The sequence below is a fragment of the Spodoptera frugiperda genome, chromosome 30 (genome assembly GCF_023101765.2).
Source record: "Spodoptera frugiperda isolate SF20-4 chromosome 30, AGI-APGP_CSIRO_Sfru_2.0, whole genome shotgun sequence".
Classification (NCBI taxonomy): Eukaryota; Metazoa; Arthropoda; class Insecta; order Lepidoptera; family Noctuidae; genus Spodoptera; species Spodoptera frugiperda.
In genome coordinates this window covers 6649149-6793327 of record NC_064241.1, presented here as the reverse complement: position 1 = coordinate 6793327, position 144179 = coordinate 6649149, and the positions used below count along the sequence as shown (strand labels likewise).

The 144179-nt window shown below is 33.4% G+C and overlaps 1 protein-coding gene across 3 annotated transcripts; it reads right to left on the bottom strand.

The window, feature by feature from the left end:
• Positions 1-26969: 26969 nt before the first annotated feature.
• Positions 26970-128275, bottom strand: LOC118270059 (tachykinin-like peptides receptor 86C). 3 transcript variants are annotated; one of them, XM_050707096.1, is made up of 11 exons: positions 127940-128275; positions 124014-124375; positions 105145-105287; positions 98666-98879; positions 73731-73865; positions 66237-66314; positions 63798-63945; positions 53314-53510; positions 42512-42612; positions 37238-37330; positions 26970-29699 (listed from the first exon to the last, which is right to left on the bottom strand). In XM_050707096.1, the coding sequence occupies exons 2-10, from the start codon at positions 124151-124153 to the stop codon at positions 37284-37286; spliced, it is 1203 nt and encodes a 400-aa protein (XP_050563053.1). In that variant the 5' UTR covers positions 124154-124375; positions 127940-128275; the 3' UTR covers positions 26970-29699; positions 37238-37283. The 3 variants fall into 3 exon arrangements, with proteins under 3 accessions (XP_050563053.1, XP_050563052.1, XP_050563054.1); XM_050707095.1 differs by having other exon boundaries at positions 28817-29699; positions 124014-124378; positions 127940-128262; XM_050707097.1 differs by lacking the exons at positions 26970-29699; positions 37238-37330; positions 42512-42612 and having other exon boundaries at positions 53310-53510; positions 124014-124378; positions 127940-128262.
• Positions 128276-144179: the final 15904 nt, after the last annotated feature.

Here is a 144179-nt window from a genome sequence, read left to right as displayed (position 1 = left end):
CAAATAAATTAGTAACGTTATAATTACTTGCCATTATAATAATTAATACCAACCAAAGAACATCAAACTGATCGACTCCGTAACTCAATAAACACAGCAGTACAATATACAAGTAGTATCATGAAACGAACACGCTTTCAACTTGATTACCTCACACAAACAAAACAGGTTCGTTTACCTTATCATTACCGAAACCGAACACCATTTTTCCTTTACAAGTACCACGCAAATAAGGCACATAAACGGGAATGTTACCATTACTTTTAGAAACATGTCTATCGTAAAAATGGGACTATAACTGACATGTTGGAATGTACGATTAACGTACTCTGGGTACGATATAATGGAACACCATTACTCTTTTCTTGTTTTTTCTATTTATTTATTTTACTGCCGCACTCAGAGACATTTAATGATTACTTAAACTATTCCTTTGTAACGATTTTGTATCGAAAAACATTGCTAAGGACTGGGTTAAGTAACCAGTAAATGACTCTGAGTGTGGCAGTTAGTCAACGTGTAGTCCTCACTAAGGGAGAGGCTTTTGTTCAGCAATGGACGTCTTTTGGCTGATGATAACGATTATTATATTTAGGCGATTCCATACGGATACGTCAAACCCATCGTACTTTATTAACTAAGCACTACACACAACGCAATGCACCAAATAAATATATAATAAGCTATATAAATGAAAAAGAATTATCAACTAGGTCTAAATCGCAGGTTATGTCACCCTCACCAGATATTATTCGTTTCGTCGATAACTTATAACCTTGTGAAGAGGACGTGACATACTCGGATTTGTGCTCCATCATCGATATTGAGTGAATTTCAAGATGGACGTTGAAGTAACAAATATGAGATGTTATTATGATACGTTATGAAATAACATGTTTACGTTCTTTAGCTTCAGAATCAGTACCCTTAGTACGAGTTTGCTTTACGTTTAAAGTAATCGAAACGAGAGCACGTTGATTGGTTGGTTTATTCGAGCCGGCCAATCAGACCGCTCGCTGTACGCGCTCTTGTTTCGATTACTTTAAACGTAAAGCAAACCCGTTACAAGGTCGTCGCAAGGTTACAGAGATCTGTTCGATAAAAATATGAAAATGTGATTTGAATTTTCATATTAATTTGTGATTTTCCTCGAATTCACCCAAATGCAACTTGTAGACTTGTTGAAATGGCGAATATGGTGTTATTTGCTTTCAGATTTTGTGTTCCACAACCTCATTTTTTTATCGAGTTTACTCCATATAAGAGGGGGTATCAGACTCTTTCTGAGTAAAAACCAGGAGTCGGTAGGTAGTCCGCAGCTTCGGAAGTAACAGACCTGAGGGCATTATATTTGCTAAACTGCTTACAACTGCATTGAACAACATACTCAAGGGACTAACAGGAAATACAACTTCTCGGACATTTGTCCTTCACAATTACGAACAAGTTGTTCGTCTTTGAGTGCTCAGAATTTGACATAACGTAACATCATGCAACTTATGTCTTGAGAAAGTCTATAATAAGTGCCTCGAAAGTTTTTGTAGGAATTCGATTGTCATACTAAAGACTACACAACCAATTACTAAATCAGGATTCGAAGACTTATTTAAACTGCCTGATCTGGACATCATTATGTAGTATGTAAGAAGTAGTTTGTGCTGACCTGGCTAGGGGAGTTAACTTAGTGGCCACAACAGGGTTTAGATCGGTTGAGTTCCTAGACAGCACTTACTGCACTGAACTATTAGACGAGTAGCTAAAGAGCTACTGCTAATATAATGCTTGGTTTGTCATAGGACTTACCTAGTATTATGGTAAGGATAGAGAGGTACATTAGATATGGCCACTATTGTGCTATCATTTTATTAACTGAATATTATTAATTATGAATTGATTATAACCGTAAAGACACAGTTTCAAGCCTACCTCTAAATAATACAACGTCTAGACACTTCGGAGAAGTATTTATTTGTTCGTATTTCAATTTTTATATCTATATAGGTATAATATTTCACTTTTACCTTACTAACTTTCAAAATTCTTCGTTAATTTGAAAGTTGTTTAACTGACATTCGAGAAAACCTCAATACCTATTTACTGAATTCAGTATTTAAAATTGTAATAACAATTCAAAGATGAAATCAGACTTATACATACCTAAGGTGATCGATATAGTCGATGCATTAAAAAATATTTAATTATTAAGTACGGTACTCTATGAAAGCGTTGAGCCCAGAATTTTATCCTGAGTATAGAAGTAGCTTTATGGAGGTTGCATCCAACCGGCCTGTCTTGAAGTCATTGGGGGATGCCTATGTTCAGCAGTGGGCGTCTTATAGCTGATATGATAATGATTATGATGATAGAAGTAGGTTCGTTTCAACATAATTTTTCACTTATTTCTTCATCTAGATATATTGAACTTTTACCAAACATCCCTCAGACAAGCGGGGTGTTACATTTATAAATGGGCTTCTCTTAATTCTACCCGATTCCAAGAAAGAAAACGTTATGTTATGTAATATAATATTTACTTACCTTTGTACACAAGTTTCCTACGAACAAATTCTAAAGACGTCCTGTGATCCTTTTACGGCCTTATTATAATATTAGCTTTCCGCCCGCGGCTTCGCCCACGTGTAATTCGGTTATATATAGGGTTTTTTAATGATCTCGACAGGGCTTTTTCTTCCACAGTCTGATAGTCATCATCCCATGTGAATGAGCTGATGATGGAAGGTACAACTCCTCAACGGTTAGGAGTTGAAAGAAAATTCTTACGAAGTTATACGTACATGTGAGGCTATTAGGTTGACCTGATAATAAAAAGTAAATCTCATTAACGTTAAGAATTTAGGTGAAAATGGATGCGGACAAATTTCGTCTCTTCACTTGTTTCCTTTTAGCTGTTTGTATGGGTATTGTTAACACAAAATAGGGATTTAAAGGCGTGATGTTATTAATGTTATGCATGTATGTACATAATTATGTATGTTATTATGTATATTAAAGAGACGACTGAAAGTTGTCATACAAAGTCTTTTTTTTAAGGATGGGAAATCATCAAATGACCTCTCCCGCTCTGGGTGGAACGGAAGGGAGTGTCAGACTTTTACTGACTAAAACCCACCTCGTTCCTTCAGTTGCCCTTTGCGTTCCGGGGCCACGGTATCTCGTTAGAACTTTCCCGCAGCCCCGGCTCAGTTTATCCCGTTTCCCCCCTTGGGGGTTGACATTTCAAAAATCCCTTCTTAGTGCTCACTTATGTTACTAAAGGAACCTCTGTTCAAAATCTCAGACTCCTATACCGAGCGGTTTCGGCTGTGCGTTAATAAATCAGTCACCCAATCGCACCCCTAAATCACGATTGGAGGGTAGTTTGAAAAAACTTATAATGTCAAACATATTTACTTGCCTATGTACGTGTTCATGCCAAGTTTCAAGTTTATAAACCCAAGGAATAAGATTTTTCATAGAAACGTTTTTACCCCTTTTCCCCCCTTGGGGGTTGAATTTCCAAAAATCCTTTCTTAGTGCTCCCCTACATATCCCAAGGAACCTACATTCCAAATTTCAGCTGTCTACGACCAGTAGTTTCGACTGTGCGTTGTCTGTCAGTCAGTCACTCAGTAACGGAAGAGTTTTATATATATAGATATGGGCTTAGTTTCTCCTATTTAAACGCGCTTGATTTATGTTACAGCAATATTTTGAAAGTGTAACAATGTTCGGAAACTTTGAATCTTGGGGCTAAAGTTTCTAATTTTGTTACATTAACTTTGTACTTGTTGTGTGTCTATGTAACCTTAGAGCAATAACAACTTTATTTTATAAGTAGCAAGGGTGGTTTTTGGTATTTAAAGGTTAGTGGCGTTTTGGGCTGGTACGCAAATTCAACAAGTTGTATTTTTAGTTCTGAATTCTAGAACGTATTTGCTCGTTGAAAGTCAATGCCTTTAAGATTTAGCTAAGGGTTATTTTTTATGAGTTCTCCAAATCTTATAAAGGATTAATACTTAATATTTTATTAGGTACAAAAATGTATAGGCACATATGTGCATTTGTGATATACAAGACTATGTTCTAATACATAAAGAACCTTGTAATCATACGTTTTATTTGTAATCTGACACAAATATTGACCCCGGAATTGAGGCCTATAGCCAACTTACGACCAAATATATTAATAAGGTCAACTGTTACATAGTTTTGATCTCAATTTGATTGAACCAAAATAACTTGCTCCACTTTGCAATTTACTCTGAAACTAAAGTTCTATTTTAGTAACTTGGGTAAAAGTGATAGGGTAGATGACTAATGTTCATTTAAGTCCGTCTCGTAGATTATTTAAAACATTAGACACGTATTTTTTTATTTTCGTACGGAAACAAATACTTTTGAAGATATATTTATTTGGAATATCATGTAACGTCACGTCTAGATACATTTTATACGTAGAAATGTACATATATATTTACTCCCACTCCTAAACTTTGGTTCGTTTTATCTAAGTATTGTTATCTTATCTGACTAAATAAAAAAAAATCTAATTTTCATACCCCATCATCGAATGATGATCGTCAGAGAATAGGAATCTATTCTTTCGACTCTTTCAAGTTTAGAGTCCAAATTCTTTATATCCATATGTAAATAAAATGTATATAAACTCGTAATGTTCAAGAATGACGTAAATCGTAACCCCACTCAGACATATCCTGTAAGCATTAGGGTGAACAGGGTAACCGACTCCGCTGTAACAATGATCTCCCACGCTAAACCAAATATAGAAACTTAAAACCAACAACAGTCCTATTCTGAAAGTACATTTTGCAAAGATTTAAGTTTGGGAGAGCCATGCTTCGGCACGAATAGGCCGGGTCGACCAGAGTGATACGGCCTCACCAAAAACGGACGTGAAACAACGCTTGCGTTGTCTTTCGTTGTGTGAGTGAGGTTACCGGAGGCCCAATTCCCCCCTTCCCAATCTTCCCAATCCTCGATTCCCTAACAACCCTTAAATTTCTAAACCCCAAAAGGCAGGCAACGCACTTGCAACGGCTCTGGTGTTTCAAGTGTCCATGGGAGGCGGCGATTGTTTACCGTCAGGTGATACGACTGGTCGTATTCCATAAAAAAGGTAATTATTGAAATCGCAGAGAGATTCAATATCAATATACTATAAGTGCCAACTGCTAAGCAAAGGCCACTCACACGGAAAGATTCTGTAGTTCGAGACGAAATCACCCAAATAATGACAAAGCGTTCATAGGCGACTTATCATCAGGTGGACCGTGTGCTTTCTCGACGCCGTGGTGGCATAAAAAGTAAGAAGAATTTCGTCAGGTGAATAATTTTACGTTTTGAGTTTTAGCATTTTTACATATTAATTAAATTAAAACTTTTTAATTTAAATTCGACTCGCGAAGTGGTCTTGCGAGATTTTCGAGCTGATTTTACCAGTTTCAGAATAGCACGGTAGCTCACAGATTGTTTAAGATTTCACGTCATTTACTTTACAAAGAAGTGTCGAAAACCCTTAAAAGATTTTTACATAGCTTCAGCCGATGATATTTTTATACGGAGCTAATCCAAAGATCTTCTTTTGTTTTCAGTTTGAAGTGGATTGGAAAAAAAATGCGATTTTAAATTGGGTTCTATTTTTTCTATTCGTTTGATCTCATAAATTGAATTCCTTTTTATTGTAAATCGTATTCATAAGTCCTTTTTGGATATTTTGGGTTCATTATACCTTCTAATTTCTGCAGTTTGTAAAGTATATCATTGATTGATGTTTTTGTATCATAACAGGATTTGAGAAATAGATAGCTATGTTATACTTGGGACAAAGTTATTATATAACTCATGTTCTTGTAACTAAACCAGTTCTGAAACTTTACAAAGTGAAACCAAAACAGGGAGTTTACGTCCCCAGATGAGCTTCTCCGTAAATTATTCTACGCAGTACTTTAGATTGAAGTTTTGGTTACCTAACTTTATTGCATTTCCAATTCCTTGGCAGTACCTAAGCACCGCTTTGATAGTGTAGAAGTAGACTCGGTGAAAACGTTTCTGCAAACTAAGCATTCGAATTAGAACTTGGGTTTTCTTCTAGAAGTAAAGAGTCATAATAAGAATAATAGATCTATGTGACCCTTTTCAATTCTAAGACAACCGATCAGATGCAGTTTATGAATAGTTCTTCGTAATACATAATGCAATGCAACGTCACGCAGGCAGAGATACACATTATGGCACGTAATGCCGCAATACAATGTACACCCACGATTCACCATTTGTGTTTATAAGTCCCATGTGATAGGGGGTGAGCCTATTGCCATATACTGGGCACAATTCTAGACTCCGTGCGAGTAATACTTGCGACCACTCGACCAACGAGGCAGTAATACTTACAATAAGGAATAAATGTTATATTATTATAGCAAAATATTCACACACAGAATATGATCAACTAAAACATCCCCACGACACTATCAGCATGGTTTTCCTTAAAACCAGAGCAAATCATTCGGTGAAACGGTTTCAAAGCGTCTGTGATACGTCATATATCATGTATGCTTCATTAGAAGTCACGTATTGCTGACGCTGCCTGCGAAGACGTGCATGGATACATTTTTATAAGGATAGCGTGTCAAAATACTGATTCTTCCGTATTGGGTTTGATGTATTTTGTTCGTATAAAATGTCTTAAATGAAAAAAGAATACACATATTTCACAAAAAACAAAAATAACTGTGTCGTGATTGGGTTTATAAACGAAAATTATCTACATATTATATTGTCTAATATCCAAAACTATATTTTTAAATAATATATTTTGTGATTAAAATACCATACTAACTACACTATTGCATCACTTTATACTTTTTCGTGAAATTAATCTATGAAATTATGATAGAGCTCGTTACCCATCGCCAACTTGTACCCTTACTACGAGTTTGCTTTACGTTTAAAGTAATCGAAACGAGAGCGCATTCGGCGAAACAGAGAATCAAAAGAAAACAAAATCTCACAATACATTTAACTACAAAAATAACTTTTAACGAACATATTACGTTTAGCAGTCACATTTATTACAACTCTAACAATCGTCTCTGATATGTTCGCAACAAAAAAGAAAATAAAAATGTTAAGAGAAAAATCTAGTAACGAAATCCAGGTAAACCTAAATTAACGTACATACGTGTTGTATATTATTACACAGTCGCAACTTGCGGTCACTACGTACAAACACAAACCTTTCTAAACAAAAGAATCGTCGCAATTGTTGACACAACATTTTTTATTTAATTTTCGCCTTTATTTCAAACGCAGTAAGGTTGCCCTGTTTACACATTATCAACTCAAAGCCTGGCCACTAACATAAATGAAACATTTGAAAAAAGAGAAAACTGCCATCTTTGCAGACAACATTTGCCAGAAATGAGAGATTTGTAAGCTTTAATACATTTTTAAAACACAGATTTAAATATTATAACAGTGAAAACTCTGAAAAAAGGTTTGTTGCATAATTTAATTATATTATATTCTTAAAATTAAACGTTTAAGCTGTCTTTACCTAATCTAATTGCATGCGAGGAACATCAATAAAGCATATTCGTATCTAATATTTGTTTAATTAAATCGATGAAGTACAATTACATAATATTATTGTAATACAAGAAAAAGACTATAAAATCTGTAAAAAAAATATTCGAATGTATTTTGGGCCATTGTTCAAATACTTGAACTTGAAATTATCAGTCGTCTTTAAATTGTATGATAACAGTTAAAGCACGATAATAGTAAATTTTCCATCAACAAACTCTTCACCAAATATTGGAAATTAATTTAATACTGGGCACAAAACCTATCATAAGCCCAACTTGGCATCTACAACTTTGAATACGAATTTTTCTAATATTTTTCTACAGAGCCTTCGTTTTTTGCCTTTTCGTATATATTTGCATTTGTTTCAAGTGAAATTGGACAGACGACAGCTGTGATTGCTGTTTGATAAGAACTTAGTTCATATTTCATCGAGATTGACGAACAAAGTAAAGTTCAATACCTTCAGTTAATTTTTCTTTACCTATTGAATTTGATGGTGATTTTGATTAGATTCGTCCAGTTGTGGGTATTGTTCGTGGAAAACTGCCGTCTATACTTTATAACCCATTAGAAATGACATTATTCTTTGTTAGATCGATATGTCTTAAGGTAAGATGTCGATAGTTAGACCCTAGAGATTGTAAAAACATTCAAAACTTAGCTTTTTCTTCAAAGAATACGCTTAGTTCTTTAAGAAAAAGCTAAATTCAACAATTTAATTATTTATTCACATATAAATATATTTGTTAGATTTTTCCTAATAATTTCTCTACTAGAAGTCAACATTCGACCTAGTGTCTAAGCCTATGTAGGTGTAGTACATGAAAACAAAATACAATGAAAGGACCGATCCACGGTCAATTCAATTGTTCCTTGCGGCTGTAACTTAGCCACGAGCTACTGCAAACTACTTCGAGATTTATTTTGATAGGTTCTATGTGATTTATGTCTTTCGACGTTGTTACGTTACGCTTGCTTTACGAAGTTTATTGAGTAAAATAATATGATACGTTACTTGCAAGGAGTTCAGTTTACCACAGCAAGAAATTATCACTCAGTCTCTTTGGCAAAAAAAAGCTTAAGCTACACTATGTATCGCTATGCTAAATTTTGATATACTAAAACGTTATATATTATTTCTTACACCACTGGATAAGAAATCCTTTTGACCATATCCATATAATATCATCATTTAGCTTGTCTCCTTCAGACTTAACCAAAAACGACACTTATTCAATCACAATAATTTAATAACAGAAAAACTTAGAACCCTTCACAAGACCTCAGCCTAGCTTAGTTATAGTTAGAATGACTTGAAATATGAACACAATATCTCATCTCTGTCTCAGAATATTTCGGAGTCATTGACCGCAAATACATATAAACAAACTTCTAAAGTACGTGGTTATCAACGGCTGTTCATGGACGAAATATAAACCCATAGGGATTCAGCTTTATCTCGCAAACGATAAAATATTAGTGCTGACAGTGACCTTACAAACTATTATAGGTAAACGATACATCCAAACAGCTATTCTGAGAAGGGTCTTTTACAGCCCTACATCGTTTTTCACTACATTAACTTTGTGTCACTCGATATTTTTAAAAGGCTTCCCTTACAATCTATTTTCAAGTTGAATTACTAAGGATGTGCCTTACACCAAGTTTACGCGTTGCTTGCAGTCTTTAGTTGTTCCTCATTTAAAGTTTGTGAACCACAAAGGTTTTATGCCCTAGTTTTCTGCCTACGTTTGCGTATAATGCTAGAAGAATTGTTCAAGCGTTAAATGTGTTTATTATTATGCCTTGAAACTTTGACAAGATTTTATGTTAAAAGCTTTTTGCAGGTTATGAGTGAAATATTTTTGTAATAACTATCGTGAGACATACTTACTTAACTGAAATCACGGTTTACTTACGTCCTTTAATGGAGAAAACTCTACTACATAGTTAGTTTAGAAGAGCCCCTCTGTGTCTCGAAACTAGTAGAGCTTTTCTTCATTAATGTACGTGAGTAAACCATATTTTTACTTATGACTGAAATATCATCATTCTAGGCGGATAAATCATCATTAAAGTCCAATATTTTATTATGATACAGTAAATAACTAAATCCAAGTGGCTTTAATTCCAAATTCACAAGAAGTTTCAATATGTAAGTCGTAGGTAGATAATAGTAACCGAATTTTCAGTAATTGAAACTAAGATTCACCCGAAACGTATTATCTAAGATTCATAGCATAATAAACTTAACATATATAATCTTAACTTATTCGTGTAGTACGAGAAATAAGTGAAACAAACGTGTTTGTTTTTCTAATGTTATAGCCGATTTAACCTTGAACTCTAACATATTCATTTTAAGACACAAATCTGCGAAAAAAGATTTTCTTTTATGTAGGTAGTTATAGGTATGTAGGTGGTTTACAAAATATATAGGATAGAAAATGATTTGAAAGACATACGAGTGTATCGAGTAATTGCGACAAGTGATGGATTACATGAGCCCCTTGCTCAAGCTAACATACCTACTCATAAATCTCTTTGTAATAGCTTCATCAATTTATCAATATCTTTACAAACGTTCACGTGACATGACCGATTTGTGAGCTACTTATTGCCGATACTAGAACAGATGGCAATGTCATTTTAGCGAAAAACATATTTTAATATAATTTTATTGTAACTTTCGTGAGACATACTAAATTAATTATTATGTTATCGGCTTACTCACGTAACGTTTTGACGAGGAACTCGACAAGTTTCAAGCCATGCTAGAGACTTATATTCATGAGCAGCATTCCGCGACACACGACGCGGCAATTGTAGTGCTGCTAGTAGTTAGGGTGTGTCGCAAAACGTTACGTGAGTAAGTCGATAAAATAATAATTAATATTTCAATATACTTACGCATTTTTATTCCATTAGAATAATTTACATGTATTTTTCGAGTTTAAAATTTATCGCAATATAGAATAGCATCGAATAAAATTGTGTCCATTTTCACAGAAGGCCGTTCTAAGAAGAATGGGACAAACAAAAAGTAAGTGTACCACAGAAATAAGTATAAGTACGCATCTATGTCTTGTCCTTCGTAGAATACGTCGCCTAAAGCTTGTAGGTTCAGTCGAAAATTGTCGCCGTCATCCCATGTTTGTGAACGGAAACTAATTCTGGAGTTTACAAAAAATGGTCAACCTTTTTGTTTGTATAGTTTATCTTTTTGTTTGTCCGACTGTCTGGTACAGATTTTTCTAAAAAAACTAGCAGGCCCTGCAAACTTTGTTTTGCCTTCTACATTGTTTTCTCACCTTTTAAAGACAAATTCAGGACCAAAATCTGACAAATCGGTCCAGTACTTCTCGAGTTTTAGTGAGACTATCGAACAGCAAGTTTTTTCTATATATATTTTTTTTATACAAATCTAAGTAAACAATAAGTAATCCCAGTAATAAAAATAATCCAATTGGGTGCAGTCGTTGAGTAGTTATGCGCGTCAATACATTTTTATATAGATAGATAGATGAACTTTTTTTGAGAATAATATAAAGTAAGCGACACATGAAATCTGACAAGGGATTGTAGACCTAATTTGTAAGGTAAATTCTTCATGTCGTTAAAGTTCTGTCATAATAAAGAGCAAGAAAATGTTGACCCCGTTTCGCAGAAGCTAAGAACCTTACTTAGTCTAACCACAGTATTATTCATACAACGTTTAGTCTAAAAGTATAAGAATTTCTTCGTTAACCTGCCCTGTTATTTTTTATGTTTTTATTTCTTCTTTGAAGTTGTTTCATTTTTAATCTCAGTCTCAGTTACTCAAAAGGTTTTTATTGTGGGTTTTGAGAAGACCTGTTAAAAAGTAACCGTTTCATTGTCTGTAAACATTGAAGGTTTTGTTTTTTAATCCTCTTAGTCTTGGTTAACTCTTTCAAGTTATTGCGTGGTTGGTTGAATAGTATAAATATTGTTTTGTGTCGAATTTAAAAAATAATGTATAAAGTGGTCTACCATTTTAGAATACTTAGTAAACGTACTGTAAAATATACTGCGCTAGTAGTAGCTTCATTGTGTAGTATATTTTTTACATCAAGTCTGAAGTTTACTTCCTTTGGATTTATGAACATATTTGATTTTCTCTTTTCGAAATTTCCATTAATACGTCAAATTAAAATTGATGCGTTATGTAAAATATCAAATAAGACTAATAAATACCGAGAACGTAGACCTTTCCTTGTTTTCATCAACTTTTTGCTTTAGAATTCAACTTAGTTCCTCCTGGGAGCCTTAAAACCCATCTATAAATGGAAAAATACTTACAAAACCAGACTGATCTATTTTAGATTCCAATTCACCAATTTTCAGTTCATATATATAAATTATATCTATAGAATCAAACTTATTGATGTTCCAAGCGAAACTTCGAATTTTATTATCAACAGTGCGATAAAATCGGTTTGAATAAAATCTGTATTTCGCAAGATTTATTTGCTAACCAGGGTCTGAATGTAAATCGCGAAGCTTATTGTATTGTTGTGTTAAGACAAAGAAATCTGACTGTGTCTTTACAAATAAAGTGAATTGATTAGTTTCTAGAATCTTCTATTATTAATTATTTTTCATTGAAATTATCTGAGGGTCATTGATATAAGGGATAATAACAATATTTATCTTCTGGCTATGTGACAGTTATAATAACTATGTAGTAAGTTTTATTAGTTGCAGGGGGCTTAGTTATGAGTTTAATTGACGTTGAACAAGATCGAAATGAGAGCAGTGGCTATCTTGCATTTACATTTTGATAACACCGTTGATTTTACCACCCTTGATAACTACGAAAACGACACCTATGACAAAAAGGTGGAACTTTCATCATGAACAGTATTAGTTTATTATAATACAAACTATACAAACTATTGACAAGGAAATCACGACCAATCATATTTCTATGCCTATATAAACATGGTGATAGAAACAAAATCTTGTGAAGCTTCTTCAGTCGAAACGGACACTAGAAATCCAAAGGGCAAGAAACCCTGTTGATGTACGTGTTGAAAATAACAATAACTTGGGCATCTCAAAGGGTTTCACTTTTCCTTTTTGTTAATGAACACTTTCCGTGTCTGGGTTATCATATTACATCAAGAAATTCAATAAACAACCATCCTGGAGTAGGTTTTTGAATACAAATGTACGGAAAATAAAAATTTACATCTAAACATTTTTTTTTGTATTGAGTTTGATATCGTATGTTTTTGATTTTTATACTTACGGTACCTACTTACTTATTTGAGGTATAAAATATTGTTCAATCCAAATGCAGTCCGATGCAGAATGCAATCTGCACTTCTAAATAAAAAAAAAATTGGAAAAGAGTGCGTTACGATACTATAATCTACTTTACTAGAAACGCATGCTTTTTGATAAGATAAAATCTCGAATGTGAAATTGTGGAAGAACAAACAAGAGGAAATATATTTTCCATTTCATATTATGTATTTTTTCTATGTTCATATTTAACCCTAGAATAACATATAAAGCAGATTCTACTAAAAACATACAGGAAGGGTTTTAATAGGCACCTAAATGACTGCCCATTAGGAAGTATTAAATATTCTCAGCACTTAAAGGGATACGGTGGCCCCGCATTAACTCCTTAAAACACCATTATAACAAGTTTAATTGTCAAACTTGTATTATTAAGGTAACAGGAACTTTATCAACTACTAGTATTAATTGAGCTTTGCTTTCAATTTAGAAAGTCTAAATAAAGGGATTTGGATGTAGGCTAGCTTAAACTATAACACAATTTAAAAAACTTGTTAAAGAGTTGTGTCTGTGTAATTTTTGTCTCCTATTTAACATGGACAAATACATAAACGTACACACACAAACACACCATTATATTATAGGTAGATATTGTATATATTGTAGTTTATTTCGAATTTCATGTAGTTATAATACGTATTAAAAATTGTACACTAGACGACATATATCAGACTATAGCTTTATTTATTTATTAATATTAATATATAAATAAATAAAGATATAAGATCTGTGTTTTATTATACCTTTTCGATATAGAAGACTTGAAATTCAGCATGTTATAATGTTTGGCTAATTATTGAGTGTTTTCTAAGAGCTTTCACTCAAATTCAATTTGATAAAATACACCATAGTAGGGAAAGACAGCTATACAAAATAATACAAACGAACCCTTTTTAGAATAACAATAATTATATTTGTAACCATCAAAGACTCTGTTGAAACCACGCTAACAAGACTGCTTCAAATATTTACAATATTTAAACCAAAAGGAATCGAGAACTCGTAATGAAATCGAGTCCGAAATAAATCGTCTTCATATCGATTAAACGAAAAGTTGGATGACTTGGATATTAATTCGTATTTATTAAAGGAGTTTAACTAAGAAAATGAATTAGAAGTATAATTTAAAATATCTTGTAAACGGTCTGTGATAATGTTGTTAGAAAGTTTTTAAGCTTTGCTGTCAATCTTGTTGGATTAGTTAATGTATTTAGATCTTGTTCGGGATTAATTGAGCTGGAAGTTTATTTCTAAATGATATTAGAAAGACTAAATAGACTTCTATAGGCTTTCGTTTACGCCTACAAGAAGTATCTTTCATAATTAAAATAGAAGAAAAGGCCTCCCACGAAGCGATATGGTTGTCAAGGTTGATTTTTGCATACTGAGTCTTTTTTTTATGGAATAGGTGGCAAACGAGCGAACGAGTCACCTGATGGTAAGCGATCAGCGCCTCCCATGGACACCCGCAACACCAGAGGAGTTCACAGGTGCGTTGCCGACCTTTAGAGTCTAAAATAAAAGAGTTTATTTTTGCCCACTGAGTCAAAAACAAAAGAGTAGAGTAGTAGAAAGAACCTTAATTCAAACCAATCAATTGTACCCGCCCACACTTTCCCTAGAGAATCGTTAGTGATGACATTATTTATGTCACAGCAGTCATAATAATATTACGTAATAGACTTCCTTTGATATTACGTAGCAAAGTTTTTCTTTTAAAAAGTGAGTTTTTTTTATATTACATAACTAAGTCATGTCGGTAATAAAGATTTTGATTTAGATTTACATTTTAGTCATGATCGTCTCACGGCAGAGCAAAGGCCTCCCTACCCTCCTTCCACTCCTCTCTGTTTAAAGCTTTTTGTAATAAAGTTAATGTACATAATATAGTTAGATATTAATACTTAAGTTAGACTAGTACTAGTAGGTACTTAGTACCTAATTACTTACTTATTAAAAGAAAAAATAAACTAATTACTAAGTTATGATAAAACAACATTCTGTCGTTAGATTTTTTCTTCATAGTCTGAGCTAATAAAGACGTTTTAATATTTATGTTGTCTAGTTAATTTTTGTAATAAATAAGTTAGTGGAAAACTAGAATATTCTTTTATTAATTCTCCATATTTTATGGACATTATTAATGAGGAATATGACGAACAAGTCAAGTCATTTACTAAGAGACATAAGTAAACAAAAGCGCCCTCTACGTTACTTTGTAACTCAATACTTTCCTTGCAAATGTCTAGCTAAGTATTACATAATATAATAATATTTTATTAAGTCATTCACCAAGGCGTACACCAAGCAAAGTTGTTTTTTGAACTTTAACGCAAGGGGGGGTAAAAATGTCATATTGGACGACAAAAATAACAACAATGCAAGGGCCATAAAGATAAAGAAAAATATACCAAAACTGGGTCAAATAAGGAAAAAACGTAGCTTGTCGTAAATTCAGAGAAAATTTTCATTGACTCGAATCAGATCAGATTCTGATAATGCTTTTATTGACTCCGTGGGTGATTTTGTAGCGTTCGGTGGAGGTTTTGTTAAAACGAGCACGATTTTGTAATATAGTAGGGAGTTTTTGTAATATTTTATACTAATGGTAGTAATTATCGTCTTGGGAATCGGAGGGTATGACGGCTTTATACATATAGAGTTTTAATCCCGAAATATATTCCAAAGTTTGAATAAAAAAGTGGTTTGTAATTTTCGTTAGCAACAATCTATCTGTAATAATGTTCTCCTGTATTCTGACTGTGTATTGTACATAAATGAATTAAAAAAATCATTTGCATACTTTTATCGTTTAACTTGTGACTAGACATTTAGTTCTATATCTTTTTTTTTAACAATTACTACTTATTGCTGCTACTCAAGATTGGAAATAAAATCCCAACAAAACATTACTTACCTACCTGAAAATTAGTTATTAATTACAGCCATCAGACAATTCGACACCACATTATTATTCTCTAAAAAACATCCACGTGTCAATGAAAAAGCTATGATCAGAAAATCAAACAAGCAGAGAATCCAATGTAAAATCAATATAACGTCAAATAACCTCTCTCTAGAGTTGGAACGAGGAACATTGTAAAGTTGTGTGACTTCGTGTTACTTCGAGTACTTGTACCTAGCTTGTAGAACGTAGAACAAGTTCTGAACCAGGATTGCAGTCGAACATTCTCGTTGTAGGACTGTTGTAGGAGTAAGTTTTCTTATATGACTGGACTTAATTTTATTGTACTTATAAGCTAGTAAACGAGCAGATGGATTACCTGATGGTAAGCAATTGTCGCTGCCCATGGACACCCGAAACACCAGAGGCGTTACAAGTGCGTTGCTGGCCTTTTGGGAATTAGGAATTTATGGGTTGTTAAGGAATCGGTCAGACGCATCACCTGATGGTAAGCAATTGTCGCCGCCCATGGACACCCGAAACACCAGTGGTGTTACAAGTGCGTTGCTGAACTTTTAGGGGATAAGAATTTAAGTGTTGGTGGGAATCGGGTTTGAGATAATTGTTTATAATTTTGATAATTTTGGGATAATTGGGCCTTCTCACACAACGAAACGTAACGCGAGCGTTGTTTCACGTCGGTTTTCTATAAGGCTGTGGTATAACTTCGCTCAAGTTAGCCCATTCGTGCCAAAACATAGTTCTACAGTTGAACTTATTTTTATTTATTAATAAATTGTTGGTTATTTGGTTTAGATAAAGTAAATTTGGAAAGTGGAACGATATTGAAATATTGGATTAATTTGTATAATGCCAACCACTTATTAACAATTTTTAAACGTTTTTCGAGACATTGCAAATGACATTATACTTTATGTCATAAAAAACAACTACAAGCTTAAAAATAGTGGGTGTAAAGCTAAACAGACAGTTTTTCTTATTGTTCATAACATTATAAATTAAAATAGCTTTTACATAATTCTTCTACCTAAATCACGGAGCATTACCCAAAAGTCACGAGGCATACAAAAAATTCGCGAGATAACATTAAATGGAAGTTCCCATTCAGCGTGTCAAAAATGTCTGAAACTTAATTATGGAATGAAATAAGACAAGTACTACTTCCCACAAATGGCTGTTGAGCTCCAGATTATGAAACGGAAAAAGAACCCTGTAGTTATGAGGATTAAAGTAGAAATTACTTTGCATATTTTATGTTATGTTGTAATTGAATGGCAAACAGGTTTACCTGATAGGGCCACGAATAGACATCTAAAAATAAATTGTGAGATAATAAGTACGAGTGGTATAAACGTAAAATTGCCTGGTAATAATTACGTACTTAATTTCTGATAAAATTTTATCTTAAATGCGAACAAATTCGAATACAAGGCAATGTCTTCCACATAAACGTGTTTAATTGCTATATTTTTTGGCGTAGGTATAGGATGTTCGAAAATTCACCACACAATAATGTGATGTGAATTTTCTTCTTTGAGAGCTCATAGCGTAATTAAGAATAATGATATTATGAACCTATATACTATATCATTATCTTGCTACTTTACTTCTGTGTGGCTTATTTCTTTTTCGAAAAAAATGTCATGGCTGATTTCAATTGTTCGACCATTAATTGGTCGAAACAACTTTTCAAACTACTTACTTATTCATCGTTTTGACTCGGAAATTAACCCAATAACTTCTTGTTATGAAGTTACTTTAATTTGCTTCCAGATCAAGGAACCCTAAACAGACCAGTTCATTTGTAAATAAAGAGAATGAAAGCAACAAAACACAGCTGTGACATACTTTATTAACAATCTAACGTAAATGAAACATTTCAGAAATTGACAATAAGGAAGATACAAATGCGGCCCATTTCTGTTCCCTAGGCCAAATCATGATAACGTTTTGGCCTTGGGCTCTTCATTAATGTGTTCCTAATAGAATTAGGATCCCTACCCTAACGAGATATGGTGTACTATACTATTGGTGTAACTGTCAAAGATAACAGTATCAACCGAATATGATGTTGAAATGAAAATACTTTAATATTTAATTAAAAACTTACCTACATGGTGTGGGAGAGTCATGTTTCGGCATGAATAGGCTGGCTCGACCAGTGATACCACGGCCTCACAGAAAACCGACGTGAAATAATGTTTCCGTTGTGTTTTGTTGTGTGAGTGAGGTTTCCGGAGGCCCAATTACCCCCCTTCCCAATCTTCCCAATCCCCAATTCCCCAACAACCCTTAAATTCCTAACCAACAAAAGGCCGGCAATACACTTATAACGCCTCTGGTGTTTCGGGTGTCCATGGGCGGCGGCGACTGCTTACCATCAGGTGATCCGTCTGCTCGTTTACCGGCCAAAACAATAAAAAAAATCATGTTAAAGTTATAAAATTTTGTATATTTTAACATCTAAAGGCGTTTAAAAGTAATAAAACTAAAACATTTTTTCACATTATAAATTAATAAAAAGTTACAGAAATAAATAATGAAACGTTTGACAAATCTGCTACCAGCCTTTCAATATGAAATACATCTTGTTAGAGAAATAAATGTATGATAGGTACAATCAACTTACTAAGCGGTCTGATCAAAATCTAAGAGAATCGAAGCCTAACTAAGGACAATCAACTTTAACTAATTGAAAGGATTTGAAAACTAATTTAAATTCGTGTAAATACTTAGGTTATTGACATGAGAATAAACAAACACTGTAAACCAAATGAAACCTAACGATCTTAATCTTAAAGGATTATTTACAACAACTTAGTAACTATTTTGCCACAATTTCGTTTGAAGTGAATAAAACTCATGGTTTCATTAAAATTGGAGATGTTTCTAGAAAATACGATATTAAATTATAGAAGCAAGAATGTCTGGACGCTCTCAAAGTGAAAATATTTTAATAAATATTGCCGGAAAATGTTATAAATAGAAAGATCTTATATTAAACTGATTTGAAATGTTCTAATTTAGGTAATTTAATTACAAGCAGTTAAAATTAAAATGTCAGTGAACTAGAATAAATTAGCACGTTTAACACACAATATGTATTGTGATTGAAAGGGCTGGTCTTATATCTTATTGTCGCCAAACTCACAACGATACACGCGACGTTGCCAATTCATAAACAAATGACACGTCAATGACGTCACGCCCAAAATGATGAGGAAAGTAATTTAACTCATTCTCCTTCTAAATTTAATTTTATTTCTACTGCTAAGTTGTCACCAAAAAAACAATTGACATGTCAATGACGTCACGCTGAAAACGACGAGTCAATTGTTTGAACGACAAGGAAAGAAATAGACATCATTATGTAATGTCAATTTGTGCTGTATATGATTATAACCAAAAGGTAAATGATGTTGTGTGTAATCTCTGAAGCTAAACCGAATTTGAAGATATCAGTTTCTCCTGTTCCGTTTACGTTAATGTCGTATTATTGTTATTACATAGGTAAATAAAATTATGTTAATAAATAAGATAGCCGAATTTCCCTTGATGTTAAATACACTACTTACAGTTTCCAGCTTATCTATTATCATTCATAACTATGTCTAGTTTTCATTCCTGGCGCTATAACCTCAGAACGCACGAACCGATGTATACAATTTTGCATTCGTTAGAAAGGTCTCGGGCTCCGTGAAGTTTATAGTAAAGAAAATTCAGGAAAATTTTCAAGAGAAAAGCAGGAAAACAGGGAAAATTAGTGGCGAAACAGAGTTCGCCGGGTTTGCTAGTTGTTATTATAATTTAATTACCATTAAAATAACTTGTTTTAAAGCTGATAATAATATTATACCAGCAACAGGTGTTAGTGTGAAAAGCCTGAAATTAAATTTGTAAAATATTTTGACATCCACAAATAGCAATTGTTTAAAAGTTTGGAGCATTAATTTAAAATATTTTGGAGTATAAATATGACTTCAACAAAAATGTGAGACAAAACATGAAATCATCTATCTATACATATAATAAAATCGTAGAAAAGTGCTGTCTGTACATTGAAAATAAAAAAAAAAAATAGCAGGGGTTATTGTTATGTCGATGTCGAACCCAAAAATGTAATTAACTTTTTTTTTGTCTGTTTTTCTGTTTGTCTGTTTGTCTGTTTGTCTGTTTGTCTGTTCGTCTGTGCGCGCTAATCTCAGAAACGGCTGATCCGAGTTGGATGCGGTTTTCACGAATATATTGTGGGATGCTTAAATTTACATTTAGTGTTTGTTTCATGTCAATCGGTTCATAAATAAAAAAGTTATGTCAAATTAAAGAATCACGTCGAACATTCTATGCTTATACCATTAATCTCCGCAACTATTTAACGGATTTGGTTGAAATTTGGTACAGATATAGTTTAGAACCTTAGAAAGGACATAGATATATTTTTATTTCAAAAATCAAAAAATAAAAATAAGAAATAAATTATTTATAAATAATTCTATGTCGATCGTTACACGACTTCGGTTCATGTTATTGTTTTAATTTATCGAAAAAAAGTAAATAAATAGTAAAAAGGTATGAAAAAAATAATATCAATATAATAAAACATTTAGTACAAAGAAAATGCTCTAACGGAGTATAAATAATTCTAAGTCGATCGTTACACGACTTCGGTTCATGTTATTGTTTTAATTCATCGAAAAAAAGTAAATAAATAGTAAAAAGGTATGAAAAAAATAATATCAATATAATTAAACTTTTAGTACAAAGAAAATGCCCGAACGGAGTATAAATAAATAATCCAAGTTGTCTTTATCCTCGATAGATGGCGTTGGGATCGAAATAGATCGCGCTATGGTTTCGTTACATTCATTTGGTTGGGTATCGGCCGAGCGCTTCGGTACTATCGTAGAAAAAGTGTATTATCAGTCGTATGATTATTAGTCTGTAGTGGTCCTGCTGTTTCGTATATTCTAAATTGGTTTCGTTGTATTTGTCAATTAATAAGTTTATTTGTTGGGTTTTCCTGGTTTTTTGGTTAAACTATTTAACGTAGGTTTAGTTTGATATCGATTATTAGTAGTTACTGTAGTTAGTTTTTTTAATAAAATTGTAAGTCTAATTTATAAATTAATTAGATTAGATTTAAGTCGTTTCTTTTAAATTATTTAGTTTAAGCTTGGTTATTATAGCATAGAGGATAGGTTGTAATATAGTTTCTTTTTTAATTGTTATAAATTCGTAATTCGTAGCTTTCTTTAGTTTTAAGTTAGTTTAAGTCCGTTTTTAAACTATTTTTTCAATGCCCTAAGTGAGTATACATCTATTAAATTCAAACGCAGAGCTCATTATGTTGATTTTTGAAGAGTTCCCTGGAATATCTTCCACATCTCATTTTTGAAGAGATCCCGCGAGATCGGAAACTATGTGGTTAAAACCAAAAATTTGCCGGAAGTCACTATTCCACGCGAACGAAGTCGCGGGCAAAAGCTAGTTTACAAATAATTTTATGAAATAGGCGTAGGTACTAACAGAAATAAATGTGGCCAAACTTTTTCTATGTTTTAAAGTTCTTTATTAAAAATTTGTTAAGTAGTCAGTCAGTAAAAGTATGAAAACTAAATCTAGTCTGAATCAATCTATAATTTCTTTTCAGTACATATTATTTATCTGCTAAAATAATGCATATTTATTCATTTTCTTATTCTATTGAAGACTATCTATTCTATCTAAAATATTTTCTTCTTTTAGAAAGTTGCTTTAGCTAAAAATGGCCTGCCTTGAAAGCATGCATTTATGAAATTACAGTTCTTAAGAAAATCAATGGTCATGATTAATAAATTGAAGCGAGCTGCTACAAGTATCGATTTGTCCGTTTGGAATATGACCTTCGCAAAGTTGTCTAGGTAAAGCATACTGTCTATATATCGCATTCTAAATTAAAAGTATTAATTCATAAAACTACAACTTTTGTGATTCGTTCAAGAACGAGTAAGACAGTTGTTGGGTAACTTATTTACTTAATTATTTATTTTTGATAGTTCAACAAAGATTATATTTGAATTCAGTACTTACTGCCGTACTCAGAGACATTTAATGATTACTTAAACTATTCCTTAGTAAAGATTTTGTTCCAAAAACAATTGCTAAGGACTGGGTTAAGTAACCATTAAATGACTCTGAATACGGTGGTATGGCAATAAAAGTTAAAATAGGCGTAATGTACCATATAAAAAAGTTCGACTAAAGTATTGGCTCCGTGCCAGACCGATCGAAAGGTTTGTCCCCTCTTTTATTCGGGGCTTCGTACATTGAGCGACGTGCTAGCAGGCATTTGTTTTGCTTGTTGATCCGTAAAGAACATGTTGGCAATATAATCCCGCCGCACTTTGCCGCACTGATGTGTAAAGCCTTAGGGTGCTTCTCTACCAGAGATGTGCTATGCTACGTTGCTGTGGATGCGTTTGGTATCCACCATTCATATTCATTGTTACAACTTGCTTAGCACTCGTGGAAATGGACTCAGCTAAGATAGGTTTTTATATGAAAAATTGCGAGTTATAGATGCGTGCTATGGATGGATCGCATCGTCGAGCTGGTCATCTTTCTCGCACAGTTATTTTGCAGCGGCGCTTCTTTCTCCATCTTCGCATGGCTACATAGCTTAAGTAGTATCAGTGGAATTGTTACATAGTTTCACAGCTTAGCTATTATATCCTCGCATAGCTACATACCACATCTCTGGTGTAAAAACACCCTTAAACATGGAAACATCGATGTAGATTGGCCGTGATTTTGTAATAATATTTTGTGTATTTTGTTTATGTAAAATGCTGAAACTTTGATTACGTACGCTAGTGCTCGTTTATTTGTCATCATATCAACATGCAAAAAAATCTTTGAAAAATATATTGAATTTCATCAAAACTCATATTATCACTTATATCAGACTATTAAAATACGAACCTAAAACCTTATATTATGCAATCACGATTGCGACATTTAATTTTCTTGAACCAAGATTTAAAACGGCGCTACATAATATTTCAAAGACTCTTCAATATTACGTTTTGCTGCCCGAAATATCAGCCGTTTATTGAGTTACCACAATGCTCCGGATTCAAATCATATTCAATACAGTGCTATCGAAACCTGCTTATTAAATTATCCCAGAATTTCTGAGAAAACGCCGAAGTTAACATACATATTATATCTATACTTATTTATTCGAAGTGACTTGACTCTCCAGCGAATAATTTGTCTCAAACAAAACTTAATCATTCTAAAATATTTTGGGTCTGAAGAATAGGTCTTTGGGGAAATTTTAGGTCAATATTTTACTTTTGTTTTAAGCTTAATGGTAGCACAGTTAAGTACACAACAAGGGGACTACAAGGGACCAATGGACCATGAATCTGGGCCTTGCTCAATTACTGATAAATTGGGTAAGGTTTAACAGGAACTTTATGTAGGTGCTTTAGTATGTATTTTGTTACGTATGTACGCGTAGGTAAATATTTTATGGTTTGTTTTAAATAAGCGTTGTCTCACACTAGGATTTTCTCCTATGTCGTGGGTGCTTTAATAAACATGTTGGTTCACATGCACATGACACGCAGACCCGAAACAGTGCGGGAATCGAACCAGCTACACGTTGTACGGCAGTCAGTTGCCCAGCCAATCGCACCAAACATCCAGATTTACTTAAGGTATATTAAGTTTCTCTAGTTTTTAAAAGAGTAATCACGATATTAGAAGTTAAAACTGACTAAAGGAATAAAACTAAAAAAAAACAGTACTTTAGTAATAAATATTATGAAAAAACAATTCAACAATATTTTAAGAAGAAACTATCTCTATATTTTGTTCGTAGACGAAAATATAAGGATTGATATGGGATGTTGTCAAGTGATAGAAGGCCGTTCTTAAGAGTCAGCGTTTCCATCTGAACAAGACAAGCCGAGGGCCATTAGGGTACATTTTCCGCTGACAGCAATGCCGATGGATTTCAAACCAATAAATAGAGTTTCTATTTTTATGGTATTGTCAATCGTATATCTATGTCGTGTATGGTATATTTCTATGTTGATGGTTTTATGTGATAGATATAAAACTGTCATACAATATTAAAGCCCTTTGTCATACGGATATGGACACTAGTCACAAAAATATATTTTTTACTACGTTTACCAGCACTATGAAAAAGCACTTGAACATTTTAACAAAACTAAATAAAAACGCTATGTAAACAGTAATCCATTTTTTATCTAGCACACTCACAAAGTACTTTGAACATAATTCCATTAATACAATATGTGACTTACTTGTGGCTGCAGCTGTGGTCCTGCGGAGTGAGTTTGTGGCTTAGGCGAGTAGTCGATGTTGTGATGCTTCTGCCAGTCAGCATCTTGCAAATTCTCGTAGGTTGAGCCTCCACGGTGTTTTCCTAAAGATATCCTTCTGGACTACATGATAAACCAGACTAAAAGAAAATAGTCAGTTGACAGAAGCGAATACGCAATTTTATTGTTCACAACTTGTTAAGACAAATCTTAAACTTGTATCAACAACACACAATAATTGAGTTACCCCATGTCCCAGACGCCCTTGCCTAGGTTACAAATTGATTTAACCTAGTTGATTAAGAAACGAATAAATCTCCGACTTCTGTTCTACTGATCAAGAAGGTATGTACTAAGCTTTAATTTGGTTTACGGTTGTCCCCAAATTGTCCCGAGTAATTGCTTCAAACGGTACCGTAACGAAACCCGGAAAATTCCCATTGACCTCCGAGTAGGTAAGTCCGAATTTTTCCCTTTGTGTATTTGCTAGCTTTAGCCCGCGACTTTTTACGATCATAAATCTCCTGTTTTTATAAGCTTTTATTTCTGTTTCGGTGTAGGAATGTCAGGAGATCCTCACTTAATACTCTTTTGTAGGTTATCCCTAAGGAATTTACATGCCACGGCTTTCTTCAACAAGTAAGTAGTTTCAGTTGTATGTTTTCTGACACAAGACGCTCAATTACTCAGTTACCATCATAAAAGAGCTAGAGAGCTAGCTTAGCAACATAATACAATATATATTCAGTACAAAGGTAAATGTTCAAATCTTACTTTATTTATGTGTTATATTTATTTGTTTCAATGTACTATCTACTCCTTGCCCCCATTGTACCTATTAGTCGAAATCGTCGGAGTCTTTGAATTGTTTTTACCGATGAATCGTTCAGTAAATAGCGGAAAAGTTCATGTAACTAACTTTCCCTTTTATTCGTCGTAATAAAACGCTTTTATTTCTTTTACGCAGTCAAAATAATAGGTCGACTCTTATACTCTTCTTACTTAGTCTTAGCCAATAAAGTTAATTGCGAAATGATTGGCAAAACTTAACTGCTAGAACTAATACTCAATAATACTTTACTCGACGAGATATTTAAGTTGTTAGTTATACTGTGATACTTACTTTTCTCACAAATATTTACAGAGCTGGATAACCCATTTAGTTGCTCGATAAACACAGCAGTAAGTAGAAGAAAAATTTTCAAGTCACCAAATTAAATGACTTTCCTTTAACATTACTATAACGTAAATAACCTTATTAAATAAATTGTGAAATAATACAAATTAATTCAACAACAACATGTTTATTGAAAAAAGAAATAATGCACTAATCTCTATAGATGAATGGATATTAAAATTGGTACAATTATTACCAAAATAGTGTTCATAACAAAACAATACAAAATTATTATAGGTATGTAGTACACAGTATTGTCAATGATTGCGTGGATAAATTGTGTATGAAAATAAAATTTTCTCTGTGTACACACTATATTATGATGTTGACAGTACTTTATCCTAACGATATTATGGTTTTCATGAGATTGTTTAATAGTTTTTTTTTTCATATACTGTAGAACATGTTATATAAGTTATGTTATAATATTAAAACTAAACATATTGTAGAACGGCTATAGAACAGCCGAGATATTAAATTTTCTCTAATCATAATAATGCCTGTGATGATACACTTTCATTAAAAAAAGAAAACATTTTAATTCAATTAGTCAGCTGCATTCTGCATATTTATTATAAGAAAACTGCAAATTTTCTAGTCATATTTTAATGCTAATTAAATTAGGAACCCTAATGATGAAAATTGCATTTTTGTAAAAAATAACCCTATCTAGTTTCTTTTCATCAGGAATACAGTATAAAAATAAATGAGACATATATTATAAGACATTAGAAACCAACTTTTTGTTCCAAATTATAAAAAAAACAACAAACAATAAATCATTTCGGGTGAATGTGACGGAAAATACCTACACGTAATTTAACAAAAACAATGTATAAAATTCGCAATAATTATTAGTATTCAAGGTAAACCCATATTTTAAACTTTGACGAAGTCACTTATAGGAATTTTACGATACAATAAGTTAATAATAATAATGAAATTCATACGTACAGAAACGGTAAACAGAAAATTCCCTTGAATGAAAATATTTTCCAAAAGAGGTATATTTACTATCAGCTTAGCTTAGCAACTGGCTGATAATTTGAATATTAAGTACGATAAATCAAGGTTTGGAATTTAAATTCTGAGTATCTGAGCAACTTTTGGATTAGTATGCAATTTTTAAGGCCGCCACAGACCTGGCTATAATATATATTAATACATCGAGCTATATTATGTTATCGTATAGGTAGCAACCACACACTGGAGCTATTCTATAATATATATTTTCGGTTCGGCAATCGTCCTTGCGAGCGCTTGGTGAATAAATTGAACATCCCGTATTCTCAAAATATTAATTAATATACCAAAAGAGTAACAATTATTAATCTAAACTAACACATTATTTACAACTTAAAAATACCAAAAAAAAAAAAGGAATAAAAACTAACTTAAAACTAAAATAAAGGCAATAGGCGTGGTTAGGTGTGGTTAGGCGTCGAAGTACTCGTCCGCATCGCTGTCATTGGGGAACGTTCCCAGAAGACTGGCCGCATTGCCACGTTGTATGGCAATGCTTATCTTTTGACCGAAGAAATAGCCAGCCTTCTGGTCACGCGTAGAGTCGAATAGCTTATGTGCAATTTCTTTATATAGAGAATGTGCACCAGGACCCCATGGCCCAAGTGTTTCGACCCCAAACGGCTCAAAACAATAATTGCCAACTAAGTTAGAATATTTGCGCCGCTTGAGGTCCTCTGCCGCGGAAGCAGCCGCACCAGCGCATGCAGCAGTACTTAGAAGGTGAGATGGCGCAAGGGTGTCTACACACGTAGCGTCCCACACCAAAGGCCTACCCATCTTCCAAGGCAGCAACGACATACCATCTGGTCTCTTGCCATCATCACGTACCAAACCATTAGGTTCTAATACGGCTGGTACGCCGGCTGAGGCGAGAGCACGACGAATAATGTCGTTGATGCTGGCATGACGACTTATGCGGCCTGCACTTCTACGACATGAAAGACCATGGTGTCCCGAGCCATCGACTCTTTCTCCACAGTGGCAACAATGCGGAGAGACACAGGGAGCACCCAACCGTAAGCACACAGCTAGCCGGAACGTAATGTCATCCAACATAGTTCCTATGTAGGGTGACGGGAGCGCCTGAAGCCACAAACCTGATTCCCACTCTCCCACAGCCAATAAGCGAGCTCGCTCTGCAGCATTAGAAGAAGAGTTGATTAAAGACTCACGAATAATACTGCACAGCGGCACGTCCCATTGTCTCTGAGAAGAAGGGTGAACAGGTAAATCAGTAAGTGGACAGGCCATTTTCCAAGCTTCCACTGCATCAGTCAAACACGGCACCTCAAAACTAGCCAGTGATGGAGAAAGAATTTTCCTGACTAATTCAGAGGTACTGTGGACCGATGAGAGAAATGCTGGTAAGCTAATACTTGAAATTTTGCGGACGCCGAGCCCACCCATGCGAATGGGAAGGGTAGCTTGTTGCCAAGCACGGTCATCCAAAGCCACATTAAGTATGGATGATAATGTGTGTCTGATAATTTTGTCTACATTTTCCAAAATATGTGAATTTTTCCATATATGAGATGCGCGGAGAATATAAGTAAATTTTGGTCCAAAACAACAATACCGAATCAGAGTGAAAGCCGAATGTGAGTTGATTTTGTGTAGTCTATCCGAAATATTATTGAAATTTTCTATTTTGTCTTCGATGAATGAAGGAAAACATTCATCGAATATTGGAGAACCTAGGAGGTGAAGTGAATTTTTATCTTTAATTTTGATATTGGGAGCTATTAAAATATTTTGGACATATTTTGGTGACGTTACAGAAATATATATTTCTGTATATTATAGCTAGGAGTGTGACAAGTCCTTTACTGTTACACGTCCTTTGAGAAAAAACAAAAATATGTTTATGTATTTATGTTTGTACTACAAAAGTACTGCCAACATCACTAATTAGTACTTTTCTTGGAAAAACTAATATGAATTCTCTTACATATTTCATAATTAGCAACACTTTTCTAGAAAATAGTAGTCTATCGTGTTCTATATTAATAAATAGGTACTTTAAACTTATTCTAGTACAAAACGACCTTATAGGAAATGAGGTTTTATGAATGACCCTGGCTGTTTCAAATAAAGGATGTACCAAAATTCATGTTAGAGGTAATTTAGAGAGTACGATTTTTAATCAAATGAATAATCTTAATGTACTTTAGAGGGTGTGCATCGGAATAGAGTTCAGATTACAATACATTTTTCCAGCACATGAAACGTATATATTTTATTTGTCTGCATTTTAAGTTTACATTTCCCGTAAATGTGATTTTTTGTTTTTAATTATTTTTCACTGTGCGTGTAGAACTTTACTAATTAATTGACACACTTCTGAATTACTAAACCGTGATTTTTAGTTAATTTAATACGTCTCACGATAGTTATTAGAAAAATACACTTCAGAAATTAAATGTTTCAAATGGATTCAAAGTTACCTCTTTTCGTGAATTTTGGTACAACCATTATAAAATACAGATATTGCGATTAAATAATAGACATCAAGCTAAAGAGAGAATAACATCGACTTTGTCGAACAGCGTTTCTTTCGCATAAAGCACCATTACCTAACTTAGGATCTAGAAAAAGCTGTAAATATAATTTACATTTCAATCGATTCCTTTAGCTCGATGTAGATTATTTATCATTGACATTTGTACATCTTTGCATATATAAAACAATACATTTAAAATATTTGAATAAACCACATCAAAATGTAACGTAAAACATATTGCTTCATTTTATATTATCTACTGGAACAAAAGTTTAAACTTAATTAGGAACATAATTAGAGCTTTATATTCATAAATTTGAAAAAAAAGGAACAACAAAAAGGTTCTAGATTAATAAACAGTCAAGCTGCAGACCTCTTTGGAAATGCTAAACAACCTCAGACAAAAAATAATCACGAACAATGGAACCTTTTTTTACACAATAGGCAGCGAAATTATTAGCGTACCAAGAAAACATGATTAATTTTCGATGTATCAATTACAGCGTTAATTAGGAAACTCGATACAGATATTAAAATTTTGATAAAACCTTTTATAATATAATCAAATTCTTACTTATTCGATATAAAAACTAGATTCCTTGCGAAAACTCTCGTGTTAATTAATCGAGATCATTATTTATATAATTTACAATCGATTTTGTGTAGAAAACTATTATTATTTACACTTACTTTATAATCTATCGTCACACATGTGATAATGTCTATCATCGGGTTCACCTCGCGGGTTCATACGCACTGCGTTGCCATTCGTTATCAGTTCTGTTGCATTCGAATGATCTGCCAACAAAAGGAGAAATTTAATTGTCGTCATGATAATGAATTACAATAAGAAACAGGTGGTTTTTTTAAGGGGGGGGGGCATCCAAAGACATCTCTCCTTAGGTGAGGCGAGAGGGAGTGTCAGACTCTTACTGAATAAAAACAACCCCGTTCCTACTCCTGCTTCAAGCCGAAGCCCCGGTAAACCCGCTAGGTAGTCCGCAACTTAGATGGGTTGAAGGCACAGTACAGTATTTTTTTGTTATTTTTTTCTGCTAATAGGAATGTGTAGCGAATATGAGTGGCTTTTACCCAGAACGCCCAAGATAAATAAATGTTCAAGAGTTAAAACACAGTACAGTACACATAGTACAGTAATTTTTTGCTACTTTTTTCTTCTAATAGAATGTGTAGCGAATACGAGTGGCTTTTATACAAAGAGCCCAAGATAAATGTTTCTACATTTCTTCTATCATTTTCACTTTACAGGGCAATACCTTAGTTATATGAACTAAGAATTGAACTCAAGGCTTCAATATAAAGCAATCTGTTTATCACTTCCACACAGGAATACCTATACGGACAAAATCACAATATAGATCTAGTATCAATATAAAATACAATATATGGGATATACCTACACTTCACTAAGCGTAGGTAGCTCGTAGATCAGATTGCGAACAATTCCTATTACCCCAGCTCACTGCTCGCTAGCCCTTTGTTTGGAAATTGGATGATTTGGAACAAACGAGAGCTTGACTTTTAAGCCTCCCGTTGTTACGCCGTCATACTTCAATTCACTTCATCAGTTTTGTAGGGATATCTTCATCAATTTTGTAGAAACGTTTGATAAACTGACGATAGTTCTGTTCTATGAGAGAACGTTTTGTGGTTGAACTTATTAGGATTAAAAAATACAAGAAAGATTAAGTTATCCAGTAATTCGTTTGACAACAGTCAGGATTAACAAATAGGATGTTTTATACATATTATATAGACTTAAAAATCTGTACATCTAGCCAAGAAGAGCTAATTCAAAATAAATTGCTTTTTGTAGGCCTTGAAATCACAAAAAATATATAAATTCATGAGAGTTTTACGGCAGGAGATAAAAAAACATACTGTCTGCTTTTTTAAATTTGATCAAGCTAGATAACGTGAAAACTCGTTAGGGCTTTATTTTAAACTTGTTTAGTTAGGTACCCTAGTTGACTTTGATTAAAAGATTCTAGACTAAAATACTGATTTTAGCTTAGAATTCTAAAATCTCTGTGATACGAGCCGAACGCTCTGGGACCTCAAACTAAATACTCCTGTTAGAGATTGAATTAATATGACCGATTAAGAGAATTTAAAAGATCTCTCAAGCACACACACAAGATCTCTCAAGATCTAATAGAAATCTATCTGTCACCAAAATAAAGATAATCTATCGAAATAAAGATCTTTTTTGATGGGGGAATCCAATGACTTCTCCGGCCTTGGGCAAGGCGAGAGGGAGTGTCTCTGTGGCCTTTTACTGAGTAAAAACTACCCCGCTCCTGCTCCTGCTTTTCGAGCCAGAGCCCCGGTAACCCGCTGTCCGCAGCTTCGGGTCGGCATCAGCTCTACTGGGCCCTATCTGGCTCATCAGTTCTTTGACACGCACAAGATTCTGATATCTAGATACACAATTTTAGCTTATAAATTTATAATGTAGGTGTCATATTATATTTTACTCCCACTCATATAAAGTTTTGAATAAGAGATATCTAACATATCAGCACGATTTAGTTTGAATAGAAAATTGCAGACTAACGTACTACTAAGTTGAAATACCTCGATATTTCTAAAGAGAAAGTGAGTATGATTATTATGAGTTATATTTAGCATAATAGTAAAAGACGTGACGACATATAATATAAATAATATATGTATTAAGTAGAACGCGTATAATGATATATTAGTTTCTGCCAGCGGCTTTGCTCACGTTCCTGTAGGATAAAAAGTAGTACATGTGTTATTCCAGGCCATAATCTACCCCTGTTCCAAATTTCATTCCGATCTCTTCAGTCGTTTTGAAGTGATTGAGTAACAAATACACACACACAAACTTTCACATTTATAATATTAGTAAGATTAACAGTTCTGGGTACTTATATAACTGAAATTTATTTAAATCAGTATTAAGAGTTAATCGAACTTGTTACTTTATGTCTTTAAAACAAAATTTTTGCAATGGCAAACATACGAGTGTGGTGCATAGTAAAGAAACAATTATTTTTTAAATTGAATCATTGGAATCGAAGTAATATATTTAATTTTCTCAGAATATCAATTAATAAATCGATAATTAATTTATAATTTCTTTACACTCGAGCGTAGGTTGATTTGATTAAAAAGTAATCAAACTTTTATTGACCTTTCTCAACATGACTTTTAAACAAAATAGAAACATGGGATTCTATTTATAAAATTAAACAAACCAATACAGTAATAGCCTCTATTGTTTAGGTATCATAAGGGCTATTTTTGTCTGTTTTGCACCACCCAACGTAGCTTTAATATAATTTCAACTTTATACTTTTGCACTAAAGTTATAATTCTATTGAGTAGAGTTTGGAGTAGGTCTACAAATAGCATAGCATCAAAGAAATGTTTCAAAATAAAACCTTACATTTATATTAATTAAAAATAATAACAAATAATGAGTTAGTAGAAAATCCCTCGCATTTTCCTATCTAGGTATCACTCGAGCTAATGAAAATCGCTTAACTAATTGAAATCCAGGTATCAATTCGCTGGAATATTCCCTTCAAATTACGAATATTGTAAACATCAGACAGTATAGTGTTAACATTTCAGTAGAATTCGTGGAATATCTTCTTATTTGCAACACGTGTATGTTAGGTACTTACCTGGATAAGTGTTAATCAGTCATCATTTTCATATATGTATAATGAATAACAACGTAATTATTGAAAAGGGGCATTTGATTTTAAAATCTTTATAATCTTGCTATAATAACTGACCATACATTTTATTATTTATTTTTTAATAGGATGTAGTTGGCAGTGACGATATTTTTATTAAGCCTTAAGAAACGGATCACTTATAAATGTACCTATTGGTTTACACATAACATGGCATTAATTATTTATTTAGGTAATCGTTTTTGAAGTGGTTAAAAAAAGCTTTTACAATTTACATGGCAGACTGTACGAGTAGCATGCTCCATTATAGATATTCAAGCCTAGTTAGGTGCCAAATTGACTTGCAAATTAGGATTTCAAAGCACGCGTTCTCTAGAACAAGGCTTAGGATCAGTCATAGCTCTTAGCATAAAATCTAGACTAATGTTCACTACTTAATCCCATTATTGTTCAGTGAAAACACTTAAAATAATTTCAAGCAATATTTTATGAATATATATTTTTGACTGCCTCGTTGGCCGAATGGTTGCAAGTGCGACTGCCGGTCTCGGGTTCGATTCCCAGGTCGGGCGAAGTATTACTGGGCTTTTTTCGGTTTTTCGAAAATTTCTCAGTGGTAGCACGGAGTCTGGAACTGTCGGCACGGCTCACCACCACATGGGATTTACAACATAAATTGTGAAATGTGGGTGCACATTGGAATTATGTGCCGTAATGTGCACCTCTGCCTTCCCCTTTGGGGATTAAAGGCGTGACGTTATAAAAAAAAAATTAATAGAATAGGTACATTAACATACAATAGCGTTATCAATAACTTTTACTTGAATAACCGTTAAAAGCAGTACAATACGTTGTATTTGATATTCCGGGAGTAATGTAGATAGGCGTATTCTATTCTAATGGGTGATTTTTTAAGAGCTTGAGAACTTTTTTAAAAAAAAAACGCATAAAATTTGCAAAATCTCATCGGTTCTTTATTTGAAACGTTAGATTGGTCCATGACATTTACTTTTTGAAGATAATTTCATTTAAATGTTGACCGCGGCTGCGTCTTAGGTGGTCCATTCGGAAAGTCCAATTTTGGGTAACTTTTTCGAGCATTTCGGTCGGAATAGCCCGAATTTCTTCGGAAATGTTGTCTTCCAAAGCTGGAATAGTTGCTGGCTTATTTCTGTAGACTTTAGACTTGACGTAGCCCCACAAAAAATAGTCTAAAGGCGTCAAATCCATGTGGTCGAATAACACAAACCCAATTGCTGCGAACGGCGACGAATCGACATTTCACGGTCTTCAGCAACACTCTCAGAAACAGACGCAATATTCTCTTCTGTACGCACTGTACGCATTCGTGTGGTTGGTTTAATGTCCAATAAAGTAAACTGAGTGCGAAACTTGGTCACAATCGCATTAATTGTTTGCTCACTTGGTCGATTATGTAGACCATAAATCGGGCGTAAAGTAACACTGATTTTGGTAATAAAATTCAATGATTTGCAAGCGTTGCTCGTTAGTAAGTCTATTCATGATTAAATGTCAAAGCATACTGAGCATCTTTCTCTTTGACACCATGTCTGAAATCCCGCGTGATCTGTCAAATACTGATGCATGAAAATCCTAACATCAAAAAAATCACCCATTAGTTCTTTTTTTCGCACTGGCAACAAAGAGAATAATGGGTATGATGCAACATTTTATTTGAAAATGGAAATATAAAGTTCACTTACGTTCAGTTTTTTAAGTGTGGGAGAGGGGAGAGCTTTGCTTTGGCACAAATATGTCCGCTAATAAAGTTACGTTTAGTTTTTTAAGTGGGGGATAGCCATGCTTTGGCACGCATGGGCCCCGCTTGACCGGAGTTATATCACGGCTTCACAGAAAACCGACGTAAAACAACGCTTGCGTTGTGTTGTGTGAGTTACCGGAGACCCAATTAGCCCCCTACCCAATGTTCAATCCCCGATTCCCCAACAACCCTTAAATTCCTAACCCCTAAAAGACCGGCAACGCACTCGTAACACCTCTGTTTCAGGTGTCCCTGGGCGGCAGGGATTGCTTACAATCAGGTGAACCGCCTGGTCGTTTACCGGCTTGTATCATAAAAAAGTTACTTAATTGTTTCAAGGTATAAGCAACTTTATTTTTATTTTCTTTTATTCACTTAACTCGAATAAATCTCACTAATCTCATTCAATTACTTTTGTCTAATAAGTACAGGTTCATCTGGAATTACGTAGTTTATCTCCTAAGCTAATTTACGACGACCAACATCGCGAAGGAACCTGAACTTAATGGCCTGTAATAGCTAACACGCATTGTGATCAATATTCTCCCATTCTTTCTATGAATTGGTATTTGACGTTAAGGTAGAAAATAGCTTGGCTGATATTTCCGACTTTCGGTATGTAGATAGGAGGTTTTGTGTGGAAAAAATCTCATTGCCTTTGCCAGATCAATGGGTGTAGCAAATCACTCGTGGTAGTTGTCGTGGAAAACTATTTATTCGAGACAAAAGAGAAAGTATCGTTACGATACAAAAATGTATCGGTTGTGTGACAGCCGCCGATATGTTTTGGCAGTGTGGCCATAAAGATAATGTGTTCTGCTAAATAAAGTTAATTAGAAACAAGAACATTCCAAGTTATATTTGTTGGAAAATAAAAGACGTCGTATTTGTGTTTTCATATACTTGAAGAAACTTTACTTTGGCAATTTGACGCGTTAAAGCTGCTTTTTCACCAGAGACCACCACACTTGATTAACGCGGGTTGGTGGTTTCACTTTATAGTTATAAACCTAGGTTTCATCACGATGTCTTCCTTTACCGTTTGTCAATGGTGTCATAACAATATTAGAAAGTACATACAACACAAAAAAAGTTACATTGGTACTTGCTGTTAGTAGGTTTGGAACCGGCACCCTAATAAATGAGAAGCGTCGACGAAAGACGCCCGTCTTTAACCTCCGAGCCACCACAACTTAGATCCTATGCTTAGATCTTATTTATTTTAGTCCACATCACAATAAATAAGAGTATTTATTAGAATGGGTGGGATATTACGACAATGTCTCGAAATATTTCCCGCACGCTTGCTCTTTAATAACAAAGACGTCATAATCCATGTCGCGTATATTTTTTCGCTTAGTTGTCAGTTACTCCCACGCAGAACCATAAATGTTACTAAATAGCTATTTCTTTAGGACTCTATAAAATGTTCTAAAATGTAAGAACATCATAAAAATTGGGGTCAATAACACCATTAAAATTTTAAACCTTGTTTTGTGCTGGTTATGTCCTAAAATTGCGACACCAAAAGATTGGTGTCAGCATTTTCCAACCTTTGATAACCTAAATGTGATCTTTAACCTAGCTGTGTACTGTTTTGGAGCTGTAGATTGCTTTACCGGGGTTCCGGCTCAAAAGGCCGGAGTAGGAATGGGTGGTTAGTAAGCATCTGACACTACCTCTCACCTCGCCCAAGGCGGGAGAAGTTATTGGATGATTTCCCCCCTTAAAACCTGACCTGCCAAGCTTATGACAAACCTCTTTCAAACAAGAGTGTCTTTAGCAATAGATGTATTCTGACTAGTGATCATGAAGTTTAATTGAATGTGCAGTAGCAAGCAAACTACCACATATCTTTAATGGATCTCAAACTTTATCACATGTAATTAAAATGGGAAACAGATTGACAGATTGGACTAAATGAGTTTGTTGGCTTCTATACTATCATTGTTTACCAATATCTATGTAAAAAGACACGAAGTAATTAATTAAATAGTACACAGTCCAGGCATTTCAAAGAACCCTGAAACTAATGGTCTTCTTGTACTAAGGCCCTCTGGATAATGTAATTGTTATGAAAGAGAATAGAATCGTGCCCTTTACCCAACGTTAATTAAGTATTGTTAACTAATGAATATTTAGAAATTAGTATTGAATCTTAACATTAGTGCCCGAAGTCACTGAATATACCAAGTTTATTATTTCAAGGCTTTTGTTCTATGAGTCAAAGACTTCTCTCATTCTTCTTCATTGTATACTCTTTAGGCTTTGTAAAGCTTTTTGCGTTCACAATGTGAAGTATATTTTATAACTTAAGGGAAAGTGTAAGCATTTATATTACGTGATTAATGATTCATATTCAGTTAGTAAATGAAGAGAGAAATGTGGAAATATTTTGGTTTTACGCCTAAACTTGTATGTTGAAACCATTCGTTTATCAAGATTAATAACATTATGTATGTTGGTGCTTCTAAGACGTATATAGACGTGAATAGTTACATATTTAACCTATTTTTCGCTTATATAGCTCAATACTCAATACTTTATTGCTTCCCACATATAGTAGTATCAATCAAACTATCGGACAGAATTTTTTTGTCGGCTACATGATAGGAAAAATACGCTACACTATCGTCATCAGCCCTAATTGGTTCCGTGCTAGGATTGCTCGTAAAGAGCATTCGGAGCAGGACTTAGAACGCGGTGCTTTTAAATCAGTAAGTATAGCCGCACCCTGGGCGTGAGGATTCAGTCATTTTTAACGCCACATCGGACACTGGTGTCGGTGATGATTTGTCTTCAACAGTTTTCTTTCAGCAGTTAATGCTTTAAAAAGCCCTTATTGTTTGTTCTATACGTACCATGCTGTGGCGTAGACCGCGAAGTGTTACTCCGTCTCTTTGAATGTCATGCTCTGCTAAAGGACGATATGTCCCGATAGTTTCTTTGACTCACTGTAACAAACAAACAAAGTTAATACATCTAATGACTTACATACAGTTAGCACAAAGTTTTTGATTAGACTATAGTAAGTTGGTTCTTTCTACATTAGATTTATGAAGAATGTAGTTATTGTTATAGTTGTTTTTATACTGACAAGAGTGTAGATGACGAATTTTTATTTTAATGTCTGTCCGTCTTGTAGGTTATTTTAAGACAATAGACGATGTATGTATGTAGATATATCGATTTGAAATATTGCTTGACGTCACTTCTCGGTAAATTTTATATAGAGAAATGACGTATTTGCTCCCACTCCTAAACTTTGATTCCTTTTATCTGAGTATTGTTATCTTAAATTATAAAATAAAAAATATTAATTACATTTTTAATTTTCATACCCCGTCATCATCCTTATTCCAAAGAGCATCTGTTGTTCTCGAAAACACAATAGCAATGAAAGCTATTTTAAAATTTAATTTTATCCTTAGAAAATGCAACGAAAATTAATGACATCTCTATTTGAAATCAGATGCAAGGTATCGGTAACGCATAAATCAAACCATTGTGGTTCTCATAAAAGGTGACAATGCGATAGACAGTCGTTCATTAATTATATGGGTACCTCTTTATTAAGGCGTAACATTGTAACTCGTATCTAAAATTAGCGTTTTCAATTATTATAATGTGTTTTTATATTTCGACTTCTGTAATTTTGTTTTTCATTATCTATAAAACTTTGCATCCTCATTTAGCTTCCTATGATTATAAAATTGTATAATACAACGTCAAATTAGAACTAGGTGGGTACGGTACTGCGTCCCCAAAAAATTATACATGTATATAAAAACTCCGTAGGAGCACAATTCAATAACAATAAATAAAAATATGCACTTCAATTTTTTAATCTAAAATTGTATCACAAATAATTAACTTCAAAGAAAAAACTAACAACTTTCACCAATCATTCTACGTGTACTAAAATTTAACGCTCAGGCAACACCATACGATAAAAGTTGCCATTTAATACCAAGTAATTAATTAGAAGTAAAATGCTCGAATCGTAACATATGTTACGACTGAGAATGATTAACGTTTTGTTTCTGTCGTTTTCATTCCGAATTTAACTTTGGAACAAAATTAATCACAATCGCAGGGAAAATATTAAGCTTTGATAGGAACTCCTAACTTTGTTTTAGTATAATTGTATACAATGAAAACTTTACAATACGTCACGTTTTGCTTCGTACAATGCCTACAAACATACATACATTCACCAACATGGTACAAACACTATTTTTTTTTTCGAAACTTTGTGTAAACGAGCTTTTTATACATTTTCTATTTATTTAGTTGATTTTATACGACTCCGTTACTTTCTATAGTACATTTCTTGTAGTTCCTAAACCAATTACTAGTAAATGCTTTGCAACCTCAATCAAATTGACTATCTACATATAAGAAAAATGCTACCTCAATAGAAAATGAAACAAATCATTCTCTCGCTTTTATGTTTGCCTTGATAATTATTTTACAGGATACTACAGAGTGCTACTAAAAATAATAAAGTTATATTTGTACACTTATGTACAACCGTATTCATTCAACAAAAAGGTCTAATTCTGCTATAAATATTAATTATTAGATAACAAAATAGGTGTAGTAAGTTTATGATCCTACCACTTAACTCCTAACTTATGACGTAGAAGTCGAATTAATGTGGGTGTACAATTATTCATTCTATTAAGCCCTTTAGGCTATTTACATACGTAGTACATTCATATTATAATGTAAAGTAATACAAAACATGATTTTAACTAGTAAACAATTATGTTAAATATCATTTAAAAATATTAAAGAACATCAAGAATGGTCCTTACGTTTTTAAAAATTAATAAAAAGCACAGTCATGCTAAAGTGCCGCCCCACGTTGGGCGCCAGTTTAGCATCTTCTTACAAAAATCCATATTTTTCTTTCCTGACCGCTCCGTCACTGACACCAATCACATGCTTAATCTCTTATATCGCAGTCTGCCAGTACATGTAATGAAACCAATGAAACCTCAACAGTTACACTAAGTATTTCGGTTAAATAAACAAGCTAAAATTCTGACATTTAAATATTACGAGTTAAAGCAAAATAAAAACGACATTATAACAATGATAAATGTCCTTCTTTTTGTCTTTGCAAAAAGCTTGGTATATTTAGGTGTCGTTTACACAGAGACTCGAACTAAAGAGTAACTGAATGAGAAACATTTGAAGAAAATACGTTATTATTGAAACTGAAGCTGGATTGAGTGTGCCATGATTGTTTTGTGATGAATTGGCAATAGTCACAAAAAACGCTTTATATCGTGCCCATTTAATGAGCTTCGTTGGTTTTATAGCTGATATAAGTGTGACATTTGTGAAGAAAGAAAAGTCACATGTATAGATTATAACCGTAAGCAGATTAGATTTTAATTTACATATGTAAGTAAATAGTCTGAATTATTTGGTAAAGCCATGTTCATTCTGCAGCTTAGCAGATATTTTCCTTAATGAAAATTATGATGAAGTCGGTAAAAATATGAACGCTTTTCATAGTAACATAAGATGACTTCTGCTGCTTTTCTAAAAAACAAAAAATACTACGATGCTATCTTTTATTCATGCTATCCCCTATCTCCCCTTAAACTCTAGTCTATTGTAAGCCAATGTCTTATTAGCCAGACTTAGGTTAGATCCCCCATAATGACTTTGTTGTTTTACGCAGAAAACCGAAGATAAATTGTTGCAAAAATTGGCAAAGTTTTAAGACCGAGCAGAATAAAGATAGAATAGATAATTAAGTGTTTCTTCGGAAAAAATATGTAGATACCTAAAAGTCTTATCGAAAAAGGGTCTTGTCAAAAGATTAAATCATATTAAAGCTATCAAGCTATTTCTCGGTTGTTTGAACTGAATAATTATTATGCTAAAAACATTTTACTCGGCAATTTGTATTTTTCCCCACTAATAAAAAGTATAAAATCGTTGTACATTTTTGTTACTTACTTAGAAAATTACTTAGTTGTCAAAATACGTTTCGCTTTTGAGTGATTTCGTCATATTTTTACGTGACTTATTGGAAAGAATTTGGATATGAAACATGAGCTTCCTTAGTTGGTTATTTTTTAAGTCAAATATTTTATTGTTGTCTCACGCTTTTAAAGGCTAATATTTTACTTTATACCTAATTTTAATATTAATTGAAATATCTGATTCTTATTCATTCACGAACGGATTTTCGTGGCGTTCGCAGACTTACCACAAACACATAATAATATCGCTTGAAATACCACTAACACGTACAATGGAATTTAGGTCGTAAAGTAAATAAATTAAGATTACTTTCGAATGCTATCAGCATCCAGATTAACTTTTAATCGATGAAAATCGTGGGATCTGAGAATCGTAAATCCCTAGAGCGATAACATCCAGGATTTATTGGAACTGATTGAATTTTCAGCGTCCGTGTCATATTTTTTATGAATAAGACCTATATTGGTTCGGTTAAAATGATTTATAGAGTTTTCATTTATTTTTACATGATATAAATACATTGTCATAGTAGAACGAAGTTTGTATCATCCAGAATTATCATACTTTCTATAGCAATAAATTTAGCCAACTTTTCACGTTGCTCAGTCCGGAATGGTCCGGAATGAGCCGGGTAGGCTCATTCAAGGTGGCTAAAATATAGCAAAATAAAAATATAAACCTACAGCTTCAACACTTCCTCTTAATGTAATTCAATACCCCTTTCAATTATACTCTCAAGAAAACAACCCTATTGTGAATGCAGAAAGGAATTATTCCAATGCTGAACCCAAACGATGTACACTTGCTGTCATTTGCATTGCAAAAAAAACAAAGCAGTGCTGAGCGAAGTACTCTGAAGTAATGCATACAAATACCAATAGATAGGAAAAAAGACGTCTTTCTTTCTTTCCATTTATGAAACTTTAAACTAGAATTTTCTTCTATATTAAGAAATTAACATCTCATTCGCTCTGCTTCGTTTGTACACCATGATCACGCAACACATAAAATGTATGATGGGTATTTTAAGTTTGTTATGCAAACAACAACTCTAGTGGTTAGTAAAACACCATAGGGTTTGTCCAGGTACCTCTTTGTAGACATCGAGGTTAAGGGATTGATACCATCAATCGGTGTCCTAATGAAACAGAGTATTTAGACCCGAGAAAACAAATTGCAAATTAAATAAATATTTTTTCAGACGAGAATCAAGCTATCAAAACCCATCTGCGCTGACCGTGAATTAAAATGAGAAATAAATGGCTTCAGATTGTCGTGAAGTCGGAGTCTGTCTTTGAAATATTAAGCTTAAAATCCTCTCACATTTACCAGGAAACTAATTATACCGTAATCATTGTACACTTATGCCTTCGTGGTCTTGTGCCCTTGACGAAGTGGAAACGCTACCGAAATTAATTTGGCGCCGTAATTGTTTACCATGAATGTAGATGGGCAGAGTAATTTAAAACACATAATATTACGTTTGTTTTATTCATAGGATCGTTGTAGAGGGTGTTGTGCATTCAGTTTTATTATGATTGTCTTGTAATATAGGATTACTACTACTAAGTACAGACTCGGACTGTAATTGAGAATGTTATTGTACGATAGGGTATACAGAGGTGCATTTCCAGGCTTCGCCAGTTGTATTGTTATTACAATTACGATAGAGATCGAGCCTATTTCAGAATTTTGTGTTTTCACAGCAGCACCATTCGAGAGTTAAAGTAAAATGAACAGTTTAAATTACGAGGATAATAGGGATGATGGTGGGGTATGAAAATTAAAAATCTATTTAGTCTGTCAGTAGGTAATGAAAAAATATTAGACGCGTATTTTTATTTTTTTTTCAAATAACGGATAATAGGATTCAAAGTTTAGGTGTGGGAGCAAATACGTGATTTCTTCGTAAAAAATGTACCCAAAAATTACATCAAGCAATATTTTAAATCAATGTATCTTTGAAATTATTTGTTTCCGTAAGACAATAAAAAATAAGTATCTTACATTATTTTAAAATAATCTACAAGACGGACATTAAAATAGAAATTCGTCATCTACCGTATATAACCAGTACCTTAAATGACGTTAATTTCTTTAGCAACAAAGATCTTGTTTAAAGAACTCACCTGAAAATGATTTGTTCATTTCTAATTTCTTCATGTCTGTGGATGATGATGTTTTTGGTGTCCAACACCAACATAACACCATACGAAAGTAAATGCGAAATCTGTGAACAATAAATAATAATTTATATTAGAACAGTTTTATAGGTACCTACATCGGTTCTTAAATACTTTTGGAAGACAAATAAGACTTTCAAAATCACTTAGATAAATTGAATTGGTTGGTGGCCAAACGTTATTAACGTTAAAAATATTGAATGATAGATATCGTGTATTTTATTATTTATTCAAACTCGTCTTATTTATAAAAGTACATGAAATCGTAGAAATTCTAAATTATAAAGTATATTTATCTAAAAAGAACTAAAGGTTAGAGGTAACTTAGAGTAAAGAGGGAGAGGTCCCTCATGCTTGTGCAAAATGTCAATTAAGATAAGTAATTAGTGAAGTAAATGAATGCATTCATTTATTTAACTTAGAGACCGCGTAATTAGAACGTTCAAATTAAAATAAATAGTTCATTTGCAGTGTTTTGATCGTCTTGCAACAGAAAAGGCTTAATTTAAAAGTAAACTGTTTACATTTAGGACTAATTGCTCTTACATTTTCAAATGCAAAGGTTAAATTTAATTTTTGGTATAAACTTTCGGTTCGGGTAATTGAACTCCCTAAAATATCTGCGCCATCAATATTTTTGCTAATTTTTGCAATCAAGTATTGCTACTATTCAGTTTTTTAATCTGTTGAAATACGCTTTTTATTCATCAACCTTTATTTTTGTGATTTATTTTATTTGTGTCATCAAATTTTATATTGATGAGCTCATCTTTTTTTCTATTTTCTTTTGTATACCTTCGGGAGTAAGACTAACTTTCTCAATATAAAATCTCTTTGTTTTCACAAGCTGAAGTACAATAACACGGTTAATTTTAGACATTGTTACAAATACATGTTAAAGGCCTTTTAAATACCCGTTAATTAGACGTATTAAATGCCCAGTGAGTATTTCAAAATCCTTTTTTATGGAATAGGGGGCAAACGAGCCAATCTTTCACCTGATGGTAAGCGATTAGCCCCACCAATAGACACTTGCAACACCAGGGGAGTCACAGGTGCGTTGCCGGCCTTTTAAAATAGGAATACGATCTTTTTGTGAAGGTTTGAAACTCGTATTTATCGGTTCGGAAATATTGCCGATGACAGCGCGTTGCTGTGCTTCAAATAATAATATTTTTTCAAATTTGTAACAAAAACCTAATACCTCATTCTTAGCATGTATACCCTTACCACTCAACTTGATTCGAAGTCAAGGTTGAACAAGAAGCTTCAGCACCACAACAAAACCCCTGTTTGCCATACCTATTAAATAAACTTCCTGAGTACGTGTTTGTATTGTCACAAGCATTTGACGTTGTTTGTCTATTACGTTTTGGCTTCCTCAATCTACAGGGTGTCCCTGAAATCGACGTCCAACGGGCACTAGATGATCAGCAAGATTCCAATTGTTATCAGAAAAATATAAAAAAAAATTTAAGTCCTACAGTTTTTAAATACAGTGACTTATGTGTTATCCACGAAAAAGTACACCCTGTGCCAGTCTTTTGACTCTTGTTGCTACAAATCTTAATTTTTTCGTCTGCAGTCTTCCTCACATTATCCTGGATAGTGCTCCAGTAATATGGAATCATAAATTCTTAGCCAACTGCTTTAGATTGGAAAACATTGTTAGTTTTAGAGGAACCAAATACTCTGAATAAAATTTTCACCTTACTTTAAGTGACTGTACTGAATAAATTATGTATGTCGCTAGTAGCGGCAAATTTCACCAAAGTTGGCGCATTTAATGAGGATTCTAAAATGGTATAGCACTTTGCACATTATTTCTTAAATTCGACGCAAAAAAAGATTTTTCAACGAAACTCCGTTTCGATGAATTTATTTGAACTTACTAAAAATTCTTCTAGTGTACTCAAATCATACGTTATAACCTCGTATGCACTAGACAACACTTTGCACGCGATTTGTTATCATCATGTTGAAAATCAGCGAGGATCTCTTGGCAAACAACATTGTCTGTTTACCCGTGATTTCCTATAAGACAGTGTTTACTAGTCATTATAATGATGGCAACGGGTCGATTTTATTCACTAAATCAAAAACGTAATATCAACGCAACGTAATATAATGCTGTGGTTACCCACAACTGTAAATATAGTTTGACCTAAGGTAGTTCGATGAAACTGTTATTTTTATTGTCCAATATTGCTGTATTTATGTTGGTGACACTTAATAAATAAATAAATTATAGTTTTCGAGGACTATCAAATGGTTAGTAGTTTTATAAAACGTTAAAATTAAAATAAATAGTTTGCATTGTTTTTACCGTTTTGCAATAAAAAATGTTTAATTTGAAAGCAAAGTATTTTCATTTAGGACTATTGCGTTGCATTGATGTTTTGTTTTTGCTTTTTTGGTGTGTAGTTCTTTATAGTTTTCTAATATTCATTTACCTATTAATACTAGACGATATATTTTGAACTGTAAAAATGAAAAAGTCCTGTATTGTGAAATGCATATTTGTTTTATCTACAAGTTTTTAATCCCATACATACATACACTTACTACATAGTGTGCTTATTAGCAAACACCAAGTACTACTTCAGGTAAAACTGGTTTATTTATAAAGCATGACTTATAACTCAAAGACTGTTTTATTTGATGTTAAGGAAAATACCGGTCAGCCTCGTAAAGTAAGCTTGTCGGTAATAACTCAAGTGAAACGGCCACTTAGAACCATAATATTCCCCTTTATCGAAAAAACGTTTACGACATTCCATAATATTTTTGAATGACCTATTCAGGGGCATGCGATAGTGTATGCAAATAGCATAATATTATAATATTATACAATTTGAAGGATTTTTTCGTAAGATTTTCTCTATTCAGGCAGAATAAATTATGTAGGAAAGTAATTGGATCTGATGATGTGTAGTAGCGAAGAATGTAAGAATATAAGAAAAAGAAATACAAACCTTGGAATAAAGAAAGAACAATATCAAAAAAATAACAATATAAATTATAATATTTTTATATAGGTATCTGCTGTAAAAGGACGTTGCACAGTAAATGCTTGGTCAAAAATTAGTATGTATCAACATACTAATTTTTCATTTACTGTCAGAACCTTCTGGTTAACAATTATGTCACAAGTCCACAAAAAGTACATTAATGTTTTTTCACATTAATCATACGGTTGCTTAAGATGAAAACAGATCTCAGATTGGAAACTATCCAAAGGCTATGTTTACAAAAGTGAGCCAAAGAAAATTCAATTGTAAACTGCGACAGAGTAAATTGTAAAAGTGAGATTCTGCTGGATTAATTTATTTGAAATTATTCTGTTGCTATGCGTCATTATTTTGTAGTAGCAAAATACGTTTAAAACAATATTTTTATATTTAATTCGGCTACGGTATTGCATCGTATGGACCCGGGTATGAATAAAACTGCAAACATTTATCTATACATATAATAAAATCGTAGAAAAGTGCTGTCTGTACATTGAAAAGAAAATAAAAATAAAAAAAATAGCAGGGGTTATTGTTATGTCGATGTCGAACCCAAAAATGTAATTAACTTTTTTTTTGTCTGTTTGTCTGTTTGTCTGTGTGTCTATGCGCGCTAATCTCAGAAACGGCTGATCCGATTTGGATGCGGTTTTCACGAATATATTGTGGTATGCTTCAATTTACATTTAGTGTTTGTTTCATGTCAATCGGTTCATAAATAAAAAAGTTATGTCAAATTAAAGAATCACGTCGAACACTATTCTATGCTTATACCATTAATCTCCGCCACTATTTGACGGATTTGGTTCAAATTTGGTACAGATATAGTTTAGAACCTTAGAAAGGACATAGGATAGTTTTTATTTCAAAAATCTATATCTATACATATAATAAAATCGTAGAAAAGTGCTGTCTGTACATTGAAATCTATACATATAATACTCTAAATAAATTGGTTTCGTGGTATTTGTCAATTAATAAGTTTATTTGTTGGGTTTTCCTGGTTTTCTGGTTAAATTATTTAACGTAGGTTTAGTTTGATATCGATTATTAGTAGTTACTGTAGTTAGTTTTTTAATAAAATTGTAAGTCTAATTTCTTAATTAATTAGATAGATTAGATTTAAGTCATTTCTTTTAAATTATTTAGTTTAAGCTTGGTTATTATAGCATAGAAGATAGGTTGTAATATAATTTCTTTTTTAATTGTTATAAATTCGTAATTCGTAGCTTTCTTTAGTTTAAGTCCGTTTTTAAACTATTTTTTCAATGCCCTAAGTGAGTATACGTCTATTAAATTCAAACGCAGAGCTCATTATGTTGATTTTTGAAGAGTTCCCTGGAATATCTTCTACATCTCATTTTTGAAGAGATTCCGCGAGATCGGGAACTATGTGGTTAAAACCAAAAATTTGCCGGAAGTCACTATTCCACGCGAACGAAGTCGCGGGCAAAAGCTAGTATGAAATATAACTGAAAAATGGATCGCAGTATCTTTTAATGAATTTTAGTTCAGCAAACTACAGTCGCTAAGCTGCCTAGCAAGCGAAGGAATTGAGAGGTGGTTGTGTGCAATGAATTTTGACTCGAATGCTGATGATAATTATGGCTGAATTTGTATTTAAAAAATATATTTTTGAGTAAAAAAAGTCAAGATTTGTTCGTAAACAATACAAATTGGTTCAGTATTAATATTCAAACGAAAGGTTCCATAAACAAAAGACAACCGCGGGCTCCTTCTAAGTTGGTATCTAGTTTGACTCGACTCAAGGGTACACTTCACGGTTCGTATTTGCAACTACGTGATTGCCTCTTGAGATTTTCTTTACTTTTATTCTCTTTGAAGTGCAATATAACCTTATGGTTTCGCATACATAAACTGTAGTAACGGACTACTAGATTTTTTAACACATTTACAACCTATAATGTGGCAACGAAGGTTGAGTTTTCAAACTTATAATTAGAAATTGTTCGTCGAGGTTTTCTCACAACGTTTTCCATTACCGTTTGTCAGTGGTGTCTAAATGATTAAAAAGTACGTATAACACTTATAATTATTGTACTTGTCATTGGTAGGTTTCGAAACCGCGTGCATGAGAAGCGGGCGTTTTAAACCTCCGGGCCACCACGACATACCTATTAATTAATTTTTCAATCATAAGGGTAAACTCTACTGCCTTGTGTAGTTACTATAGGGTTTTTATAAGTATGTTTATCAATAGTACACTCTTACCTTCAATAGTTATTTAGTAAAAAAAACATGAATTGTGAAAAGCCACAACTCACAGCCAATAAAAGTCTAATAGAACCACAATAAATATGAATACGATACTGGCCACAAAGCCCAATTAACATTGTTAGTAACGAATATATTCATATTCAATTTTGATATTCGAACATTGGCGTGAATATTGAACAAAAATTGTTTGCATTTATTGATGGTACTGGTTTGACACGACTTGTGTAAGTTATTAGAGTTTTTATTAAAAGTGACAGTTTATTTTATTTATTTATTTTACACTTTGTGTACATTATACAATGGTGGACTTAATGCTAATTTGGCATTCTTTAACAGTCAACCTTAGGGTGATGCAGAGAGACAACAGTAGTTTATGTATACATATCATACATATCGTCACGCCTTTAATCCCCGAAGGGGTAGGCAGAGGTGCACATTATAACATGTAATGCCACTGTATAATGTACACCCACTTTTCACAATCTATGTTTTAAGCCCCATGTAAGGTGGTGAGCCTATTGCCATATACCGGGCACATTTCCAGATCCGTACTACTGAGAAATTTCCGAAAAACCGAAAAAAGCCCAGTAATACTTCGCCCGACCCGGGAATCGAACCCGAGACCCCTTGCCCGGCAGTCGCACTTGCAACCACTAGGCCACCGAGGCAGTCTAGTCTAGTTTATGTACCTAGGTATTATATTTGTAGTACATAAATAGGAAGGTTTTTTTAATCTGAAATGGAACTCATCATTATCATCAACATCTTGTACCGACGTAGAGCAGCAGTAAAGCCTTTACCGTCAAAGCTAAAACTTATAATTATTTCAAATGAATTTAACGCAATTTGTCCTTACAGTTGTCTTATCATTCCTTAATCTCTTTTGATAAAAATCAGAATCCGTACAAAATGTTTAAATATTCTAAATTCTGTTTTCATCTTCTTCAAATAGGTACTCAAATAAGACATTCCCAGACTGTTGCTATTAATTTGTTTGAAACAACTACTAAGTAATAACTTTAAGTTATAAGATTTAGCTTGTTATCCTTCGAGCAAAATTACCAATGCATTAATAATAAGCACCACTTTGTAAGCACTAAGTCCTTGTCTTAATCTAGGTCGTAGAATTTAGATCTTAGGTTTCCTAAGGCTCCTAAAGTTATGTGCCCAGAACTGTGACAAATATGTTTTACATTCGCAATACAATTTATTACCGACAAACGTCTGAGGAAGGATATGGCGATAAATAATGTTGGGCAGTGAAAATAGTAGTAGAATAAAATGAAATAAAGAATAGTTTGAATTTTTAACTGAAATGTCACAAATGTTACTGGACGATAGATTATTATCCAAGATAAGTAATAAAAAAAAAGAAAGAAAAAGCATTTTGATAGTTAGACATGGACACAATAAATAAAATAATAAATATCAAGGATTTTTCAATTTACTCTCGCTGTAACTCGGAAACGCCTGGACCGATTTAGCTAATTTTAGTTCAGAGAAGGTTTAAAAGATGAGAAACAAAAATACGGAGAGTACATTACAATACTTAGCTTACCTATACAATTTCTCAATTAAAATGCTACTCCTATATTTGGTTGCTCAGAATAGAAAATCAATTAATTTAAAAATAACACTCTAGTTTCGACCTTAGATCGTTAACGTTAATCACCATTTTCAATTTGACACTTTACTTGACACCCACTTGGGGTTCGGGTTTGTTTTCTGTGCAAACAACAAGAATAACACGCGTCAATCACTCGTTAACTGAATAACATTTGACCTGGCTAACTGCGGTTTCGCCCATAAAGGGATATTTTTAGATGACCAGAAAACTAATTTGATAATACAGTTTGCTGTTATTCTATCTTACTTTAAAATAAGCAATGAAAAAGTTAAGGTTTTTTTAGGTAAAGCTTCGTTTTTACATGGAAACTGATATCATAAATGAATAGTGCTGAAAATTTCAGAACAATTTTTAACACTGGGAGAGTTAAAACCTTAAACAAGCTGACAAAATTTTTTTTACATTTATTTTCATGGGTCAACGTTTGGCCGCTATCTCGCCTAATGGTAAGTGATGATGCGGCCTACGATGGACCACGTCTGCCTATAAGCAACCTATTCACTCGGACTTTGAAGACACCCAGGTTATACCCATCAGGAAACACAGACTCCTCAAGGAGTTCCACTTCTACCACATCACATACCTACCATTCAGTAGATATGTATATGACCATAATAGAATTATACACAACAAAATATCATCCCTACATTTCATCCCACATTTAAGATTAATAAAATATTTGTGACTTTCATCATTTCCGAGCTCAAAACGCTTCGTTTCCTGCTTTCAAAACTGAACATGACAACAAAAGAAAAACCGGCCAAGAATTAGGGACCGTCAGTCCTTCGTTATACGAACTATTATGCACAAATACCTACATCACTATTTTATGACAAATGGCACCCTTTATGAACGTTTGTCATATAGCTCCCTCTAATCTAATAGTCACAAAACCAGTGACCCAGTCACAAAGACAGTGTTTTTATTGTTATTGCGGTCTTATGACTAGGCGGATGGAATAAAAATAAGGTATCATATCATTCAAGGTCATTTCAATGATTCAATATACTCGAATCTAAATCTTTTGTGGCGATCTCTTTGACTGAAGCATTTCGACTTTTACATAACTTTCCACTGATTTTAAAGGCAAATATCGTGCGACAAACAAGGTACCAAGAGAAAGATTTGTTCAAAGCAGATAAACGTAAATTCCAATTTAAAAGATCTGTACAAAGCTACAAAGCGTACCTAAATGCCCTCATTACAGCGAATAAATTCTACACGACTGTCTGTTTGTATTCCCTAAGTCACTACAAAAAGAGGGGACTTAATAAAATACCTATTTCTTCACTGAGTTTGGGTAGGACGCTATTTTAAGCGGCCTTACAAAGCCATTCATGAATAGAGTACTAGTTTGTGCGTCTTCTAAGCCATTACAAAGCACATAACACTCACATAACCAGTGTATAAAGGATACATTTGCAACACTAAAAATGTTAATCGTTTTATTCTTTGCTCAAAACAACTACGGTTTTGCGTTTGGCAATATCGCTGTAAAAGTAAGGCCAATTTTTGGCAACCTTATCACGAATTAAAAAGTGAACGAAATAGAACATGCTAAGTTAATTTAAAAGTTCATAAATGACCTAAGATTGAAATAGCACACGATCTTAATGGTACAATCTATCAATGTCTATACTTTAAATTCTTTAATTATAGACTTTCTTCTTGTTTCAGCCTAGATTTCTTGGAGTTCCTTTAGCTCTAACGTTCCAAAGTTTCTATTCCTTATTTACACTTCAACGACTTTTTCATTATTTAAATTACTATTTTATCCACATTATCACAAGGAATCTATAAAGTTAATGCCGTGACTTTACGAAAGCTGCTATCGGTAAAAGACTTTGAGAAAGAACTAGAAAGTTAATTTTCTTTATCGTCTTATCAAGTACTAAGGTCGCATGCGGCTTAAGAGGTATCATAGTTAAGAATATAATAGGCCCTTATTATAACTAAACATCTTACAAACTACACCGCTTTGTTTAAACTTTATAATTACGTAGTAATTAGCCGCGAAACCACCGTCTTTTGTTTTAAGAGAAAGTTGCTTTGAGGTCATATAGATAAGGCTTTGACCTTTCTTATAAAAAAAATACTGCGGAATATTTTTGCCCTTTTTATTCTTTAAAATTAAGTTTAAGTATTCAACTATAAACAGTGCATACTGTTTGTTCGTATCTTAAATTATCATAAGCCAATTTTCTTCTTCTTTAGGCTTCAGCATATTTTTATTAACATATACTGAACAAATAACTATAGTCATGGAAAAAAAAAGATACAAAAAAGGATACGGCGTGCATAGAGGTGTGTTACTCTAACCGTAGTGTAACCGCTAATCATGGCATGTGTTGGCTAGTAGAGGTGAATCTCTATCCTCACACTCGAGCCGCAACTGACTGGAATACTAATCAATTTCAATTCCAAGTTAAATCTTCAGTAGTATGTGGCTTAACATTTTTATTTCTAGTTCTAGTTTTCTAACCTGGCTTTAACTTTGCTTTTGGATTGTTGAACATTGCAGACCTTTATTTGTGCCAAGAATTTTGCTCTGTATAAAATAATCATAACAATTACTCAAAAGTCAGAAAATCGCTGGAATATCTATTCAAGCGATTATATATCTTATCTATTCCAGGAATAAAAGCCAAGATATTAAGTTATGGAATAACTTGAACAAGGTTTGAGCTTCGGCATTAGCTTCACATTCGCTTGAAGGCAATGACGCGTTAGGGAAGCAATCAGTGCGTCATTCATTTGAGAGAACAGATAAATGAGTTTCTTACTTCGTAACATCTGTTCGAAAATCAACTTTGTGTACGCACCAAGCTATTTATGTGTTCGGTTGATTGTGTTATTTTGAGAATTCGGAACGTTTTGGTTGAATTGTTGTTTGTGATCTTTGTAGCAGTTCAAGAGAGATAAGTACTTGTGAATAAATATGGGTTTATCATTAAAAGTTGAACATTAGAATTATGACCGAAGACTGATACCAAATAAAAATTGGCTATAATTTTGTTTACTCATTCATGCAATAATGTTTTTCTTTAGTTATGCGAGTATGCAATAAGTTACTTTATAATATATGTTCAGCTTAAACGTAAACCCTAGTACCTACAATCTTCTATCTTGTTAGAAAATACTTCCTTACTACTAACATTTCCGTATAAATCCAACATATTTCTAAAAGAGCGCTACACTAGGCAACAGCTTTGGGATTGAGGTTAGCGCACCGATTTGTAAAATATGTAGCGTAAACTCGCTTCACAAAGCACTCGCTGCCTATTCAAGAGGATCAAATCCTCAAACTTTTACTCACCGAATAAACGTCTTTAGCAACACCGAAAGTTCAATAAACATTTATTCCGAAAATTGGAAGTAGGTATACAACCAAATAATTTCGTTTTGCAACTCCACACTCGTATTTCCCCATAGACCATTGGCAAATGTATCTCAGGAGAGCTCAAATGTATTCACTACGTGGTTTGCGGATGGCAGTATCAAATTCCACGGAGAGAACGGTTACCTACGTTATTTATTGGCCAAAATCCCACAATCCAAGGTCACGGCGTTCTGGAAATTCTCAAACCGGAAAATCCAATAACCCCTTCTTTTATTACGCACGACAGCCGCGCTTGTGACGCCACGAACCAGACGATAAGGGCCTTAATTTCATCCGAATCGTATTTAAACTGTTCGGTTTCAATGGCTAGACTAAGATTTAGAAATCGATTTCACAAATCCGATTTATTATTAGACTTACTGTAATATAAAAGGGTTGAGCAGAGATACAGTAGATACAGAAATCGACGTAGCTAAATTACTTACGAATAATAAAAAATATGATTAAATATAATAAAAAAAAATATACTTACTTATTACTCATCCAGTAATAAATTAAGGGGTTGAACATGGAATTCGCCATGGCCAACCAGTAGAAGAAGAGGTAAATATGCTGGGCGAAGGGCGCAGACGCTAAAGACTGATAGTGGTAGGTCAGAACGAAGTATGCGTGGTACGGCAGCCAACAGAGAGCAAACACCATCACCACCAGGACGAACATCCTCACCACCTGGGTACAAAAATCAACATCTTAAAAAAGAGGAATTAGGAAATTTTGGGTGCAAATTTGGGTGCAAATTGCGGGAGGTCGTTCAATGTAGAGAGCTTAAGGATTGACTTATGTTAAGTAGTAGACGTCTTTTTCTTGATGATAGTCATGATGGTAATGAAGATAAAAATCATGGTTTACATAATAATATTAAGAGGATAAGTTTTATTAATTAATTTCTTTTGCTGATTCTAATTCTTGAAAAGCACAAGATAAGTTTTACTGTGGTGCAGCTGTATGTATTAAACAGTTTAATTTTAAAAATGCACTATGCTAGATATATTTAGGAATCTATTCTGTAACAAAAAAAAAGAAGAAATATAACTGCGTCAATATTCCTCATGTTCTTTATTAAAATAAAAACCTCCGTTTGTATTTTTTGTTCTACGCCCACAGGAGTAATGAAATAAGATTTAGGGCTCAGTATCCCATTACGGACTGACATTCAGCTAATTTGCAGTGGACTGGCTTTTTTATTAAAACTTTATAGGGTTAGTATGGTCTAGGGATTGGATTTATAGATACAGCCTTATATATATTAGATCTGCGTATTTCAACTAAAGGAATAAAAGTATGATTATTTTATTTCGTTTTCTGTACTCTTAGTATGAGTTTGCTTTACGTTGTTTAAAGTAATCGAAACGAGAGCGCGTACGGCGCTCGAATTGTTGGTTTATTCGACCCGGCCAATCAGAGCACCGAACGCGCTCTCGTTTTGATTACTTTAAACGTAAAGCAAACTCGTACTATCATATGGGTATTGATAGAATTTTGTACGAAGTAACCAAATTATATTAAAAACATAGAAATCTTTTGCAATGATTAAGAGAAATATTTAAATGTTATACAATAATCAACGTATAATGGGATTTTGAGGCGAAAGTTGTTTAAAAACTCATTTTGTTTAAGATTAAAATCAATACGGTTATCTTAGGTATTGTCACAACATTGATGTTGTTGACTACTGAAAATGACAGCTAACAGTACAACAGTTCTCAGTTCCTTTCCACGATTCAGTGCGGAAATTACACTCGCAATACACATTACACAGTACAAACGGATATCCTCTGTAGAGCTACATACGGTTGACCACTTAGTAATTACTTCGTGTCTCCAAACGCAAACATCGACAAATGTTGTGTCACGGCTCTAGAGGAGGAGTTGTTGCTAATAGGATAGATGACTTATTTTTGTTTTAATGTCCGTCTTGTAGTTTGTTTTAAAATATTAGACACATATTTTTATTTTCTTACGGAAACAAATACTTTCGAAGATAATATCGATTTGAAATATCGCGTGGCGTCACTTTTAGGTACATTTTGTACGAAGAAATTACACATTTCCTCCCATTCCTAAATTTTGATTCGTTTTATCAATTATTGTTATCTAAAATGATAAAATAAAAAAAAAATACGTGTGTAATATTTTTTTATTACCTAGTCCGTCATATTAATTAGATTTTTAATTTTCATACCTCGTCATCATCCCTATTATATTTAACCCCTAAATCCCTATATATTTAAGTTAAAGCTATTATTATTAGTTGGACAATTGTCTTTTTACAAAGACAAACCAAAAATCTAGAGATACTCTAAATAATTTATTACAATTTTACATTTACCATCTCCAAAATTCTTAGTATTCATTAGTCATTCTTAAAAAATAAGACTACACAGCCCTTCAGTAGTTATTCGTACAACACCGACTTTAGATGTCGCTGGGAAACTGGGAAAGGGGAGCGCTCGGTAGGACAAGATGTAATTAATTAAGGGACTCTTAATTCTATGCTTACTTCGAGCTAGCACGAGCAAATGTCAGGGGAACGTTTACAATACATAAACTGTTTTTATAAATTGTACTGGTTCTTTTCATTTTCTTCTAAAAGAAATTTATGTTTTTATAAATTGTACTGGTTCTTTTAATTTACTTCTAAAGAAAATTTATATTTCTGTTGAATAACTGACTTTTATACCATGATCTGCTGCCGTTTACAAAACTGAAGTTTTAAATGTTTTTACAAAAATCAATCGTTTTGGTTAGATATAAAATCTGGATCTCATTATGTTAATATTAGAAGACAGGCTTGATTGATTGGCTTTGTTACTTGAACATACTTGAACCTTGTATACTTTTACGAGTAATACCAGAAATTCACTTACAAAATAATTCAACAATTTTATAAATTTACAACAACTATAAATGTAATCTATACGATTTTAACAATAATACACAAAGCCCTCAATGTTAAAAAAAGTATATATCAAATACGAATCACAATAAATTCATCACTTTATGAATCAAATAGCTGATCCATAATACATTTTCAATACAATGATTGATTAATAGAAAAAGAGCTCTAACATTCCAATTTATTTTTATCTAATTCTCATTTTAAACAATGAATAAAATTGGTGATTGTTTAAATATATTCTACTGGACATAATTGGATTCAATAAGGTCTATTTTTGATTGTAGAAATAATAGAGGCTTTGGTCCAATAACGTCTCGTATTAGGCTAAGGATTCGTGTTGTCTTACAGAGAAAATACATTAGTTCTAACTGTGAGCACGTTGAAAGATCAAATAAGCAGTGAAATAAGATTTCTCTAGTTACGAGTATTTGGAAGTAAATCTGCTGGTATTATTTAATTAGCCTAGTAGTTGTGATATGGATAAAGGAGACAATTTGATTCACTATATAAGAGATTTTAATTTAATCGTATTCTCTGATTGTATGAAGCTGAAGAGTTTGTTTGCTGGCTTAATTGATTGTACTACGCGCTAATCTCTGTACCCAGTCATGGGTTGATTTGACAAATTATTTTTGGGTGAAACCGCGCAGGACTAGCTAGTTTGATAACTGAAACTGAAACTTGTGTAGTAAACAGTACTTTTTATTTAATAAATCCAAGCGAATACATTGTTATATATTTATGAGTTGTGTTTTAAATGAAAACAACTTATGGTAACAACAAAACGTCCAGAGATTTCCAAAAGAATTCAGGTGTATATTATTACAATTTTGCGCGTTATCCGGGACTCAGTGTAAAGAAACCGCCAAAGCAGACTAGAGGCTCCTAAAAGAACCGTGTAAAATAATACTTCAATCCACAAAAGTCACAGCTGCAAAATAATTCTTAAAGAAAATTAAAATCTTTCACAATTTTCTAACAAAGTTGTGAGTTGAAAGACTTCGAAAAGAGTGAACCGATTTTTAATGAAACTTTACACGTGGCTTGCAACTTTATGACGTGTACTCCAAGCGAATATCAACCTTAAGGGTAGTAAAGTTCCTCAGGGATATGGTCGGCGACGGCGACCTCTCGCGTCCGGCACTGGTTCAGGCCATGGTGCGGAGCGAGAGGGACTGGGATGCCGTCTCCTCCTTCTGCGAAGCAGTGATGCTAGCTAAGGAGGAGGCGGGACGCGTGAGAGAACAAACCTCCTCACGCCCCAGCCGTCGCGAGAGACACTCCGGGCGTAGGGGATCGCGAGACGATCTCCGGCCACCGTAAGTGCGGGCCTGCGGACGGCGAGCAAGGGTAGCTCGCCGCCCGAACAGATCCAGACCCGTGCGTGCGGCGCGTCGCGTTCCGCGCGCGCCTCAAAGAGCCATCAGACCACCACAGATGGGGCCCAACAGGGCTGATGCCTGATCCGGAGCTGCGGACTACCTAGCGGGTTTACCGGAGCTCCGGGTCGAAAAGCAGGAGAAGGAACGGGGTGGTTTTTAGTCAGTAAGAGTCTGACACTCCCTCTCGCCTTGCCCAAGGCGGGAGAAGTCATTGGATGATTTTCCCCCTCAAAAAAAAAAAAAAAAAAAAAAGGGTAGTAAAGTACTTTAAGATTGGAGAGAAAGTGCAATGGCCTCTATCATCCCGAGCAACGTTCCTAGCAACCGATATTTATTGCCGGTTGATACCATTAGACGAGTACGGATATCAGTTTGTGCAACGTTGATTAATTGAATAGATTTGGAACTCAATACCAATGAAAGATGAAAGGATATATGGACAGAGTGATGCGATACTGACATTACTGCTTTCAGTGTCTATGTTTATGTTTGTCATCATCAGTATTATGCATCAGTATTAAAAATCCAGCTCGGGATATGACTATAGTTAGTTAGATATACATCAACAGCCTATAAGTGGCCACTGCTGACCAAAGGCCTCGTCTCTTACGGGTTGGCGATTTTAAACTTATAATTAGATATGATAAGCCCAAGTTTCCTTACGGGGTTTTCCTTCACCGTATGTCTATCGAGTCCAAATAATCTTAGAAAGTACATGTCATTCTTAGGTTTCGAATCGCACTCTCATGTATCAGAAGCCAGCGTTTTATACCTTCGAGCCACCACGACAATTACACGCTGATCTACAATACGCAACAAACAACGAACTGATTTTTATTGTTTTCACACTGCTACATACAGAATAACAAAAAGTATCTGTTGCACAGTGTAAAGAATAAATAACAAAGTTCAAAGACTCAAAGGGAATCGTGACAAAATCACTAACAACGCTACATCCATGCGAATGGATTTTTATTTTGTTCCACGAGTTTTTTCCTCTATAAATAGCGGACAAAAGCTGGCCTTTGGAAACTGGGAGTCTACTCTAATTCAACGAAAAACGAAGTTTCGTCCAAAACTTCGCAGATTTTGTACTACAATTCCATTAATTGCGAATGTATTTCGTGAACAAAAATGAACGAATGAAATGAAGATAAATAAATAGGTTTTAATATGAAATTAAAAATAAAACGTTATTTTAAGTAATTTCATTAGTAAATCAATAAAACCTACGGCCGAAGATTAAACGAAACTTCGTATTCGAGAACCGGAGTAGACCTACAGACTGTTCTGTTGGCGAATAAACTATACAGAATTCAGACAGGAAATTAGAGGATACTCTCTAAAGGGTCGGTGACCAAAAGGCCAAATTATTAACACGCAGGTAAATGTTTTGTGTATTCTCCTTGCGGTCGGCTATGAAACTTAATATAATGTAAACAATCGCTTAATTGAGTTGTTTGATTTGGTTTTCAAAGCAACAGTAAAGATTTTAATTTGTTTAAAAACCTTTTCGGACTATGTCCATGCTAAAGTGAAATGATAGAATTTGGATTTCGCGCTGTAACTAATTGTTTGGTGAAGACATGGTCGATGGACTATTAAGCTACTCTACATAAGAAGATTTGCTATTATGTCCATGCTTTCCTTTAGTCAGGTTGGAGATCGTAATTTATAACACCTCCATTTTTTAAGTCAGATAATATCCCTAATCTTTCTCGTAATTCCGAAAAATACTATGCTGAAAACCGCATCAAAATCGGTTTAACCAAACGCGAGAGAATCGCGCACAAACACATACACACAGGTCAAACTCAGAACTTTCTACTTTTGGCGAAGCATTACTGCTATGTGCTATAACTTAGTAAGATTTTAATAAAAAAATACAATAACCAACACTTATTACCACAACGCGTCATACTTCTTACGTTGTATAGCTAAATTGTGTATACAATATCGACCAACTGTGACAATTCATTAATACCTACCTAAGTGAAGAGATTTACTAATCTGTCGGAAGTACTGATTGGGGTCATCAATCATAATGAAGTTTACAATTAATCTCTTGATTAATTACAAAGGTCTGTCACTTGTACAATCCTACATTGAATTGCGAAATACAAACTAATTTATGTTTAGTTTGTTTTGATTTCTGTTCATTATTATATCAAATTGACATTATTATCAAATTAATTAGTTTAGGTGGCCAATTAACGAATTTGCAACTATGAGTGCTGAGCAGGAGCATGAATAGTACAATTAGTGAAAAAAACCTCGTTGGCCCAGTGGTCGTCAGGGCGACTACCGGGCAAGGAGTCTCGGGCAAAGAATTGCTGGGACTTTTTCGGTTTTACGAAAATTTCTCAGTTTTAGCACGGAGTCTGGAAATGTGCCCGGTATATGGCAATAAGCTCACCCCCTATTACATGGGACTTACTGCATAAATTGTGAAAAGTGGGTGTACATTGTACAATGCCATAATGTGCACCTCTGCCCAACACTTTAGGGAAAGAAGGCGTGACGATATATAATACAATAAAATGTAAAAATATTTTCACTTTTTAGCAGTTTCATATAACTGAATAACATTTGAATAAAACTTTCATAATTTATTGTACCTAATTTGAATCCACATTTCACAGGACAGGACACTATTTTCCAATGAAACTCACGTTAATGAAAAACATGTTTGCGAGTAAAGGTGAATATTTGTTTGGTTATCGTATGAATTTATCAGTCGGCGAACAAATAGTTATAATGGTCAGTAAATAAATAACAGGCGCTATTTCAATTCCATGAACCTATAGGTTGCAGTGAAGGTGATGTTCGTTAAATAATAGAAAAACACTGAGACTAAATAATTTATTTTACAAGTTGTTTTGTTTCTTATTATGATAACAATTATGGACAAAATCGTCTATTGAAAGTCAATAATAACTATGACTCTAATAAAGACCTAAATAATTTCATTTCATTTTCATTATTATATTTTTTTTTTATATTTTTCACTACGATTTTCTCATGCGTGGGGTGCGTTTACAAACATACTAGTTCACTTACACAAGACACTAAGACCCGAAACAATAATTTGCGGCAGCCGCCGCTTACCCAGCTATAGCCACCGCGTCAATCGTGCAGTCCAGTCAATGATAATTAGGTACATAGCGGATTAGAATTCTTAGTATCAGGTCAGGTTAGATTAGAATAGATTTCTTAGTATGAGTATTACAGGAAGCTGATGATCTAAAAATATATTATTTCTGGATAGTAACTGGCACGAGATCACACAAAGGTTTTGAATAGAAAATATATTTATATAACATGTTCAAATGAATAAATGCTAAGAATCGTTCGCATATTTATGACTAAGAACGTATTGAAAAGTACTTCCATTTATACTAATTCACAATACACGACTGAAAGTGGTACACCTATTTACATAATTGCCACATGGATAGCTATGTATGGACTCTATTATTATTGGCATACGGGCTATGATAAATCGATCAACAATACCTGTGGTGCCTATTGTGATGCCTTTCGACAGGGCACGCATAATATGAATGTACGTACAAAATACTTTACCTATTCACGACAAAAATTTTGTCATTAAATATTTATTGATTGTCAAGGTAATAGGATTGCTCATTGTCAAAAAGAGTACTAGTGATATCCCCTGGTTTTTCAAAGAATATAAAGCGTAACTTTACAATGCTCCTATAATACAATTACAAAATACTATAGAAAATCCCGACAACCGAAATTCGGGCTGCATAATGACTTGTGACAGTTTAAAAACCAGTGACACACTGTTTGATAAAGCTCTAGCTAATTGTAGCTGTCTGTGTGTAAGTACGTAGCAACTAAAGGTGACCTTTATCGAACTGAAAACAGTTTATGTAAATTAATATTCGTACTACGTTTACTAAAGTTAAATAGTAAACAAGCTTATGTTATCAATTCACATTAATATAGGTACATTTGTATTTAAATATTTACTAAGAACTATGCTAACAGACAAACAATAATAACGATTGTTATATAATAGTTTTGCTTGAAGTGAAACCAAAGTTATTCGCTAGTTTCGTAGGATTATTATGTTTGCTGAAGTCGCCATCACGGCGTCAGTTCCAGTTATTGAAATTCTGGACTCCGAAACTAAGAGGCTCGCAGACTTGCACGAAGATCGTGAAATTAAGAAGTCCTTCAGGCTTGTTTGTTGGAGACGCTAATTTATTCTAATTGCTTCCCAGACTAATTTATTTGGCCACCATTTCTTTTCATTTATACATTTCCCTTAATTGTGATCTCCCATCCAAATATTCAGATAGAAAATTTCAAGGCGAAATTTCTTTGAAAATGCTCAGAGCTATAAATATTTAATGCGGAATTTATTTACGGCAAACATGTCCCTACTTGGCGTTTGTTTTTTAATATAATGAAATTTCCATTAAAAGGAAATTATGAGAGAGGCAGGGATGAAGCTGGGTGATCGAACATTAATTGGGAGTTCTTCGTAGTTATTGTTTACCGTATCAAGTTGCTATCGTTATAAAAGTTGCTTAATTGATACAGTATAAATTTTAATAATTAGCTTTCTGATAAACCACAGAGGCCAATAACATTTTGATGCTTTGTTTTGGACTTCTATTTACTTATTTTTCTATGAATTCCACGTTGCTACCTGCTAAAATTTAATTATTTATTACCAGAAAATACATTCTGGAAATCGTTTCCACTTTTTCATTTTAAATTCTTTACACAGATTGATGTGACTTGGAAAATTAAAAGACTGTTGCAATATGTTCAACGTGACGTTGAATCTAAAGCATCTAATTTACGTAGGTTTTCTCATACTAATCAAGAAATCTCGTAATACAGAATCACATCCTTTTATACCATGTCGCCCTGGTAATTAAGTTGAGACCACATACATTTATTTATGCACACAAAACTAACATTTCAAAAGCAAAATGTTACATGTTAAAAGGATCGGGTATGTGTTCGTGAAAGGTTCCGAAACCCTACTTAAATTCACAGCTAAATATGTATAAGAAATTAAGTACAAAACATGTCTGCTCAGTTCTGGGTTGACTATTTAATACCAAAAGGTTGAACCCACAATTAGGTAAATTAACAAAAGTCTCCGATTTCATGTTCTCGTCTTCCTCCTTTGTATGTTTTATGTGAACTCTTACTCACACACGTAATGTGGGAGTAAACCAATTTAACAAAAACACACCGATGTGATTTACTTACATTTTCCACAAATTTTCGGTTAAGCAACCTTTCATGGAATACGAGTAAACTAAACATCGTTCGCATGCCTTTTCGTTCACACGTAAAGTTATTTGAAACTCGAAATTTCAAAACATAGGCCATAGACCCACATTTTTCTCGTGTGAAATTGAGAATTTTGCGAATATTCTTCATCCATTTTAAGTTGCTCGGCGTAATACAGTTTGCAATATGTTTTTAGGTAACAGAATATCTACGTAAAAGTTTGGTGACTAAAACTCTATCTGAAAAAGTAATAGCCTAGGAACACATTTAACGTCTTTTAGGTCGACGATTATGTAGTACGCACGTCGCTTTAGTCGTCCCACGTACGAGCGTGAGTAGAATGAAGATCATAAAAGAATAGGCGAGTAAAGCTAAATTGATTTCACAGTTCTACAACTTAGTGAAAATGTTGTTTTGGCTTCTTCAATTCGACAACGATTCTTCTAAAAATCTGCGAGTAGCGTTCAAAATAATTATTCTAATACCGAAGAGTTAAAGATCCGAAGACACCTTGGAACGTGCACCAAGCTTCATTGACGGACAGACTGACAAACTATTATTGATTTTTTTATTTGTTGACATTTCAAAAGTTTTTTTTTTTCATTTTAAAAATTATTTAAATTTTGACTTTTTAACTTTAGAATACGGCGTAATTTCAGATCTAAGATAATATATTTTTTATCTTAATTCATAAAACTACAACTGTGCGTAAGTGTATCCGAATTAATTAATTTCATTTCAGACCATTTCTAATCAGATTCTGTATTTTACTACGAACAATAGATGCTTTAACAAAACGTTCTAGAAATTTCATGCATTCACAATTGTACGACCCAGCGTTTGTATCGATATTGCTTCTGAAAGCAATAAATCTCCGGTTGCCGATGTTAATAGTGGCGTGTTTCCTACGAAACTGCTCTATGAATATAAAGATAAGAGTTACAATCAAACTGTCTGTTCCTACTTGGAATTGGCTGTAAATTGATAATAGTTTCTTTATTATAGACTAAAAATATTATGTAATACCTAATGTGATAGGATACTAAATGTAAATGAAGATGCTGAAAAGGAAGGAGATATACATACAAAGAAAAATACACATTGTGTGAATTAATAGCAAAAACCGAGTTTGTGAAAATATAAGTCTGATAGGGAAGAGTAGAAAAGAAAACATATCTATACAGGTGTTAATCCCAAGTTACTTAGAAAAAGGATATTGATTTTTAAATTACACAGTTAACACATTAAACGCCATGGGAGGCAAAAGTGACCGGCGCTAACGGAGGATTTGCCTTCAACAGATTTTTGTTGGCAGTCAAAGGGAGCAAACATAAGAACATTTACTACATTTACATAAGTACTTATAGCTAAACTATTTGATACAATACTGACCTTTCTCTTAGCTCTGACGACTTGCATCTGATGATGAGTACACTCGCCGATGGCTCGGCCTCTCAAAGCGGCGCTCATGCGGGCGTACGCCCAAACCATTACCGACATAGGCACCACGTACGTCACAGCCAGAAATAATAAGTTATACCTGCAAACAATATGTATAATGTATTTCTGAAGTCTAAGTGTGGGAAACCATGCTTTGGGACGAACTGTGGGGCCGTGGTGTCCCCCACAGAAAACCGACATGAAATACTTGAGTTGTGTTTCAGTGTGTCAGTGAGATTACCGGAGGCCTAATTAAACCCCTTCACAACCCCCGGTTGTGTACATGGGCGGTGGCGACTGCTTACCATCAGGTGATCCGACTGCACGTTTACCAGCTTATATAAAATAAAAATGCTAATTACATGAATAAACTATACAAAAAATCATCTAAAACCTACAACTGCCAAATTACGGACACTAATTCAGACGTGAAACTTAGTAAGCCAACAAAAAGAAATGTATTTTTTTACTTTATCTGTGTAAAATGTTACTAAGAATAACATTATGTGATACATTTCTGTCATTAAAAAAAAATCATCAAGATTATCCCGTATAAACATAACTAATAAAAATGCATGCATGCATAACAAAATAAAAATTAGTAAAACAATCTTTATACAGACAACAACATTGTAGATCGCTATTACGCGGTAGAAGCCAATTTTACCGCGTAATAGAAGCAACGTGGGAGGATTAATCTTTTTTAAAACAATAACAAGGCTGGCAGGAACCACGGAGTTTCATGAAATGCTATTTATGAGCAAAATCGATTAAAACTTTGTTGATGCGCCCCTGAATTGTTAGACTTGCTAATCAAATATCAAGCACATTTCATAATAGGATGCAAAAGCAGTTTTCCATTAGTTTAAAACTTTGCTTTATGAAAGTTAATTGGTTAATTAATATTAAACCTGCATATATGCCTTTATAAGTTAAGTTTTAGGATAAACTTTGTTGTATCTACTTTCATAAATAATAACCAGTACCCTTAGTACAAGTTTACTTTACATCGAATGATAACGAAACGAGAGCGAGTTTGGAGCTCTGATTGGCTGGCTGGAATAAAACAACCAATCAGAGGGTCGAACGCGCGCTCGTTTCCATTACTTTAAACGTAAAGCAAACTCGTACTAAGGGTACAGATATTTAATATTTGCTCTAAAAATATACTGAAACTCCAAACCCAAATATGAACAATTTCATAATTTCATTTATTTTTAAACTGTTTTCAGTTTGAGTTCATTTTACTGGTCGAGTTGTAGTTGAATAGTTTAATAATACAATTTAGAAAATCTCATTAGAAATACAAAGTCTAGGGTTATGTTTGAGTTCATACATGTGTAGGTTCGTCCGACTAATTTCAAAACTAGTGAATATTTAGTGTTACAGTATTATGTATATCTTTTGTCCAACTGGCCTTCAAGTTTTATATGTATACATCGAGCTAATCCGAGTAAAATAGTCTGCAAACTATGATAATTCGTTTACTTATCATAACTTCGGTCAACAATAGATATTTCAATTTAGTTCAAAAACATTTTCTCTCAACCTTGTCTTGTCTTGAGCAAACATTTCCAGACCGGATTCAATTTACGGAGACTAGAAAAAGGCTATTTTCTTACTAGATAAATGTACTAGCCCTAAGCCTCTTAAAATAGGTCCGAGTCTCAAAATCAATATACAGTTCGATTTTGTCAACATTTTTCGATAAAAGAGAAGCGTGTGAGTAGAATCAAAAATGCCAACGTGATTTTGGATTCGGCTGTGGCTAGGTTACAAGCCACGATTCTTTAATTCACTGTATATCTTGGCGTATCTGCCCTGGGTTTAAAAAAGGTCCATTTATTTACGACAAAGAGATTCAATGTACTGACGCAGGTACTTTTTCTACTGTTAAAGGGATATTATCGCGGCCTCTGAACCCTAATAAAATGTTTATTTATTGCTAGTACGTAACCAATTTAAATTGGATACAGTAGGCAACGAAACTTAGTTATTATGGTCTGAAAATTGGCTAGCTGATTGTCCCAATTATTCTAATATTTTTTTCTAAAAATGACTGTATCTGAAAATTCGAGCAAACAAGTTGAACCAATGCAATAGACATAAGAATATACACTGATTTCAAATCTGAATAGAACAAGTAAACAGCCAAAACAAATTATGATCTCTCTCAAGATTTATATTTTTTTCTGACAGAACAGATAAGGAAGTTTTCCCCTAAGTATGTAAATTACTTAATTAATGTAACAAACTTTCCTTTTTCCTACATTAATGACTTTAATAAGAATAGAAAAACAATAATAACGATCTTGTGACCTACTTGAATAAGTTTTAAGTGAAAATATTTAGCAAAAATGTTCCATGATACTCGTATTATGATGTACTCACACATAATCAGTCCTCGATGATGGATAGCTGCCGTCGGGCCATTTAATAAAACATATTTCTCTGTCACCGTTCACATACCTGTAACAAAAAAAAAACATTGTTTTAATGAATTCAAATTGTTATTGAATTCTTTTAACGCGGTGAACTCAGTCATTCTTATCTCTCAGTAAACTCAAACGTTGAATTTCAACTAAGACTTTATACCTTGCCATACTATTTCAACCGCATACTTCAGTTTGAACAGAGAAACCAGTATTCCCATAACCAAACAAGTACTGAACAAAGCAAATAAAATGACAGACTTGATTTATATTGAGGAAAACAGAACAAAAACAACAAACTTCAAAAACAATTTGAATTCTGTGGACAGCACATCAAACATCTCTGGGATAGCTATAAAACTGTAGTAACATATAACGAAGTAAAATGTTAAATGTCATGAGCAACGAACTCAGCAAATCCCCAGGTTTGTTTACAATCAAAACTTTTAAATGCATCGGTACGCCCTGCGGCGCATAAATGTACCATTTACCCTGTTTTACGGTACAACTTCAACTATTTTACTGACAGGTGTTCAGCTAAAGGGAAAATTATAGGGCTGCTGGTTCCCAAATAAAATTAGAATTATGTGATCCTCTGTCCTGGCCTTTTCCGACTATTTTCGGGTTATGTATGTGTTGCCGTCTACATATTCGGGTTTCACTTGATTGTCAGCGCTTTACGAGGATTTATTTACCCTCTGACCTGAAAACTAGATCGTAGTTTCGAAAATACGTAGCTCTTGGATAGATCCAATTTAGTTTGCGTAATATTTTTGTTAGTATAAAATCGATTATCTAGCTTTCATAAGACTGACTTTTTATGATATACCGGATTCGGTCTGGAGGATTATTGTATTTTACGATATTCAATTTCGTCGGGCGTATTATAAAAATGCATCTACAACACTTTTAAAACAATAAGGTCATTACTTTATATCGAGAGTAAAAGCGTACACATAAAAAAGCTATAATAGTTATACTTCGTATAACGAGTTTGATGACTTTAGGAGACACGAGTCACGGTGTTTGTTTACAAAGAAAACTTTTTCCAAAGTCCCATACATTTTCATTCAGTTTCTTTGAAACAAGAAACTTTCAAAGAATCGAAAGAAACATTCACTGGTTTATAGACGTGTTAAATTTAAAATTAAGTTATGTATTTACTATTTCAAATAGGGTTGGCTGTTCAAACAGCAATTAAAACTTTTTAACAAGGTATTTGAATATCGTTAAAAGTTAATTCTAATATTTTACAATTTTACACCAGGGAGGGGGAAGGTTGTGAAACATTACACCTACATAGATTAATTTAATAACTCTACACATAATTTTTTTAGACAAGTCGGAGATTTGAGACCGTGCGCGATGTATTGCGTGTTGGCAAGGTAAAATTAATGATGATATTATATTCTTTAACTAGATTTCAGTGAGTAAAATTATCAATATTTTATTATTTACACACATTTTTTTTGTGAAAATATAAATAAAATTAATTTTGTTTCATTAGGTACCTCAAGGATGTCATTAGCATTGTTTAGTATTATCTCAGCGAGGGTTGGTCCCCTGTCACTAACAACTAAGCCTGACGCAAAGCGTTATCAACCCTATTTCATAACTCTCAATAGGGTCTCAAATCAATATTCAAAGTCTGATTAATGATTAGAGCTTTACGTATAAGAAACTACCGTAAGGGTAAGCGTCCACAGGCCCGTATCGTACGCATCGCACGCATCGTACGGATTCCGTATGACGTCATCAGTACGCATCGCATGTAAATATTGCTGATGATTCGGTTTGTACGATGCGGATAAGTGGACGCAATTATACAAGTTTCTATACAAGACAAACTAAAATCCGTTGCGTGCGATATGCGTACTATGCGGTCCTGTGGACTCGTACGTTAAACCTGCAAATTGCAAAGCTAGAGTGAATATGAACAGCCCGTAAGAGAATACTGTATTTTTTTAAGGGGTAAAATCATTCAATTACTCTTCCCTCCTTGGATGAGGCGAGACAGAGTGTCAGTCTTACTGACAGAAAAATCACCTCGTTCCTACTCCAGTTTCGAGCCGGAGCTCCGATAAAACACTAAGTCGCGCTGGTCTTTGAAACTTCTCTATAAAAGAGGGGTTTGCAATCTCCACCCTTGCAGGTGAAGTTTAAGTTCAACAGAGAACGCTGCTGTTCAGTCTCTGGTAAATGTGTAGTACTTATTAGGTACCTATGATACCCAATCTATCCTTTAAGGGTGGTAACAGAATAGGTAAAGTACTTTACCCTCACAACACAGCAAAGTTATAATAATTATACTAAAATCTCGACTGAAGGAACTTTTCTATGTGAATAGTTTCGTTAGCAAGTAATTTTCTTATGTAAAGCAATCTGAAACTTTACAGTTTTAACTTTTGCGCTTTAGCTTTCACTTACACTATACCAAGGTTTTCTTAAAACATGAACACTAAGGAGTAACAACTTTAATTATAAGGTGGTTTAGTGTCCAAAACCATTGAAAACTAATTGAAATATTGAATAAAATAAGGTAGAAAATTCATGTTTTTTTTATTTTTATCGGTGTGAAGATATGACTAAGGTTTTTACTGCCCAACAAAAATCTGTTTAAGGCAAATTCTCTGCTAGCGCCGGTCACTTTTGCCTCTCGTAGTTAGTTGTGTAGTTAGTTAAAAGTATTATATTAACAGTACTTAACTCCAAACCTTTGAACCCCTGAAGGGGTAAGCAGAGGTACATATACCAGATTTTCAATGTAACACCCACTGTTTACCAATTTAGATAAGAGTCCCATAAAATACTTACGCTTGATTGAGCGTTAGATAATCCTATAGATATACACCGGGCACAAATCCGATGAAGCAATAAAATATTGTTAAAACAAATACAGAAATACGAATTTGATTCGTTCCAGGAAATTTCGAAAAAAGCCATAAAGTAGTAAAATAAATACATGTTTCATCTGGAATTTGAACGTGATGTTGACTTCATTCTACGTGGTTCTATTAACTAAACAGTATCAATACCCCAGAAAATAAATAAATACAACTTCAAAAATAGACGCAAGTAGAAGAAAATAGATTTGGCAAGTTCACTGTACTCGTAGACAAAACAACATTAAGTGTGAACTTTTAATCAAATAATCTTAATCAAAGGCCTAGTAATTTTTAAGAGCACTTTAGTTCCATTAGCCTTTACTTTACCCTAAGTTAAAGATGCCATTTGATGATTGAAAAAAGACATTATTTTAGAGAAAAAAATATAGGATTGATTTAATCGCCGACGATCAGTTCTTTGTGCAACCATCATAATACGAGTGTGTTACTGAACCGCTCTGCGGACAACGTAACAGATTACCGGGGCTCCGGCTCAAAAAGCAGTAGTACTGATAGGGTGGTTTTTAGTCAAAAAGGCTCTGACACTACCCCTCGCCTCACCCAAGGCAGGAGAAGTCATTGGATGATTTTGTCCTCCCTACAAATAAAAAACCCTAATGAAACATGGCTCTAAAACTAAACTATAGGTATATTCATGATTTAAAAAATATACTATGTTTACAGCTAAAAACTAAGTATTCTATTACTCATTAATCTGTCTGTAGCTACAATCAGTGAAAGAAGAGTACCTACCTCATAAATCTAATAGCACAGTATATAAAACACACACACAGTAGGTCAACGCCTTCATACCGTCGCGACAGTAAATGAAGGATATAATTATGTTTAATTATAAGCCTCCACTTTTGTACCACGTCTCTAGGGGTTGACGCGCCAGTTTTTCATGTGCTATAATTAGCTCTTTTGTATGTACGCGACAATATTGCTAAATTTACTGGCTTATAAATCTGTCACACGCCTAATTCTAATTATAATCTCGAATATAATATAATAAAATATAGAAATAGATCGTAATATTGGGGAAAGATGCAAAGTTATCAAATCAGAATTTACTCGATAACAATCGAGCGTTACTCGAAAAGGATCGAGCGTCCTCGGGAATGATTGGGCGTCATCGATCACTTCGATCACTTTAGAATGTTATGCGAAATGATCAAGCGTCCACAAAAACCATCGAGCATGCTCAAAACGATTGAGCGACGTCGATCAATCGTTTGAATGAAGGAAACCTTCCTCCAATCCCTTATAACAAACAGCGCAAACGAAGCCGTGCGGAAAAGCTAGTTAACAATAAACTTTAAATAAAATGTTTTAAAGCATTTAGGAACCAATCAAAAGACTGTTGAGTTGTTTGAAGTACCAGCGAAATTGCTTTCTAAATGCGAACAACATTTTATTTCGTTGTACCACTCGCCGGCGCGGCGGCCATCAAAAGGAAACAATAGTCGTATCAGAATAAAGGTCCAGCTAAATATAACTAATTTTAAAATATGTTTTTATCTAGACTATTCTCGATTGAGCATTATTTTGTTTTGTTTTACAAACATTATCGTCGCCATTATTACCATCGTCAATTGTTAAATCGATATATCGATATTATTATATCGATAGAGTTAATAGGTATGAACACAATATATTCTATTAAAGCAATTGTTTTCGAGTAAAGCTCGATTTTTTCAAGTAATGCTCCAAAGAGATCGAGTAACGCTGGAAAGTGGTAAAGAACGCCCAATCGTTTTCGAGGAAAAAATCAACATTGTATAAGTTTCAACTCATTTTCAAACCACTAAAACTCATAAACTGTCAATCTGTAAGAGCAAGAACTCAAATGATTAGCGTCTCCCAAGTTATATTAAAAAAATTAATTACACAAGGTTGAATATTAATATTAGTAGTTGTGAAAACCCACAGTATTTAATTTGTGTCCGTCGAGGCCAAAACTATGAAAGTTTGCCGGTCTCCTTTGTGTGGCAATAAGCTAACCTCCCTTATTTATTTAATAATTTAATTATTATAAAAATCTTTTTACACTCTCATTATAGTTTATTTCGAATATTTCCCAATTCGACAGTGAGACTGAACCTAGTATATAAAAAAAAACTTAATGTAACTGATTAATTATACAAAAGAGCAAAAATCCATTATGAAATCCTATCACAATATTAAATCTCATGGTATATCTCCATTTTCATCTTACCTACATCCCTCAGATTTTTAAAAGCTATACGGTAATATAAAAAACCGTAACTATGATGTATATAGTGGCAGTAAACCAGCCCTCGACGAAATAGACCGCTAGATAAAATGAAATTATATTTAAGGCAGCTCCTAGACTTTCAGGCAGCTTTTGTAGGCCAGGAGTTTCTTAAATATTCAGCACACTGTATAATACAGGCAGTGTAACGACATAAATATAAAATGATATCCACAGAATTAACTTAGCACGTTTCTAGGACATTATAAAGTTAGATTCTACCGGGCTACTGCAGTAATATTCATGTACGTTCGCCATTTCTGCACTGGTTTTTTTTATATCATGTTCTCTGAAGTTAACAATTAAAGCACAAGACGAATGTTTCGTGAATTCTACTGAATAAGTAAAAATATCAGTCTACAGAGTATTGATTGACTTGACTACTCTTTCATCTTATTCATGCTGACAGGCGCTAACCTTACAATAAACTTAATTACTTAATTTAATTAACCTTATAGGTACTTTCGGTATAATTAAAAAAATATCAAGATGACCACAACAACTAAAGTATATGCCAATAAGTAAAATTCAGAAAACAAACTGTATTAAACAGATCATACACGTGTGGGAGAGTCATGCCTCGACACGAATGGGCTGGCTCAACCGAAGTGATGCCACGGCCTCATAGTAAACAATGCTTGTGTTGTGTGACTGAGGTTACCAGAAGCCCAATTACCCCCCTTCCTAATCTTCCCCATCCCCGATAACCAGAGAACCCTTAAATACCTAACCTTCACAAGGCCGGCAACGCACTTGTGACGCCTCTGATGCTGTGGGTGCTTACCATCACGTGATCTAATCTCGTTTACTGGTTTGTACCATAAAAAGTTACTAAATTAATCGGATTAATATAGACCTAATTTATCTCACAAAAGAGGTAAGTAAAAGCTAATAGACATTATCAGTTTACACCTCTGAAAACACGAGTTAATGTAACAGTGGTTTAATAATTAAGAAGGGTAAAGTTTGTTTATAATGTCCCACTACGAAACATTATTCCCGGGTGAGCTCATTTTAATGGACGCCATTCTGACTTTGAATTTTCTAAAATATAAGTTGATTAAACGAACTTCTGCTATCGGCTTCGCCCGCGTTCCCGTGAAAGTTAATAAAAAATATATAATGTAAAGTAAAAAATATTCTATCACTCAAATCAGCTCATACCCTGTCTGTATACCAAATTCGTTCAGTAGTTTCAGCGTCATTGACGGACAAACATCCAAACAAACAAACTTTAACATTTATAATATTAGTAATAGTAAGTATATAAATGCTTAATTACATAAACAAACCATCAAGGGAAACTCTATTGCACGAATGAGTTATTATTTTTTTAACGATCCATTAGTCTAAGAATGTTTTAAGTATAAAACAAAAAGGTAAGAATTAAATAGAGGATTTTAAACAAGTTTACAGTTTTAGACGTTTATTTCCAAAATTTGCTTTGAAGTCTAGTAGCGTTTGAAGTATTGCTAAGTCTAGAAATTTTCTAGACTTTAAAACCTTCAGATATTTAGACTGACTATGGTGGTTAAACTTTAATATTGACTTTTGCTTTACAGTAGCTACGAAAATCATATAATCTTGTATAAAGTCTACCCTTTTAAGTTATTTCAGTTTTCAAAGGTTGTCTACAAATAAAATTTTAGTTGTTTGTACATTCAGTGACCTTTCCTATTTATACTTCGCGCTAGTTGGTAATATTGTGTAGCCTAAGAATATACGGACTACAAAGAGAATCTATCTTTAGTTCGACTTTGAATTTTATTATACACAAACAATCCTCTTCTGATCTAAATTGAATATCGAGGGCTTTGAGATAATTTTACCTTCGATTTTTTATGTTAAGTATTAATTTTTAATATCGCAATACTTTCGAGCATTATTGCTTCATTTAATTATTGGGTAATAAGGATAAACGATACATTAAATTATATTTGATGAAGATTTTTTAATCAAGTAAATGCTATAATTTTATTATAACTTTCGTGAGACATACAAAATTAATTATTATTGTGTTATCGCCGCATCGTGGGTCGCGGAATGCTGCTCATAAGTATGAGCCTCTAGCATGGCTTGAAACTAGTCGAGTTCCTCGTCAAACAGTTACGTGAGTAAGCCAATCATAATTAATCAAGTAAATCCTACACACATTTCTTAATCACACGCACGATTAAAAAGACGCACAATTTTCATTTAGTAATTTGCAAATGCTGTAGACCAATCCTTTAATTGTATTACTTTATTATTGTTGTCTATAAAATGAATAAAAGTAAGGCATAAACAAACTTACTGTTTCTTATAAGTATCAGAGTAGAGTAGACTGGGCAGTGCAAGCAGTGCGCTGGCGCACCAGACGGTGAAGAGCGCCGCACGCGCCACGCGGCGACTCAGTCTGTGTTGCAGAGGTTTCACTATCGCCACGTACCTGTACAAACAATATTACACATTAGTTAGTAAGAATAATAAGCGATAGAAGTTAAAGGCCGGTTGTCATGTCAACCCGGGTCTAAGAAACCCTTAGATGAAACCACACCAACATACTTATAACGCCTCTGGTGTCAAAGGTGTCCAATTGGCCATAGACAAAGCTGATCAGTTACCAACAGGTGATCTGTCATATTCTAAAAAAAAAGGTAATATATAATGGATAGATTACTTCTGTACATTTACAAATGTATAAAAAATTTATACTAATATGATTGTCTATTTAAAAAAAATAAAACGCCCGACTTTAGCAATATTTAACTTTTTCTAATACATACTTGTAATTGAGAAGTAAATTAGAAAGAGTTTGAGAATTTGTTATAATCAAAGATAACTGATTTTTTCAAAATACTTTACTACTAATACATAGTATGCTCTCAAAGGGATAAAACAAGTAATCTACTAATTTGAAGTTCTTTAATATATTTTCTCTCATAGCAAAACAAACTAGTCTTCTAAGTCAATTGTCAATAGAACTGGCTAGGGTCCAAAAAAGTTAGGTTTCAAGACTAGTTTCAGCCCTAGTGTTAATAGTTTTCTTTAGTTTTAATTAATCTCTGTCAGCGAAAAACTAGTTAGAACTAAGTGCTAGAAGTGAGTCGCAAAAATTAAAGCTACAGAAGAACACACAATATCTACTTTTGTTTTAAGTGTAATGGATCGATTTGCAATTGTTTTCGTAAACATTCATACTCGTATAACTATCGATTATTAGGTATTTTACGCGTTTGCTAATGTAGAAATCCAATATTAGCAACTGCAACCAGCCACTGAGAGAATAATATCTGTTGACCTTACTTTAATCTCTGCACTGACTAGACTACGTTCTAGCAACAAGTATCGACTAAAAATCAACAAAAGTGTAACAAAACAAAAACAACACAAAACAAATAGCTACAAGACACAAAATGCCTTCCTCTCTTAACTAAAGCGATGGGTCACTTGGGAACATAATAGACGGCGATATTTCACCCCATAGAGTCCACAAAGAAAAAGCGAGATTAGTGTGTCAAAAGAGGGATGACATCGATTATATCGGCACACCCTGATAGATGGTTATATTGTCAGTGACAGATATAGACGGTTAAGGAACTAAGACGCAGTGAGCATTGATAAGTAGGGAGTCAAGAGGAATGACGTCACAATGCAGTTATTGAGCTTTATGATAGTAGTAAATGTGTTTGTGTGTGTGTTCATACATCGCGGAAGTAATTTTGTCGACTGTCGAATTTTGTAGTCTATATGTGACATGAATACTTTTCAAGAATGTGATAGTAGTAGGGTTTTAATGGAGAAAACTACTTACGATCTTTAATATTAATTAAGTTTAGTACTGTATTTGTAAATATTGGTATGAATTCGCCAGTTTTACATTTTGTTCGAATTACATTTATCGAAAGTTTCGCATAAGTAAGTTACAATAATTAATTTTAATTTATAAGCCTACCTACCCAAATGAGTCGAATGTAAACAATAATTACGTCACCGATGACCGGTCGTCATACAAAGGGTATGTGGACAAATAATGACATAGTAAAGCCGTATAAAGGAGAACTTTCAAATACTAGAACTAAATACTACTGCTGTTTACTGGCAAATGCCTTTGTTGTATTCATATTGCGAGGGTAACCTACCTAAAAGTAAGTCACGTGTAAATTACACACGAGTAATTTTAGCTTTGTGTCTGAAGTGACATTGCGTACTATAGAGTAGTGCTTAGACAATATAATATTCTATAATGAGGCACTTCTGACTAATTAAATCTTTGTTTTTGTTATATCCTATAAAACATAATACATAAATAAATCAAGTTATTTATAGGTAGCAGGAAAACACAGATCTAAAAATAACCGCATCGAAGAAACGATACATGAAAATCTTTAGGTAAAGTAATTTCTTTATTCTTTTTATAGAATTGGGAGCTAACGAGTATATGTCACCTGATGGTAAGCCATGGACACCCGAAACACCAGAGGAGCCACAGGTGCGTATACGCTTTTTACTTTTTAACACCAGTGACGTATTTAACACGTTAAATGCCAGTGAACGACGTTAGAAGAGGATTTGCCTTCAACATATTTCTACTGGCAGTCTTGTCTTGAACGAGATGAAGCAACAAATGTGTGAAAAAATCAGATTCACAAATCACCCAAAAGCAGATCATTATGTATCTTGACCACCGCAAATTGAGCCATAGAATGCAGTAGCCGAGACCGGAATTGAGGAAATAATCATCATTAGGTATATTATTCCTATTGCGTTTCCCTTTTAACGCATTATTCGAGTCATGGGGGCAAAGTGATTTTTTGTGTAGTGACGATAACTCACAGACGGTGTAACCTAAATGTTCTAACTACAGACATTTGTAGCAATAATAATTATAGTTGTGGTTAATGGCAGTGTGTAACATAGGTACTATAAATATTTGATAAGACTTATTGTAAAAAAAATGTTTGACAATGGTCAAGAGTTCGATATAAATAGAATTAAAACATCAAATTGAATTGTCCGTCCATCTGTCTGTCTGAAGCTAGGTAAAAAATAAACTACAGACATATAAATATGGTACTTTTAGTTGACTGAGCGCCTATTAAAGAGTCTTGCTTTTGATCTCCAGCTTGGACTAAAAACATTGGGATTTTATAAAGTCTAACTAATTTTGCCCATCGCTTGGCAATAAAATAAGGAGTCGGGTTCGATTCTAAGCTTGAGCTTAAAAACACTGACATGTTCTAAATTACAATTAATTTTGCGTGAAGTTCTGTGACGGGACTGATACAAATTAAATTTACGTTCACTTCTAACTTACTAAAGGAAACTTATGTCAACTTATCGCTGATAATATAGAGTCTCACATAAACAAATATGAACATCGTAATATATTTTTATGGCGCAAACATATTTTATCAGTTGACCATCAATCATTGGAGGAAAACCTTGATATTTGTTTCAGCATGTAAAGGGAAACCGTGCCTCTGATATTACAGACGCGTGAGATAAAACTTTGTGTGGCATATGTCCGTGAATATGTTTGATCTCGATACCATGTAATGTGTACTGACGGACAATTCAATTTGACGTTCCAAAAGTGCCTAATTTAGGAATCATTGAAATAAATGCTTTAACTATGTTTGTATCTTTCCCTCATTAAAATCGAATATTAATTAATATATGCTGCATTCCACGAAAAGCGGACAACCAAAATCAAATATACAACCAATTATACTTCTGTATAATTATATTGTAGTATAAATTTCGTAACCCTTGGCAATAAATTACACTACGATAAAAAAAAATCCACGTACGCATCAATATCCACTAGAAGTATAACTCACCAAAATATAAATAAAACTCATCACCACTTTTGATTTTGGTCGTCCGCTATACGTGGAATGTCCCATATATTGTTCTAGAAGAGATCTTAATGAAGCTCAATCAGACAATAAGCATCGTAGTACAATACATCACAAGTAATACTGTACTGAGTCTGTATACAACAATAACAGATAGGTACATATATTGAGTGTACAAGCCTGTATAGAATAAGTGCAATGACCCACATACGACAGGATTGCAATTTATTGATACACATGAGTAATAAATCAGATATCAGAGAAGGCAACTAACAAATATCATCTATATGATATATCAAGGATGAGTTTTTAAAGCCTTTAAATGTCTATTATTACGGACATCAATACCCAAAGTGAAACGTAAGGGCCCAAAAAATGTCTATAAGTCTACATTTTGTACTTGAATTTAACTAACAATTAAAAATGCCAGTTCCACAAAATTTACTATCTAATAAAACAAAATTCCACTAAATTATTTTTGGCTACAAGAACTAGCATAAAAATACATAAACCATTTCATTGCCTATTTAAAAACATATAAAAGAAAAAATATGTGACAGTCTTCATAAAATAAATATCCAATAGTCCCCTCTCGTGATGACAACAAGGTAACCACAGACATAATAGTATAAAAATAGTTTATATTTATGAAACAGTGACATAACTAGTTTTATTGTGTCTAGACTAGCCTGAACCCCAGAAGTAATATAATTAAAACTTAATACTATGTTCATAGTACTAGTTCTATAGTTTAAACTATAAAGCAATTATTAGTCCATTAGGATTTATAGGTAATATGCAAATGTGGACACAGGCAATTACGAAACTTTAAACGGTTGTTTATTAACTAGATTAACTCTAGCTATTACCAAGAACAGATGGGGCCCAGTAGGGCCGATGCCTAATCCGGAGCTGCGGACTACCTAGCGGGTTTACCGGGGCTCCGGCTCGACAAGCAGGAGTAGGAACAGGGTGGTTTTTACTCAGTAAGAGTCTGACACTCCCTCTCGTCATTGGATGATTTTCCCCCCTTAAAAAAAGCTATTACCAAGAATTAAGCATTGAGACAGTATATATGTATATTAAACATAACACTCGCTTTTCGCAAATTGTGTGTGGGACTCGTGAAATAAGAGGTGAATCTATTCATCATACATTGTGTATAGTATATAAAAAAACTCTGAATAAACAGAAAAATCAAATAAACCAATGTTCGAACCTAAATAGGTATTAAACTTAAGAAAGACACTGAGTAACATTCGTGACTTTATACAAAGTAATTCATAATTTTATACAGAGTTCGTGTTCACGATTCATTTTACTAAAACTGCGATCTCAGACTAATAGTGCAATTTCACAACACCAAATTCATATCAAAATAATATAAAGCGACAAAATTATTCATACGTTTTCATTTGAGTAAGAATTCCAGTGCGCTGCTCTAATGAAATTCTTTGGAGTGGTTCTTTGTCAATTACATAATATGTCTATGTATGTATGTAGGTATATGTTATGATCTTTTGTAAGGTATGAGTCACAATTTTTAATTGTTGACCAATAAGTAAGACCATTCCATAAGTAGTATTGTTGACTAATAACTATCTTTATGCAAATACATGTTAATTGTTTGACGGATTTTTAAGGGATTACATACTAGATAGAGGCATGGTAGCTTCTCTAACAGACCTAAACCTTTTAACTTGCAACCAGCATAGCAAGCCAAAGATTATGAAAAACCCTTCATAATAGATACGGCTCATTATTTTCCAATAGACTGTCACGGGCTGTTAATGACGTTATTAATTAGAACGTTGCGCGACTCAATAAACCATAGCACATCCAAGCTGAGAGCATCAATTTCATATTCATCATTCGTTGTCATCAATGCAGAGCTGGCGACAGGAAGAAATCAATCAATTCAATAACAACCGAGGGTCAGCGCAGGTCATAATTTGCTTAGGCTCCGAGTGAATTAGTGAGAATACGAGTAGGTCACGATTGAATTTTGGATTTTCAATAGTATTAAGAGTTGGTTTTTCATTGAAAACTTATGCAACTTAGTATTGTTATTTTCTGTTAATGTTACTACTTTAACTACTCGACTACTATATTACTAACATTTTTAATAACTATTTTAACTACTAGTTATATTGTATAAAAAACGGGTAAACCCGAAATACCGATAGCCCATTATTTCACATTAAAATACTGGCTAACAAATTTTGTAACAGAAAAATTAAATAAAATCTTTTCAAATATGGAACACGTTTATCATGTTATTCCAAATGTAAAATATTTTATTTTTCTCTCACAGTAGCATGTAGTGCCAGTATACGTAAAATACAGTAAGTATTTTTATGGCAATTAAAACATACCAACTGCCTTATATCAGTACCTGCCCGGTTGTTGTGTTAATGTTGTGCAATATAAATAAATTCAGTAACTACTAGTATCAACAATGCCATACTAACAATAGAAACTTCTGTTATAATTATTCTCTTTTCATAGAAATCTACGCTTTGTAAGGAAACTGACTTTAATTAGGTTTCACTCACTAACGGTATTTGTAATACTATAACAAATTGGAATATTTTACGCAATGTTTTCTTTAAAATTCTGGAAGCATAATATTTTTACTAAAACTATGGGGTGCATTAAAAAGTCAAAGGATTAAAATATGGACTTAAAAAATTATGTGTTATCTTTAAAAAATAAAAATACCAAACTTGAATAACGGTGAACAAAATACCTACTTATATTTGATACAACTTTTGCATAATGCTTTTGCACGTTCCTGAGTAAAAAAAGGATCTTGACAGTGATGGACAAGGATGTGATTCTTTTCCCCTTGGCCCCTTTCAGCTATGTAACCCTAAAACGTTTCTCTTAGATAGCACCTATAGAAAAGTAGAAGACTCAAGTTAAAGAAAATGAATTCTACATCACACGAAACACTGAGAGATTACGAAGATAAACACAAAAGTGCGAATCAGATTACTGGTTTGAGTTACAAGTGAATTCGCAGAGAAAACTGGATATATCTCGGATTTTACGTTGAGATAAATCACACATCTACGGGCCCAATGTAAGTACGTACTCAAGCCCCTCTTGGGAATCATATCACGTATTAAATTAGGTACCTACACTAGTTCTTAAAAGGTTCAATCGCACTAAAACGATTTGTTTGCACAAAGATAAAAGTGCGAAGACATTTTCATTGCACTTTTCTTGAATATTAAAAGAGTACTTATGAAATCATTGACCTTATAATATTGTAGTAATGGAACTATAAATATACGAGTATAATATCATTATTCTTAAGTTTTTTTTTGGCTTTGAAGTATGAGTAAAAGTAAAGTTATTTCGTTATCCAAAAAATAAATAGACATGATAAAGCTGATGATGTGTGTTTGAATAAAAAATAGATCTTATTTGATTTAATGTAAGTACCAACTGCTTTCCAGTTTTGGTCAGTTCAATATACCTAGTATTTGACGAGATTTTGGCATTTTCAGCAAAAGTTTTAATATTATATTTATCGCTCAAATATATTGGTTTAAGTATGTATGTACCACTAAGTACCTGCTTATAGTACGTATTGATAAATCCATTGTAAATAATACATAACATAATAAGGATTACAATGATTGATTGGTCCATTAAATAAAGATATCTACTTATAGCTACATAACACACATGTACATTATAATGTTGCGCATTTTGAAATCGTATCAATCATTCGGATAGACTTTTATATTCAGTTACGCGTAGACGACAAACTATTCAATATTGAATATTTCTTTTTGTTAAGCCATTTTCCCCAAAGGGTTGAGTTATATTAATATTGTGTGGAAGAGCCATGCTTCGGCATTAATGGGTCGCCTCAACCAGTGATACCACGGCCTCACAGATAACAGACGTGAAGCAACGCTTACGTTGTGTAAGTGAGATTACTGGAGACATAATTACCGAGGGGAAATTCGATATCTTCCCAATCCCCGGTTCTCCAGCAACCCTTAAATTCCTTATCCCCAAAAGGCCGGCAACGCACTTGTAACGCCTTTGGGGTTTCGGGTGTTCATAGGTAGTGGCGATTGCTAACATTCAGGTGATCCGTCAAAAAGTGTTACTAGTGATATTTTACTCACTTTCTTGTCCGTCCTTATATTGGCTATTAATACTCACCTTTTGTGATAGCTAGTACATTTTAAGTCAAATCTCTTTATTGCTTAATCTCCTTTTATTTCATAAAGGATAGGAAGACGCAGTATTAAAACTTTCCTTCCATTCATAGTATACAAATAAGGTCTTTTCATAACTCATAAGTTCGTTCTAAAACAGTTATTTGTGATTAAGAGAATTAGCAATTTCTTTGACAAATAAAATATGTAGATGGTACTCATCTTCAAAACTAAACCTTATACTTAAGGACTTAGGGTAGACTGGGGGCCAACGTAACACATTTTGTTTGACGCGCTCTTGTGTAAAATCTATTTGGTTTTTATAAAAATAATTAGTGAATTTAGGGGCACTAGTTATTCATTTAAAGTATTTTTTACTCGTAATTGACTAATGTTATAAACGAAGCCTAAAAATTGAGTTAGATCTCAAGGCGGGCGATTGTTACAATTGTACCCATCGTGTGGTCAATTGTAACAAAAGATTTTTATGAAATAAAACACAAGTGGGTTGAGTAGGAATACTCGAAGTAATTTTTAATTGCAGTCTTATCAGTTATGAATCAGTATTTAATCACAAAAACAAGTTATTTCTTTAAATATTTAAACTGAACACAATTATATTTGAACTAGAAGCACATAGCTATTCTGGCTTTATTCAACAAACAAAAGCGATATTTATTTGACAAATTAAAATTAGGAGCCTTACTGTTCGTTTTAAGTTTAGTAATAGCTCTGTAACATTTATAAAACACGAACTAAACAACTTTTTTCTGTTTGTATGGTGTTACAATTGTCCACTGTTACAAATATCCCCATCCACGTGACTCATATTCATTGGCATATTAAATTATAACAATCTAGAAATAAACTAAAACTCTGCTAAAACAAACAAAACAACTCAAGTTGAATAAAGTAATGACAAAAGAGAATATAAATAAAAACTAATCAATAAAGTTCTACAAAAACAAGACAAAACCACTCTTCGGCAGTGCAGGTCTTCGTCAGATTCAACAATATTTTTCTCTTTTTGCTGCTCTCCCTTTCGTATTCCTTTGCCCTTTCCTTTTTCCCGAATTTTAATTTTTTAATTTGTTTTGCTTTTTTCCTTGTTTCTGCTTCTCTACGTATAGGTTCTTTTTCTGGGGTATCTATATATTGCAGTCTTCCTTTTCCAATTTCCGAAATTGGACATGTGGACAAGTGTAACACGGGGTCAATTGTAACGTTTCAATTGTCCCCGTCGTCAGTGGTACAAATGTCCTTAATACACAATCTGTGGAAAAATTGAAATAACTAATACTATACTAAATATTATTAAATAAGCATTAGGCTACGTAAAATACAATAGCTCAGAAGGCGACTTAATGAAAAATCTCGATAGAATATTGATAATTTAATTAGATATTACACAATTAATTAGTACGAAAAACTTACTTTGGTGCTGCAAAAATAAAACTTCGTCGTTAACACGTCAGTTTCGCAGCTCGCGCGCTGCTGGCTAGTGAGCAGGTCGGGACGTGTCCTGCGCGTATTCAGGCTGACGCACACATGCGTTAATGGCTTAATAGTCAAAATATCGCCAATGTTACAATTGTCCACTGTTACTACTGCCCCCAGTCTACCCTAAGTCAAGTTATTATATAAATATAATAACATTATACACTTCAAACCGAGGAAAGATACAATATAAATCGCTCTCCGAATCCCTCTTTTACACGGTCCTTATATTGGCCAAATTTACAAGTCGATCGCTGCAAACGGACGCTTAGAGTGCTGAATTTAGTTGCAAGCTGCTTTTGAGATACACTAAAAATATGTTAGAAATGTCGAAATGGCCATTTTCTATTCTAAATCTTGCTATTTTACTCGGAGAGAAATTTTGCCATGTAAGGAAAGTGTCTAACCCCCGATAACTGAAATGCTACTAAATTTTAAGTTGTACTTAAATATCGTGCTATCTCTGTCATTTTACAAAGAATTTATAGTGACAGAACTATTTTTAAAAGCGACATAATATTTATTAATATTATAATTCTGTCTATTGATTTTGCTCGTGAAATTAAATAATAAGTTTAATAAAAAGTTGCAAGGATCAAAAATGTGTGTTAGATTAGAAATAAAATCTCGTATTTTACAGATACTGTTATTTGTGTACTTATGAAACGATGCTTGAAAATATCTTTCGTTTCCTGACCAACCGGAGAAAGAGAACATAAATCATTTGTTTTTTGTCAGTTATGGTATTGACAGTATACTTATAAGTCAAAACCGCACTCCTACCTACTCTACTTCGGTTTTTTCGAAGTACATTTTTTATGGTCTGAGATTTATCACTGTAGATAACCATAATGACACCATAATCTATCATCTTACATGACAATCATCATTAGGCGACCAACCCTAAGGGCTTAAAACTTATTGCCTAAAATCGCATTTTTCTAGTAAGTAAAAGTAGAAACTCTTTAGTAAATGTTGCTCCATAATATTATATTAAATTTTTATTTACATACAAGAGGCAATATTAATATTTTTGTAGATGTTTTCATTTTCAGTGTTAAAGTATTATACATATTGTTTACAATATTATAAACTAGCTTACTATATGTTATTCCAGACCATATTCTATTTCCAAATTTTATCCCGATCCCTTCAACCGCTTTTCCGGCCATGATTGACAAACATACATACAAACTTACAAACTTTCGCATTTGTAATATTAGTAAGAATGAGTTATTTCAAACTCGACCACAACTACTTTGACTTACTAAATGGTTTTAATGTTTTGATTCATTTAGTTTACATCAGTTAAGTACACAAGTGAGATAATCTGCAATTCTTTACAGCAATCCATAGGGTATATATCATACACAGTGCTTAATTCAGCACTGTGTAGTATGTTATGATACTAGGTAATAGCTCCATAACACGAGACTAATAACATAACCGCCGGTAAGTGGGGATATTACGTGCATACCACTACATACCTCTCCAGGGAACAACAGAACGGAATGTAGTTAGACTATAAATGGGATCAACTCTAAGGGATTGCTCAAATATTGGATCAAGTCCAGCCAATCTTACAATAATTTTGTCAATAACAATAAGCTGTATTAAGATTTGGTTGAATTTAGCAGGAAAAAATATTTTGTATCTTTTCAAAGTCCAATTCAATGCATTTATTTCAATACCTAAATAAAATTGCCCGTTAGTCGCTCTACCAATGAAGCTTAGTGCTAACACAAAATAAATAGGTGCTATTTCTAAAGTGTAGATTCGAATACTACGAAGAATATGTCGTGGTGTCTCGGAGGTTTAAGACGCCTATCTGAGTTCTATGTACTTTCTAAGATTATTAAGACACCACTGACAAACGGTGAAGAAAAGCAACATCAGGAAACCTGAGCTTATAATTTCTAATTATAAGTTTGAAATCGCCAACCCGCATTGAGCAACCGTGGTGATTAATGCTCAAACCTTCTCCGTGCGAGCACCTTTGATCAGCAGTGACCACTTATAGGCAGTTGATGTTGATACTATGAAGAACTAATAAGAGAATCAGTTTCGTAACATACATAACAATATATGTGTACCAACGTATTATGGTATTGTGAAAGACCAAACTACATATAATAAACTAGTATTGTCATATATCACACAAAGCTTGTTGATACACCATCTGTCTTCGGTTGAGACATATTGCAGCTTTGGCAAATATGCAAACAAAATAGAGAGGCGGGAGACGGCGCCATTTGCACCTGGGTGGCAATAGGAATGCTACTTACTATTCTATTACATTGTTACTATTCTACTCATGCTGTTTTATTTGATGTATTTCAGATATATCCAATTTGTGAATTATTTCACTTAGAAATAGAAAAGGAATACTTCAATTTATACGAATATTTCTATTTAAGATTTTTTTTTAAATTTCATTTACTCATGAATAATTTTAAACATATTTTGTAACTTTAAACATTCGGAGGATAGGACTGGAACATAGGATTTTTGAAATGATGATCAGCAAAGAAGAACTTAGTTCAAACTGTCGATAAAATGGCATTATCCTATGTCTATCCATCTTATATATTATGCAATTACATAAAGTTACACACATAGGCACATAGGAAAGGATAGCACACAAAGGATATCGTAATACTAATTGCTATCGTTTGTTATAAAATAAATTAATGCTACACGTGCCACTCATTTCCTATTAACAGTGTTAATAGATCACAATGTTTAACTTTCCTACACGTGTTGATAATTAGCTACATTGTAAAATCAGGTCGATTCCACACAGCTTCTGGACTAATATAATCTTGGAGACCTAAAAATTATTCTTGGATATACGGTTTTAAATTGAACTGATAATATTAGAAAGATTTACCTGCGTTTAGAGGTAAATGGTGATGTGGTGATAATGAAAATAAAATGTTTTGACTTTATTTAATTTCGTTTATTAACTTCTATATGTTTTATGGAATAGGGGCAAACGAGCAGATGGTAAGCGATCAGCGTCGCCATAGACACCCGTAACACCAGAGGAGTCACAGGTGCGCTGTCAGCCTTTTAAAAAGGATTACGCTCTTTTCTTGAAGGTTTGATTTGACTGCTGACCAAAGGCCTCTTCACACAGAGAAGGTTTGAACATTAATCATAGGTAGTTAATATGAATGTTGACAGAAATTAATTGAATGAGGGTTATGGAATAATTAATGAAAAAGCTATTGTGTGGGTGATTGTGTTAAGTGTCTGTGGAAAAGTTCTAATAAAGGGATAAGTGTATGAGTGTCCTCAATTGATGTGTATTTATGACATGATGCATTAATTTGGAGGTAACCAACTATATATTTATGTATTCTACAACATCTTTATCTGATGTTGTTGTGGAACCTTTGAAACTAATTAGTTTATTGTATAGTAGGCACGCATTGGGATTTATCAAGTCACCAATAAAAAATCGCATCCCATTAATAGTCAAATGGCATTCTGATTTCCAATTTCGGTCACTTGTTGATGAATTCTGAACACTTTGCAGTAGCCATTAGCACATTAGCGTGTCAGTTTCCATACCAGATTTTAGAGCGTCATGTGATTTTCGATTGGTATGCAAATGTACGGTAACTATGCTAATGTAAACTGACTTTTGATACTAGTAAGAGGATTATTTGCTATCATTCTTGTGACTTCTTGACGTAGGTATTTATTTATTTAGTAGAAAATCAATCCAACAACGCATTATGCAGGTAAAGTGAAATCTTTGACAAAAAAGTACAATAATTTTTATTACTTAAAATTAATTCATTAGCCTCACACAATCTTAAATATTCACGACATACATCTCATAAATGAGGGAGTTCAATTATTTCATGTCCCGAAGATGTTTACTAACATGAAAAAATCTTTCTTCGAAAATAGAATACAGTGAAGCGTCGAATCATCTAGCTAATATTACTAATCTCTTACTCCTGTACCTACTTATAAACATTTAATGATTACTTAAACGATTCCGTACTAAACGATTTTTTTCCGATAACATTTGCTAACTGAACTGGGTTAAGTAACCATTTAATGACTTTTAGTACGACAGTAATACATTATTCTAATCAACTTTAAAACAAAATGCACTCAATAAAACTAAACAAAACAACAACAAACGTGGAAACAAAATAGGGTACAAAATAAAATATTCCGTATGTCATGCACGCAGCAAGCCTGTCAACATGTCGATACGGTATAAGCTTTACAAAGTACCTAACATTGCATGGCTTTAACACGTGTATCCCCTAGCACATAGCAATATTACATAATTATGTATATCCCAGGAAACTTTGTATCAGAATTGACTAACGGTGTACTTAATGAGTGGAGTGAAAGACTTTTGGTGATTATTGGAAACCATTATTCCATAAGACTGTGTCTCAGATAACGTTTAAAAAATAATAATCAATAATAATAATTGATTCCTCTTCCACAAATGTGACTTAAAACTATGTTTACAAAATATAATAAATTTAAATATTTGTGGGAGACTGGTATCTCCACTAGGAAACCCTGTCACACAGATTACCAAATAAAGTGAGTGAGTTTAAAAAATAGCTAAAAGTTTTGACCATGAAAACTAGAATTTATTGACAAAGGGTGTTTTTCGTAAATTAAATACCAACGACAAAAATATACTTAGAATAGCAAATAAAAAAAAATATGCAATACATTGTCTTGTGTATTTAATGTTTTGAGAACAGATTAAAAAGACTTATTGACAGGCCTATTACGGGACCTAACTTTGTAGCCAATTTATTTGTTTAACACGCTAATACTATCAGGGTGCGTAAACACAAACGGACCCTAAATGATAAAGCTCTTTTACTTCACTGAGACACGCGGAAACATTTATTTTCATTAGGATACGACTCACAGAATATGCCGGCAGTATATGTCTGGAATTAAAGCCAGTTTCTGACAATAGGCTACGTTTTATTACAGTGAAATTATCAATTGCCTAGTAACTCTATAAAGTGTGGGAGAGTCATGCTTCGGCACGAATGGGCCGGCTCGACCGGAGTGATACCACGGCCTTACCGAAAACGACCCGTCTCTGGTGTTTCAAGTGTACATTAGCGGCGGTGATTTCATACCATCAGGTGATCCGTCTGCTCGTTCACCAGTTTATAACATAAAAATACTAACTATATTAAAAAAAAATGCACTTGGCTTTTATCGTTCCATATACCCATTTCATTTTAAACTACATATACTTATTATACTAAATTATTTAATAATTATTGTAAAAATATTAATTTGAAACATTGAACATCATCCATTTTGATTCTATAACAATTCTGCGAAGTCTGAACGTAAAATAGTAGCTACGTCTTTCGTCACTAAATGATAAATGGGAAATCACAAAATGATTGATACATCTACAGATGAACTGGAAACAAAAGAAACTTTTCGACCAACTGCCGATTGAAAAACAAAAGGAGTAAATTCTTTGGGATATTAAAGGGACTGATGGACCGCTAAGTAGAATAAACTAAAGAGGATTTTTGGACAAAATAAACTGTCATGTTTTTAAACATGGTGCTGATTGTTTTCTTAGGGCGAGTAGTGTCCAACCGCAACACCAGAGGAGTTATAAATGGGCTACCGGCCTTTTAAAAGGGTCTTTTCTGAAGGCTCGAAGGTCTAATCGGATCGAAACTGTCGGAGGAGATGGTTTGATCAACAGTTTTGTAAATAGTGCGAAGTAGCAAAATTCTCGACAAAAGGGACACTATGAACTTGTGCACTATTCCAATTATGGAGATAGAATTAATTACTTCTGTTCTGTTTCTGTCTTGAAGGACAATTACTATATTTTATTACAAAAAACTTTATTTGCTAGTAAAAACATCGACCATTAACCCAAACTTATATCATATTTGTTACTCGACTGCCTTCCGCATATACCGGCTCCAATACTTTTACCAACACATAATAGATACATAACAATAAAACCCCAAACATTTTAAGGCTTGATAAAGTAAAGTATTCGACCAAAAAGTATTTCAAGGACTATCAATCCTATGTACATAGGTTTCCAAGTACATACTTCGACCTTATTGCTCAAACATTTGGAAAAATCTCATCTTCACAGAATTTGGGATATTCGGGGATATGACAATATGTACTTATGCATATAGGGTTCATGGTTTTATCTTATCATATAGGTTTCATATTCAAGGGCTTTAACAAAAGATAGTAACAAAATATCACTTTTTTGCTTACAAAAATATAACTTTTCATATTAAACTTCAGAAATACTTATTTTAAGTGGTACTCCGGAGCCGCGGAAGACTTAACGGGTTGCCAGTGCCCCGGGTCGAAAAGCAGGAGTTGGAACAGGGGGTTTTTACTCACTTCATCCAGGTTGAAACATCATTGGCAGATTTGTCCCCCTCAAAAGGGGGTACTACATTTCTTAAACGGGTCTTCAAAATACAAGTTATAATAGACTAAACAAAACCAAACGAAATTATTAAATGGTCTACAATTTCCAAAATAGTTTCAAGACACGTACACTACACATCAACTTTTGTCACGTCACCTTTTTACAAATTGAATTTGTACTCGTATCAACTCAAAAAGCTACCTTTCTCCATATATCTCTGTCAACCGTCATTCCAATATCCTCTCCCTTACTGGCCACGTCATCTTGCTAGTACTTATTCAAAATTTTCCTCACGACATGTCGCATACCATGACGGGCCATTTCCAAAGAAATTTTCGATAACCGACCACCATTTTGTAAAAGTGACACACACATTTATTTAATCCGCAAGCAAAACGCCAAGTTGGCACATAAAACATAATAAATTTTATTAAAAACTTGGCAAACTAACCTCAAAATTATGTAAAGGGTTTAACGTAACGAAATGGCATTCAGCCGCTGCATTGTCCAGCTTAAGTAAATTACATAATAACGTCTTAACAATTAAATAAGTAAATGACTATGAAAACAAAGTCCTTTGATTTTGACAGCTAATTAAAATAATGACATCTCGTTTACTGAGGGCGAACGTGTGAAGTAATTTACTAACGTAAGGTAACTGAATAGCTCCTAAATTTCCTAAACTAGCAGAGCCATTACGTAATTTCTATTCATTACATTTCGCGTAGGATGTAGAACAGTTCTCATTCGTGACGTGAACACCTAACTGTAAGGAATATTTACGAGTATTAAGTACTAGACAGGGGTTTTAGTATGCCTATATTTGCCAATAAAACCAATAAAATGAGCAGCTTTCGGTATTCAATAAAAGCTAATCGTGCCAATAACCGAAGGACCTTCCAAATGGTCATATTATTATTATGTTTGAACACTAATTTTTTTCTTCAGAACGTATATCACTTTTGTTAAGGAAACCACCTTCGACTGTTAGAAATACTTTCTAGACATTCGTGTATAATGAACATGTAAGAAGATAGCGAGACTGAATAATAAAACAACTGCTAATATTGACGGAAGCATTTCGCAGACAAACGGAGCATAAGAGATTAAAAACGGAAAAAATACAAAAGAAAAAGTAACAGTGAAAGGCACCATATATTTAATAGTTAAGTTTCTTCATATTACATTATTAAAAGCATCTTAAATCCCTTGTCACTACCGCAAGAAAATGGAAGAGGCTTTTAGTACAGTTCTTGTACTTGGGTAATTACCGAAGCACTCTCAGTCTTAAAAATGAAATGATGCTCTGTTTGATGGCAGTTATTATGGAGCCATTTTGGCCAGTTACATAAGGGGCCTTAGTCTGCTATTACAATTGTGTCAGAATGGTCGATCATTGAGCAGTGCGAGAGGGACGCAGCTACGTAGGTTGTATAGCTCTGTCCCTCTTGCACTGCTCAATGATCGACCATTCTGACACAATTGTAATAGCAGACTAAGGCCCAAGATACCTCGGGTAGTAATTAACAATCTATTAGGTGCTATACAGACTTTTTATATTTACAGAAAGATCGAAGTGTGAAACTACTTTTACTACATTGACCTAGCGTTCCAGCAATAGCCATTAATTTTATCACTAATATCCAATAGAGCATTAGCGAAACAGAATTCTATGTTCGATGTCACAAGATTCATATTCCTACTAGATACAAGTTTTCTTAGAAACACGCCTCGTAACACAATATCATTGTAACACACTCGGTTAGTTTTTATGTCTTAAGGTTATTTCTCACGATTCGCTATTTTACGAAATAAGATCTGCGTTATAACTACTTCGTATCTATTGTGAGCTAAGTAGTTCCCATTCTGTATTGCACGTTATAAGAAATCATTGCTATAAGAAGCAAGGATTCTCTTAAGGTTTAACCGGCTTCAAAAAAAAAAAGAGGTTATTGGTTTCACCTGTATGTATGTACGTATGTATGTTTGCGCGCGATTATCTCGCGTTTGCTTGAACCGATTTTGATGCGGTTTGGCATAGTATTTTTCAGACTTCAGAGAAGGTTTTATAAGATCAAGAAGAGAATAGAAGGTGGAAACAAAAAAATAAATTGTCCACATATCTTGACAGAAATGAGAAAACTTATTTTTTTAAGAGCATAATATTATTTTCTATTTTGTGTCAAACGTAAAAGTCATAATATATTTTGTTTTATTTATTATTGTTTAACACCTTTAAATTGTTTAAAGGTGCTTTGTAGTTCGTGTACCTTATGCTGACAGTATTAGGTTAGCAATTACTCTAACAGCTAACATAGAAAGTGATTACAGTCGTATGTGGAATGTAGGTTTCACACCACGGAGTTTACAGAGGTGTTGCTAGCTTCAGACGTAGAGTGAAGTGTCTCTTTATTAAAACAAGATATGAAATTAGTTTCAAGGTGTGTATAATTGTCTGCTTACTTAGTTGAGTGATTATATAAATAAGTTTTAAGACTACTTATTTTAATTTCCGAACTGATTTATATACTAATTATTCATTATTAAAAAACAGGGAATTTTTAACTAACATACAAGTAATTTATCTTCATTCCAAACAGTGATACAAACTTGGAAGCCCTTTCAAAACAAAACTTTCACAATAACATTAAAGGGCAACAGCAAAGTAACAAATTGTACTTTTTTTTTTGTTCTATGGTTTTTGGGCTATTAACTAATAGGCTACGTCAGCACCATCGTACTCTAAACTTATCTATCTAATAACATTTTAAATTAACTAAACATTAAAATACCTGCGGGTCATCACTGTTGCAATATCATAGATTACTTAAAAGTTCTGACAAAATACAAGAAAATGGTACCAAATCATATATATTTATTTATTTTTTATGTTAAAATATTACATCAGTGGGTCCCACACCACCTTTCATTTAACAAACTCCGCGAGCATATAAACTTCGCAATTTCAGTACGAACAATGAGAAACTAATCGCTCATTCGTTCTTAGTATGCAGTACATCTGCGTTTTATTTATTATTTACGTTGCAAGAACACGATATAACTTGATTGATTAAAAGGGACCCAAAAGAAACTTTTGGAGGTACTGACCCAAAGTTCGCTCACACTAAGTAGTAAGCAAAGTTAAAGTAAATAAGGAAGTTATTAGAACATAAAATGCGAAGAAAGTATCTTGTTAGCGGAATTTGTCTCCGGCTGTTTGGGAAATAAAATAAGGGATAGTGGGTCTGAATTTACGACTACTAAAGTACGGGTTTTGAGAAGACATCGCCTTGTATCGGGTACCGTAGTAAAACAATACAAGAAACTGTAAAAATTAGGACATTCGCGTTACGTAATTGTGTTTTAGGCTTAGCTGATTCGAGCTGCGGACTACCTAGCCTGGGTGTACCGGGGAGTCTGACACTCCTTCTCGACTCGTCCAAGGCGGGAGAAGTCATTGGATGATTTTCCCCCCTCGAAAAAAAAGCTTAGCGGATTTAAAAACAAGAGTATTTAAAGTTTTACTTTTTGAACATTCTTTTTGCTTAGGAATTTGAATCAAAGTAAAGTAGCAAACAACTAAAACCTCTTTTATGTTTTTGATGGTTTCGAAAGGCATTTTCAACTTTTAGTCAGAGCACAAAGTATTTCATAAAGAACTTTTTTGTAAAATATAATTACCTGAAGCGTTTATGGATTACATTATGTTGAAGTATAATAACGAGTTTAAAATGTTTTAAACTCATTATAGTGGAAACATATTTTGCTCTATTAAGAAAAGATTATGTAATAGACACTCTTACTGAATATCGTACGAGGATCTCAGCCCAGGACAAAGTATTTATTGGTGAAAAGTGGGTGTGACATTATGTATATCCTTTTCAAAATTAAAAGGTGTTACATTAAGTAAAGTTAGATGTTACCTTTTTCATAAAAATATAAGTGAAAGAATATACAATAGATACCTAAGATCGCCCATCCAACTACATCTAATATTAGGCACAATATTTGCACCGAATATTAGCTGAAAACTAGCCCAAACTACTTTGTTTAGTCTAGACAAAGTAGTTCAGACTAGACCAAGTTGATCTCGTCTAACCTTGTAGTGGTCACAGCTAGTTAGGAGTAAGAACGGTAGGTATTTAGACGTAGGTTGATACGGTTTCAAGTTCGATACAATTAGGTCGGTAGTCTTTTGTAGATACGACACTAGAACACTTCAGTGAGATGGCATAGAATAAAATACCTATAGTATTTCAAAGTGTTATTATTCAGGTTGACTTATTAAGATGGGTATTTATTATGAGTTAGGCCTGTTTGTAGTTTGTTGTCTGGTTGTTTTCAGATTTTTATAATAGGCTTTATAGATGTGGAGAAAAAATATATCCGTCTGCTTGTGGAGGAGTGAAACCTATGTCGCTCTCACTCTCACTCTCACTCTCACTCTCACTCTCACTCTCACTCTCACTCTCACTCTCACTCTTACTCTCACTCTCAATCTCACTCTCACTCTCACTCTTACTCTCACTCTTACTCGTCGAGCCGATCGAGCCCGTCTCACGATGGTCCGTCATCTCTGCCGACTACCTGATATGTTTGTATGCTCATGCAAACACAGGTTTTACTATAAGCGTATGGTAACCTCTACCTGCCCATTTTAATAAAAAATAAACGCATAGATGTATTAAATAAATGATGAATTACTTTACTTTACTTTGATCATCATTTATTTGCAGTATATTTATTTTGCAACGTAAAAATAATATTTGATCTTTTCACGTATTTCATTCACATGTACCTAACTATCGAGTGTCCTCTAGGAAATAACACTGAATATTGGAATTCGATTTATCAAGAGTGACATGTCCTTTCTACGTCTATATTATCGTGCCATATTCCATTTTTTCATTCTGTCGTTCTCAGAAAAACTGAAAGTTAATTATAGTTGGCCACTGGCTATGAATTTTTGTGGTGACAATCCATTATGTGGGCTGAACTATAGATTTTATTCATACACTAGCTTTTGCCCGCGACTTCGTTCGCGTGGAATAGTGACTTCCGGCAAATTTTTGGTTTTAACCACATAGTTCCCGATCTCGCGGGATCTCTTCAAAAATGAGATGTGGAAGATATTCCAGGGAACTCTTCAAAAATCAACATAATGAGCTCTGCGTTTGAATTTAATAGATGTATACTCACTTAGGGCATTGAAAAAATAGTTTAAAAACGGACTTAAACTAACTTAAAACTAAAGAAAGCTACGAATTACGAATTTATAACAATTAAAAAAGAAACTATATTACAACCTATCCTCTATGCTATAATAACCAAGCTTAAACTAAATAATTTAAAAGAAACGACTTAAATCTAATCTAATTAAAAAAAAAAATTAGACTTACAATTTTATTAACCTTTTGACCGCCAGAGCATAAACGCTTCGCTGTGCCCTCCACGCCAAGCAACGAAAATAAAAATAAAAATAAAAATTCAACGAAATAACCCTGAAAATATTAGGGATTCCAAAATGTTATCGAATGTGTTTATTTTGTTTTTCTCTGTGATCTGTTTCTATGCATCTATAGATGTCGGTGGCTCACAGGGCACGCTTGCGCATGACATCTATTCATGCCATTGGCGTTCAAAAGGTTAAAAAAACTAACTACAGTAACTACTAATAATCGATATCAAACTAAACCTACGTTAAATAGTTTAACCAAAAAACCAGGAAAACCCAACAAATAAACTTATTAATTGACAAATACAACGAAACCAATTTAGAATATACGAAACAGCAGGACCACTACAGACAAATAATCATACGACTGATAATACACTTTTTCTACGATAGTACCGAAGCGCTCGGCCGATACCCAACCAAATGAATGTAACGAAACCATAGCGCGATCTATTTCGATCCCAACGCCATCTATCGAGGATAAAGACAACTTGGATTACAGTAGAACTCCAATTATCCGAACTCCGACTATCCGAATCGCCGATTATCCGAATCACAAAAATTGTCAAAAAATGGTGCGCTATTATTCTCCCCCCCCGCGAAGCCAGTGTTTGTCAAGTCTTGACTTGACTTGTCTCAACTTGCCGTTGTGCCTACGCTGACTTCCCCCGCAATTTAATTCAATAAAAAAATAGTGCAATATCAAAACGTAGCTTTTATTCTCTTCAATGGCAATTTTTTGAAAAAATCCGATTATCCGAATATTTGATTATCCGAATGGGTCCGGTCCCCATTAATTCGGATAATTGGAGTTCTACTGTATTTATTTATACCCCGTTCGTGCATTTTCTTTGTACTAAAAGTTTAATTATATTGATATTATATTTTTTTCATACCTTTTTACTATTTATTTACTTTTTTTCGATGAATTAAAACAATAATATGAACCGAAGTCGTGTAACGATCGACATAGAATTATCTATACTCCGTTAGAGCATTTTCTTTGTACTAAATGTTTTATTATATTGATATTATTTTTTTCATACCTTTTTACTATTTATTTACTTTTTTTCGATAAATTAAAACAATAACATGAACCGAAGTCGTGTAACGATCGACATAGAATTATTTATAAATAATTTATTTCTTATTTTTATTTTTTGATTTTTGAAATAAAAATATATCTATGTCCTTTCTAAGGTTCTAAACTATATCTGTACCAAATTTCAACCAAATCCGTCAAATAGTTGCGGAGATTAATGGTATAAGCATAGAATGTTCGACGTGATTCTTTAATTTGACATAACTTTTTTATTTATGAACCGATTGACATGAAACAAACACTAAATGTAAATTTAAGCATCCCACAATATATTCGTGAAAACCGCATCCAACTCGGATCAGCCGTTTCTGAGATTAGCGCGCACAGACGAACAGACAAACAGACAAACAGACAAACAGACAAACAGATAAACAGACAAACAGACAAACAGACAAAAAAAAAGTTAATTACATTTTTGGGTTCGACATCGACATAACAATAACCCCTGCTATTTTTTTTATTTTTATTTTCAATGTACAGACAGCACTTTTCTACGATTTTATTATATGTATAGATGTAGTCATATCAAGTTTGCGGCCACATTTTATAGAACTAAATTTCGAGTCTGAATTTCAAATTGGACTAAACATTTTATGATGTATTTTCCAATTTTCAGTTTTCCTTAATTTACCACTTTATCGTTTTCTAGTAATAAACTATTCTAAATTACATAATCAGATTTGTTCAGTAATAAAAGTATAACAATCCACGTTTAAGCAGCCCAATCTACCTTTTCGTAGCAATTGACGTTCCATTATCTCTGCCTACCCCCATGGGAGACAGGCGTGAGGTTATGTATGTATATAACCTATCTTTTCGATAAATGTATAATAAATACCTTACCTTATTACACAGTAACAATTTCTTATACATTAAATATTAGGAACATTTTAGTACAAGGGTTCATGAACACGAAAAAAAAGATGACGAATAAAATTAGAATTTTATTCGCCCTAGGTACCACTGTAGCGGGCTCTCGGCCTAATGAAGGTACTACACTTTAATCACGGCTCGGTTTATTCTCAAGTTAATTGGAAATGTACAAAATATTTAAGTACTTTTTCACTTACGAAAATTAATATTTCACACGAAAATCTGCTAATTTTGGTACGGTATGGCATTTAAGTTGGTTAATAATGAAGTGAGTTAGGTCTAAATGTCATTGGAATGAAGTAGGAAAATGTGTTTTACTTAAGTGGTTTTTTTTAGAAGGGCGCAGAGGCTTGCTAAATTCATGAAAGATAATAGAAATAATATTAGGGGACTTTTTTGCAATGCTAGTCTTCCTAAGACTAACCTACCCTATTCATTAGCTTGTTAAGGGTAGTTCTTCAGAGACAAAATTTTCGATGTCTATGGGAATATTTTTGAAACCAACTAACAAAACGGCATGTAATATTTTTTTTAGTATAGTTTAGCTATATCAGTTACTAGGACAAATAATATTTTTTAAATAATTGCAGTCTAGGTACAAAATATATTTTTTAAAGCTTGTTCTTCTGATTCATATGGCGTGTCCGTTTGCCATTTTCCGGAACAAAGTAGTCGATTTTGCATTTTCCCTTTGATACTTCAATGTAAATTATAATTACATCGAAAGGAGATGAGTTGTCCTCTTCAAAAAAAATATGCATTCGTTATAACTATGTTAGTATGATTATAAATAAATAAATAAGAAGTGTCCGGCGTATAATACTGATTAATATAGCGTAAGCTGCGAATGACCATACTTGGTCGGGTATTAATAATGAGAGTCTGGCTTCCTGTGCGGAGGGAAACCAGGCGTGCAACGGACAAGCTAGGAGGCGGAAGTGCGGCTTAGATCCAGGTGTTACGAAGGTAAATATCTGATTCATCTGTGTTTGGTTTACATGGCATCCTGATTACAATGCCTATTTTATAAAATTTACTTTACAGTTTTAAAACTTCAATCTATGTTTCGTGTGAAGCTTTTTGGTTATACATTCGTTTAGAAAAATGACAAGAATGAAGTCTGTATATACGATGAGTTATGCATGATTGTAAGCAAAATCCTGATTCATCTGTGCCTGATTCGTATGGTCAAAACCGCATATGAATCATAAAATAAATTATTGATTTCGTTGTCCATTTTTTTACTAGTCTTATTTTTAAATTAACTTAGCTATAAAGGTTATAATTTAAAAACTTTTTTTTGAGGGATGTAATTAATATGTAGTCTGAAATTGCTAATCCGCCCTGAGCAAGCGTGATGATGAATGCTCGTGACTTTTCTGTGCGAAAGTACTCGAAAATAGTATGCTAAAAAGAAATTAAAAGAACGTGAAATTAAAATAAATACAGAGCTCATTTACATACAATTTTCAATTGTTCAACAGATTCATCTGGTACAATTTCTGATTCATCTGGGCAGAAAATATTCGAACGTCGATATCTCGAAAACTATTTTTAAAAACTAGTCCCTCATTCGAATATACGTTATTTGGTATACCTATTTTCATATGAACACGTGTTATACAGATCTTAAAGTGAAATTAAATTTTGGCCATATGAATCAGTGGAAGAATCAAATTTCGAAGACCCTACCCTTAAATCTAGTGTAAAACAGAGCATATCAGTAATCTCAACAAACATAAAAAAATATACTGGCCGAATTGAGAACCTCCTCCTTTTTGGGAAGTCGGTTAAAAATTGACAAAAAATAAAATGGAATAAACCGACTTAAGCAAAAGACTTACCTATCAACAGTGATAGCAACCAGTGTGAACACTCCAGCAGATACAGTCAGGTTGGCAGTGAAGTTGCTAGCAGTACAGGTCACTGACCCGAACGGCCAGTCAGCAGTCACGAGAAATATGAAGTTTGGTGCTCCGTTCAGGGTAGCCATCAGCAAGTCTGCGAAAGCGAGGTTCACGAGGAAACAGTTGGTTACTGTCCTCATACGACGATGGGCTGTGGACAAATAAACCAGAATAAGGTTTTATGATAATTGAATCTAAGGTTTAAGTGGCCAGATTTATAACCTGCTTTAATTGGCTATGTTTGGTTGAGACCCAGGTTTATGTTTTAAAGGTGAAGAAAAGATATAAAGGTGTTCTACCTTTACATAGTCTACATCAGATTACTAAATATTTGTCTAAAGCTAGACTTATTATAATTTACAAATTAAAGGCAAGTGACCCGGTTGTGGCCATCGACCCCTTTGTGGCCATTTGGGCCTTCAAATATTTATAACTAAGGCATGGACAAATAAATTACTCTGTGATGTACGTATTTAAAATATTGAATTTTAGAGACACTGATACCGTTGGCAGCTTTGATATGTCAAACTTCACTTCGATGCAACAAGTCATTCTTTTTAGTTGAGGGTGAAATTGTTAAGATCTTAACAAAAAGGTTAAGGCGAGCGGGTGAGGATTTGGTTTTTATTTTTTAAATCTTTGCTTATTGTTTGGATGTTTATGTTAATACTACATGAAGAATATATTGTCTAAGTGGAACTAAAGTTATTTTGTCGCCATATGTTTCTGAAGTGGGATTATTAGAAGGTGGCCACTAATGGAGACAAAATTATGAATTTCTCCATCTCTGGCCACACGGCTGGCCAAAACTTTTGTACATAGACGCCCCACTTCTAGTCATTTATCGTAATTTATTTATTATTTTTCCTTGGCTTTACATATCAACAAATACATATTTTTCATTTTCAGAGATGCAATAAATTGCCTTCACACAAAGGGGAGGTCAGTGTACTTTTACCTACGCCATATAAATGTTGATCTCTTTATTTGTAAGTTAAATTCAAGTGAAGTAATAATATTTCATATTTTCCAAACTAAATGAAAACCATTGTTTCTAAAATGTCAAATTTAATTACAAAATTTTGATTACTTTTATTGTATTTTTTGATGGCCAGAACTGGCACACAACCGTGGCCAGAAATGGCACGAATCTGGCCAAAAATGGCACAAACTCCCTTTTTTTCTTTTTTATACAGTTATTTTTCTATTGGACGTTCTTTAAAAAAAGGGTTTTCTTAGGCAAGGTTAATACATGTTAAATGACTTTTTACAAGAAATATGTTCGTGATAACAAAAACCATAAGTTAAGAAAGCCTCAAAGTCGACAAAATTCTTAAAGTGGCCACAACCGGGTCACTTATAATTAGTGGCTTTTAATTCGCGAAAATAATTTAATTTAATATCGATTTTTTTAAAATCTAATCTTTAACTGGCTGTGTTTCTACTTACGGACACTACGTTCACAAGATAGTTCACATGAATGTGCTAAACTGAACTAAATCGGCCATAGAAATCCTTGCAGTTGGACTACGCCAGACAGTCTACAAAGGGAGATGGTATGAGATCCAGAATAACGCATCCAACACATATGCGGCCGCCTTAACGTGATCACGACCGCTCTGCCAAGAGAAAAACGACATAGAAGAAAATGTTATACCTTCTTATTTTACCACAATGTATTCATACAAAGTCGCTCCAAATTCCCTTAGCAACAATCTGAATGTGTAATTTATCGTGAAATCACTTACCAAGAATGCAATTGACCGTTAATATTTCTGTTGACGTTTTACTATAAATATTTCCTCACTATTCCCAGTATATTTACCCCATTTTCCTTATGAATAAACGCCCACACACGAAGTAAATTATATTTAGATTACCATCAGATATAATATTCATATATTTTCTTATTTGTATTTCATCATACATACACATCGTAATTATTTTATTATTTCATTCCCACATAACAAAATGTAAGCAGGTAACACACTCGATATTGATGTAACATCACTATCAAGTGTGTGTTACAAACATGAACATGTCAAACATCACTGATGTTTATCAGATTACTAACATCGACGAAATACAATTGTGATTACATGTCTTGATTGTGATTTCAATAGATAGACTCTCGAGAGTAAGAAGATGGAAGAAACCACGACAATCTGAAGAAGCTGGTGGTTGTTGGTCAGCTACATAGGAAAAGACCTCGCGGTCGTTAGATGCTGTAAAAACCACACCGACTTGACAGTCGTACAAGATATGAAGGCTGCAGAGGACAGGGGCGCTTGAAGGAGGGTCGTACATCGAGTGACGCATGCATCACGCAGACACGACCTTCAGTAATGATGAGACTGACTAAGAAGACTGGTAGACAATAAAATAGGTATAAGCTTATAATATACTACAGAAACTAGTGAATAACTACACCCCTACCACTTTTAACAATTAATCTGATTTAAGTTTATAAACTGACATGGTCACTAACACTAGAATTGGAACTTGAAACGGGATATTTACCATGTTTTATCCGTGATCATGGCGCTTGCAACAGTGCCGAAATATCGGAAACTCATAAAAATTTAAAAACATGGTAAATATCCCGTTTCAAGTTCGAATTCTAGAATTAACCTGATTTTATTTCTTTGTAATTACAATATCTACATCACAAATGAGCATCTGAAAGATACATCTTCTACTCGCACAAGTACAATCACGTCATCAGTACATCGTTTCCTTACCTACCTACCTATGAGTAGGTACATAGAGATAAGCTAAGGTTGTAGATTGTGAGCCGAATGCGAATGTGTCAACAAGAGGGTCAGATGATAATAAAAGGGCTAGTAGTGTGTGAGAGTAATTGTAATCAGGAGAGAATTGTGCCTCTTGTATGTAGCTCTCTAGAAAAAAATAGGGTTCGAAAAAATAATGATAGACTCGTAACTACAATTCAGTGGAAAAACTGGAGCTTTTGTTGTGAACAACTAGATTTATGTTTTTTTGGTTCACATATTTTTTCTGTTCTAGATACTCTTCAAATGTGTATAGATTAAGGGTGCTTTTCCATCAGAGATGTGCTATGCTACGTTGCTGTGGATGCATTTGACTTCCACCAATCATATTCATTGGTACACATAGCTTAGCACTGGTGGAAACAGACTCGGGCGGAGCTAAATTACGTTTTTTTATACGGAAAGACGCTGCTATAGACGGCTGTCCTACTATCGATACATCGCATATTCGAGGTAGTACTCCTCGCAGTACTGGCAATTTTAATTATACTTCGAGAAATAAATATCAAGTCTAATTAAATATAAGGTTAACATATGTACATCGCATCAAATTAGAAACAGACTGACTCACATCCAATTACTAAACAAACATAATATCTAGAAACAATATTACACGATAATAGAAAGCTTGTTATTTTTAGCGAGAAATCTGTGGCCTATCAAAATACAATTTAGACTACGAAAAGACTCCAGTAACCCTAGTATGAGTTTGCTTTACGTTTAAAGTAATCGAAACAAGAGCGCGTTTGGCGCTCTGATTGGTTGGTTTATTCGAGCCGGTCAATCAGAGCGCCGAATTCGCTCTCTTTTCGATTACTTTAAACGTAAAGCAAACTCATAATAAGGGTTTAGCCCTCTAGGCGTAGAATACTCAAACAGATTTAACTCACTCTACTACTGAACAACTAAGTTGCCTTTTTAATTTAATCAGGTAACTCTGTATACTGTTTCTGAAAAGGTATATGTATTCTGACTACATTAACATCTAATTAATTAACTTGATTACTAAACTTTATAAGGTATGCAAACCGAGAGAAGTTGATCATTATGCATACTACACATTTAGTAGGTAGATACAGTGACTTAAGCCAGTCAACCTCCAATAGAGATGATGACGGGGTATGAAAATAAAAAATCTATTTAGTCCGTCACTTAGGTAATGTAATAATATTACACATACAGTATTTTCATATTTTGTCATATAAGATAATAATACTCAGATAAAACGAATGAAAAAATACGTCATTTCTACGTATAAAACGTACCTAGAAGTGACGTCACGCGATATTTCAAATCAATATAATAATATCTTCGAAAGTATTTGTTTCCTTAAGAAAATAAAAAATATGTGTCTAATGTTTTAAAATAATCTACAAGACGGACATTAAAATAAAAATTAGTCATCTACCCTATTGTTAGTCTGATGGTGCTCTTAGGGTCACCCTGATAGCTTTATGATGTCGGGTGAAACGAGACCCACATAGCTAGGGATGTCACGTAACACAAACATTGTGGTTCCCTGCATTTTATGTGGTCGATGTCCAGGTTTCGCGTTACTCTCCCGAAATTCGGAGTTATAAATTGTTTTAGATTTTGTGGTAGTGTAGAGCTCATATTTGGGTTTAAATTTTAGTTGAGTAAATAACCGAGATTTACATTTAATTACGTATTTAAACATTGAAACTGATTTTATATTTTAAATAAAATCTTCCAATGCAAAGGTCAAATGCTAACGGGAACTTTAAACGATTTGAAATGATATGTTTTCGCTAATTATATTAGAAACAAAATAATTGCAAACTTACAACTACACTGACTAAAAACACAAGCTAAATAATACAATAGATGTTTATTACGTGTAGTAGGCACGTGAGATTATTTTTAAACTTCGAAGAAAAACAGACAGGATGTTAGAATAGGATCATAAACATTGAACCTAATCAGAACAATGGGACTTCCAAGTATTTCCTTCATATTGATCCTTACGAATGTCGTTAAATAAACATTAGTACAAATAGTAGCAAATTACATACATATATAGGTAGGCACAAAGTTCTTTTCCTCTAATTATTTCTTCTGATTTATTTCGTTGCGGGATCCAAGACAGTTATTCATGTCCTTGGGACGCGCCGGACTGCAGTATTTCGGTGTTTTCATGGTTGTATTTACTGTAGATCCTGGCTTACAGGAGTTGCAGTGGTACGGAAGGTAGTGACGGGCTTGTCCCATTTAAAAAAGGCACAAAATTGCCCTATATTAAACAAAACGAACGTTTATAATCAAAATCGTAATCGTTTCGAAATCGTAAATTTACGAGAAAAGGGATTCTAAATTGTATTCTTTTCTCGTTCGCAAATTCGATTTACATTTTGACGAATGAGGAAGTAGCCTTAATGTATTCTTAACGATATGCATTATACGAGTCGACTACATTATTCTCAGTTGCTGCAACAATCTGGCAAAATGTGGAACAAAACGATTTTCCTTGAAACATTTTGGTATTAGAGAACGTCTGTTCTCTCTTTTTAAGGGATTTTGTTGGATTTACTTCTATATCGGGTGATATAATCTTTAAAGAATTAGTGTACCGTTATATATGGACCGTTATTAATACTATAGGCCTTTAGATTACTAAATATAAATTCCCAAAAATTATTTGACCTAAAAATTCTATAAATATATTAAGGTTACGAGGTGTAATGTATATGATCAAACCCCTTAAAAAGTTTAGTTTATAACCTATCTATGCACCAAATTTCATCAAAATCCTCAAAGTAGTTTCAGCATAATCGACGGAGAAACATTCAAACAAACAAACTTTTACTGTTATAATATTACAGTATGATTAGTGTGATATTTTTGAAGAAGGTTGTGACATGAATACAGAAGCTATCATAGGACAAAAATGTGGTCAACTGCTAAAATAGTATCTATGCCTAATAACAATAACAATAATTGGTTTGTGAACTTAAAATAGATGACTTCTTAAAGTTCACAAACCAATTTTCCAAAGAGATAACCATTAAATAAATTGTTTAGCCAAAGGAGCAAGTCAGTCACTGTCTCCTGTTATGTTTCCCACAGTTTCGTTTACTTTTACGAAGATTAAAGGGAGAACGTTCAATGAATCACTACAAAGTAGAATATTGTCAAGAATATTAATTACTATGCTGAGCTATCTTTTGGCTCACCGGGCGCTTCATTGTGTCCTTCTAAAATAATTAAATTTACTCTTCCACTATTAATATTGAGCACGCTCTTAAAGGTAAGAGCAAAATGTTGGTTAGGGTAATTTAATTGGATTTTTTGAGGTATTTTTTTAATGTGTTAGGACAGCAAAAACATCGTTGACACATTCTACCAATAGTTAAAGTGTCCTATTGTAAATAAAATTCCAGAAAACAACCAGAAACAACCAACAACAACAATAAGAAGTACTAGACGCAAAGTACAACATGTTGTTTCAACGTCTTCTTCTATATACTGTCTACTAATTTGTCACTCAATTTCTCAACTTCATTAGCCGTTGTAATACTGATCACAATGTACAAATTGGTCCAAATTGGCCCAATATCATAATTCACAATTACAACTTACAATTAAAAATCAAACATTATTACTCACCCAAAACTATCCAGATGACCAGAGTATTCCCAAGGACAGCCAGCAGCAACATGATTGCAAAGACCATGAACCAAGCGAGTTGCACCCACCATGGCGGACTGAATGGCCTTTCGCCCAAACCCATGCAATTGCCAAGAGTTATTCTGGAAAGAAAGAAATAATGTTGTGATGGGAAGGTACTTTTAAATTTTTTTTATGTTTACTAAACTATTTGTAGACGTTACGCCTGCTAGTGAGGAGTTCAAAAATTTGGCTACACATGATAATGCGGTTACTCCACAAACCTAAGTAGGTTGTAAAGGAATTCATGTCTTTAGATTAACGGTTACAATTGAGAGCAACCTACTTAATTAGGAAAATTGGGAAAAAGACTGGAGGAAAAAATACTAGTGTAAGGATTGATTTTTCTGTTGCCAGATAAATTTTACTGAAGGAATAATCTTTAGTATTTGACAATTCCAAACCTATACTAAAAACTGTAAAAATTGTTAATTGTGTTCTATATGTGTATTAAAAAATATTTCTTGACCGAAAAATCAGCCCTATTGGGACTAAATAAGAGTAGGAGACTAATTATTAGAACTAAATGGTTTTAATGCCCATGCCATATATGTCATTGTTACCTAGAAACATTGTAATTAAACTAGCGAAAAGTGGAGGGGAATGGGAGGTGTATAATTTACTATGTCTGTTCCATAATAATGACATCAACCCATACTGAAAACCTATCATTTATTTCGTCGCAACATGACTCACTGACAATTAAAAAGCCATATAGCGACACCAAAATAACATTAAACATGTAAATTCTAGAAAGTACATTGAACAATAAATCATAGTCTCTATTGTTCTATTACATGTTTTTAAAAAAAACACGAAGTTTTATTCATACGACGAAATCATTAATTATAATTATAATAGGGTGTGTACTTTGTAGCTAATGTTTTTCATTGCTTTATGGAGTTGATTTAATGATTATAAAAGTACGCAGACTGTTATGTAAAATAAATACTTTCATGTTTTAGTTTAATATTTACTTATTATTCAAAGCCCCTGTCCATTTATTTGCAGACCATACAAATAATTTACTTCGTTTCTTGCAGGATTCATACAGCAGGGATAAAAATCGCTCTCTTTTATCGAAGCATCAACAGTGCATTCTGCCAATAAAGTTGTAGTCAACGCTGTGTCGGATGCCAATTTTTATGAACTGTCACGAAGAAAAGCAACAATGAAACTACTTTCTAAGGAAAGTAAACTATTACTTCATATCTCTACCATTATCTATGGAGGTCCACGTTTCTCATTTAGTGGTTGAGCTCACGTGAATGCGAGATTACAGATACCTTCTACAAAAATAGTTCATAAGGAATTTATAATACGGTTTCTTTTCGAGAAACCAAAAGGATGTTGTTGTAGCGGAATTTTGTATTCAGTTTATATTAAATACTTGGTAGTTCTGGGAGCATTTCTTATTACATTTGGTACGAATAGCTTTTTGCAAATGTAGCATATGAATACATATTGTTTAGGACACCTGTCGTACTGCTAGGCTGGGGTATTATAAAAAGCGATATATTTTCATAGTTTATGAGGATATTACTAAAATAAACACATAGTTTTCTTTATCGCGCAGTGAATTACTAACACGAGAAGTTGTACCGTATTAATCTTTTCTATATTTATCTTTAGACTTATGCGAGAGTTTTCCTGATAATCTATACATATAATAAAATCGTAGAAAAGTACTGTCTGTACATTGAAAATAAAAATAAAAAAAATAGCAGGGGTTATTGTTATGTCGATGTCGAACCCAAAAATGTAATTAACTTTTTTTTTGTCTGTTTGTCTGTTTGTCTGTTTGTCTGTTCGTCTGTGCGCGCTAATCTCAGAAACGGCTGATCCGAGTTGGATGCGGTTTCCACGAATATATTGTGGGATGCTTAAATTTACATTTAGTGTTTGTTTCATGTCAATCGGTTCATAAATAAAAAAGTTATGTCAAATTAAAGAATCACGTCGAACATTCTATGCTTATACCATTAATCTCCGCAACTATTTGACGGATTTGGTTGAAATTTGGTACAGATATAGTTTAGAACCTTAGAAAGGACATAGATATATTTCTATTTCAAAAATCAAAAAATAAAAATAAGAAATAAATTATTTATAAATAATTCTATGTCGATCGTTACACGACTTCGGTTCATGTTATTGTTTTAATTTATCGAAAAAAAGTAAATAAATAGTAAAAAGGTATGAAAAAAATAATATCAATATAATAAAACATTTAGTACAAAGAAAATGCTCTAACGGAGTATAGATAATTCTATGTCGATCGTTACACGACTTCGGTTCATGTTATTGTTTTAATTCATCGAAAAAAGTAAATAAATAGTAAAAAGGTATGAAAAAAATAATATCAATATAATTAAACTTTTAGTACAAAGAAAATGCCCGAACGGAGTATAAATAAATAATCCAAGTTGTCTTTATCCTCGATAGATGGCGTTGGGATCGAAATAGATCGCGCTATGGTTTCGTTACATTCATTTGGTTGGGTATCGGCCGAGCGCTTCGGTACTATCGTAGAAAAAGTGTATTATCAGTCGTATGATTATTTGTCTGTAGTGGTCCTGCTGTTTCGTATATTCTAAATTGGTTTCGTTGTATTTGTCAATTAATAAGTTTATTTGTTGGGTTTTCCTGGTTTTTTGGTTAAACTATTTAACGTAGGTTTAGTTTGATATCGATTATTAGTAGTTACTGTAGTTAGTTTTTTTAATAAAATTGTCTAATTTTTATTTAAATTAGATTAGATTTAAGTCGTTTCTTTTAAATTATTTAGTTTAAGCTTGGTTATTATAGCATAGAGGATAGGTTGTAATATACAAGTTCTTTTTTAATTGTTATAAGTTCGTAATTCGTAGCTTTCTTTAGTTTTAAGTTAGTTTAAGTCCGTTTTTAAACTATTTTTTCAATGCCCTAAGTGAGTATACATCTATTAAATTCAAACGCAGAGCTCATTATGTTGATTTTTGAAGAGTTCCCTGGAATATCTTCCACATCTCATTTTTGAAGAGATCCCGCGAGATCGGGAACTATGTGGTTAAAACCAAAAATTTGCCGGAAGTCACTATTCCACGCGAACGAAGTCGCGGGCAAAAGCTATCTATAATATAAAAATAAGTCGGGTTTTCCTTCCTGACGCTATAACTCCAGAACCCAAGAGGCGACTTCCACCGGTATTCCATTCGTTGGTAAGGTCTTGGGCTCCGAGAGGTTTACAGCAAAGAAAATTCAGGAAAATTTCAAGAGAAAAGTAGGAATTCAGAGAAAATCATTGGTGGCGAAACGGAGTTCGCCGATAATCATGAAAAAGGTGAATTAAATATTGAAATACCTTTGTGTAGTCGAGAAAGCAAACATATTAGGCTATATGCTAAATAGTTATGATAAACATGACTTTGTCAACCACTTCAAGAGGCATTACATAATCAATATTATATATTATAGGTAACTAATATGGCGTTAAAAAGTTAGTACATATTTTAATCACGTTAAACACCTCATTTTGATGTTAGATAAGAGTTTTATAAAAGTTTTGACGATCAAAATTGCCTACCATTTAATTTAATACGAACAATAAGTAAAAGTCTAGGCACACATTATACGAGATTTTGCTCAATATTATGGTAATATCCACCTGTAGTAAAATACTATTAGGTACGATCCAAAGTTATGTTAGAACAGCTCTCTACTGGCAGATTATGCAAATATTTGTTAGAATCTTGTCAACTATACCCCAAAGGTGTCTCCACAAATATTTGGAATACATCGTAGTCTAAGCTCAAAATATCTTCATTCAATTTATACCTACCAATAAAAGATAAAATATTTTCTTTGAACGTTAAAATGTACATAATATCTGGCAGTTAAAATATCATAAAAGTTAAAGTAGAATAGTAAGGGTGCTTATCCACCAGAGATGTGCTATGGTACGTTGCTGTGGATGCGTTTGGATTCTACCAATCATATTCATTGGTACATAGTATAGCACTGGTGGAAACGGACTCAGCTAAGTTTTTTTAATATATATAGAAATATATATATATGGATATAGATGGCTTCCCTACTATTGATACATCGCATACTCGAGCACCGCATCTACCTCACACAGCTACATAGTTGGAAACGAAAACGGTCAGATAGTTTCATATCTTAGATAAGACATCTTCGCACCATAGCACATTTGTGATGGAAAAGCATCATAATACTACTTAAAACAATTTCATTGTAGTATTGTTCAATCAAACCACATAAAACACTGCTCTATCTTCAGTTTCCAATTCAAAACAAAAACTTGCCAACCAGGAAATACGAGGCCAAACAAAACTAATTAAACTTTTAAAATACTCTCTTAATAAGTACAATGTTCAAGTTCATAACACCATCGTGAACAATCATAAAGTTTCGAGATTTCGTTCGAGTTAATTATGCAAAAGTTATACAAAAATACGTTGACGATTCGTAATTGTATTTTGAACAATTTTGCACGTTAAGCCTGGATCAAGTTTGGTATCAGCGTCGACGGGTATAAACTGATTAACCTGGGATAACAATCTACTTAATGTCAAGCGATTCTCAAGAGATTTCGACAAATTACTGCAAAAGTAAATTAGGTACAGTCACGAAAACAAAACGTAAAAGTATATTTTATGGGTTACAGAATGTTATTGAACAAAATAAATAATTATTATTAGCGCAATTTTTTATTTTATGTAATATTATCAATTACAGATAGTTGTTTTGATTTAGTGGCACCGGCACAGGCAACAGTAGCTTCTACACAATCATTCACCTACGTGCCATTCCCACATTTAACAAACGACTTAAGAGTAATTGTCTGGCGATTAAACTAAAACTCTTTAGAGGAAGACCAGTGCACAATATTGCAGATCGTCCAATGAGTGGTGATTATTTGTAAAATGTATTTATTTCTTTAAAGGCTTCATATAGAAGTAAAACCTAGAAGGTGCAACGTTTAAATAAACGGCATCAAAATACTACATCGCCAATAAAATAGCTGGATAAACCACCAACAGCAACATACCTCTTTGTTCAGATCTTTAATGGCTAACTCTCTACACAATGGCTTTGTTAAAATGTATAGAAGTAAATTGTCTATCGTAAATTCCCGTCAGCTGAGTTCCGAGAAGGTAAAGCCGTGGGTTAGCCTTCGTTACTCAGGTATATCGGATGGATCACCGGTCTTTAACCCAACTGTAGCTTTAGAAACCTTTTTTATTCTCTCACTAGCTTCGTGGAATACTTATTTAGTAAAAATAGAAGTCTATTCGTCTATCGTCATTATTAAACTAAGCAGACGGTAAAGAAGTTTTGACCCTGTATTTATACTTAAACTTCATCCATATGAAATACGAGTACATATAGCTAAAAGTGACTGCACGGTTGGTGCGGTGGCTGTACAACTGGCTGCATTGCAATGTATAGCGGCTTGGATTTCCGCAACTCTTTTTGTGATCCACAAATATTGTTCCGGATCTGGGTGTCATGTGGATGTCAAAATGTGTGTTTGTAACCGTACCCATGACACAGGAGAAAATCCCAATGTGAGGCAACGTTTTTTTAGAACAAGAAAAGGTTAAGAACATTTTCTACTTATGTAATAAAAATAAAGTAGAAAAATAGCAAGTTCAATCATCTTTAAATTACATACATGTTAGTAACAGCTGTTACTATTACATAATGTAGAAAATTGTTCGCAATTTAAATAACAAGAGAGTATATTTTGGTATTATTGATTTTTAATGATATTGCGTGTGTTATCTGATATTATGAGAAAAGCATTTTAATAAGCTACTTAACATAAAATCATACAATTTTCCACCAATACTGTAGCATATTATACATACTTTACATATAGATTACTTACATTCTAATTTTAACCTTAAATAAAAAACAAAGGGACCTTTTTGTATTAACACGCTACCCTGGAGCAGCCACCCATCCCTAAAAAAACATCCAACTGTGTTTTTAAAACATTACATTCATAATTAAAACGCAACCCAAATGTTGGTATAATTTATAGCCGTTTTTCGCAAAGCAAAACATTCCACCTCCTTAATGCTTTCCTAATGTTTCCTTATAATTTTGTTAAAGGAAAATACTCTTTATTATCTAGAAGTTGTATCGTAATGGATATTTTTATGTACTTAACGTTAACTCGTTTACCTACACAAATAGACACAAGTTCTGACAATATGAAAATTATCGTTCAGTGACTTTTCTTCGCTTTTCCACTCACTGTGGAATTCAATGAATTTCTAAAATATTTTCTGCTAACCATTGCTGTGTGATTCTGCTGATACATACTCTCTATTCTAAAGAAGGATAGAGAATATTATGTATCAGCTTTTCAGAGTTGTTTGGTAAAGGGTGAAGAAAAACATTGTGAGGAAATCTGGGCTTATAATTTCAAATTATAAGTTTGAAATTGCCAACCCGCATTGAGCAAACGTGGCGATTGATGCTCAAAAAACGAGTTTCTAATATTAAAAGTAAGGTAAAATCTATGACGATGGGTTTTTAGGATTTTCTAACAGTAGTTAGATAACCTATACACATGTCAAATGAATATCCATCGCGTGATTGACTAAACCCACATGCAAAGTTAATAATACACTTTTCCATTTATGATATTAAAAAGCAAAATCTACAGAGGCGACCTACTTCATAAGTAGGTTCCATAATCCAGTGTTTATCAATATAAAAACTGAGTTTTCCTAGATACCGGTGTATATCCATTTAAATACTGAGTTTTCATAAAAACCGTATTATATTTATACATATATGTTCGGTAATATAGTGGATATGATTGCTTGTGGCTAAAATGAATAAATTATCAAGAATAGTATTAAAAAACGAATAATAAATGGTCCTTAATCAGATACCTACGTAAGTATATTAAATTTCTTCTTATTTTTAAGTAATTCAAACATCACTTCAACAGCATTGTAAGTAGTATTTAACCTAATATGTACAATTCAAGAAAACATTGTTAACAAATTTAATCTTAGTTACCTATATGTTAATGTTTATTAATCTAAAATATGATCCCCTACTCTAATACTATATACTATACTACTACTACTACTAAAAAGACCTTATTCTAAGCGGTACATCGTGAAACACTATAGCGTAAATAGAACATAAAATAGGAGGCTTTTATCATAATCAGGCATCTGCTCCCAGACACATGTTTGATCAAGTTAAAAGCCTGTTAGAGGTCGATTCGTTTGAAACAAGTTAACATGGTAGTTTGTGCTTCATTAGCCAAACAGGGGAACATAGTGTGACCCTACTAGTTTGTTTTTGAAGCTTATGTACACTTTCTACGGTTGGGAAATACTAATTAAATATGTTGTACTTCGTAAACTGTTGTATACTACATTTACTGGAATGGTAGTTGTTGCAGAATGTTGTGGATGTTTAAATTGCAAATCTATTTCATCATACAATCTGGGTCAATTAAAGGTACACGGTCTATTAAAAGAAGTTACATCAATTTCATTACATTTCATTATGCAATTTTCTATAAAAAAAGAAAACAATATTCATTGAAAGGAGAAAAACACCAAAGAGAACCCTTTCTCAACTTAACCTGTAAATGACATTCAGGGTTCGACCCCTTCAGAAACCGACGATATTATTACTACTACAGCTTATCTAAATGAATGCTAACAATCATGTTATGGTATAGTTTTTGACTCCGTGCTCACATTTTGCATTTCTTGATAGAAGTAAACGAAGAATAATTCAACTACCATACAAGCACTGCACATTTTTATAAAACTGCAAGTCAGGAAAACATTCTCCGATCTTATCTTCCTCACAGGACATCTTCTTCACATTTTATACTTCCAAACACTGGCATTCATTCCATAAAAATAGAACAAAATGGAACCTCTTACAGGGTTTGCCATCGAAAAAACACATATCGAAATCGCAGTGGGACTGCTATAACATCGAAAAGATGGTATTCCAGCATCGAAGGGTTTCAAATAATATATTTTATTCGTTATTTGTAGAAAAAACGTGACAATCCCTAGGGAAGTGCAATATATGTCCGATATTATTAAAGGACCAATGGGGATTCGGAAAGGCTTTTTGTCTTATTTGTAAATCACCAACTATTTGGCTGTTTGTCTTTTGCAAACATTTTTATTATTTTTATGGTACAGACTAACTTTTCTCTTACTAACAATGCTTTTATGACCTAGAAACAATTTTATTGTCCTATAGTTGGCTCGATGATATTTTGTCGCTAGTGTTAAAGTTTCTACTCAACACTGCTGTAATTGTCATAGTTAGAAACGTGTTTATATTTACTATTTTGTATACAACTTCAGATTCTGTCTAACTTTTATTATAAAACAACAATACTACTCGAAAAACAAATCCTTGAAACAGCGAAAGTTAAATCAACCAGACCGATCAACGACGTTAAATTCTTGGTTTACAATTTCGTAATTATTATAGCATCAATTTATTTCAAGTAGATGCCTAAATAACCCGAATAATGGTTACGAATTAATGTCGGTGGTAAATTAATTAAATTATCACCCTCTTAAACAATGTTGGTACAACGTACATCGTATATTATTACACCGATTTCTATTACTCATCGGTTTTCGTCCGTTATCCCAAAATCGGTATCACATCCGATTTCTGGTTGTTTACGTAAATTAATCAAGTGGAAACTCTATCAAATTCTGTTTGAACCCCTGTTAACAACAATGTAATAATTGTTAGTGTAAACTGTTAAGTTTGTCCCTAACGAGTTAATAATGATTCTTAAAGGCAAATCTCGACCTAGGGATGGCCTTTGATAGCTCTTAATTTGTAATTGTTTGGCAATGCCTCAGAGAATCTTAAGGTTTTGATTGCACGTTATTATGCGTAGAGGACAGACGACTATTGCTCCAAAAGTAGGTTCTCTTTTCTATCGAAGAAATTGAGGCCACAATTATCTTCTTTTGATAAAAGAAAATGTCCGTATTTTTAGCTTCACAGAATACCTAAAAAAGTTTTTGACAAGACACCCAAATTGAAAGTTACGTCCTATCAAAATCGAGATACAAGAAAATCACAATAGAATAAAAATGAAAGATGAAGTAGGTAGGGAAATAATTGTATCCTCAGGAAGGTAACAAAGAGCCGACTGCGAGGTTTATTGGACATTTCGAAGATAGTCCGGCAATCCATTGTAGTTTATTGTAACATTCGACTTCGTGAAAAATAGGTGGTTGACCTCCGACCATTTCCATTTCAAAGAAGGACGCCGTGGCCCCATTAAAGTCAAAGGAATTTTCCCTTGGAGAAAAAAGTGTTAGTGAAAGTTTGCCTTATTGTGGCTTGATGCAGCAAGAGTGAAGAAGTATAAGACCTATCCAATTTAAAGAGCCATAAACCAACAAGAAAACAACAATTTTACTTGTACTATTAACTTCTAATTTTCTGTCTGAAATGTTTTCTTACTTGAGTAGCTAGTTTCAGGTGTATATTATTTATCATTTAAGATTTCATATTCTTTAGGAATTTTATATTTGGGTAGTAAGACTTGTTAATTACTCAATTTTTTATTATAATCTCACAAAATGTTTCTAGTATGTATTTTTAAAACCAATAAATAACTGTTGATATGTGTGACGTGAATTATTCAACCAAATAGAAATACCTAAATGATAGAATAAACTTGTCACATCTCCTAATCAATCACGGCTAGGACTTAACGAGCATTAATAATCATTATAATTATAAACGCTTCAGGCACAAACACACATTGTTACAAAACAATCTTAATACCATCTATATTCCCTTGATCCTATACTGTGGTAACAAACTACGCAAGTACAAGCATAATCATTACATGTAATCTGTTAGAAGTACTTCAGAAACTCGTTAAGTTGTAAAACAAATTAGTCCTACCATACTCTTAATACACTTAGCCTAAGTTAGTGCTAGCGTCAACGGTATAAATTAGGTACTAACTCAGTGAGAGAGGCAATGCACTGCTATTTGAAAACGTGGCTTATAGGCATTCTGCTTATAGATTTATCGTTTGATCTGTGCTGATTTGTTATCAGTGTTTTAAAGGAGCTATTATTGTTTATACGTTGAGATCAATTTTCCAATTAGTCGGTTAACATATTTTAAGTAAGGTCCTCAATAAAAAAGTTACCATGAGCATATTAAGGTCTATCCAATTTTTAAATACGAAATAATAATAACTAAACTTAAAAGATAACATAAAATTAAAATTAAATTTGCATACACACTCTAGTGTGGATAATATACACGTCTTAAAAACAAAACCAGCATATTCATGGTAATCCTATCTTTAAATCCAAATAAATAAGGCCCCTTTTTAATTAAGGCCATTAATTTGTGTTGACATTTATTTATCTTAAGCCCCCGTTTAAGGGATGGGAGTACAGTCAATGTGAAAATGGAAGACCAAAGTTTTGGAGGATGAATTTTGTTACCAAGTTTTTGGATCTTGCAGAAGAGCTGAAACTTTACATATTGTAATTGTTTTTGTTAATGTTTGTTTGTTTTAGAAAACTTAGAATAAAACAATGTATCTTTGTGTTAATCGTATCTACTAGTTTTCAAATGGCTTTTGTTAATGTTAAAGTGAAAGTCAAAGCCTAATCATTTATTCCAATTAAACCATAAATAGGTAAATGAAAAGAAATAAATAATAGTCTGTCAGTCTGTTCATCTGAAGCTAGGTGCCCATTCCAAAGTGTAACTTCGAATGGAGAAGAATGAACAAAAAACTATTCGTTATTCTTTTAAAATATACATATGTTTACAATTTCTCTGATACATTTTTTCAATTAATAACTGTACTAAAACAGAGTACACAAAATCTACACACATACGTAGTAAGAAACAGCTACAATCGAAAAAGTGTACTTACTTATAAGAATTTGTTTCTTTTTCTTGCACTACAATATTTCCATTTCTTTTTAAAAGAAACATCAGGTGCACTTTCCTCTTCCATCTATATGCATTAAATGTTTCCAATATCCACTCTAAATAATATTATTCCGATACATTCTGTATTTTAAACTTGTATGAAACTATGAAAGAAGTCTTGCACTTAATATATTGAGTTTCAAAACAGAAGCTAAAAGAAAAAGCCTTCAACTTACTATCATCTGAAAACATCTGGTATGGGATAATGTGAAAATGGTTTGAGATCATATATGCAAAAATATGCGTTTTCACAATATTTTACTCGTACCTAATGAAACATACATAGTCGTTTTGCTATTTGGCCACATTGGTAGAATTTTCGTTAATACTAGCTTAAAGTTTTAAGTAAGAATCCTGGGTCGTGTAATACGTTTTTGATAATCCCAAGTTAATTATAGCTTGCTTGCTTAGAGTATATGTGAGCCATTCCCTCATTAAAAGATCTAACGCAACTACTGTTTGTATGTTACGTTACATACGCGTGCACTATTTTCTACCCCTTTTGAGATCACAGAGAAAGATCAGGTTTTTCCCTTTTACGATAGCTTTATAATCTCCTGCATTTTCCAAAGAAACTACCGGTAGAAATTTTATATCAGCTTTCTGCTATCAGTAGTTATAGCTGCATGATCATTGGCTGTCAGGCTGTAAGTCATTCAGTGACTTAATATTTACCAGCAATAATTTAAATTATGTATGTATTTTTTTTCACATATGACTATTTGTGTGCACTGTCTACGTTATGGGACTAATGTTGTTTGCTAACGGGGTGTGTCAGTATTGCAGGTTGCGTTATAGTGACAAAACAAAACCTTGTACTAGATACATGAATCAAGGTAAGTTAAAAGAACAAACGTTTTCACGTGAAAAACCAATCAATGGACCGGTGCGAAGCGATACCACGAACTCACAGATAACCGGTGTGTAACAACGTTTGCGTTGTTTCACCGTGGAGTGAGATTAAAAGAGGCCCAATTCCCCCTTCGCCAACCCCTTAAAAGAAAGGAGCTACTCATTTCACGAGTTAGTGACACGAGCAAGATTGATGCCTTACATTCCTCTTGAAATGTTCCCTGTCCTACATTTCAAGGTAACAAGCTGTAAGGTATTCTTAACACATTTTTAATTAAAATATGTTAATCAAAATTTACCCTTTGAAGGAGTATACAACGTAGAATTTATAATTAACATACATCCTTGGGCTTCTATGGAGAATCTATGTGGGATTTTCGTCCCAAATAAGAATGTCTAGATACGCCTACGTTAGTATGTATGCCTGGTATATTTTAAAGAGTTGTCATAAAACTTGGCAATGCAGAATTAAATAATACCTACATTGATTTATTTTATTACGAAACAGTGATTTAAAGACGCTTTGATTTCTACGGCCTTTCGAAGTAATGAAAGGTCGTACGGGATTTTGAAATGCCATGCCATTAAATAATTCGAACAAAAAAAACTTTATTTTTTATTTAACCAGTTTTATTTGTATTACAATTTTCAATTTTACTTTAACCTTCAGAATATTTTATTTAATGTCGGTTCAGTAATCATAAAAAACGCCGAAGTTTAGCCACGAAAAACGTAAAAAACAAATTCCGCTACCTGGAATTTATTCAAGAGCGGTGTTGTAAACTCTTAACAGAATGCTGCAAAAGAAAATAAATAAAATGTTGTTAGAGTTTTATTATTGCCTCAAGCAAATATTTAACAGTTCACTTACTTTGTAATCCTTACTGTTGTTACTTCGTAACTTGTACGGCGTGTGTAATCAAACGGTAAGAGGAGTTATATTGAGCAACTTAACTACTTTATTTCTCTATTTTGCTGGCATTTATATGTTTGCTGAAGTGTGGGAGAGCCATGCTTCAGCACAAGAGATCCGACGGACTGGAGTGATACCACAGAAAACCGACTTGAAACAACGCTTACGTTGTGTTTTGTTGGATCAATTACCGGAGGCACAATTACCACTTTCCAAATCTTCCCAATTCCCGATTCCCCAACAACCCCGTTAAATTCGTAACCTACAAAAGGGCGGCAACGCACTTGTAACGCCTCTGGTGTTTCGGATGTCCATAGGCTGCGGCGATTGATCATCTGGTAATCCGTCTGCTCGTTTATTTATAAAAAACTAAAATTCACCAATAATACAATATTTTTTTGGAAAAAAACTTAATTATTACTTTGTTAGTTAAGATATTTCTTCTTGCCATAGTTGTATACCTAATACACTAGATATTTCTCCTCCTCCGAATAAAAATACAGACACAATAATATTCAGTTATTTGACATTGGTTCCTTCAATTATTCGACATTGGAGCATTGTTATCTTGTTAGCAGCAAAGTAGACACATTTTTACGACATGGCTTTTGTCAGGTCATCAGATTTGTATCAAACGAAATGTAATATTGTTTGGCTTATACGTCGAATAATATGAAAAATTGTAGGACAATGAAAGACGATACTTATCTACGTAAATACTTTCGAATGAATAACGAAGAATTACTGGGCTTTTAAAAAAAATACAGTATTTTTTTCGGTTTTCGAAAATTTCTCAGTAATAGCACGGAGTCTGGAATTGTGCCCGGTATATAGCAATAGGCTCACCCCCTATTACATATGACTTAAAACACAAATGGTGAAAAGTGGGTGTACAATGGCATTACGTGCCGTAATGTGCACCTCTGCCTACCCCTTCGAAGATCAAAGCTGTGAATAATGAAGTAAGTTTTTTAAACTACAACGTTAACAATAATATTGTACATTGCATGAAAAATAGATGGCATTATTATTTTCTCGAGTTAAAAATAGAAAGACAATACTGGACTTGTCTATATACTATATATAACCTCCTTTTCGTATCAAGAAGCCTCCGTGTTTCTGAGAGGTCGCGGGCCGACGTCTTTTGTGATATTTATCTAAAAACTGTCATGGCGGTTACAACAATAAAAAATGTCTACATAAATGTTTACCTACATAAATTATCATGGCGATAATGTTGAATGTCATGGGATAGGAAATTTTAATAAAAATTACCACATTTGCGCTTTTTAACATTCTTGAAAATATAACTAAGGCTTTCACCAATTTACCTAATAATCACCCCAAAAAATTTGAGCTAGACCCTAAAAATTTACTAAGCTTACTGACCAATCAAACAGACAAAGCGAACTACGTCATCTACCTACTATCCTAAATGCAGTGACCCCTGATAAATTGGAGTAGGAGTCAAGTGGAGGATGGCATAAAGGCAATTGACAGATCATACCATTACTGTGCGATTCCATTGTGCCAGAGATGAGTGGCACGAAGAATGTATGTAGTAATTGACCCATCACATTTGGTTGAAACGCTTGTTTGGTTAATGTTTTGCTTCAAAACAAAATAGATATGATTCTCAACAAGTAAATATAAAATAAAAGATGGAAAACAAACTCTAATATGCAACGAGCTTCTATCTACGCTCAGCACACAATCCTTCCTACCAAGGACTCAATCTAAAAATTCTAAAATAAAACTATCAGATCGAACTTATGCTTGTAGACACCCTGTGCCTGTGAGATTCAACAAAATTATCATAACAACATTTTAACCATGAAGGAAAAAAACAATATGTTACATTACCAGAACATACATAAACATACATAACCTTACGCCTGTCTCCCATGGGAATAAATACCAATTGCTACGATTCTTACACACCTCTTTCGCTTCATCAACAGTCATCACTCTTATTATACATGATCTTCGATTAAAGGTAATTTTAATTTCACTTTTCAAGAACAATATTGTATAACCTAGAGCCACCTCTTCATCCGTAGAACAACTTTAATATTTACTACAATCCGGCATTTGGCATCGATCCAATAAACTACAGATAATCTATACATATAATAAAATCGTAGAAAAGTGCTGTCTGTACATTGAAAATAAAAATAAAAAAAATAGCAGGGGTTATTGTTATGTCGATGTCGAACCCAAAAATGTAATTAACTTTTTTTTTGTCTGTTTGTCTGTTTGTCTGTTTGTCTGTTTGTCTGTTCGTCTGTGCGCGCTAATCTCAGAAACGGCTGATCCGAGTTGGATGCGGTTTTCACGAATATATTGTGGGATGCTTAAATTTACATTTAGTGTTTGTTTCATGTCAATCGGTTCATGAATAAAAAAGTGATGTCAAATTAAAGAATCACGTCGAACATTATATGCTTATACCATTAATCTCCGCAACTATTTGACGGATTTGATTGAAATTTGGTACAGATATAGTTTAGAACCTTAGAAAGGACATAGATATATTTTTATTTCAAAAATCAAAAAATAAAAATAAGAAATAAATTATTTATAAATAATTCTATGTCGATCGTTACACGACTTCGGTTCATGTTATTGTTTTAATTTATCGAAAAAAAGTAAATAAATAGTAAAAAGGTATGAAAAAAATAATATCAATATAATAAAACATTTAGTACAAAGAAAATGCTCTAACGGAGTATAGATAATTCTATGTCGATCATTACACGACTTCGGTTCATGTTATTGTTTTAATTCATCGAAAAAATGTAAATAAATAGTAAAAAGGTATGAAAAAAATAATATCAATATAATTAAACTTTTAGTACAAAGAAAATGCCCGAACGGAGTATAAATAAATAATCCAAGTTGTCTTTATCCTCGATAGATGGCGTTGGGATCGAAATAGATCGCGCTATGGTTTCGTTACATTCATTTGGTTGGGTATCGGCCGAGCGATTCGGTACCATCTTAAAAAAGTGTATTATCAGTCGTATGATTATTTGTCTGTAGTGGTCCTGCTGTTTCGTATATTCTAAATTGGTTTCGTTGTATTTGTCAATTAATAAGTTTATTTGTTGGGTTTTCCTGGTTTTTTGGTTAAACTATTTAACGTAGGTTTAGTTTGATATCGATTATTAGTAGTTACTGTAGTTAGTTTTTTTAATAAAATTGTAAGTCTAATTTATAAATTAATTAGATTAGATTTAAGTCGTTTCTTTTAAATTATTTAGTTTAAGCTTGGTTATTATAGCATAGAGGATAGGTTGTAATATAGTTTCTTTTTTAATTGTTATAAATTCGTAATTCGTAGCTTTCTTTAGTTTTAAGTTAGTTTAAGTCCGTTTTTAAACTATTTTTTCAATGCCCTAAGTGAGTATACATCTATTAAATTCAAACGCAGAGCTTATTATGTTGATTTTTGAAGAGTTCCCTGGAATATCTTCCACATCTCATTTTTGAAGAGATCCCGCGAGATCGGGAACTATGTGGTTAAAACCAAAAATTTGCCGGAAGTCACTATTCCACGCGAACGAAGTCGCGGGCAAAAGCTAGTATGTTAATAAATGGCACTAGAGATTCATACGACTACGAACAGGGATTATATTGAATCCAGGCTATATTGGGATAATATACTGGCATTAATTCTATCTAGTTTGATCGTGGATGACCCTTTATTCTCTGGTAACGGGAGATGAATTATGCTGGTCTGGCTTACCTACTTAGTATTTGTCATGTGAGCATGTAATTGAATTGAAATCGGTAGCCAGAATAATGTATATTGTATTGAATTATTGAACCCTTTTGTCTAGCTAGAGCATTCTTTTTTCTTAGATGGGTAGATGCATTATAGATATATTTTTGCTATTTACATTTCTAATCTCATTTACAATTTCAACAATTTTTTTAAAGATTTTTGTGGGTGCATTGAGGACAAAAACTTTAACGAGGAACTCGACTAGTTACGAGCCATGCTAGAGACTCATATTCATGAGCAGCATTTCGCGACACAAAACGCGGTGACTGTCGCGCTGCTAATGATTCTTCAAGTAATTACGTGAGTAAGCGTATTTTACATTTTGTAATGTTTTCTCCACATTAAAGTGAGTAAAGTGAAAGTAATGATAAAAGCGACGCAAAAACATTGTATTGTGCATTAAAATGAAAAAGGCACCAGTTGCATATCACTCATCTGTTCGTTCAGCAATTCAACCAAAATTCAACTTGCATTCTCGTGCGACTGCACTTGAACCAACCAAGTGGAATGCCACAAAATATTGAATATTTTGGCTTGACGTTAAAAGGAGAACTTTGCAGTCCATAAAATGTATGAAATGCTTCAATCAATGCTAACGTATTGTTGTTCAATATGTATATCACGTATTGTATTTATTTAAGTTAATTACTTAGTATAAGTCACAGGTATTGGTTGCTTTTCTTTGATCACCAATTGATCAAAGAAAAACAATCTTCATTTAATTTTATTCTTCATCAAACAAATTATGTCGTAAATAATTTGTTTGATTTGACATTCTACTGATAACATGTACATTGGGATAGTGTAGTAGAGTTTGAATTATTATTTACATTTGTACGTAAGCCAGACAGAACTGATAATTACGTAGCAAATAGCAACAGGAGCACTAATACACCTCTGAACCTTTTCGAATCGTATTAATTTGAGCAAATAGTCTGTGACTACTTAAATATTCAAACGTATACATGTAACAATTATGGAATTTGTTTAGCGAATTAAGCTTGAAGCGGGAATTACTTCAAAAATAAATTCTACAAAATGTTAATGTATAATTTACTCCGGTTTATTTTACAAAAGCCGTAAAGGGTTGAGTTGAAGAAATTTCTACTGTCTCGGATCCGGTTAACCCGGTTCAAATACAACTGGAAACAACGGGTTTTATTCAAAAACAAGAGGGCGCCGGTTTAAGTGTTTTCCTCTTTAAGGTCCAACAATTTTGAGGGTTTGCCGAACAATTTTTTGAGGAGGCTTAAAGAATAATAAAAACCGGTGAACTGCGAATCGAAATCGTCTACGATCGAGTTCCGTAGCGCTGAAAAATGTGTTCCATAGGATAAGTGATCATCCTTATTCTTATACAGCTCATTGTTTTTTAAGATATTTTTACACAACTCACGAGACATCTTGTAAGATATTTGACTGTAACTAAGAGACAGAAATTGCATTAGACAGACAAAATTTTTTTTTTCACTGAACCCCAAAAACCTGAAGTTCCAAATTCCCGCCGTTGTAAACCCACTCCAATAAGAAGGGATGAGATATTCGATCATGCATGAACTTTGACTTACCTACAGCCAAATATTTCTAAAGGAAGTACAATGTCGAACGTCATGTATAATAATTTGGTAGGTAACAACTTTTTATTGAGCCAGTGTGGAGGTTTTTCTATTATTGAGTGACCCAATTATTGTTAGTTAAAAAAAATAATAGGTACTAAATTTAAATTATAAAAAAAAACTATAAAATTGTTATTCATCGTCTTTGACAAAAAAGGATACCTAGGTTACTGCGAAGAAAAATACATAAAAAGAAATGTACAAAAAACTTATACCCGTAATTTGTTATCCAGCTTTCCTAACTCTTTTCAGGACGTCTGTTGTGTCTACCAGTTTTATTTTCACTTTTACTTTTTCCAATCGCCTAGTTGTGTCGACTGTTGTGCCGACTTCTTTCGATATCAATTCCTAAGAGTAAAAAGTAACAGAAAGTGCCTTATTTGTTGACGCTTTGTTCAAAGTTATCATATATCTCTATTGATAACATTCAACAGTCAAAATGTCTCCACATTTAGAGAAAGATATACTCTCACTAGATAAAGATAAGGTTTTATATTGCTGACTGACTGGTAGGCTTTGTCCAAACCCCGTCTAGCTGTGAGCTGGATTGGTTTAAGATAAAAAAAGGGTTTTAAACATACATTGACAGAAACTTCTTGAAAGATAAACTTATAACTATGAAAATAATACTCACTTAAGATTGATGTCCTCAAGGATCTTCGTTGGTAGCAAGTCCAGGATCTGTGTGACATTGAGATGATCCCAAGACTGCTGCCGACCCAGAATCTGCTGGGTGCAGTTTATAAACAATAGGATATCTATTTCGGAATCCATGGCAACATAATTCACTTACACACCACAACAACACATTTCATTAGGAACACTTCCGAAAACAAACAACACCGTCAATCAGTTCAAATTGAATGTCACTTAAGTACTCAAGTCAATTGTTCTTACGCACGTCTCCCCATTCGGGAGGTTCAATTATTTCTACACCACGCACTCGTTACATCACCATATATGTAGCTTCACAAAATTAGGCCGACGAATAACCTTCTACTGGAAATAAATCACATATTTGCGACTTTATTACTCGACACCAAATATTAATATCAATTAAGTATTGCTCAAAACTTTTCCTACACTCCATAATTTCTGGTAATTAAGATCTCTTTGTCACCCCCATTTTATGGCACAGACAACAATGAAACTTGTAATTTAGGCAGCCATTATAATGAAGGGACTTGATTGCCCACTTCTTTTTGGATTCGCAATAAATATTCTTAGAAAAATCTTGTGCCCTATCTTTAATGTTCTGGAAAAGTTAACCTAAGGGTAGAACGAAGAAAGTTTACAAAATTAAGGTCCGGAATAAAGAAAGAAAAATACTGTAATTCAAGGCATCTTTTACTATCACAAAACGCTTCTCAAATTGTGATAAAGAAAGGTATTATTGGAGAATTTCCGGTAACTTTTGGTTAAACCGTCAGTCCTCAGAGACCGAGATGTAATACAAGACAGTATTTTAACTTATCGTGAAAATTCTTTCGGGATCGGATCGTCATTTCAACATTTCAGTCTGAAAGCAAACCTTTGTTCAATTTTATACCTTATGAGACAAGACTTAGAAATCAATTTAAAACTTCGCAAACATTAGTTGAAAAAAATATAGATATTTTCCTGTGTCGTGGGTGCGTTTACAAACATGTAAGTTCACATATACAAAACCCGTACCCGAATTTGTAGGAATTGAACTCGCTTCAAGTAGCGCGGTAGCCGGTTGCCCAGCCACCGTACCCATGTGCAGTCTAATTACTAAATTGTAACGTACTTATACCATAAAAAACAAAACGTAAAATTTAATCCTTCGCAAATGATAGCTGAATTCATAGCAAAAAAGTAAATAACATTAACTTTTTATTATTCCAATATTTTTACAAGTTGCGAAAAACCACAACATCGTAAAACTATATTTATTCTGAATAATAATAACTCGATAAATAATTTTTGGTCATGCAAGCAGGGTTTCATATCTATTTTATTTTATTGAAAGTAAAATAAAAATTCATAGCGAAGTGATCAAACTTGACGTCGTGTGATACGATGTGGTATTGGATGGAATTGCATTATGGCCGCTTGTACTCGTATGAAATATTACTAGGAGTACGTTGGTTTGTTGGCCGTTCTATCGGCAACCACTGAACCGATAGGCTGACCTTAATGCGAAAAGATTGCGTTGTGAGTTGATGCTATTTTCCAGTTTTAGATTACTTTTTTGAAATAGTATATACCTAAGTTTTATATGAGTATATTATATCAAGATCGACAGCCCGTGCCATTTTACTTTTGGATTTGGACCTCTTCTGTATAAAAAGCATTGCCATTATTCAGGATACTGGACAGTTGGGTTAAAAATCGCTGCTTTAGGATCATTAGGACCATCAGAGAGTAGCCGGCTTCCACATTCGGCTATTTCGACTTCCTCAGAAACAATATAGGGGTTGTGACAAATGTATTGACCGTCGTTTCATCTCTGCCGTCACCACGTGCTTTAAGAGTGTCTAATATTATAGGAAAGGGAGTTAATTTTCTGATCATGATTATTCACAACAGGGAAATGTGATCTGTTTAATTTTGTATAATGAAATATGTCATACATGTTGTACTACCCACGGAATACAGTTGCTATCTTACGGTATATATACGGTACGGTATATTGATTTGACAGTGACTGAATTGACAAACACAGAATAGTCAAGTTAAAAGATTTTAACAGACAATGTTCCATTAACAAAAACATCTAAACAAACTAAATAGCTATTCTATAAAGATTAATAACTACCAACAGAGATTGATTAGACCAAAAGAGAAATACTAATAAAGAAGTATCTAAAAGAAACCAATTAACAGAAACGTTTGACATTGAACTAAGACACTACACAAAAAATACAAAAATAAAAGAACTACCGAACATTAACATCAATGAACCATTGATTTCAATTAGTGAAATTGTATAGATAAGACGAACCTAAATTCGTTAGCCTTTTCTCAAATACGCACATATCTTACGGATATGGCTACTTTCTGTTAAACAAAAAAAAAGAACAAAGTAAACGCGTTGAATAAACTCCGCGGAAATTCGTGCGGTAGGTAAATGGAAAAGAAAATGTGTGCTTATTTGTACATTGAAAAAGATTTTGATTCCGAAAGAAATATAGGTATTGTGTAATAAAATTACGGAGTTCTTAATTAATGGAACAGACAAAAATTCGTTTTGAGCTATTTTTAAAAACGTACATACAGTAATTTCAAATATATAGGGTGGAATATTATTGGTCAATACCACTACACTTCGCGCAAGTACAACAGCAGACTAAGAAAGTTAAGTATATCAGAGATTAGTCAGATCTCTCCTAAACCTGAACCAGGCGCAGTTTAAAACTGCAATCTTTAACCCGCTTACCAAAAATGTAAAAGAGGGCCGTAGTTCAGCAAAAACAGTCACGAGCTGTCGATAAAATTATCAAAAATCTTATAGGAATACACTATAATATACGTAATCATCCATTTAGTACTAGATACAAATAAATATATTCTATTATGATATTCCTACAATATAATAAGCGAGAAAGAAACAATCCAACCCTAACGCAATCACGCCCAACAAAATGCTATCAAATTAGATACCGCAAGGGCGTGAAAAGGAGGCAAATGGATTTAGTAGGGACGGAATTGTATAGCAACTAACATACTGTGGTATTTTATACTTCTATATACATAAGTATGGCCAGCATCCGGGATGGGATTGCCTAATTCAAATTTAATCCACGTAAAACGTATTCGATGATAGCAGAAATATTTGTCGGGGTTTATTTTAATACAACGGCACTTTACACTTAGGTACGGAAAGATTACAATGTACTTTTTTTGGGTCTCTTTCAAAATTATTTGGCCGGTATGGTTAGATTTTTTTATAGAGATCATTTAGTACTAAGCAGAGCTTTTTTCTGAGACTACGTTCGCGGGAAAATGGGTTTCCCATTTTAGTAATTCTTGCTTGTCATTCCGTAACTAGTCTGAAAAAAACTTTTCAGACTTACTTACAGTACTGGATTAGATTTAAAAAACACAGGTACCTATTTTTATAAAATAATAGATGTTTTATTCACTGATTAATTTCACAAAGAAATAAATTCTATTTTATAAAAAGGTAAAAAGGAAAGAAGATAAATTCAACACTCAGAACGAACGCAAATAAATCAATTGGTATTTGTATAGGATCTAAGGATTGATCCGCCAGTGATTAGACACAAGAAAGTTATAAAATATTTTTACTAGGCATTTTACTTACCTTCGCGTATTTACAAGATTTATTTTCTATCTCTATTTAATTAGAAATATTCGAAATCTATTATAAAAAACTTTTGTTAAAAATCAACCGCCAAAATATTGAGCGTGGAAAACAATCAGAAAAAAATACAATCAACGGCCAAAAAAAACTTAAGTAATTTACTTGATCGCTATAAGCCTATTATTACACATTTTCTTACATCCCTTTCAAAGCCACGGAATAAAAACTCTTCCTTTTCTCGTTTTTTCCTTATATCGATATTGCCTTACCGTTCCTGATTAGAAATGAGCACAAAAGAAATTGAAAGATTTCGCTTCAATCATCCTCAGCGAACAAACGAGACCGGCTTCATACAAAATACATCAAACGCTCAAATAAAAAAAAAATACCAGAAAAAAAACTTTTCTTAAACTTTTCAAACTTTTTTTTCGAACACAATTTTTTTGATATTAATATTCGATGGAATATTTAAGTTTTAATTTATTCTTTGATAATTAATTTTTTAGTTAAGTTCGTATTGTCACTTGGGATTTTGGTTTAGGTTGGCTGCATTATCACTCGCGTCGGAGGGCGCGTGCTAACGGAACCGCGGTCGGGACACGACTGAACTCCTCCACCCTTAAAAGTTAAAGCGTGTTTTCCAGTAAACTGCATCAGACAGGTGTTAAGTCCTAGGATCTGTTGATTATACAGCCTTCGAGGTCACGTACTAACGATAGATGGAAATCTTTCAAGGAATCGAGAGCTCGTTTTTAATTTACGATTGCTCGAGTCGATAAGTTTTTTCCAAAGCCGTGTAAAGCGATACTTTTTTTTTCTTCAATGAAAGGAAGGAATATCTTTGAAGCCATAAATCTATTGGTTTTTTGGGAAAATATTTAGAGGTGAATTTCAGTGTTTCGTATCGAGTTTTTTTGGGAATATCAAGTGTTTTGTAAGTTATTTTATATGTAGTTTACGTTATTATATTTTAAGGGAATAAATAAATAGATGTTTGTTTGCACGCAATGTTGTGTGTATGGTGTTATGTTGTGTGAATTGTAGTGTAATGTTTTAATGACCCAAAATTAGCATTATGCGTTTGTTTGATGGTGTAAAAATTACATAATAAATATTAAGTAATTAATTAACGCTACGGGAGCTTTGTTTTGTTTTGTTTATAGACTTACTTTTATAAAATTGAGTTCGTGGCATTTGGTCGCAGTATTTGAATATAAATATTTCTAAATTTTTAAGAATTGTAAAGTAACTGTAACTTAGGAAAAGTGCGTACGGTATATAAATATTTGTGTACAACAAGTGCTACAAGTGCATTGCGGGCCTTTTGGGGATTATTTAAGGGTTGTAGGGGTATCGCTGATTGTAAAGGGTGGTAATTGGCAACGCAAACGTTGTTTCACGTTGGTTTTCTGTAAGACCGTGGTATCACTCCTGTCGAGCCGGCCAATTACACATTAAGCAAGTTTATTTATAAAAACCTACAAACTAATAGTCTAACAATCCAGCCACTAAATACAAATACATTATATCGAAGTAATTATCCAAAATAATTTCTATACAACACTAATAATAGCTCTAAAGGTATACAAAATTGAACCGCACGCATTGTGTATCATTGCCGACCGTCCAAACAGCGGATGTATCAAATATAAGAACAATTCCTCTAATTGAAACGGGTAAGGGTTCCCGAATATTCTTACTGAGTTATATATTATCTTTGTGAAATTGCCAAATTGGACAGTCACTTTGTTAGATACCTATATTAATATTATTAGAATGTGGGTGTAGTTTTATGTTTATTTGATGTCAAATACAGGCGAACTGTTTTCTCTGTATAATCTGTATAAAAAATTGATTACAAAAGTAGCGAAATCATTAGCCCTTCTTAAAACGTAGTGACTTATATAAATTTTTTTTTTTTGTGAAATTGCCAAATTGGACAGTCACTTTGTTAGATACCTACCTATATTAGTATTATTTGAATGTGGGTGTAGTTTTAGTTATTACTTGTTTGTGTTTGATGTCACATTCAAGCGAACTGTTTTCAATTTTATTTTATAAATAAATATTAACCTTTGTGTAATCTCAATTTGTATAAAAAATTGCAAAATCATAAAGTCCTTCTTAATATAAGTGGCATGATGACATAGAAACACCACGCCTGCTATTTTATTATCATATTTTTTTTTGTATTACTATTTTAGTATCGTTTGTATTACTTCTATCAAGAAACTATAGCTTACTCTCTCTCTCTCTCTCTCTCTCTCTCTCTCTCTCTCTCTCTCTCTCTCTCTCTCTCTCTCTCTCTCTCTCTCTCTATACTTATGAAATAGAAAGATATTTAAAAAAAACCAATAAGAACTGAACACCGCTCTACCCGGAGCATCGAACCCTAAGCATCTTGTTTAACCATCGCACTTGTGGCCACTCGAGAAGTCTAGACGAATAACTTAGTTCCTGCACCTGCACCTATTTATAATCTTGTTCATTCCACTTAAGTCTACCAATATTCGGAATTAGATACTATAAGATACTAGATAAGGGGGTATAAGTAGGTACTCTATACTAAGGAGTACTCGTAATACACATTATTATTATGTATTATTTATGCGTCACAACTGTCGTGGTGGCCCTTAGGTCGTAGCTTCGAAACCTATCAACAGAAAGTAACAATGTGACTTCTTTCGAGTGATATGTACTTTCTAAGATTATTAAGACACCCCTGACAAACGGTGATGGAAAACATCGTGAGGAAACCTGGGCTTATAATTTCTAAATATAAGTTTAAAATCGCCAACCCGCATTGAGCAAGCGTGATGATTAATGCTCAAATCTTCTCCGTGTGAGAAGAGGCCTTTGGTCAGCAGTAGCCACTTATAGGATGTTGATGTGATGTGAGTTACATATCTCTATTAAAGATAAAACGCTGCGACGTCATAAAATAGGTACCAGTATTCCAATTACATATTATTATTTCTCCCACATAAACGTCACTCAGTCTCGTTAGCATAACTCGCAAAATATAACACACAATAACGTTTCATTACACTGTGTCAAGAGTCCCGTTCCGTTTATTATTACACCGCATAAATATAGAACAACATATATAAATACACACAAAAGAAATTTAATAATATCCGTGTTTATTATAAAAATGCACAAATAACTTTGACGGAATTTCTTTGGTACGTCTTTTCTCGGATCATGAGAGAACCTCTTTTGATTATGTAAATCTTTGTAGACTTGCTCGTCATGAGAAATTCGTCCTAAGGTTTCATAATAATAGGTCATATCGATTATAAGCCTACGATTTGTGGAAGAAATCTGTTTGTAGCAACCTTTTCTATAATATGCTTTTCACGCAATGGTATTCAAAATTTAGATTTCTTTTTCTTTCACTAGATCACAGTAAAAACTTTAGCACTTACTTGATTCATTAAAAAATAAAAAAACTTCAGTTATCCAATTTGCGGTTTCTTTAATTCTATAACACACTTTAAGTTTTAAAGTACTAAGAATAGATGAAAGTTATAAATAAAACATTATTTTCATTAATAAAACTTTTTGTTATTGAACGTTGATATAAACTTAATAGCCTTAAGTTTTATTTTACTAGATCTAATTGTCTGTCTTAATCCATTAATTGTTTTCTATTATAAAACGTCCGATTAATTAATATTGTTACATTGTTACAACCAAAGAGCCCATTTGCAGCATTGAGATACCAATGATTCAACAATTCAACGCCAATCCGAAACAGAGTGAATTGAAACATAATCTCGACGTTAAATTAATGAAATAATGCGAGCATACACATCGAGATTAATGTACGTAGTTCACTTAACAATTAATACAGATTAATGTTCTGATTGAAAGCCACACTACCTAAACTTTATACCTACCACATCACAGGCAGGCATTAACCTTAAACTGTAACATAAGTACAAGTACATCGTTCATTAGAAATTAGAGACCACAAAATTAGCCCAGCAATGCTTTGTGAATTATCCAATTTCCCTTTGTACGTAAACCGTTTTATTTGGATGAAAAAAAAATCCCAATTTGTAATCAGCTTTGGTCGGGTTACTCTTTTTCATTCAAGCCAATAATAGTATGAAAATCGGGGTATTACGGAAAAGACCTTAAACCGGGCCGATGAAATTGTCAAACCTTTTATTGTTTGATTAGATATGAGATTTGTGTGACCCCTGCAATACACATTATTTACTCACAGTCTAACAAACTTGCCGCAATATTCGCGGCGTATGTATGGGCACGCCTCACCCGGCTTTGGATAAAAAGACAAATATTTATTCAGAATATAAGTCTGCTACGTCCCGCGGAAGGGCCACGAACCCGAAATGCGCGTATAAAATCTAAATTAGGAACTATTCAAGCGTCGAGAAGCAAGTTATTTGGAAAGTTTTGAATTTACTGCAATTGTTCTGTGGTCTGGTGGTAATGTTTTAAGGAAATGCTCGCCAAATGGGAAATATCTTGGCACGGTTTAGCTGAACAAATTATTCTTATCCCTACACTTAGCTTTCAGTTCGGTAGCCCCCGAGTCTTGCGATGGGGGCTTTATTTACAATGCTTTGCTCAACTCTAAACAAGGAAAAGCTTAGTCCGGGGTAATTTCCAGAGTCGTGGGCTTTGGACTAATTACGTTATATCATATCAAACGCGGTGCTTGTCTTGCAATCTGTTTGCTTCAGCTGGCTAGGATTAAATCTCAGTGCTGTCATTTATTTTAACTTTCGACACAGAGAGAGGTCATGTAATGAGTTTGATGAGTTTTGTCTGTTGTTTATTTGTTAGTGCTTAAAGAATAATCTGTTCCAAAGATATCGCCGGTACTAGGCACTTATGGCAATAGGCTCACCACATGTTATTGTATTGTGAACCACGTCCGTCAACATGTATTACATGGAACTTACAACATAAATTTATTGTGAAAAGTGGGTTGTACACAGTGGCATTACGTGCCATAATGTGCACCTCTGCCTACCCCTTCGAGGATTAAAGGCGTAACGATAAGTATTCATAGATGATCTCATTGAATTAGTGGTTTTATTGTACGTTATTGCGTACGCTTAAAAATAATCCTTTAGTACTTGGAACTAGTTTCAAACAGTATATCGTAAATAGTTTGATTTAAATAATTTCTAGAATTGTATCGAATAAATCCCGCTTTTGTATTAGACAATTCTGACGTTCTCTCATCGTTTCCTGACACGCTTCTGATTAACTTTCTATGAAATGGCTTTCAAAGTAAGTTGTTATTTTCAGAAACAAATTTTGCGGTAGAATCCCTGATATTTTTTCTTTACTTATTTCAGGGAAGTAGTAAAAATAAAACCAAGTGTGGTTATAAATATAAGAAGCTTTAAAAGTATCTGCCACGTCTTTAATGGGACGTAGTGTTGTGTTTGAAGATTACAATAATGAATATTAATTACTTATAGTTTTTTTTTTTATAATATTTATATATGAGTTTATTATGAAAGAGCTAACTCTTTCACTGTCTCGGTCGCTTCGTCAATGGAAATAATTGATAGCAATTGTTTTCATCGCATCGTGGGATAAATCCAGAAGAAATATTTATTTTAATTAACTATGATAACCATGATTACTTATTTATGTCAAAATCTAAATGTAGACAGAATACTCTAGAGAGAAGTAACATAAAGTCAATGTACTCAAATATTTTTAAAATAATCTGATCTCGTACCAAAAGACTGGTTTTTAGAGAAAGGGTTAATAGAATTTCCAATGATTTTTTTAAGACATAATTAAATGTTTACGCATCGAATTCCTGGAACACTCTACGTGATGAATGATAAAAAGAACTTTAAATAGAAGTATTAATTTGTTTTCTTTGAATGATGATCGTGATTTTCAATTTATTTCTGAGTTGGTTGTATTTTTTTTCTATTACTTACCTTGCTATCTTGACTAATATGTATGAAGTCCTTACTTAAGTTTAAAACTATTCATTAGTGAGGTTACCAGCTTATGCATAAACCATGGAGGATTTAACAAGTTACCGAGGCTTCGGCTCGAAGAGCAGGAGTAGGAACGGGGTGGTTTTTAGTCAGTAAGAGTCTAACACTCTCACCTCTCCCGGACGGGAGAAGTGCTTGGATTTTCTCCCTCAAAAAATGCATAACATAATGGTTATTAACATAATTGTCAAAAACTACACAATATTTTATTATTTTCTTTATACTTATCTGAGTTACATTTGTATCAACCATGTTATTAGACTTAAATAAGATTGAAAGAAGCAGGTGCAGTCTACGGTCCAGCGTAATCATTTAGGTAAAACTATAAACACATTAACAATCTGCTACAGTAATTTAATAACAATCATTAAATACTAATTCGTCATAGATATAATATTATTATGACATAGGTACATTTACCTTCAAAAATTTTTGAACAAAATGCATGATTATACATTCTTGAGTTAGAGGTATGTTCAGCAGAGGACGTCTTGTAAATAAATATGACGCATAAAAATTAAGTACAAAATAATGCCCACATATTACATATATACACACCATTCGGCATACCTAAATCTAAATACATATACATATATAACTCACAGGTGACTGTCTGACAGACATAGTGATTTATCAACACACAGCCCAAACCACTGGACGGATCGTGCTGAAATTTGGTATACCGGTAGATTTTATGACGTAGGCACCTGCTAAGAAAGCATTTGATGAATTCTACCCCCAACGGGATAAAAAAGGGGATGAAACTTTGTACAAAACTTTGTAAATTTTAAACCAATCGGGTTTAGACTTTGTGTGCATAAAGCTACTATGACGTTGGCATCCCTTAAGAAAGAATTTTGATAAATTCCATTAATAGCAAAACTTCTTAACGCAAGCCGCAAACAAAAGCTAGTTTAATATATTTCGAAATAGTAAAGCTGTTCTATGAAAATCACAAGAAACTAAATAATATAAATAGAAGACTCTACAAACACTAAATTATGACCAAAACATGTTTATCTAGCAACAAAATGTCTACCTCTTTCGGTAATTTTCCCCAGTTATACGTGGAATATAATCTGGCTGCTAAACGCCGTCACCTATCATCTTTGTAATACTAATAGGTTCGCATAAGTCTGTACAAGTAAACAACGTTCATAATTCATATCACGTGTGTTTTTCTTAGAACAATTTCGGTGGCAGACCGTATTTTTGATACAGTTTATTTTGTAGTGTTTACCTAAATAGGGGTTATAAATAGGGGTTATATTGAAACATATTTTTCTCTTTATTTCTAAGTGATGTAAATAACATGAAAATATACGCGAATAAAGCCTTTTTAGGGCAGAAAATCATCCTATGACTTCTCTCACCTTGGGCGAGGCGTGAAGGAGTGTCAGACTCTTACTGAGTAAAAACCACCCCGTTCCTACTTCTGCTTTTCGAGCCGGATCCCCGGTAAACCTGCTACGTAGCCCACAGATAAAGCCATACATGTATTTATTCACCTTTCGATGAAAAAGATATGATTCCGATGACACCTACTGAAACATACATACATGTTTTTTGCAAACTCAGAAAATAAAGAAAAGCACTCAAGTTGTAAGCCAAACTAAGCTTAATAATAATGATCGATTGTGACACTAAAACAAGACTAATCCATAAAGTTTGTACTTATCTATATTTGCCCGACTGCCGAACTGAAAAGATGGTGTAATGTTTTTATTTAAGTGTCGAGTGTTAGTCACTGGTTTCTCACGACTTCGTCTTTGTAAGGCTTTCTTTACAAAAGCTTCTAAACTTGAACAAGATGAAAGCGTGTCTAAGACTTCTTCGTTGTCTCTCGACAAACATGATTTATCTGTGTTGATACACACGTATGTATGTATGTTTTCTGCCTTCAATCCAATATTGAGAGCTCCTATGCGTTTCAAAATGTGTGGTGTAATAGAGAGATATCTCATAAAGTGCCGTACCGTAGTTGAATAATTTTTAGGCTAAGTAAACACTGTTGTGTTTCCCACTGGCCGTAGTTCGAAAAATATCAAATAATCTGCTAAATATCCCACCAATAGATATAATGATAATTTGATGGTTTTAAAAGCCTTGCGTCTCAGATAGGAAATTAATCAGACATTAATTTTATTAACGTTAATGGCTTTATTTCGGAAACGTACACCAATCAATTCAATATCAATTTTCCCTCTTCAGAACTTGGAAGACTGCATTAAAAAATAGGCACAACATGTTAAAATTAAGCGTTAATAAAAGCTTTACATTTCCCAGAGATAAAGCTTCATTTATTTACGTATTTATTTAACGAAATAAACAGCTAAGCCTTCTTGAAAAGCTACGTGAAGAGTACCAGTACACAAAAATAAATCCATTTGATACGAGTCCCCTTGTCGACTTAGAAAAAGGGCAAAATATGTATTACACAGTTTATAAAGGCACTCGAGGGAACAGTATTGGACTAGATTCGTTGTGGGTCCCAATTCCTTTTGATATGACACTCTTTGTTGTGACGAATCTCAATTACATTGTGTCTGATTGTGGACGGATACTGAATGGTCATTTGTGGGGATGATTTTCTTTTTAATGAAACGTGAGTTTTGAATGGATTTTTAGCTTTTGTTTGTGTTGGGTTAATTAATGTCGTATATTATTGTCGTATGTAACTTCGATATGTGATTGAGCATTGAAATAATATGTAGGTTTAAGATATGAAATAGGCAATAACTATGTAGGTAGGTACGTAATTCCTGGAATTTGTTTACAGATTTCACAGAAACGTCATGTAGGTAATTGTAGTTGCTTAAAAAACAACATTAATATTTTTTTTTTAGTTACAGAACTAAAAATGTAATTACGTAATTATTTCTGTTTTGGAGTTAATAAGATACCAAAGGTAATATAAAACAAATCATCAAACGCAATAGAAATATGATATCAGTTCTCTTAACAGGAACAATCACTCAACTTCTATTACAAAAACCTTACAAGTACCAATATTACATCTTTCCATTCAAAATACAAACACCAGCACATCAAGCTACCCTAAACAGTAAAATTGTATTTTTAACTTTATTTACAGCACTATAAAGTTTACAATTAACTGGAGAAATGTTTCAAATCGGGTTACTATGACAAGCTGCTGCTGCTGATATCTGTACGTACATTTTTCGTCTTTCTCTTTGAAATAAGATTCTTTGAATGCGATAAATATCGTTTCTTTAAAGGGGCATTTGCTATTCTAAGTGGCAAAGTGAAATACGAGACAGTTGCTATTATTGTTCACTTTACTTTTACAAACTTTAATAAAATTTTGCGTCTACGAAGCTGTAGAATATATTCGTTATTTACCTAAACTTTCCTGAATGAGATAGGGCTTGTCGGAGTCTTTATAAACACGTCTAAATATCTATTTCATAGAGTAACAGGTATCAAACATTCAACAGGCTAATATGGCTTAGGTCTTATCCCATACTGCCCGGAATACCTATATATTATACAAATAGCAACAGCAGAGTAAAATATATTTGTTACCGCTCCTATTGCCGCAGATGTTATAATAGCGGTATATAAGCGGTTACCAATTCAACAGATATTTTAACTTTTTAAACTCTCTTCAATTTCAATCCGCTTGCCAACATGGAATTTAATTATATTGAGAAGACCAATAGTCCAAAGCCCATACTCAACAGTCACTCAATTTAACATTATCATAATTTTGGAATACGTGTCCTTTTTGATCAATTAGACAATTTTATCCTCTTGAGAGATATAGCCGTACTTAAAGTACAACCACCTTTTACATTTAATGAAAGTGAAGAATATAAATCCAATCATTGTGTCTTTGACCCTAAAACCGTATCCATTTCCTTCATTTTATTATATTCTTAATGATCCCTATTACCTTTGGGAAGATATATGTTAATTTTATGGCTTGACCTTTTGTTGACCGAGACCCATGGTCATGATCAATAGCCACGCATATGGCTTAAAGCTCTATATATCTTGAGTCGGAAAGATAGATAGATAAAGGCTAAAGCTAGGCTTAGAAAAATCTATTCTGTTAACCAAAGATTAAGCTAAATTAGTATTCACAAATGTATTTAACGTATTCACCGCACCTTATCCTATAACCCGGTCCACATAGACCTTGACATAATTCGCATAGAGTTCTATTATAGAGTTAAAATAGCACAGACGTTAAGTACATCATTATAAACAAAAAGTCAAAAATCCCCATCGAACCCGCTTAGGCAAAAAAAAAATAAAAATAGACATAATTTTGACCGGACTACTATCATGTTCATATTATAATGTAAGCCTATATACATAATAATCTACAAAATAATAATAGACTTAATTTTGTCTATTTTATTTTGACCGGGCTACATTTATATAATCCAAGCCCGTATACATAGTTATCTACAAAATAATATTAGGTAGGTACAGACAGACAGTAAACAAATAAAGACTAAACATATTAAACTGTTTTACGTACATTACATTGTGTAGGATTAAAATAGATGTTATTAATACTAACCATGTTTAAACAAAAATATGAGTAGTACGTGTTTTTGCATATTATTATCATATCGCTGAAATCAAGGTACCTTACATTAATAATTAAAATAAGGGGCTAACATAAAAGAGATACTAATTAATGCAGGCTTAAAGTTCATTTTCGAGACAGATTTACAAACGTAGGTTGCCTTGCATTAATTAGGTACAAATCAGGCTGCCTGAATCTGTATATACCTACAAGTACATATATGTATAACGCTTTGGTGTAAAGACTGTAATGTCATACTATTTTACTTTAAATACTTAAATAAATAGTAATATATAAAGCTGAAGAGTTTGTTTGTTGGAACGCGCTAATCTCCGGAACTTAAAATAAAAATTTGAATAATTATTTTTGTCTTGGATAATTAATTTATCGAGGAAGGCCTATAAAACATTATGTTACAATCAATAGTAGCCAAGCAGAGCTGGTGATACTACGGGAGTAACTAGTCGAGTATAATCTAACAATTTTTTTTTCTATTCCGGCAACTTGACTTAATATCTACATTATGTAATTTGTAAACTAAATGCTTTAACTTTCCTTCTCCTTTTTCTACGTGACAGTGACCACAAGGCGAAGCGTGTTTGTGTGTAAGTGTGAATTCATTTATATTTACCTAATTAAAACAGAACGAACAGGTCGACAATTAAAAGAATACGTTTTTAAATACCTCTGTAATTGCAAAAAAAGGGTTCCCTGTTGCTACACGACCCTAAATAAGTGGACAGGTTTAATTAAAACACGTTGTTTATGTTAGAAAAAAAACATGCTTGCCTACAATTTACGTCACATCGCACTGAGATAAATATGAGAGTTTATATTGCTATGATTGTTTGTTCGAGACCACAAACACACCTCAATATTTGGATTAAATTACGATATAAAACCGAGGTCGGTTTAACAAATTTAATATTGAAATCGAAACAATACACACAAACACACACACAACGTCACGCCTTTTATCCCCGATGGGGTAGGCAGAGGTGCACATTACAATCACTCACTTTTTCAATGTACACCCACTTTTCACCTTTTGTGTTATAAGTCTCATGTAATAAGGGTTGAGACTTGAGCCTATTGCCATATACTGGACACAATTCCAGACTCCGTGCTGAGGCAGTCAGAAACTAATCGAAACAATGTAACCAATAATTGTATTGTGAACCTGATTGAGCAAGAGTAACCTATGGAGTTTCTTGCTCGGTCTTCTACTTAGGAATCTACACTTTGTAACGAGCCAATAGCGTCACTTGACATTCAAAAGTGCCTTATTGGTGTAATTGAAATAAATAATTTCGACTTTGACTTTGACCTTGTAAAAGGAACTAGATTGGACTAAGGTTAGTTTAATCCAATTCCTTCGTCAGATCTGAACTGAAGATTTGATAATTGCTAGATAGCTTTAAGCAATTTGTCTTCACTCAACACTCTTTAATAAAAACTATGATAGCAAGTTTATCCAACAAGATATATGTATGCCTATTATATAAGGCGTATGTATGTATATAAATTGTCTTAAATAATAAAGTAAAACGCCGTTTTATTTAGGAAGTAAAAAACAAAATAACACCCTATATACCTGTGATTAATGGTCCCATTTTTTAAATACATAGTTCTAAACAAAATACACACACAACATACACTTATATTTTGTACACATAACGAAAACGGTCACTTAAATAAAGAAAAAAAAAATGTCAAAGAAAAACTTAACTCTATTTTCGTATCACGTAAATTATACAGTATCCGTTGGACGTAACTTACTAACTCCTATTAGTTATTTAACCTATCAATCAACGTAACATATGACAGTTTCATCGAAACGTCTATAACTCGATAAACGTTTATTAACTTGAATTATTAATATTAAAGTTTCAAAGAAAATAAATCGATGTTCACGATTCACGTTAGGTATCGAGTAACTTGACATTTAGTCGTTGGTTTTGAGAAATAATTCTCTTTAGAATAATATACAACTTCCTGAAACTATTTATGTATTGAAAAACAATAATATTTTCTTTGTGGATAAGGTTAAAGTTGTGTTTCTAATGAATTGGGTGGATCATAACTTGCTTTATGTCAACAGTGGCTTTCATTTCTCCGTACCTAGTTATTGTGATCTAGATGGAGTAATAACAAAGAAGTGATAAATAACATCGTAATTTTTTTTTATTGGTGTTTACAGGACAACATAGATATACAAAAAACAGATTTAAGTCTATCTGATAGAATACGGTTAAGAGTAAAACACGTAAGTAAAGTAAAATTTCTCATCATCTCACAATATGAACAAAATAATTAATAATGTCGTGGTGCATGTATGAAGGTGCGGATACGAAACCTACCATACTTTATAAGATAAAAAATCTGTGTATACACACAAACGGTGATGGAAAGCATCGTGAGGAAATCTGGGCTTAAAACTTCCAATTATAAGTTTGACATCGCCAACCCGCATTGATCATGAGACTTGGTAATTAATGCTCAAACCACTTATAGGCTGTTGATTTGATGTGATGTGAATTAATTATGAAGGTTTTTCAGAGTCACGTATTCATTATCAAAATAGTGTTTAAAACACTGAAAGCTGGCGTGTGTGACATATTTCGTCAAAATTTTCCTGTTTTAAATTCCATTTTCCTGTGTCGTTTCAAGGTGTAATTTCTCTGGATTTATGGTAGTTATGCACAGTCGCGTAAGCTGACTGCTAAAGCGGCTTTCCTTGTTTACTCCGGTAACAGGAACAACTCATCTATGTAGGTTAAAAAATCTTCAGGATTTTTAGTACCAAACATCGTGTACGAACACCTTTGCAGTAAGGGAAACTACACGTTTCTATTTATGGTATCGTGAACTTTAAAACAAAGTGAAAGTCAAATCTCAAATTTATTCCAATTAAACCATAAATACATACTTTTGAAACGTGAACAAATAAAGAAATAATTAATAGTCTGTCAGTCTGTCCGTCAATGAAGCTAATATGAATATGGATTCTTATTGTACAGAACATTTATACATACACGTTACAATCACGTTTAATCTTAAAAAGCGATAAAAATGCAGTATTTATATAAAATAAGTCAAATGCAAATAAAAATGAATTGACTCTAAGTCACTCCATAAATAAAATTCAAGTTAGAAAAGAATAAAAGGGAAGCACCACTATTTTTCCCTGTTCCTTTTTCTCTGTCTACCTCAATTACTCTTTCCTATTGTCTTTGATGGAGCCACTGTCATCAACAATCGATTCGCCCAGAATTCTGATTGATAGAATGAAATTCAATTCGTCTCACAAATAGTCGGACAAACTCGTAACGACTCACTTCCTCCTTCGTCGAACTTTCTCGAAGAATCTCACAACTGGGTAAATGTTTCCCAAATATCCTTTCGCATTGTCGTCATTCTCCTAACTTTTTTATTAAACTTTGATTATTTAAGCTAAGTTTATATATTTGTTTTTATTGTGCGCAGAAACCACGTTGTATTTTGTGTAGATTTTGTAACGTGTCTTTATAATGTCATTCAATCTTATAATGAAATCAACGGCTATCCAATAAATGGATTCTATACATTCATATTGCATTGATTTTAAGGTATTGCTGAGAAACTCCAGAATTGGAACAAGGCCTAATAATCTTATTCGACCTTACCGACGACTAGAATCAATCGAAGTTGCGCTAATAATAGGTATAATAACCTGCCCTGACCTGGTAGGTTGGATTTCTCCGGTTACTGGTGGGCTACTGCTTTTTATATTTTTAATTTGTTTTTTCTAATTAAATATTTTAGAATGTATTAAACAAGTAAGATAAATAAATAAATGGTATAATAATTATAATCTGGCCTAATTGACGAAATTCAAGAATTATGGAGATATTATTAGACACCTTAGGTTTGTATAATACAGCCGAGGAAATATAGACGTAATGTTTCCTAAATATAGGTATAATATATAAATATACCAAACCTATACTTATTTCTCGCTCATTATGTCACATGTAATCATGTGTATGTATGATCATTAGGTACACCAATTTACTGTATCTATATCTACTAATTACATGATGTCTAATGGTGTTTGTGCCTTGTCCCTATCAACTATTAGGGGTAGAGCCCACCAAAGCAGAGATAATAAGAGATTTTTTCAGGTGTGGTATTTCCACTAAAGCCCGTTGCAGATCAAAAGTTTTATTAGTTTTGCATAGCCGACGTAGTTTTCAATACTATGTGCAGGCCGCAAACTATGCAATCTGAGCTACTAGAACAAAGCTAGACCTACTTAGCTTAGATCTTGGTTTGCAACCTGCAATATGCTAGCAGAGGCAAACCTATATAGCCAGATACAATTGCACAGTACTGACCACACGGACGCACACAGTAGAGCCATACTGTCTGCAGTCAATTTAAGGTTAAGTTTAAAAACACCGATCATTGATTTCTACTGAAACTGAGTGGAGACGAGATGTATGAATAACAAATTGAATTGATTTTTTTTTACTGTTTATAAATCATTTTTGTTCCACTTGTCTCATCACAATTTTGGTGAAACCTGGACTTAATTAGGAAACCTGTGCTTGTAGGGAGTGCCTAATAACATGAAACGGAATAATTCACAGCTATCTATGTCAACAACATTAGGTATCTAGGTGAGGAAATGAAATGGTAGTAAATTTACCTACAAATTGGGTTATTTTCTACCAGTGTTATTACCTAAGTCAGTTATTTGTTTCTATTTGTTGTCTGGAGTAGTATTTTTCTGGTTAATGATCCTTGTATAAAATAATATCCTTACATTGTATTACCTACCTAAAAGATTTTTGTCTTATATAAAAATCAGCTTTCTTATCTTTATAGTGCAGATTGTGAAAAGACTTACCTTATACACAAGAAGACGAAGTATTTACAAATGTAAACTTATTACATTACGTGCATAAACTAAAAAAATGTGTTATTACGCATCACACTTAATATTATAGGTAAATGTAAAAGTTTGTTTATTCGGATGTTTGGGTGTTCGTCCGTTAATTACGCTGAAACTACTAAACGGATTTTGGTTAAATATGGTATATGGCAGGGAATGAGCTGATTTCGGAAGCGGATACGTTTTAACCCACGCGACTCAGAAAAAATGCTGGCAAAAGCTAGTATAGACTATAAACGATATCTGACTGTCAGAATAACTAGATGTGCTGGTGCCTATACAATAGCGCTAACACAAGTCAAGAGGAGCACGTGTCCAAAACTACATCAAGTTGTAAGTTACCTTCTCCAAATATTGATTACTTCGCCGAAGTTCTAGTTTTGGCCATTAAATTAAGATAAGCTTTCAAGTTTGCAAGCGTAGATGAAGCATTGTTTACACGGACATGTTCTATGGAAACCCCGGAAGGGTAGTAGAGATATAACTACCTATAAGTATAATAGGTACCATCAATTGTTAAACCCATAGTTCAGTAGTTTCATGCGTATACACATTAGTGAGTTTGTATGCACATTACAGTTGTACGCACAATTCCGTTTAAATCGTAGTGTGTTTGATAAATTAATGGATTATAATCTCTATGATAAAGCAAATTTTACCGTAAATACCTACTAGGTAATAACAAGTGTGCGAGAGCTATGCTTCATCAAGAATGGGACAAATCGACCAGCCGGGTACCACAGCCTCACAGAAAATCGGCGTGGAACAACGCTTGCATTCCGCCACGTAAATGAGGTTACTGAAGGCACGATTCCTTCACTCGCCAATCTCCTCAAATAACTTAACCTTACAAGGTGACGCATTTATAACTTATTATTAGGTGATCTATCTCCTCGTTTGCCGGTCAAATCCAATTCAAAATCTAGCTCAAATTGTAAGAATCAGACAAACTAATACAACATGTGGGAAACATCATTTATCCATACGACTATACTTCAGATATAGAC

Bases quoted from the DNA above. Each gene is read 5' to 3' on its own strand.
- LOC118270059 (XM_050707096.1), bottom strand. From the start codon at position 124,153: ATGGATTCCGAAATAGATATCCTATTGTTTATAAACTGCACCCAGCAG. The intron at 105,288-124,013 runs GTGAGTATTATT...CTTTCTTTCCAG, and splicing joins CTTGAGGACATCAATCTTAA to AATAACTCTTGGCAATTGCA. The intron at 53,511-63,797 runs GTCAGTATTGTA...TTTTGTACCCAG, and splicing joins TCGTCAGAGCTAAGAGAAAG to GTGGTGAGGATGTTCGTCCT.